Source organism: Abramis brama, assembly GCF_963993115.1.
Source record: "Abramis brama genome assembly, chromosome: 20".
Lineage (NCBI taxonomy): Eukaryota > Metazoa > Chordata > Actinopteri > Cypriniformes > Leuciscidae > Abramis > Abramis brama.
In genome coordinates this window covers 16,328,317-16,472,495 of record NC_139982.1, presented here as the reverse complement: position 1 = coordinate 16,472,495, position 144,179 = coordinate 16,328,317, and the positions used below count along the sequence as shown (strand labels likewise).

Genomic DNA, 144,179 nt, shown 5'->3' with positions numbered 1-144,179 from the left:
GACCCCTTTAATAACTGGCTGTAGCATTGGTAAACCATCTAAAACAGGTGAATAGCCTATTCAGCAATATAGTAAATAGAGTGGTTTTGGTGTGAAATCTGCGGGGAATTCGACAACACTTATAGAAAAGTTTGTAGTTCATATAGCTTGAGCTTGTTTCAAGTTTTTATTGACATATTGCCTCCTTTTTGTCTGTTTCCATTCACATTTTAATGTAGATTTGAATATGTTGTTTGTCTGTTGTGGGTTGTTGTACCTGACCCCCTTCTCTCCCCTCAACTTTCCATCATTTCCACACCCATTTTTTTTTTTTTTTTACCTTAAAAAAAAAATCAAAGATGTGAACCATCAGAGCTAAAATTGCACATCCACCAGTAGATGGCACCAAAAGCCTGGGTGGATTGCATCTGGTCTCCACTTACTGAGAGAAGTATACTTCCATTCTACATTAACAGTTTTTTAGGGTATAGGCTAGAGTTTGTATACTCAGCATCATTTAAAAAATTGTGAATGAATAGAATACTAGATGATCTACTACTTTTGCAAAAATGTGCAGTATAAAGCACAATGCACTGGATACTATATCCCACAATACAATGTGCTTGACAAGTAAGCACTCGTATTGCCAACGGTCATTCTAACTCTGCACCTTGACTCATGGGTGTGTGGGGGTGTGTGGGGGTGTGGGGGGGTGTGGGGGGGGGTGGGGGTAACTAAATGCTGCTCTGTGAACTAAACATACAAGGTCAAGTAGTGACAACAATTTCCTCTTTTTTTTACAGAACCAGCATATCTTTTTAAATGAAAGACCTTGTTATGAAATCACGTTTAAAAATGTTCACTGAAGTTGCATTCAGTGAAAAGACTGTATGAAATCAGGTACTGTGTTTTGTTTCAGTCTTTTCAAAAAGAAGTAAGATGCATTTAACTATGAGACGGGCAGAATTCTGAGCTAGCATTCTGTTTCAAGGACAAGAATTCAGTCAGTATATATACTGTCATATATGACAACAAAACAATTTGCACCACCATTTTGGGGCACTAGTACTTAGACCTAAATGCATGAATGAATTGCCACACATGCAATTATGATTGCATTAGCTTCCCATTTCTTGCTGCAAATCTCAAAAGCTCAGCATTTAGTCCTTATTTCTAACTTTTAATAAAATGGAGCACTTCAATGCATTTAGTGTCCATGAACCAGCTATCATTCAAAGTGTCAAGCATCTAAACAACAAATGCTTACAAACTAGAAACATTTTCTAAAGGAATGTGAGAAGTGCTAATTCCGTGTGCCACTATACCATTGTTTTTGCCCATTTTACCATCCGCAAGGGAAAATCTGTCCAAACGGTCCAAAAAGTAACATCACGATTTGAGGTATCATTAAAGTTTATAGCACATGATTGTGTTTTGTTTAACACTTTTCCTCTCTACTTTCATCTCAAATTGTATATGCTATTCTAGACGACACTGTATGCCTGAATGCACTATTCAGACAATTGCTTGTGTTGTGCGAATCGTTCTCATCAGTGTTCCCACCAGAGACACCCAAGAAATAATGAGGGCCTTTGTTTAGGACAAGCCTCGCAGGATGTTTTGAAGAATCATTATAGAAAGGTAAATTAGAATTTCAAACTTGCTGACACAGTCCCCCGGTCGATTCGTGATTTGAAGAGAGCAACAGGAAAATGAATACAGGAGGCTGAAGCATCCCCTTCAACATAATTATGGCAGGGCGAGCGGTTTCCTGATGTACTTGCGTTTGTCTTCTATTCATTACCGATCTAAATGGGATAATCTGGTCCTCTTCTATTGCTGCAGAGCCGTCGCATTCATGATTCAAGAGCCTGCACTGCAACACTGAATTGAATTAATTTGCTTCCCCAACTGAGGTGGCAAGTGGTTGAAAAGATCTGAGCAGAGAGCGAGCTCGGAAGTGTACATGAATTGATGTGTTTGTCGGAAGTAGGATGGAAGTGACAGGACAAGGGTGAGTGGGACTAAAGGGTGGTGTGTGCACGGTAGCAACTATGAAAGAGGAGGGAAGAGTAATGGAAGAGAGATCATAGAAATAAATGCGAGTGTTTGAGGGCGAGTGACTGAGGAGAGAGAGGGAAGGGGGAGGTTTCCTAAGTGCTTGAGCATCAGTGACTGATAGAGGACAACATTGGAAGAGAGGTGCTGAGCATGCATCCGTCTCTAGTGTTATCTGTGCGTGCTCAGATGGGGTAGGAGATACGCTGCACTGTACGGGGCACAGTGGGAAAAGCCTGGCAACTCTGCGGAAGCTTTTTATAGACATATGGAGCAGCAAAAAAAAGTCAAAACGGCATCAATTCTGGACCAAAGCCACAAAAGCCAAGAGAAGACAAGCTACTGAAATCCTGAGCAATTTCTGGAGTGGGTTAGCGGATGTCCGGGACTCTCTTTATCTCAGAGTATTGGCTCGTCCTCCCAGGTGTCACACCAGATGCGTTCTTTTTCTGTCAGCTCGAGTGGCAATGTGACTTGTTCTTACTTTTCTTAGTGCACTATTTGGATACATATTTTCTTCACATCAAATACTGATGGCTCCTGTATTAAAGGCTTTTTCTTCAATGTAAAATATGCTTCATGGTAACATTTCTGAATACGTGGAATTGCAATGGAGGATGCATATGCATATGAATGGAAGATTCACAGATGACTTTTGGTACGTCACAAACCTCTCAAAATAGAAGCTCAAAAGGGCGTTTTACTTATTTATTTTCTGGCTGTCTTAAGAACAAAGTTTCTTTCATGCCAAAAATGATACCATTTGATTTAAATTTAACATCATACGGAAAAGATCAAAGCTTTGCTGAGAACAGTTTGTTTCAGTGCTGAAACTTTTCCAATTTTCTTGATGCCCTTTTTCTTTTTGAAAGTTTTCCTTTTGAATTTACTGACAGTTACTAGATGTTCCTGGCCTGAATTCGGTGTTTTCTAACATCAGCAGTGCCACAAATAGCTATGCGAAGATGTTTGGACCAGAGAATGGGTCTTTTATCCAGATAGGTTTAAACAACACTGTGGTGGGCTTCAGACATGAAGTCCAGTGTCCTGTCCCCTCCTGGCTGCCGCTGCTGCTGTCATTCCCATGTGAAGGATGTTTCACGGCACAGCGCTAGGACCATTTGAACCGAGCACGAGCCCTGACCGGAGAGCAGAGATCCGCAGGCACGTTAAGATGGTCATGGAACAGCTGGAGGAAGTTCTCGCTGAGCTCAAGGACGTGGCGAAAGAGCTCCGGGAGGTAAAGCACACGCTTTGGGCATGTTTTGATGGTTAAGGCATTGATTTGATAAAAATGTATTTGAACACAGTCTGACGATGAGATCTAGTGACCAAAACCTTTAAATCCATGGGTGTCCAATCCTGCTCCCATGGAGGGCCAATGTCCTCCAGAGTTTAGCTCCAACTTGCCCCAGACACACTTGCTTGGAAGTTTCTAGTAATCCTGAACATAGATATCATATAATAAAGGCTAGATGTCTCGTGCGCGCTGCTGGCCAATGGAGGTCGATGTCTGCACACGGCGGCCATCTTGCCACAGGGTGCTCGCTCACTCGTAACATGGTGCATGTACTTTTAAATAACCATAACTTGCTCAATTTTCTACCGATTTTCAAACGGTTTGGTTTGTTATAAATGTCAGAGATGTAGTTATGACACTGACTGCATACATATGAATAATTATAACAATGGACTTCCATATGAAAGAATTATAGCCACGTTAATAACGTTTGTAAGAAACCAAACCGTTTGTAAATCTGTCAAGATTTCAGCAAGATAAGAGGATTTGTGTGCATGCTGATCACTCACCTTAATTCACAGCTTCCCTGTGGCAAGATGGCCGCCGGTGATGCCGGAAGTGACTCCGCCTTAAGACATCTAGCCTTATATGGATATCTATGATCCTGAAGATCTTGATTAGCTTGTTCAGGTGTGTTTGATTAGGATTGGAGCTAAACTCTGCAGGAGAGTGTCCCTCCAGGAACAGGATTGGACACTCCTTTTTTAACCCCACAAGGGGTGATCTAGCTTGAGCAAGGCACTGATCCCTACATTGTAGTGAAACATTATGCAAGTACGCAAGTGCTTCTAGGTATGAATGATTGATTTTGTGAATTTTTGCATTCTGAAATTTGCTGAAAACAATTCATAATGCAACACAAAGTATGCATTCACATTCTCAAAGTTGCTTTACCATTGTAAAAGTGGTCGACATGTTTGTAAGTAGTTTACACCCTGTTTAATGGCATTGACTAGGGGGAGAGCCACTGTCCTGCAGAGTTTAGCTCCATCCCTAATCAAAATATATCCAAAGTCACCAGATTGTTTAGAAGGTGTGTCTGATTAGGGATGGAAATAAACTCTGTAGGAGAGTGGCCCTCCAGAACCGAAGTTGCCCATCCCTGGCATAGACGTATGAAGGTAACTCTATCGCCCCCTTGTGTACTGGGGTTTGTTACCATTTCAGGAACACAGGAACAATGGGACTGCAATCTTGCAATCGACTGGTTAGCATTCATAATGTTTACTACTTTAATACTTTGGTTTCTGGTCTAAAAGCGACTACTGAATGCATACTTGCTATCTATACACAAACCAATAGACACAAATACAGTGGGTACGTTTCATAATCATACACAAGGTCACAAATACATCCATGCCCCAGTGGTATGTCCATCTAGGGGCTGTTGACTGGACAGCTTGTCACCCAAACAGCAACCAACAGATAGATTAACAAGGAGAAAGGCTTGCAGGATGACACCCCCCACACACACCGTGACACCCCATGCAAGCAAGATGTCATCTGTGATGCCTAATTATCACCCAGCGAATCAGACAATGGGCCGACATGCGCGGGAGCGAATCTGATTTCCTCATCTTCTCACCTGTCAACGTCTCATCTCTTTTGCAGTTATCTCCCTTTGTGCTGGGCGATTGCTTTCAGCATTATGTGAGAGGACATCTCCTTAATTAATCGCTTTCCTCGGGTGGATATCTATCTGCCTCATTACTGTCACTGAGTCTATGAGTGTCCCAGACTGGCATTTGTCTCATCATCTCAGTCACAGCTCCTCTGGATTTGTCTCATTTGTCTCCTTGGCCAAGTTCAGGCACCACCGATAGCTCTGCCGCTCTTGCCTGAGTTAACACCTCCATCTGTCACTCACACCTTGCAGCAGAGCCTTATTGTTACTACTGACATCTTGTTATGGTTATTAGTTTTGCCACACGCTCATCTGTCTTTCAGCTGTCTTTTATTCCATAGATAACAGCCAAACATTTGTCACGAATCTGAATTCTTTGCTGCCAAGTGTAACCAGTACACTGCTCAATTATACGCCTTTGCTTGATCTATCCACACAGAATTATGCAGACGTCTTAAGTTCTTTTCATGTTTGTTAATATTTTTGGCAAATTTGATCATGCTTTAGCTAGCAATAAAAGTGTAGTACTTTCAGCTCCATTTAACATATTTTATCATGTTTAAATCCATTGCATATAATTCCACTGATTTCCCGCCAAAAACCGCACTTACACAAATCCTGTCTGGGCCTTCTCTATTTTCTATTGTAAATATCAAATATGTTTATATACAATAAAATAAAATTTAAAAAGAGATCAGCAATTTTTAACCGGACTGACTTTTATTTTATTGTTATTATTTACAGTACAATGGTGTAAACTACACTAATGGGAAAGCTGATGTCAATGTTGGTTGATGTTTTTGAAAATATTGGTTGTTAAGCCTCAAGCTTCTTATAATCAGCCAGGCTAACCTTTTGAAAAGTATTAGCTAAGTTTTGTTAGTAGCCTTTGTAGTGAAGCTTTTTTCAAAAGAGTAGCTTGACTACTCAAGTAGCTTACACACTACTTTAAAATAAATGTAAACTACTTAAAGGGGTCACTGTCTCTTTAATTACCTATAACTATAACTATAAATTGTTAGCAATATTGTATATCAGAACAAGTAATTAGCATAACAACTTGAAAATGTTGCTTCAGAACGTTCTCTGAATGTTCAAAATGTCCAATTTTTATGTTTAAAAAAAGTTTTTTCTTGGTTAAGTGAATGTTAAGGGACCATTCCATCATTCCATTTTATTATGTTCCATGAATGTTCTGAAACAAGTAGTAACATTTAAAAAATATTTGACAAACGTCCAACTAAAACTTTCCTGGAAAAAAGGTTAAATGAACTATGTAAGGCATAACTGACGACAGGCCGTTGAATTATTAGAAAAATAATGCACACCCGAGCAATGCATGGAATTATTTTTCAATAATTCAATGGGCCGGAGTCAATTATTCCGCTTATACTACAGTGACACCTCAAAGCATTGTTCAGATGATGTATTATAAGACGTTTGTCAGGTTTTGTCCTTAAAACGTTCTTGTGTGTGGGACTAATTTCTTTTCAATCTCATCCCAAGCCTCCGTTGCTAATTTCAAAATGTCATTTTAGAGCTAGTAACGGAGGCTTCAGCCACTGATAGCAGACTAATGAAGATATTAATGCAGTTAGAGAGAGAGCGAGAGCGAGAGCGAGAGAGAGAGAGAGAGAGAGAGAGAGAGAGATTAAGCCATGTGAATTACTTCAGTCTGTGCGTCTCTCAACAGTAGCTAAGTTTCCATCCACTTGTCAATCGAATTATCTGAAGTTCGGTAAAAAAAACTCATGCGAATAAAGCTGGTGAAAGTGTGTTTCCATCCAACGGCTTTAAAGCTAATAAAAACCTGTGCGTAATGACGTCACATGCTGCTTTGAGATCAAATTGGTATATCGAATTGATTTGAGACATTTTAAGGTGTTTCCATTCATTTTCGCACTGAATCGCACAACATTCAAGCAAACATTTGCGAACAAAGTTTTGCTAGACAAAATGGATCGCGCCATCTACCAACAAATGATCAATATTGCACCAGCTGATAGCGACATATCAAGCTATAATAAGAAAACAACGACGCTATCAACACATTGCTATGATGATGCAGATGCACGTAAATGCCCGACGATATTCGGCAAATAACGTTTCCATCAGCGTTTATCGCATAAGCCGTATATCGATCAAGATAAAATCCGAGGAGACCGAACGTATTTCATTTGAGTCGATATTCATGATATTCAGTCGAATTTTACTGTTTTCATAAGGCATTTTCGATATCATTCGATATCACTTAATTTGGATAAAAACGTGTGGATGGAAACATAGCTACTGTTCGGCAGCAGCGTCTCTACTAATAGCGAAACTGTAAGTTTATCTGCTCTTTGAACAGTGCCGTTATAACCTCATACATGTAGGGGAAAATATCATGTAGATTTTAAATTGTTAAACTATTTTACTGATAAAATCATCATGTTGTTGGCTGTAAGGACCTTTGAAATGGCGAGGTGATATGGAACTGTAATGCGGCAAAGACCTGCCTGGAACTACTTTAGCTGTTTCCCTGACAATAATTGCACACCTTAGAACGTTCGTCAACCAATCAGAATCAAGCATTCAACAGCCCAAAGTATTAATAATGTTTTTGTGGAAACATTTAAGGTCAGACAACTTTTAATGACCATTCTATAAACGTTACTGCAAGAACATTTGTTCATAACTTGGAGAGATCCTTGCCAGAACATTTGTCAAAGTTCTGAGAATGTTCCCGTTAGCTGGGATAGTATATACCTGGAATGCAATGTAAGTTGCTTTGGATAAAAACATCTGCCAAATGCATACATATATATGTAGATAGATAGGCCTAAGATAATGTATATGGAGATTATTTTCAGAGCAAATATATGGGAAGTCAGCAATGCTTGATGAAAAATGTATGAGGATAGAATCTGTTTTTAAATCTAATAGTTTCTTTCAGAGTCTCCAGCCAGCCTCCAGGTAAAAAAAAAATCAATCGCTAAAGAAGCCCAGTAGTGGTGATGGGTCTTTCTTACTGCTTTCAAATCAGGCTTCCTCTCGCAGTGCTTGTCAAAAGCTTGTTCTGACTCACACTCTGTTCCAAACACACTCTGTTTAAAAGCCTTCTGGGAGGGTTTGGCAATTATCTGACACCAAGACCCGAGGTTCTGCAGGTAGGATGACTGTGAGACAAAGCGGATAAAATAAATAAATAAATAAAAAACATTTGGGTGGCAACTTTTAGAATGGAATGGAATTTATTGCACCGGCTACATGATTAGATTTAGATAGGGGATTTAAACAATCCTCTAAATAGACTTTTTCTATTTTGTTATTGCTTTTATTGGGACCTTTATTATAAGTTCTGAAACATAACTTTTATAACTTCTTTTTTTTTGTAAAACATCTGTCATAAATTGTTATAGTTCAGAAAAGGAATGAAGAGATCTTTTGAAAAATGTGTTAAACTATGTACATTCATATGAGATGGTGATGCCAGTCATGATCTTGGTTAAAAAAATACTGTTTATTTTACATGGAGAGGGTCGCCTCATGGGAGCCGCCATTTTGAGATCACAAGTATTTGACTAACTTTATCTTTGTAATGTCCCATTATTGGACACTTCAATCACGGAAATAAATTCATCATGGCTAACTGCGAATAATGCCTTGAAAAATTGCATTGGTAACTGAAAACCTCTGCATGATGAGGCCTCCACGCCACTAGATGTCAGTGTCAAGTCCAAGACGACTGATAGTATATCAAACAAAAATACTTTCTTCACTATTGTGTTTATATCCGAATGAAACCAACAAGAAAAAATGAAGAGTGGGGTTTGATTTTCTCCATGGGGAATTGATTTGATCGTTGATTAAGTACAAGTTTAGGCCAAATTAGATTTTTCTGTCAGTATAAGTCAAGGATATACTTAAGTGCAATTTAAGTATATTTTTTGAGACATACATAAAAAGTAGACTGAAATACTTTCTTGTTTTAAGTTTAAAAGAAGTATACAAATAGCACATTTGAATAAATGTCTTTTTTGTCAGGGAAATGTCACACCGCCCTCCACAGTGTAGCAGCACTCTGATCTCCGATCAGTTGTGTGTGGATGGCAAGAATGCATTAAACATGAACTGTCTGACAGCAGCGCGCACATCAGGGCACAACCCCATGAGAGATGATCTAATACCTCCCCCAGACAGGACCTTTCAGTGGTGTCCCAAAAATGTATCTCTCTGATAACCGCACAGCGCTTATCCTACTTGGCAGTGTTCGATATATATACTCGTAAATACAGTACATTATGTTTGTACAGTCCTCACTTGTCTGCATTGCAAAAATCTTGGTATTGTTAACGTATTGTGTGCACTTTCGAGCAGCAGGTGCGTTGTGAATGGATATTTGGACTTTTCAATGCCTGTCATTTGGGCTATTCCTGTTTACATTTGACTGCTCATTACCGAATCACAACAGCCAAAAAGCCTGTGGCTTGCCGCTGAATAGCCGGTCTGCTATTATAAACACTCAATACTGCAACATCCTAGATTGAATACGATGAGAAAGTTTGGCAGCAGCAAAGCACTGACCTCATCAAAATCAGAAGCAGCGAAAAACAGAACAGTCTGTCATTAATAACTCTGATTTTTTAATCCAAACGCAGTGTTTTATCATCAAAATCAAAATCCAACATAACTGCATCATAAATAGCATACTAAGCTGCTTAAAATTGATTAAAGATGTATTAAATCTGAACGCCATCCCGTCATAGATAACCATATATGTATGTTACATAATCTTATTAAAATCTACAGACAGACTTTCTGATCAAAGAGGCTTCCATCTGTGGTATCGCAACTCCTGTGCCTTGTTTTGTCTTTGAATTGTGTGCACCAGCCTTGAGACCCTGCTCAGAAAAGGAGCTGGGTAAAGCAAGAGAAGGAATATTGATAAGCGTATGGTTGAGTTCTTATGTAAGATGCAGTTACTAGCACAGCAGGACAAATTCCCTTCAGCACAAACAGATATTAAATATTCCAATGCCAGTGGGTGAAATGGGGTGAGATGGGGGAATAAAGATAGAAAGGATAGATGCATAGCCTATATATATATATATATATATATATATATATATATATATATATATATATATATATATATATACATATATGTATATAGCCTATATATATATACACACACTGTATATTACTCATTTATGGCTTATGCTCAGCCACATGAACTATGAAACTGCAGACATTCTTCAGGTCTTGGTCTTTTCATCAACACTAAGAAACTGGATGTTTAAAGTTGAATGGAATTCCAGGGCGTTGTGATGTGCTTGCTCAGCCATTCTGAGTGATTTTTAGCGTTGCTGCTGTGGTGTTCGGGGTGGTTGTTTACTGGCACTAGTTAAAAAAGTGCACCCCAAAATCTCTATAACATTCTGGTCAATAGAATTGGCACAAGTTCCACCTTGAATATGGGATTTTTTCACTTTGATGGCAATTTGTAACTATTTTGCGTTTTGGTGACTATTTAGTGGATAAGTCGTATATGAACATTTTGTGCAATCTGTTTATGCCCTACTGACGGTTGACTATTGCAACTTCCACTTCATGCCGACTTTAAAAAATATTGTATTCCAAAGGAGAAAGAAGTTCAAACTGGTTTGAAACGACATAAGCCGGCAGAATATTCGGTAACACTTTATAATAACTGCATGCTATTAATCATTAGTTAAAGGGTTAGTTCACCCAAAAATGAAAATTCTGTCAGTAATTACTCACCCTCATGTTGTTCCAACCCCGTAAGACCTTCGTTCATCTTCGGAACACAAATTAAGATATTTTTGATGAAATCTGAGAGCTGGCTCACTCCTCCATAGGCTTCTAAGACATTATAACTTGCTGGCCCAGAAAATGCATTAAAGACGTCGTTAATATAGTCCAAGTGACTACAGTGGCTCAATCTTAAGTTTATAAAGCGACGAGAATACTTTTTGTGCGCAAAAACAAACAAAAATAATGACTTTATTCCACTTTTCATTTCCTTCTCTCTGGGCCTCGAGTCTTTTCACGTAGTGTTTAAGCGTAGCGCGTCTGTGTCGCACGCCACCACGTAGGCTCACTATTGGGCGACGCTGGTCATGTGTGTGATGCGTGAGACGTACAACACTGACGCGCTACGCTTAAACACTACGTGAAAAAACTCGAGGCCCAGAGAGAAGGAAATGAAGAAGTGGAATAAAGTCGTTATTTTTGGGGGGTTTTGCGCACAAGCTTTATAAACTTAAGATTGAGCCACTGGAGTCACTTGGACTATATTAACGATGTCTTTAATTCATTTTCTGGACCAGCAAGTTATAGTGTCTTAGAAGCCTATGGAGCAGTGATCCAGCTCTCAGATTTAATCAAAAATATCTTAATTTGTGTTCCGAAGATGAGCGAAGGTCTTACGCGGTTGGAACAACATGAGGGTAATTACTGACAAAGTTTTCATTTTTGGGTGAACTAACCCTTTAAGCATTTCTAAACAGTTAATTCAGCATTTATTAAGCATTAATGGACATTAATAAGCAGTTTATAAATACAGCTATAAATGCTTTATTCTTGATTTATAAGCATATCTATAATGTGTTTAATAATTGTATTTTCATACTTTATTAATGATCAATTTATAATTTCTAAATGAAGTATAGCATTATTTACAAACCAGTTAGATTATTTACCATTATTTACAAACTAGGTGTTGTCATTGATTAATAAGATCACTTAGAAAGTGTAAGTAAATGTAGTAGATTCAGGTAGTTATAAAGCATTTAGTAGTGGTCAGTTCACTATTTTTGTGAGCTCATCTACTCAAGTGAGGGAAAAGCATTTATAAAGGAGATTTAAAGACTCAGTTATCTTCTAAACAGAAAAAGGAAACAAACACAACACAGTGATACAGAACATACAAATATTTAACAGCCTTTAAATCTCCTTTATAAATGCTTTACAAGGCATAACTAGTCCTCACTTTAGATAAGCTCACAAAAATAGTTAACTGACCACTACTAAATGCTTTATAACTACCTGAATTAACCCTGAATTACAGTGGAAATACATGTTAATAAAGCATTTATTAACACACAAAGTAACTATTACTATATGTCTGAATAATAATATGTATTTAAACAGTTTTTAATCATTTACTCACATTTTCTAAGTGATCTTATGAACCACTGACAACTCCTAAATAACCGGTTTGTAAATAATGCTATACTTCATTTAGAAATGATAAATTGTTCATTAATAAAGTATGAAAATACAATTATTAAACACATTATAGATATGCTTATAAATCAAGAACAAAGCATTTATAACTGTATTTATAAACTGCTTATTAATGTCTATTAATGCTTTATAAATGACGAATTAACTGTTTACTAATGCTTAACTAATGATTAATAGCGTGCAGTTATTATAAAGTGTTACCGAATATGCTTTTTTGAGTGAACTATCCCTTTAAGAGTGAACAAAAGCTTCAGATATAGTTATGAGAGTTATTTCATAACATTTATTCAATTTTCTCTTTTTCCATTCAGGTTGTGGCACAAATTGACAAGTTAACATCAGATATCGACCTTGACTCAGAGGATGACCTGACACTAGTGAGCTGCAACGAGGACCGTGGTGACCTCTTGCACAATGAGACATTATCCGACAACCTTTTACTGCACAATCCTCTCCGTAACCCAACCATAGCCAAGAAGCAAGAGTTAGACCTCTACCGCAGGAGCTGTGGAGACTTACCCGCCCTCAATGGACCATTAAAGGCCCCAAACAGCACTAAAGCCTCCTGGCTCTTTGGATCTGGAGGAAGGATCCATTCTTACGACAAGACGCTATATCATGCACTGTGCTGCGATGATGATTACAATGAAGATAGAGGTGGAATGAGATCATCAAGGCTGTCGTCCACAGATTCTGTGTTTTCATCTTCACCTCCAAGGTTTTTGACTCCCACATGTAAACGTAAAACTTACTCCAGCCCAGACTCGAAGAAAAGAGCCCTCCGTAGCTGCAGTACGCAAACTGTTTCTGATAAAAGCACACAAACTCCCTTCCCATACATTCCAGCCAAGCAGAGAGCTTCAAGTGACTACAAGAACTAAAACTTCTGCAAGTATCCCCAAAAATGTAAAAGCGTCTGTTTTTATTTTTTTGCTGTTCCGAAACCATATGACTTTCTTTGTTCTGTGAAACACAGGAGGTGAAATTTAATTTCTTGATATAATAAAAAAAAAGAAAGAAAGAGAACTAGGTATGTGAAGCTTGACAAAAAAAAGTCACCATATGACTTGTTCAAAATCTTCTGAATATACTCTACCGGTCAAAAGTTTGAAATAATACGATTTTTTAAAAATGTTTTTGAAAAAAGTACGTTATGCTCTCCAAAGCGGCATTTATTTGATGAAAAATACAGTGAAACTGTAATAATGTGAAATTGTCATGATTCCCTGTGTCTGTTTCATGGAATCCTATTTTGATATTCTGTTGTCTTGCTGTGCCTGTGTTCTCTTCCCGGGATTTATTTGAAATTTAAATATTTAGTACCGTTATAAATGTATTTACTGTCACCTTATAATCAATTTAATGAGTTTTTGCTGAAGAGTCTTCATTTCTTCTTCTTTTTTTAATCTTACTTACCCCGAACCTTTGAATGGAAGTGTGTCATAGTTCCCACAAAAATATTAAACAGCAAAAATGGTTTTCATATTAATAGGATTTCTTGAGGAGCAAATCATATTATTAGAATGATTTCTGAAGGATCATGTGACACTAAAGACTGGAGTATTGATGCTGAAATTCAGCTTTACCATCACAGGAATAAATTACATTTGAAAATATATTAAAATAGAAAACAGTTATTTTAAATCTAATAATATTTCACAATAATACTGTTTTTACTGTATTTTTGTTCAAATAAATGCAGCCTTGGTAAGCAGAAGAGACTTCTTCAGAAACATAAAAAGCTGTTAAAAACTGTAATTGTACCAGTCTTTTGACTGGTAGTGTATTTGTTAGGTTTGAGATCAAAAGTTTAGTTGTTTTTTTTAAAACAAAAAATCTTAGCACTGGCGCTCATTGGTTCATTCATAAGAGAAATAGCCATTTCTGATTATTTTTTTTTTTTTGTCTGATCTTTTTATCCAGTCTGAATGATTCTTTCATGAACTACTTTTATAATATTTCAAAGATACTTTCATGGTGCCTGTTTAAAGCTTTGGTCCACATTTATTGTAATTAATGGAAAAGAGTGACCAGTACGTCAATCAAAATATGTCCTTTGTGTTTAACAGAAGAATTAAAGTCATTGGAATGGCATGAGGGTGAGTAGTTAGTTTGAAATGATTTTGAACTGTGCGATCTGTCGATACTTATGATAATGAATTACTGTCATTGAAAAACCTCTGTTCTCATGGAGTTTGCAGAAAACAATTTAAACACTGTTTTGATTCATTATGAGGCATTATGCCAATATCGAAACAATCATGCATCTCGGCAGAACATTAACACCACTCCAAAGCCCCCTAATGAGTGAGAATTGGTTTCGGTCACACCCACACTGCGCAGTAGCCTAAATATACACAGTTAAATTAAGCGAGTGGTGCACTTCCCCAAAGAATTACTGGAAAATAAATAATGTGCTTTATATTAGGCTGTTTTTTCCTAAAAATAAAATAAAAAAAGAGTACATTATTAATAAAATGATGAATAAAACTTTCTGGCAGATGCTTCATTCCGCATCATCTTCCTCTCAGCAGGATATCAATTAATTAGTAACTGTTTTTCCTGTAATGTATGCACAAATTTACCATAGTAACTATGGCTCTGACAACAAAACTGCTGCATTAGCCATTGTCCCAAAAAAAGAGAAATGACCAAAATGACAGAAAAGCTTTTTACAGTGTTTAAAGAGGATCCATTTATTACTGGTGGTTGCTAAAGTTCATATTTGCATATAAGGCTCATATAGGATCATTACTGCCATAATTAGGGTTAATGATTCGAACAATCCTCTAACTGTATTACATTTTGCTGTGCGGCTCATACTGCACTGTTTGTGCTATAGACATGAATGATATCTTCTGTGGCTTATTGAGGAAAAGTGTGTTATTACTTTTCTACGTGATTAGACTTTTGATTTTTGCCTTGTGGAACATAAAACTGGTAAAAAATATTCATAGACTTGTTAAATTTAAAGACCAGAATATCATATTTTATGACAAGAATGAGCTTGTTGTGCCAGTGGGAAACCACCTGGAAACGTTCTTAGAACGTAACGTTCCGTCAAGGTTCTCTCAAAGTTATGAGCAAACATTCTTCCAGTAACGGCGCTGATATATTTTTAGACATGCCAGTGCAAGTTGCTTGAAGTTAAAACCACTCAAACATGCATTGTAGTCTAATGATAATAATACATTTAATTTGTTACATGCATATAGCGCTTTTCTCTGCACTCAAAGCACTTTACATGGAAGGGGGAATCTCCTCAACAACCACCAATGTGAAGAATCCACCAGGATAATGAGGAGACAGTGATGAAGCCAATCAGTCAATATGGGGATGATTAGGAGGCCATGATGGGAAGAGGGCAATGGGCAAATTTGTCCAGGATGCCGGGGTTACACCCCTACTCTTTTTTTGAAGGACATCCTGGGATTTTTAATGACCACAGAGAGTCAGGACCTTGGTTTATAACCTCTCATCCGAAGGACGGTGCTCTTTGACAGTATAGTGTCCCTGTCACTTTACTGGGGTGTTAGGACCCACACAGACCGCAGGGTGACCCTCACTGTTACCCTCACTAACACCTCTTCCAGCAGCAACCTAGTTTTCCCAGGAGGTCTCCCATCCAGGTACTGACCAGGCTCAACCCTGCTTAGCTTCAGTGGGCAACCAGTTTTGGGCTACAGGGTGAAATGGCTGGAGTCTAGGACTAGGCTTAAGCCTTGTCTGTTAAACCAGGGGTATGTATAATATTTACAGAAGCATCTGACCAGGAGTAACGCAGCAGACTGACTGAATTGCATCAATAAGCTCTTGGTTTAGTTGACAGACTCTAATCCTTCAGACAGTGGTGTAGCGGATGGGCACGCACTGCAGGGGTAACCGCATTAAACTCCTGCCAACCCTCCCAACATCCCCCTGGAGCGCGATTTCTACCGGAACAAGATTTGTACCAAGGGAGGCCACTGCCTTAGTTTTGACATATGTGATAATGCTGACATTTACACTGGCTTACATTTTAAGAGAGAGAACATTATGTGAATAAAAATGACAAACTCTTCAAGAACGTTTCCTAAAAAGGACGTCTTTGTGTGGATCAGTCTGTGTTGTGCATGTCAAATAAAATCACTCGTAATAAATAAATGTAATTTATGATGTTTTTTTGTAACAGTATTTATTCATTATTTATATATTAAAGAAACCTTTATGTTATTCGTGATTAAGTAGTGTCGTATTATAATGGAAACTATTTTTACCGTTATTTATGCGAGGCAAAAGGAAGTTAGAATGAAGGATACTGAAATTCACAGCATTTTAACACCACGGTCCTGTCCTGGCACACTGTCATGAAACAGAAGGATTCACACAGGTAAAGTTATCAACAGGTTTATTTGCAGAAGTATGTGATTGTAATGATGGAAGCAGGTGAGTAACTGATGAATATAATGTTCAGGATGGATATCTGGATGAGTGATGGTCTTATCTGGAGAATGGAGATCGAGACTGAGGACTGAAGACTGAAGACTGAGGACTGAGGACTGAGGACTGAGGACTGAGGACTGAGGACTGAGGACTCTGGTAGGTATCGTGTAGGTAAGGAGTCAGGTAAGTGTTCTTTGAGGGAACAACGAAACCAGACCATGGAGAACTGCAGAGGGAAGAGTTATATAGTGCTGGAAGATGATCACTGAAGATTGGTGACAGGTGACGGTGATCTGTGATTGGGAAGTGCATGCAGGTGAGGGCCAGGGAGGATGATGGGAAATGTAGTGAGGAAGTGGTGACTAGCTGGTGACCGTGACACACTTCATAAGTACTTACGGTCTTGTGGACTTACAATGGTCCATTAAGCCCATGAGATCGTAGGGTGTCCAATTTGTCATTTTAGGTTTCAGAAGGGTGCTCGTGAGCGCCCCCTTTGCGGTCAATATGTGCCCTCGATGCTCACTTTTGCTGAGCCTCCACTGAAGCAAGCTCAATAGCAGACTTCTTCCCGACAGTCAAAGCGGTATTTAAGCGGGACTTATTCTGCCATATTGCACGTTGCACTTTCTCCCATTCATAGTAATATGAATGCACCGTCTTTATATATCTAATGAAAATGTACAACCCACTAGCTACGTTTTGCTTTAAGAACAACTGGTGCAACTGGATCAAGAAGAGGTAGTTACAAACTAGCTAGTAGTCCTTTAGTGTAGCTTACGAATGGCCTCACTAGAAATTGGAACGTAAGCCTACTTTGTCCAATTTTTGTCTCCACGTGAACGGTACGCGTACAACAGCTACTGAAGAAATAAATAAAAGTTTCAAAAGACATGGCGGAGTAAATTTAGATTTTTGGGTGTACTGTCCCTTTAAGCTTCATTTTGTAAGGATAAAATGCCCAGCAGTGTCTGTAATCATAAGTGTAGACAGTGTAGCGGGTCAGACGGAGGAAATTAATTAAGAGACAAGACTCACTGTCTATAGTGTCAAACACATTAGCCGTGGCGTATCTGAACTTTGACATTTCGGGCCCATTCCTTCAAAATACCTCACAAGGCCGTGATCTGAGTTCATCTGTCAGTGTGAATGAGGTAATTTAATTGGAGTCTAAATCATAAAGCTTTACCTTGGGCCCATTTCAACTGGAGACGGCTGTTATGCAATCATCTATAATAAAAAGCCAATCTTAAACTGCCATCAAGGGCCACTGTGCAGTTCTGGAATACCTTTTAATCCTTTATACAAGTAGAGACCAATTAAAACTAAGGAAAACACAAAGTTGAAGATTAGAGTTTAGAGGAATAGTCAAAATGAAAATGTTGTCATCTACCACTATATAAAAAAAAGTAATATTATTTTGATTCATATGGTAACATCGAAATGAACTAGAACTAATATTATTTTATGAATAAATAAATAACAATATATATTAATTATTAATATTACGTAATAAGTCGGAATCAAACTGACTACATTTGTTTACACCAGTGTCATTTTAGTATCACTGATATACTATTATAGTTTTTGTTGATATTTCTTATTAGATTTATTTTTAATTAGTTAAAGTTTTAGTAATTATGTTGTGTTTTTTTGTCATTTTTATTAGTTTTTGTTTTGTTTAAATGTCTATATAGTTTTTATTAAGTTTTGTATGGAGCCTCGCACATGACATGCAAGAAAAAAAAAAGTACTGACTTACAACCAGATTTACTATTAAGGGAATGAAATAGTAAATTGTGCGTACGATTTATTAAATGGAGAGATCGAATTAGTTAATCGTGCGCACGATTTAGATATTTTTTTCCTGTATGTCATGTGCAGGGCTCCATAGTTTTGGTATATTTAGCTTTAGTTATTTTTGTACTTCAACTTAAACTAAATGAAAATGAGAAAGGTTGCTTTGGCAACTTGCTGAAATAAAGTTTAAGTTTAAGATTTTTACATTTATTTATTATTATTATGTCACAGTTATGTTTAGTTTCTCAGTGTTTTAGTTTGGTTCTCCTTGTTTCCTGATTCCCTGTGGTTTAATTCCTTGTTAATTTCCTGATTAATTACACCTCTGTCCCATTTAGTTCCCTTGTTTGCTTCTTTGTATATATTCTCCCTGTTTTGTTCAGTTCATTGTCCGGTATCGTCTATGTTTAAGTGTTTGTTGAGGCAAGCAGGGTGTGGCAGAGAGCCATGGGAACGGAGCAGGGCCGGTGGTGCGAGTTCTAATGAGCGTCACCAGTACACCACACCAGTCTGGAGTCTCACAGAGGAGCTCCGGAAGTATGAAAGGAGGAGTAATGACAGTGCAAGACGACAGAGGACCAGGTCTGGATTTTATGTTGTTGTTTTGTTTTCATTTATGCCGCAGTCGTCCGTGAGGTTCTGCTGCTTTAGTTTCCTTTTTTCTTGCATGTCAACAAAGTTTGGATCAAAGTTTGTTGAATGTTTGCCAGTTCCCGCCTCCTCCTTCCCTTATCAACATACTTTGTTACATTGGTGGCGAAACCCAGGAGGAAGGAGGAACACGCTGTCAAAGAGCCCTCGCCGCTGTGGGAAATCCGTGGTGCCACTGAGCATGGCTGAGCAGAGTCTGCCACCATGGATGCTTGAGGCAGTGGGCTTGAGTGACTTACTGGGGGATGGACCGCCTGGTTTATGGAGGGGCGGCTGTCGTCCGAGAAGGAGCAGAAGAGTCTCCGCCGTTCGGCTGCCGTCCGCCATTGTGGGGAGGAGCAGGGAACAGGGGAGGAGCATGCCGGTTCCCCGAAGCCGGAGGAGCCGTCGCCACCTACCAGATGGTGGAGGAGTCAGAGGGCCGTCCACCGAGGGCTATCAAGCACCACCACCACCACCACCGGACCAAGATCTTTTTTTCTCTCTCTCTCGTCTCTTTTCATCTTTCCATCTCCTTTTCTCTTGCCTCGTCTGTTCTTTCCGTTAGGTGCTGCGGCCTAGTAGGGGCAAGCAGGGCGGGGCCGAGAGCCGTGGGAACGGAGCGATCTCGAGTCTCACGGAGGAGCTCGGGAAGGATAAAAGGAGTAGTGACGACAGTGCAAGACGAGAGAGGACCAGGCCTGGACTTTATGTTGTTGTTTTGTTTTAATTTATGCGGCAGTGAGGGGGCTGCCGCTTTACTTTTGTTTTGTTGTTACGTTTTACTTCTCGCCACTTTCTTCCCTTATGAACAAACTTCGTTACAGTTGTGTTTACTTAATCTCCTACGGTCTCCTGTGTTTTTCCATTGTGGATTTAATAAAGACTGTTTCTGTTGGATACTCCTTTGTTTCATCATGCCCTCTCTATAGCCACAGCCATAACATGGCTGTTAATAAGTAATGAATTTTGTTTAAAAAAAATATATTTTATGATTATAACCCTGGTTTCCTCCATTCAAATGAATTTTTAAGGTTCAAATCAGACAGATGAAGTAGCTGCACTGTTTCACAATGTTGCACACTGCTTACAGAATCTTCCCTTTTAAACCAAAATATATAATAACCAGCCCCCTGTTCATGCTGTTCTCATCACATTTATTTTCACTGGGGATCCTTTCTCCTGATACTGGATTAGTGTAGTTGCTATTAAAATGGTTACACTCAATAGTTTGATTATATTCAGTAGACTGTGGAAGTTGTGACCTGCCTGCACTGTGGCTCATGTGCCTGAAACTGTTTGTGCTGAGAATTACCTGGTGAGAGTCTGTGACAGAACACAGAACTCCACTAGTCAGTCATTTATGAATACATACTGACATGGTGTAAACATCTACACTTATATTGACCTTATCAAAGTCATGGGAAAAATCATAGTGAACTATTTTACAGAATATAAGTTGCAATTCGACGTTAGGCTCAGTAATAGTTAAAGTCGACAAGAAATGGAAATTAATTTTCTAAAAGCATGTTTGGTAACATTCACTACTAGGCTACTAGGCTTAAGATATATAACGAGTTTAGATGGAAAGTTTCTCAACCTGAAGACATTACTGTGGCTAAACCCATTAATAGATAAGGTACTTCCTTGAAAATAAATTCCAGTACAGCGCTACAACAACCATAACGAAATTACCATTCACTATAGATGATGCTTTACGATGAACTCTGTTAAAAAATGGCTGTTAAATATTATCTGTTCAATAAAATACCTTACTTACCAGTTGAGTAATAAAAATGTCTTTTACAACATTTCAAATCCCTCAGTTCTCACTGTCTCGGTAAAGGCCAAGCCAATGTTGATTCTTGTTTTATTACGAGCTCTGTCACGTTCTCTTTTTGCCAGAAGATTCTCCTCTGTTTGGCAATACGGAGAGTTTTGGATCAGACACCCAAGAGATCAAAGGCGGATATCACAGGATTTACACTCATGCGCTGTGTTGCTAATAAACTGGATATAATTTAAGATCTGTTGCTTTTATATGAAAATAAATATGATGAACAAGACACCCAAAGTACTTGTTATTTAATTCCATTCGTCCATATGTTTTTCAATAATCTTTACTTTAATTCAGACATGTTTTTATATATAATTTTTTTTAGAAATATGACAACAATCACATAACCCATAGAGAGATCGCACTCTCAGAGAGTTTGGGAATAGTCAAACATAATTATACACATAAAAACATGATATCAGAGTTTTAAAATCAAACATTTAAAAATAGAACAATACATCACGGTTGTTTAAACTAATGAGCATAAAGCTGTGTCGTCAGCAAGTCGTTTCCTATCGTGCTTTTGATCAGCGCAGTCGGCGAGGAGCAGCTGCTCCTGACAGCAGAATCCGACACGGCCAATCACGTCGTCGCAAGAGTTTTTTGACGAGGGAAGTTTATTTAGGACAGAGACCTTGAACCCTCGATTTTGACTGAGGGAGCGAGTCTACTCAATATGTACACTTCAGGCAGATCCATAGACCACAATGCAACACGAATGTGATGTCACAGCAGGTCCGCTTAATTTAGCCACTCCTACACCATACACGCATCAAAAAAGCCAGAGTAACTTTTCTCAATTTTACGGATGTGACGTGACACACACGCGTGAGTGACGTACACAATTTCCAGTTAAAACCATCCGGCCAGGTCTAAAATATAAACATTTATAATAGGTTTACCATAGTGAATCAGGGTAAGACAAAAATAAGTTTTGTAATAAGGAATGATGATGTATTGACCTATTATATAGATTGTGTAAAAAAATGGGAGGGGTTGCAAGTCGACGCTAAATGCTACTTCATCAGAATCTTTCTCCTTCAAGCACGAAGATTATGTCCTTACATGACTCCAAAGAAGTCGAAGAGAAGACAAAGATAAGAAGCCTTTTGCTCTCCGTGGAAAAGCCCCTGCAGCGGAGTGACGGCAATGACAGCACTGCAGCTGAGAACGGCACTTTTCCCCTGCGGACATCCGGCAAATGTGTTTGAGCAAATTTCACGTCTAAAAAAAACGTATTTCAGAGGCGTTTATTACAAAATGTCGTGCCATGAATGTGGCACAGGCAGGGCTCCCTTGTACTCCTAGGATGAGTGCGTTGCCTTCCCGGGCCGTGCTCATGCCGAAGCCGTGCTCATCAAGAGGGTCTGCTCTCGCTATGCTTGTGGGCAGCTTTATTTTAAGAAAGCAACTCCACCCCTTGTGCTTTGCCATTCGATTCCCCTCAGGAGTTAGTTAACGGCTGAGTCGTGGGGCAGAGCAGATGGGAGTAAGTGAGCTCACACAGGTCCAGACCCCGTGTGCATCCCTCTCCCCACAGCAAGGATTCCCCAGGTGCTCTTCTCCCACAAAGACCAGCACCCACGTCTGCTGCAAGAGGTTTGGTCTATTTCTCGGGAGTTCGAGGAGGAATTTTCTAATGACACTATGTCATTGGCAGCTTCTGATGCAGAGGAGTGGTCGAACTCCATGGAGGACTTTACCCCCTGTTGCATAAGGAGCCAGGTGATGTCATGCCTGGTCTGGACGCCTAACTTATTCGTGTCCTGACCAAGGCTGATGAAGAGCTCGACTTGGAGTGGTTGGCCCCTTGTCAGCCGCCTGGGGGCCCTGCAGAGAACTGTTCTGTTCTTTCCCGAAGATCATGATGAACTGACCAAGGCATGCCACACCCCCCACTCGGCCCCCATCCATTCTTATGCTTTGCCCGTCCTCACCACTATTGACGGCGTCAAGCAAGAAGGCTAAGGGGAGCTTCCCCCCTTGGAGGAGGTCACCGCAGTGCATCTCTGCCCGCCCAAGGTTGTTCACCCCTCTAACCCGTACAGGGCCTTAGCAGCCAGAGCCTACTCTGTGGCTGGTCAAGCAAGATCCGCTTTCCACTTAATGGCTATCCTTCAAGTGTTTCAAGCCAAAGTCCTCCGCACTATGGATGAGTCTGGCACAGACCCACAGACCTTGCCCTGTGCGCTACTAAGACAACGGCCCAGGCGATCGCCTGTGCAATGGCCAGTTTGGTGGTTCTCGAGCACCACTTATGACTAAATTTAACGGAGATCTAGGACATGGACAAAACAGTTTCTCCCACGGGCCTGTTTGGCTCCTCGGTGGACGGCTTCGCCAAACACTCTGTGGCAGCCCAGAAGTGATCGCAAATTATTCGCCACTTTTGAAACTTCAAAACGATCCGATTCCGCTGCTATGAGCTGCCAGAGATCCTTGTCAACAAAGCAGCCTGTCAAGCCTCCGTCAATGTCTGGCAGAGCAGAGCCTGAGGTCAGACAGCACCCCTGTAGTGCCAAAGCTACCCTTTCCCGTAAGCACCAGGGTCCACGCCTAAAAAATTAACCTTGGACCCTGAGTCACAACCGAAGCATTCCTGATGCTTCAGGTGTGAAGAAGGGAAGCCAGAGTCCCGCCATGGCCGGACCACCTCCCAATAAGTCTTGTTCTTGCCCCCTAGCCCCCTGTTCAGTTCCGGGCATTGCGGACGCTCTTATAGCGAATCAAGAAATAGAAAACAAACACCTTCACAAAAGAGCTCTCCCCCTCTTCACCTGCTCTCTGGCAGCACGAGCGTCGGTCCCCCGCCCCCAGTGTTAATGATGATAATAGTGGCATCACTGGCACCACATGATATTAAGCTTGTTTTATCAGGATAATGATACTCCATTAGTTGTGTCCCAGTCACTAATCTCTTCATGCACATGGGGCTAAACTGGGACAAAAGTTTTAATGGGGTTGCATGTAATCAAACCCATTAGCCTCTCCTTCATTCATTGAATTTCCTGATTGACACATAATGTTCATTTATTCCATATATAATGGTCCCTTAATGCTGGTTTCCAGCCCCTTCAGAATGCTTATATTCAATTCTCATCAGAACTCGGCAGACAAGGTCTTGAGCCTAATTAATCAAATTAAAGAATCCATTCCTCAGCCTCTCCATTAATCAAGCTGTACTGTGTGATGTGAATATAAAGTGACCTTACTGGAAGAGACTCCATCAACCGTCAAATCACAAACACGCTGCACGATACACATACTCTCATGTTTCTCTACAGTAAGTACTGTGACTGAGTTGCTATACTTCAAAGCAACCCAAAAAAGAAATTCTGCCATTGCTAACTGACCTGTATGCCTTCTTTTCTTATAAAACACAACAGGTCTGCAATTATAATGAATGACAACTGAAGCTTTCAAGCTTAAAAAAGAATGCGGAAGTTCCTCCTGAGTTCTTCCTTTTTGTCCAACATAATTATTTTTTAAAGAGTTGAAATAGAGTATAGCCACACCAGAGGACATGTAGCCATTAGCCTGTGAGTTTTTAGGAAACATTTTAAAGATTTCTCTTAGTCTCCTGCTACAAAAGGGACGTCTAATTTCCACTTCAAAAAGTCTGAGCGGTCATGGTGGTAGTTTGGAAGCGGACACTGTTACTCTAATCTACACCGCACAGACTTTCAGACTTGTCTTGATCTTTAAACAAGCCCAATGTACCCTTTGTAGCTGAGCCATGTTCCACTGGGTCTGGCTGAACAGGGCGTCTCTTTGCAGGGTGTGAAATGTCTGGACTCTTCCTCTATCCCTGTCATAACTGGTGTGTCCTGATTCCCTCAGGCGCTGTCAGGCGTGCAACACTGAGTGGAAGAGCTCAGCGAAGACTGCCGCTCTCTGAGAAGCGTATCCAGCCAAGAGACCATCTGTCATAGCGAATAACTGCGTGACAGCACAAATACAGTCCTTCCTCACTAAAACCCTGACTAGCACTGAAAACTGATGGATATGAGGGCTTGGAATGAAAAGAACTGATCCAAACAAAACATTTCATGTCATAGTGGAAAAGAACTGAGTGAATATAAAGCAAACAACCATAGATTCAAGATTGCTGTACTCTCTTTGAAAGGCCAATCATTTGGATGGAAAGTTGTTGTATATCATGTCTAGGTGATCCAAATTGCTCATTTATCATTATTAGCAGATTGATTATCTTAATTTACCAAGGGTTAGTTAGTTAGCTAGTTAGCATGGTCTAGTTTGCCCCTAGTGGTATATGCCATAACTACATGCTAAAGATGTAATAATGAGTGAAAATGGCAGAATTTAAATCACATACAGTATTTACCTGGGATTCATGTGTTAACAGGGAAATGCCATTAAGGGGAAATGAAATGCTAACCGCTAACTTTAAATTTGTACCCTGTATATGGTCTTTGGCAAGCTGGTTTGTGCAAAGACAATAGCCTAAATGTTATTTTTTTTAAACTGCTTGTGCACTATAAAGTCAACATGATGTATTCATTCAACTTTCATATCATATCACGTATAAGTGAATCAGAAAATAAACAACAACAGCAAAAAATGGGGAAAAATAATATTATTAAAAATAATATTTGATATTATTAGTATTTACAAGTAAGTGGCTTTAAAAATTATTTCACTGAAAGTATTATTTTTGTATTACTATTTTCAATAAGCCTGGTTGTGGGCAGTGCTATTATATCATTGAGATACTATTATTGTTGTTTTATTACTATTTTAAATGTAATTCTTTTTTATTTTTCATTTTATTTTACTTAACGTTTTAGTAATTTTGTTGTGTGTTTTTGTCATTTTTATTAGTTTTACATGTCTATATAGTTTGTATTTTTCATTTCCGTTTATTTATTTTAATTATTTAAAAAAATATATTTAGTTATTTTACTACATCTAGCTAAACTAAATGTAAATGAGAAATGTTGCCTTGCCAAATAGCTGAAGTAAAATAAGTTTGAGTTTATAATTAATATATATATATATATATATATATATATATATATATATATACACTATATATATATTTACTACTATATAAATATATATATATATTTTTTTCCAAGTTAAATTTTTTATGTTTTTAGTTTAACAAATAAAAATAAAAATAAAAAAAACCCTGGTCGTGGGTTCTCTGAGAGATCATAGACAGTATGTGAGAGATACACTTTGCTGTTTTTTTAACTTGTCCTGCTGTGATTCAGAAGTACACTGCCCCCTCTGTTCATAAGACAGTCCTACAGTCTCTGAACACACCAGGAAAACTACGATTCCCAGAACTACGATCTTTCCTGCATGACGTCATGTTGCACGGATGAAAACAATCGCTGATGATTCTATTTATTTCAATGCAAAAGACAGATTGCGTTTATTTAGTGATAGATATATTATTCGATTCTGTGCCACATAAGAAAGCACTTCAGCTGCGTGCAGCTGTAATACGTGTATTAGATCAATGGCGTCATCAGAGTGGCGTCTGTGTTTAAAGCTGGTGGATCAACCATCTCTTCCCAAGTCGGTGCTCCAGTTTCCAGAGACTGAACCTGGAGATGTTCCTCCCGGCGGGTATCGGGTCTCCACTCTCAAGCAGTTGGTGTCAGCACAGATCCCAGATGCCATACCAGATCCTGAGCTCATAGGTAACATATAATACACGCATAAGACTCATTCATAATATTGGGTGGCACAGTATGGCAGTATAAGACTGTTACATTTCAAATTATTACGTTTAATAAACGAGTAAAAAAAAAATAGAGCCCATAATGTTATAATTTGATGTGGACCTCAAAGTCAAATTAAAACCATTAAAAGTTATTACTATAAGGGTTTCATTTTGAGCTATCAGCCCTTTGCAAGCCCTTTTGCATGTAGGCTATTCCTGTAGACTAAATAGTAGTGCTCATTTTATATTATATTGGATTTTTTATTTATATTAATCCAAAGTGAATCAATTTCAATAACTATTGATTAGATATTGCTTTGCTGATAGTTAATATAATAATTATTAGTAACTATTCTATGCCAATATGCTGACTAATAATGCTCTTTGGAATAATGTGGTTCAGATACAAACTATTCTAAAGTGAATAGTTAATATTCCAACTGTTGTACCAATTCTGCAATTTTGCAGGTAACTGATCTATAGTTCCCTATTTGTTTCCTAGTCACTAGTAGTAGCTATCTTAATAGTCACCAGTATCTATTCCAGTCACCTATTCATGACACACTGTCTATCCCAATTGTTAGAAGTAACATTTCTCATCACTAAATAATAGCTTTTTTTTTTTTTTTGCTTGTCATATGTAATGACTTTTCAGAATGGCTACTTTATAGTTTAATTAAAAATCTTACTAGTAGGATGCAATTTTACGGTTTAACAGTGTGCAAAGAAATCACAATCACACAATCACTTTCTTATTAAGACAAACTATGTGAAATTACACGTTATCTATAACATATATAACATCAAATAAGGGACACATTATCTTAGGTTTGTATTCAAAGTCTATTAGAGAATTATATGTATTTGTCCATAACAGGGTGGAAATTTGTCATTAGCTTAAAAAGTTTCTGTAGTATACAATACAATACAATACAACCAACCAACCAACCTGCCAATGGCCGGTGACTTCAGAAAATTTACTGGCCATAATTATTATTATTTTTTTACTACAAGCAAAAGCACAACTAAATACAATATAACAAAGATACAAAAGAAATAAACAGTGCATTTCAGGGTTTTCAGGTCGGTCTGACAGTATTTTTCAGTAATCAAATGTAAAATAACACTGCATAGTCTTCACTGTATAAATTAAACATCCTTATAAATTAATCCTTATTAAAGTTACAAAAGTTTATTCAACCAAGAGCAGTGAGTGATTTTTTTTCTTTATCCTTTGTTGTTTGATTAACATTAAAAACAGACCGCAGCAGGAATATTAGGCTACTGTCACTTTAAGAGCGAATGCACAATCTAATATACTGATAATGTTACACATGCGTGCACTTTCTCAACTGTTTATGTTCACTTAAGACATAACCAACTATGTTTACTAGGATACTTGCTATTTTTTTACATAATTTTGTGTGAATTCGTCTGCTCAAGTGCAAGTAACGAAATTAGCTCTATTTCGAGTCTTCTTGTCAAGGCTTAAACTTTTCGTGACATTGAAGCGCTGGCCTGTCAACTGTCCATTCACGTTTATGCATTGTTAGAATTCATAAAAATGTTACCGGCCATGAACCCTTGTTGATGAAACTTGACAAGATTGCAAACAGTTTTCCCATTATCTCCAATGACAGAATTAGTGTACTGTGGTAGAAAGCTAAAGGATGACTTGACCCTGGAGTCTTATGGGATTCAGTCTGGATCCACTGTGCACATCCTGAGAAGGTCATGGCCAGAACCTGTGATCCATCCCGGTGAGTCGATGCAGTTATTTGTTCTTCTGTTGAACACAAAAGGAGACGTCAGGCAGAATGTTCACGCTGTTCTTTTTCCATACAAGTGAAGAATATGTAAAGACAGAAACTGTCAATCTCCAAAAAAGACAAAAAGCAACATAAAAGTTCCATAAACTTGGTCCATTATTTATTCTTCTATGTTCTTCTATAGAGCCAGTGGACAAGGCTGCAGCTGCGAGGGAATTTCGAGTCTTGCAAGCAGCTCTTCACACCAGCACTGCATACAGAGATTCGGTAGGTTGAATAGACGGTAGTGAGTGTGTGTTGATGGTTCTGGATGCTTGGGTACTTTTTCACGCAGTTCTTCACCCATTCCAGGTGTTTAAGATGCTAAACAACAAGGAATCCCTCGACCAGATCATCGTGGCAACTCCTGGGCTGAGCAGCGATCCTGTGGCTCTTGGTACGTTCAGAAGCAGAAATGACTTGTGATGTGAGGCGCGTTGAAGACTTACAGTACTTCTGTTTATTGACTACATTTTCAGGGGTTCTTCAAGACAAAGACCTCTTCATACAATTCACTGACCCAAGCATGCTTGACACGTGAGTGAGCCTCATTACAGTAAAAATTAAATCGCTGCTTTTTCTTTACGAACTGCCCCAACTCATCCATAAAAATACTAATAAATGATTATTATTATTAATAGTAGTAGTATTAATATTAATAATAAGAAAAAAGTAAATCAATATTAAATGTAATTAATAATAATGATGATGGTGATAATAATAAAACAACAACACAAATAATAATAAATCAATTATGTTATTATTAACTATTCAGTATAAATATAATAATTATTGTTATTATTATTATGTATTATTATTATTAGTAGTAATATTGATAATAATACAATAATAATAAATAAATACTTTTATATGTTATTATTGTTAATAATAATAATAATAATAATAATAATAAAAAATAATAATAATGGTAATGACAATAACAATAATTATTAATAATAATATTTATTATTTATTTAATCATATTTATTATAATTATATAAATTATGCTTTATTATACTTTTATTATTAATTATATTTATAGTTATAAATATTATAATGAATATTATTTATTATTATAATATTTATAATAATTAATACTAATAATTGTTATTATTATAATATTTTTAACAATAACAATTTAATTAATATTAAAAACAGTTTTTATGAATTAACTAATCAATATTAATACAACAATTGTTATTACTCTTAATAATAATAATAATATTAATATAAATCAACAATGTTATCCATATAATAATAATATAATAATCAATCAATAATGTCATCATTAATCATGTTATTATTATATAAATAATAATAATAATAATTATAAAACAATATTAATATAATAATTATTATTATAAGCAGCAGCAACCGCCATATTAATAATAATAATAAATCAATACTGTTATATGCAATTTATTATATTGTAAATAATAACAACAATAATAAAACAACCACAATACTAAATCAATAATGTTATTATCAATTAACTAATCAATCTTAATATAACAAGTAATAATAACAATAATACATCAATAATGTTATTAATTAATTGATAATATAATAATAATAATTAACTTAAAATATAATATTATTATTATAAAACTGTCATTTAAAAAAATAAATTAATTTAGGTGGAATTTATATTTTTATATAAAACAGATTTCAAGCATTTAAGCATAAGCAGGCAAGTTTGTAAACTTTTTTGACTGGCAGTGATTGTCTTTATAATACCTAATCAAAATGTCTTTATAATATTTAATCTTTCCTTTTTGGCTTATGTCACATTTCAGAAGTAAAAGGGGTTGTTAATGCCATATCGTGTTGACTTCATGTTGAACAAAACTCAAAATGTGACATTTGAATCATATGCTGCACTTTGGGTTAAAGAAAATTATACCACCATCTTAAAGGGTTAGTTCACCCAAAAATGAAAATTCTGTCAGTAATTACTCACCCTCATGTTGTTCCAACCGCGTAAGACCTTCGCTCATCTTCGGAACACAAATTAAGATATTTTTGATGAAATCTGAGAGCTGGATCACTCCTCCATAGGCTGCTAGGTGACCGAAACTTGCTGGCCCATAAAAGTTATTAAAGAGATCGTTAATATAGTCCAAGTGACTACAGTGGCTCAATCTTAAGTATATCAAGCGACGAAAATACTTTTTGTGCGCAAAAACAAACAAAAATAATTTTTCCACTATTCATTTCCTTCTCTCTGGGCCTCTAGTTGGTTCACGTAGTGTTTTTGCGCTGCGCGTCTGTGTTACACGTCACCACGTAGGCTCACTATTGGCCGACGCTGGTCATGTGTGTGATGCGTGATGACGTGCAACACAGACGCGCTGCGCTAAAACACTACGAGGCCCAGAGAGAAGGAAATGAAGAAGTGGAATAAAGTCGTTATTTTTGTTTGTTTTTGCTCGTCGCTTGATATACTTAAAGGTGCCGTAGAATGGATTATTTTATTATTTTATAATGTTTCCTGGGGTGCCCTTATAATGTTAGTATGTTTTTTAGATCAAAATTTGTTATAATTTAGAAATAAAAGGCATATTTCCTAGCCTGATTTCATACCCTGATTTGAACACTCTGTTTGAAGGGGCGTGTCTGCTGCAAGACTGCAGTGTTGTTGCCCACTGCTGTGATTGGCTGACATGCTTGCATATGAAATATCTGGCATTACATGTAGAGCTATCTGGAAAACTTTTACTATTACAGCTTTTATACGTTTTTACTATTACAGCTATCGGGATTAACGAATCATGATTAGTTTTTTAAGTATTTAGATCTATTCCAGCATTGAGCAGATGACAGCCTGTTGATCGCGTGAATGAAGATCTTATCACTGCAACGCGATTTACTGATGCATAAACAGTGTTGAACGACTTTGAGAGAAAGATTATCTGTCTGAACTTGAACAATTATACATCAGATATTCACATAACCCACTGGTTCTCCAGAGGCTCGGATGAAGGAGCTAAAAAAATACTTTTGTGTTCATTTGTATATCCAAACACTGAGCAACTGCCATGCTTCGTTCGCTCGTTTGCAAGCCACGATGTCTCTCGAGGAAAAAACAATTTCGCGCTGGATCTAGATAACACAGTGTAAATTATCGTTAATAAAATCACTACTTACCGCTTGCGGGAATATAATGTTAGTTGAAATTGCCCCCTTCGTCCGTTTGAGACGCTGAGAGAAGCCTGGCTGCTTGATATTGTTCCAGGTTAGAAAAACAGTCCGTGGTGAAATGGGCAGAGCAAACTAACAACTTCGAATTAAACTGTAGCGGTATCCGATTATAGATAGATTATAGATAGATCTGCCATTTTCCCTATGATCCTCCTCCTGCTTGTTTCTTCACCTGCAGAACTTCTGATGATTCGGCTGCGCAGTTCCGCCTGGCACTGAGCATGGGCTGGCATATGCAAATTTTTAGAGGCGTACATATTAATGATCCCGACTGTTGCATCACAGTCGGTGTTATGTGGAGATTCGCCTGTTTTTCAGGGGTGTTTTTCAAAAACGAGATTTAAATAAGAAAGAGAAAACTATGGTGTTTGAGACTCACTGTATGTCATGTACATGTACTGAACTCTTGTTATTTAACTATGCCAAGATAAATTCAATTTCACATTCTAGGGCACCTTTAAGATTAAGCCACTGTAGTCACTTGGACTATATTAACGATCTCTTTAATAACTTTTCTGGGCCAGCAAGTTTCGGTCACCTAGCAGCCTATGGAGGAGTGATCAGCTCTCAGATTTCATCAAAAATATCTTAATTTATGTTCCGAAGATGAACGAAGGTCTTACGTGGTTGGAACAACATGAGGGTGAGTAATTACTGACAGAATTTTCATTTTTGGGTGAACTAACCCTTTAACTATCCCACCAGTTTGGCCAATTCCCACCCGGCACTGGTAAATGCCATCATCCTGGTGTTGCACTCGGTGGCTGGCAGCGTGCCGCCCCAGCAGAGCGCCAGCTCCTCCAGAAATGTGTCTTCTAGCTCTTACAGTGACATGCCAGGTGGGTTTCCATTTAAACACAATTTAAGTGAAAAATTGCCCACCATTAACATAATGTGACAGGTCATTTTGGCGATCCAAAGCAGATTTAATGCTTGGACCTTTTTTTTAATCTACAGGAGGTTTCCTCTTTGAAGGCATGTCTGATGATGAGGAAGATTTCCAGTCGGTTTGTTATGATTTACTGTTCTTCATTAAGAGTATGTGCATTTGCGATATTGGATCCTAAGCCTGCTTTATCATCTGTAGGTGAATCGTGGTGGGCTGTCCACTCTTGCGAGTGGTTTTGCCGGCATGAGGCCAGCTACTCTCGGTTACAATGGAGCTGTCGGCCCCAGACCAATCACTCAAAGTGAGCTGGCCACAGCTTTAGCCCTCGCCAGCACCCCCGAGAGCAGTGCTGTTACACCAACTACTGGAAACCAGGTACAGTGCACTTCAATAGACTTATACCATTATAGGGTTTATAAGTATATATACATAAGTATATAAGTATACATTTGAGGTTAGTAAGATTTTGTTATGTTTTTGAAAGAAGTCTCTTCTGCTCACCAAGGCTGCTTTTGTTTGATCGAAAATACAGTATTAACAGAAATATTGTAAATATTATTACAATTTAAAATGGAGTTTTCCATTTGAATGTGTTTTAAAATGTAATTTATTCCTGTGATGACAAAGCTGAATTTTCAGCATCATTACTCCAGTCTTCAGTGTCACATGATCCTTCACAAATCATTCTAATATGATGATTTGCTGCTCAATAAACATTTACTATTATTATCATTGTTAAAAACAAATTTTATTTTATTTATTTATTTTATTTTAAACATGTTTCCATATGTTTGAGATTTGCACACATTAATAAAAGAACAAACATATCTTTGTCTGTGACAGGGTCCCTCTTCAGGAGTGTCTCCTATTCCTGCAGGCACTCCTATAACAAACGACCTGTTTAACCAGGCACTGCAGCAGGCCCTGCAGGTCTCCAGCATGTCCAGCTTACATGTGAGTAACCACCAGAGATCCAGTGCCAATGTAGACCAGCATCATTATTACAGAACTTCAAACATCTAAAATAGAGATGTTCAAACAGTGTTGGGGGAAGTTACTTTTAAAAGTAATGCATTACAATATGGTGTTACTCCCTAAAAAAGTAACTAACTGCGTTTTATGGAAAGTAATGCGCTATGTTACTGTTGCGTTATTTTTTCTTACCTGGTCTGGGCCTGCTTGTTTTACAAAAGTTCTATTTTTGGCAAATGTTAAGGCCCTTTCACACCAAAAGTGAACTGAATAAGCCTCAGGCTGAAGGAAAAGCAAATTCACACCTGAACAGTAGAGGGCGCTGCTCAAACAAACCTTTCAGCTGTGCTGCCGTTCTGAAACGCAGAAGAATAGGATGCATGAGAAGAAAGTTCAACACTCTGGCTGCATTCGAAAACCGCATACTCACTGATTAGGTACTTAATTTCAATAAGATCTTAACGAGCGCTAAAAGAATAGTTCCCTTTCATGAAGAAATGGGATCTTCGCAGAGAGACCAATCTGTGCGGTCATTAAAAATGCGGACTCTCTGTGGTCATTAAACAAATGTCTCACAAATGTCTCATTCCCAAAGAAGTAAACCAAAAGGTAATAAAGTTCCTTAGAGTTTAGAGATAACTTGCACACAGAGGAGGGTGAGTCTTCCAGGCAAATGGCATACTGCTCCCAAAAGGTGTAAACTCTGAATGCAAATTCCCATTGTTAGCAAATGGTTTCATGTGAAAGAAGTGTCTATATAAAGAAATGCAACGAGGCTCAGGGCGATTCTGTGACTCATATCAGCCCATAATGTTGAAGGATCTCAAAGACTTCAGCATTATGTATTTTTCAAAATGTCGGGTTTAACCTACATCTTTTACTCTTTATCTCTGAGCATTTGATGTTATTGTACTGATTATCTTTGAACTGATTATGAAATTGGCATGATACATTTACCTGACATAATAAATTGTTACATTTGATTTTATTCTGAATTACTCTGAAATTATTTTCTCAAGTAGATTAAGTGAAGTCTTATATTTCTGCAAATCTGCGTCCAGGGTTAAGAACATACTAGATCCCAGTTTAGATGGAGCGTGAGGCACATCTAGTGGGATTCTAGATTCCTGACCAACTGCTTGATTTTAACCAAGTTGTTATGCAGTTGCAAATAGGGGGCTAGATAAAAAATACTATTAAGGTAATAGCAAGCATTGAAGCGGCATTATCTTAATGTACTAACCCTAACCTCTGGTTATTGTTTGGGCTTTAACTAAGTTGTTATATGGGCGACTGTAGGGGGCTACATGGGTACTTTTTAACAATAGCAAACGTGTATGCGGCATTGTTGAAATGCTTTAGCCATAACCTCTGGTTATCTATCAGACAGGTGAGTTTGTGATCATGAGATCCGCATAAAAGAACGGCCGGCGCAAGACTCTCTGAACGACATAGATTCTTAATGAATGAGTAAAATATAAAGTAAAGAGTTAAATAGAATAATCAAATGTATTGCTAAACTATTATATAATTAACCAATAACCAATTGGGTAATCTAACCTAAATTCGAGGTTGTGATAAAATGGAGTCAGATAAAAGCTTAAATGGAATTAAATTACTTTGCCACGCGGAAAGACAGTAATGCGCAGAGGCCTTCACCCGTTTTATCAGAAACCGCCATTGGGCCGATGTAGACGGGCTTACAGATGCGGGTATGTCTGTGGTTCCGTTGGTCCAGCTGGTACGGTCTCTCTGAGCCTGGCTAGCGCTCCGCAGACCATCCTCCTGGTTCAGTTGCACCATTAGACTCGGCTATGCGATTCAGTTCGCCCGGCACCTTCCCAAGTTCAGGGGCATCCGGTTCACCACAGTGTTTGCCACCGGTGCTCCTGTCTTATGGGCAGAGTTCGAAGTCCTACTGGCGAAGGACGCGATCGAGCCGGTCCCTCCAGCCGATATGAAGGCAGGGTTCTACAGCCCCTACTTCATTGTACCCAAGAAAGGTGGTGGGTTATGGCCAAACTTGGACCTGCAAGTTTTGAATAGGGCCCTCCACAAGATCCCATTCAAAATGCTCACGCAGAAATGCATTTTCGAATGCATCTGTCCCCAAGATTGGTGTGCAGCGATCGACCTGAAGGACGCATACTTTAACGTCTCGATTCTTCCTTGACACAGGCCCTTTCTGCGCTTTGCTTTCACGGGTCGGGCATATCAGTACAAAGTCCTACCCTTTGGGCTGGCCCTCGCATCTTTATGAAAGTCGCGGAGGCAGCCATTGTTCCACTCAGAGAACGCGGGGTTCGCATCCTCAACTATCTTGATGACTGGCTCATTCTGGCCCACTCGCGAGAGCAGTTGTGCGAACACAGGGACATGGTGCTCCGTCACCTCAGCCTGTTGGGGCTTCGGGTCAACTGGGACAAGAGCAAACTCTCCCCTGCGCAGAGGATCTCTTATCTCGGTATGGAGCTGAGGAGCACGTCCAGTCGGTGTTGAACTGCTTGAATTCGTTCTGTCGGCTAGCCAGTGTCTTTCCCTTGGCAGAGCCCGCTCTGTCGTCTCTGCCGGTACGCTTCCCCCCTAGGATTAGGCTGGAGCCACCCCAGAGACTTCCATATGTTGCACTCCCCTGCTTGGCTAGTCCATATGTGTATTTTCCACATGTTACCTCCTTCCGGGCAGGTCGTGGCTCTGTAGCGTTCTCCTTCCCTTAGGAAGGGCATGATTTCCCAGTGTTATCCAATGTTCTCACTGTCTTGCAGAACATCAGTGGCCAGGACTCTGCCCCTGGCCTGACACTGCCCCTGGCCTGACACTGCCCCTGCCCCTGGACTCTGCCCTGCATAAGCTTCTGCCCCTAATAAAGGGAGAGAAGTGATGCCGTCGAACGTTGGAGTGACCGACATGAACATCTCAGTTACATATGGTAACCCACGTTCCCTGAAAGAGGGAACGGAGACGTTCGTCCCGTCGCCATGTTGTTGTAACATCGCTGCAGATGGCCGGGTCCCTGGCTCAGCTCCTTAGCAAAAACCAAAGATGCGTTGCACCTTCTGCTCATTATATACCCGCGCTGCGTGATAGAAGCAGCTGGCGCAATTATCGCATGCCAATGTGCATTGGCTCGTTTAGTTTCTCTCTAAGTAGATTGGTCTCTCTGCGAAGATCCCATTTCTGTCAGATCCCTCCGACGAACGTCTTCGTTCCCTCTCTCAGGGACCTACAACGTTATCACAAGCGCAACAACTTAAAGTCCCCCTGTAGTCAATCATTTTATCCTTTAAAACTCACATTGATCACCAAAATGATATATTTAAAAAAATTTTCCTTGAAAAAAATTTCTTCATGGCTTAAAATAGCTTGAATGTAACTCTACACCCTTGACTCATTTAGTGTATGCGGTTCTATGAATATGCAAATTAGCCCTGCCTCCACTCACTCACACCAGCTCAGAGATCCACTCGCTGATGATCACACGTTGACCTGATTGGTTACAAGGTAGTTTGTGACGTCAGAAACACTAGTGATTTTAAACCGCGTTTTTGAGACAGTCTTTGGTTCACTGCAGTTTTAAGGAGAAAATACTTTTTGTCTCATAATTTATTAAGCTTTTTTTTTTTTGCAATGAGTTCAAGAAGACGCAGGAATCTTTCCTCCTTTTCCTTTGTCTCCCTCTCTCTCCTTTTCTCTCTCTCACTTGCTTCCTGGTGCCATCTGTCTTCTCTTCCTCTCGCTTCACGTTCTCGTCTCTCCTCCTCTCTCGTTCTCTTTGTTTCTCCTTCTCCTCCATTTCTCTCCTTCTCTTCCCGCTTCCCTCTCCTCCACCCCTCTGATCACATCCTCAATGTCTTTTGGTATTTTTCTAGATGCTCTCGCTGGCTGTGGGCTCACTGAGGATGAAGAGACCACAGCAACATCCGGGCCAGATGAGGCAATAAGGGCAGGTGGAGTGATGGAGGGCCTTATCCATGGCACTATACCATTTCCAGGATTCTGCTGTGGCTCTTCATCCTCAGTGCTCACTCCAGTCTGCCTGCCTTTCCTGTAAAATGTTAAATAGACATTTAGTAAGCGTCTTTAAGATGTATATGGTTTATGTAAATCCACTTTGGAGATGTACGTGTCCTTACTGGAGCTCCCCTGTTAGCTATACACAATAAAATGTGTTTTTACAGCAAAATCACAACTATACTATCTAGCATCTTTACACCTTCAACAATTCAACGGTTTACTCTACAGTAGTTCAACAAATGCTATTTTAACACAAGGCACCGTGTTTACTCACATTTGAAAACACCCGCTTCGCTGATCTCTGCGATGTTCGATTATGATGTATTCTCTCCCATGGCCTCCTGGGAAGGCTGTTTTAGAAAAGCATCCATCGATGAGTGTTTCAGAATCTGGGCCATCCGGGGATTTCTTGCCTACTGTTTTATGAATACTGAGGTTTCGGACATACTACTCTTTTCACATACTGTTTTCTCGTACTATATAGTAGGTAAATAGGCTTATTCGGACACAACATTAGTCCCCGAATCTCGGTAATTCTCGCCTACTGTTTTATGAATACTGAGAATTTGGACATACTATTCGTTCGCCTACTGCTTTTTGCTTACTATATAGTAGGGAAGTACAGACATGCCAAGTCTCCCGGAAGTTCCGGGAGTCTCCCGCATATTGATGGCGGCTCCCTGATGCCTGCAAATTAGTTAAAATCTCCCGGAATCTAGAGTGAGCGAGCAAGAGCGCGCATGCGACTGTGCTCCAAACCATGTAGCGTGCGCACGGAAGAGAGGGAGAGGGAGCGAGAGACCTTACGTGTGTGTGCTAGTGTGCGTGTGTGCCTCATGAAGCGCATGTAAGATAGAGAGCATCCTAATTGGCCTGTTTTGGTAAATCAACCAATCAATTGTCAGTGTGGGTGGGCTTTTATTTCTTCTCCCAAACCGAATTAATCAGTTCAGTGTAACTAGAAACAGGAGCGCCATTGCAGAGGGAGAGTGCCCCAACTACTTCAGGATACCTCCCTGAAATGACTTTTGGCAGGTTGGGGTGGTTTAGCATTTTTATTCATTGCAGGTTTGTGTAATATTCTTAGTTTGCATTTTTCTGTTTTTTATCAAATTTGAGGAAGCCTGAATCTGTTTTTGTGCAAGTGAGATGAGTAAATGCCTGCTCACATTTAGTCTAAAACTACAATAACATCAAGTTCACACACAACGCCTCTGCATTGAAATCGTTGATTTCTCACAACATGGGGACAGAAGGGATGTCAGTCAATACATGAGAATACAAAGTAACTTGTGTTACTTATTTAAAAAAGTAACTCCGATATTTTGTTGTACATTTAAAATGAATGCATTACTTTACTTGTTACTTGAAAAAAGTAATCTGATTATTACTATTGTTACCCCCCAAACTGCTTCCAAGCACAGCTTGTTTTGCACATATCTTCTATGCATTAAGGTCTGAAAACAATATGATTGAATCTTTTTGAAAGATTTAGATAATGTTCACACTTGCCAGGTTTGGTTTGATTAAAATGATCTCTGGTGCAATTGCTCTGTTAGTGCGATTAATTTGAATAAGTGTGAACGCTGCCATCTGCAACAATGTTTTGACTCCTTTACACATTTTATAAGCTCTTCACAAGTTCACAGCTGGTCAAAATACCATCATATGTACGCACATACAACAAGAGCATTTATGGCAGCATTCAGCATTGTTTTGGATGTTTGGCAAGTAAAAAAAAAAAAAAAAAAACATCATAAAAGCCATTTTTTTGTTTTGTATCTTTAGGTTCGGTCTTAAAAATCACAGTGTGAATGCTGAGCGAACCAGGACTGAATCCTGTATCATTTTCTGTTTTGGTCCGGATCAAAAAAACCAAGTGAACCAAACAACAAGTGTGAACACAAAGTGATGTTGCTGATTCTGGAGTGACTCTCTTTCATACTGTGTGTAGAATCAGTGGCAGTCGCAGCTCCAGCAGCTGCGGGACATGGGCATCCGTGATGAGGAGCTCATCCTGAGAGCCCTACAGGCCACGGGCGGAGACATCCAAGCGGCGCTGGAGCTCATATTCGCTGGAGGTGCACCATGAGTCAGTTCACTGAAGAAACATTATTATGATGTCACAACCAAGGCTCTCTGCATTCCAAGGCAGATTTACCACTGCATATTCAATATTTTAACTACCTATTTGATAGTGTGATTTATGTTTAACTTATATTTAAGTTGTATTTGTCAATATGTACATTGAATGCGGTGCTATGAGCTGTTTTTAAGAGTAGTTACCGGATTTGTGGAAGCTGGTTTCCGCCACGAAAAAATTAAAATAAGAATCGATAATTTGAATAGAACATTTATAAAAATAGAAAATAGATTTAATTCAGGCCTTTTTTCTCTTGTAGTTGTGAATTTTTATCTCACAATTCTGACTTTTCTCTTCGCAATTGTGGGTTTATATCTCACAATTCTGAGAAAAAAACTCAAAATTGCGAGATATAAACTTGCAATTGCGAGAAAAACGTCAGAATTATATCTATTTTCTGAGGGGGAAAAAAGTCTCAAGAAAAAAGTTGAGGGCCTACGCTACAGTTGATCACATTTGTACATTCCTGCTGTGTTAACTGTTTATATGTGTTTGTTCTATTATCCTGGCAAATATTGATAACTAAAAGCTACCATTTGCCTGTTCAGACAATCCTTGTTATGTTTTGTTTTGTCATTTATTAAAATGTTCCATGAATACCATAAAATTGGTTTCATTGTAGTTGTCTGTAAGGATGAAAGTCGGTATCTATTTTCTAAATGCATCTTAATGATCTTATTGTGAATGATTCATCCTTGTTTCATTTTTTTTTTTTTTTTGGAAATTGTAATTTTTAATTAATTTATGGAAGCCCATTTCTCCCACATAAGAAAAATCATAAAAAAAATCATGCTTCTGTAAATCATAATAATGACATGAGAAGATGAAATTTATGAGATGAAAAGTCATTTTTTTTAAATCTCATTATTTTGACATGAGTCTCATAATTATGACTAGTGTCATTACACTACTATATTTAATGTTGAATATAATGTATAATAATGCAATGTGGGAATATTTGTGAGTCCTGATAATGCCAATGTTAGTATGTCAATTTCGACTTTATTTCATAATTTTGACATTTGTCATAATTGTAATTGTAATAATAATTAATTTCGGCATAATTGTATGCCATTATTTAGACTTTTAATGTCATAATTAAGATTTTCTTAAGTATGTTTTTTTTTTAACTTCCATAAAAATGTCATATCTTCCGAGAATGACAGACTTTGTGACGGTAATGTGACAATTTTTTGATAACATTTTAACTGTTTACTGACTGATTGACAAAGATCAGTGGAAAGTAGCACACAAATCAACAATTATCAATAAAAAATAAGTGTACATTTTTAAAGTACAAATTATGAATATTGTAGTAAAGCATACTTTCTATATTTGAAAGAAAAGCAGTGATAGTTGCATTGAACTGTTTCAGTGAACAGAATATCAATCCATCTTTCATGATTACACCTGTTATTTTATTCCTAGTAAAATGTTTTTCTAACCAATTATACCACAAATTGCAGAAAAAACTAAGAAAAATCTCAATAAATCACAAAAATCACCATAATAGTAAAATTTATATAAATATTACATCTACAGTACAGAACGTAGCCAATATTCAGTTAACAAATGTGTTGTCAATTATTTGAGTTTAATTTATTTGTTTTAGGTGGTAGGCCTGACAGTCAATAATAAACAATTTCCCCATGACAAAACTAAAACAACTTATAAATGAATTTCCCTTTTTTTTCTATACAGACCTGATTTATTGTAGCCTACATCTTAGGTCAGTGTTCTAAAGTTAGTCTTTTATGATAGATATCCTGTCACTTTGGTCAAACTATCCAGCCTATATAAGGCATTTATCATCAGTCTCAATAACCGTTTACGTTTTTATGGGCTTAATGTTTATCGAAGAACTTAAGAACAAACCATATATGGAGTTGTCTGTGTGGACTGGTGTCCTATAGGACAATAACCAGGTAAAACGTCTTATAAAAGCCTTTGTCATTTGTGTTCAGACATATTTAGCGATTCCAGTTTCAACTTTAAAGGTATAAAATGGCCAAGACAGATTCGAGTCCTTTACTTTCTGTTCATCCTTCAACTTGCTTGGTTGATGAAAAATTTGAGGTGGAAGTTCAGCACTTGCCTGCCGATTCCAAAATCACTCTTCACGCGCTGATTCACTCAGACGATGGAGACGATTGGGAAGCGTTCGGCCATTACACCAGTGACTCTTCAGGGACCGTTAAGGGTACAGTAGGCTACTTCATTTTAAACTCACATACCAATACACGTTTGTGTCTTTTGGCGCATTTTTTAATCATAATGGGTTCACTGAATTATTATTACACAGTTTCCAGAGATAAAAGTCTTGGTGGGACATTTGAGGGAGTTGAAGCCATGGCTCTGCTGTGGAGTATGAGACCTGTTCCTGAAAGTAAACCAGGTCGCCTGTAAGTAAATCAAGAGAAAGATAAAGAGATAAACAACCGCACCACCTTTTTATTGCATGAGTGAACTCATTATTTAAAGGGACAGTTCACCATGAAATGAAAATTCTGTCATTGTTTAGTCCCCAAATGTCGTTCCAAAAACTGTATGCTATTATTTATTTATTTTCTGAGGAAAAACAAAATGAGAATTGTGTCATAAAGATTACATTTATTGAATTTTCTCTGGAGAAATCCATTCATTAAAATAGGAATCCACGTGTTTTGGAATTTCATGTGCGGCAAATGATTTCCCCTCGCAGATTTTTCAACAGGTTCACCATGTTAACCAACTGAAAGATGTTTGGTTTGAAAGTGACTTCTGTGTGAGACGTGTGTAACGGACGTAGGCCAGTAAGAGCTTTGCAGGTAGACCTTACTCACCTGGCATCAAGAGGTACGCTAGTGACTGAGGTCTTAAAGGGATAGTTCGGCCAAAAATGATATTTAACCCATGATTTACTCACCACTCACCCTCAAGCCATTCGAGATGTATATGTCAATCTTTTTTCAGACAAACACATTTTCAGTTATTTTAGAAAATGTCTTAGATCTTACAGTGGTTATAATGTGAAGTTATGGGGTCCACCTCCTTCAAGTCCCAAAATGTGCATGCATCCTTCACAAAAGTAATCCATCCGGCTCCAGGGGGATACCCTCAGAAGGCCTTCGTTTATCCCCCTGGAGCTGGATGGATTACTTTTGTGAAGGATGCATGCACATTTTGGGACTTGAAGGAGGTGGACCCCATAGCTTCACATTATCCAATATGGCCGTCACGTGACAAAAGAACGAACGACCCAAAGATTAAAGGTGTGTCCCAATTTGCATACTTATGCACTATTCTATGTTTGTTTTTAGTATAAATAGTGCAAGTAGTGTTCACACTTAAAATTCCACCTAGAATAAGTACACTTTGATGCATTTAACTCTTTCCCCCCCACCGTTTTTGAAAAAAAGTTGCCAGCCACTGCCAGCATTTTTGATAATTTTCATGCTGTTTAACGTTGATGATTGCGTTATTTTACATATGCATCTTCTTACGTATGATATCGCTTGTTTCTGCTTCTTCTGTGCCTGTGTATTGATCAGGAGATTCAGTACTCTTTTAGAAGATATGTCACCCTACCATATAACAGTGAAAACATGGACAGCCGAAAATGTTCGTAAATTTCCGTCAATGGCGGGGAAAAATCAAAGTGTTGAATGTTGGACACTTCATGCACTCGACTGTCGCAGCTTTAATTATGTAGCTGAGGGGGAGGGGCTATCAGACTCCGACAGTGAATGAAAAAATAACAATTTATACACTACACGGATGAGTAGGCCTACATAGTGCACAAGTACATAGTGTAAAAGTGCATAGTGTATAGTGCGTCATTTGGGACGCAACTTAGGTGAACTAATCATTTCTGTTTCATGTACAGACTGCATAGCCTTAGCCTATGGGCCTGTGACGTGACAAAAGGATGAACAAATCGAACCCGAAGACTCGAGAAGTGAATTAATAATTGAACAAATCACTTTCTGAGACAACTCGCTGTTCATGAGTAATATTAAAGATTCGTTGAAAATGAACGAATCGTTCATCGACCCATCACTATCGCTACACTGTAGAGGATCACATCAGCGAAAAAAAAGAAAGAAGTGTATTGTCAAGTGTCAATAGTGAAGCGGTGTATGAAACGCACCTCAAACACAAGCCAAGCAGCTTTCTGGTAATGAATCAACGCTGTGAATTTTTGCGACCAAATTAAACCCGTTGCGAAATCTGCGCTCGGAAATCTTACGCCATCACGCAAAATTCCAAGTCACATGAATATCTATGGAAATGACTGGATTTCGCCCGTGTAAATGTGCCGTAAAAGCTCATTTAGCGTATCCTGATTTGAATTGACAGATTTAAGAAGAACAATGTCCAGACACCAGTTAAAGTGGTGTTTTCTGTGCATGAAGGACACCTTGCTAAGGGCTTCAAGCATCGCACACCCCTCACATCAGCTACTGCTGAACGCTGGTATTTGGCTCCTGATGTCCAGAGGGTTGAAGTCGCAAAGCGCGGGATAAAGGGGACACTCTTCATTCCCCCAGGTATGGCCTTTGGTCTTTGACCATATATTGGTCTATCATTCATTAGTATATATTATATGCTAATTGAATTGTGAAATCATTTTTATTTATCTTTAATTATAATACTATCAATATAAAATAATAATAAAATAAAAATGATAATATAAAACAAAAATAAGCTACATATAATAATGCACAAAATTGTTAATGTAATATTTAATATATTTATTTATTTTATCAAATTTAAATTCAAATGTTTTGGATAGTAAACATTTTTTAATAAGAAATTAATACTTATTTAGCAATGAAGCATTAAATTGATCAAACGTGACAGTAAAGAACTTTCTATTCATCAAAGAATCCTGACATTTTTTTTATCACTGTTTCCACAAAAAATATAAACAGCTGTTTTCAACATAATAATAAGGATTATTACAACATTACAATAAGAAGAAATAAGATAATAATCAGTGTCAATGTTTCTTGAGCAGCAAATCAGCATATTAGAATGATTTCTGAAAGATCATGTGACACTGAAGACTGTAATGATGCTGAAAATTTAGCTTTGCATTACAAGAATAAATTACATTTTAAAATATATTCAAATTTAAAAGTTATTTTAAATTGTAATAATATTTCACAATATTAGTATTTTTGATCAAATAAATTAAATCTTGGTGAGCAAAAGAGACACAATAATGTATAATTATCATAATTTCTTAGTTATTTTTTAATAGTTGTTTTATCTTCCGTATTAAATCTTATTCATTTTAACGAACCGACAGCATACGGTCAGGATATAAGTGATGTTTAAATACACCTCAGTGCTATGAAGGATTCAATCCAAATCATTCAGAAACAGCACATGAAATATGTATTTTTCTAGTGCCACAAGAGATGCACTTATTTTAAAACCGACCTACCCTGTAACCTTGTACATCATTGTACATTCTGTCTACATTTATAGAGGCTTAAGGGACTTCATTTATATGCATGTGGGTTTGTAATGCAGGTTCTGGACCCTTTCCTGCTGTGCTGGACCTTTTGGGCGGGCAGGGGGGTCGTGTTGAGTATCATTCAGCGCTCCTGGCTTCCCATGGCTATGTCTCACTGGCCCTGGAATACATCGGGCTCCTGAATGCTGCAGGAAAGCTACAGCACATGGACAACACCTACTTTGAGGTACATGTGCGCTACAAAACATAAAATATAACAAAAAATATATATATTTATGGTGCTTTTTGTGTATACGCAAGTGGTGCATTAAATTGTTCAAAAGTGACTGTTTGTACTTTGTACTTATCAATGGATTAAAATGAATTTTACATCTAATTTGTTCATTAATTTTGCATTTCATACAATTGTATTCATGCATTACGGAGGGTAATAAGGTTTATACTGTAATATACACCTTGAAAGTATTTCATTTTCAGACTGCCTTTACATTGCTAAAAAAACACCCTAAAGTTTGTCCTGACAAAGTAGCTGTGATGGGGATGTCATTTGGGGTCCCTGTAACTCTGGGTTTGACGGCATACTCAGAAATTATGGAGGTGAATACATCTTAAGTTCTCATTTACATCAATGCATTCGAGATTTGATGCAATGTGTTTAATTTGCTTTCTGTTCTTTAATGACAAACTCTCAGCCCAAGTGTGTGGTTTGTGTGAGTGGGAGTCACATAATGCCACTCAAAGGATCTTTGGCGGATGTCTACGCAGCACTGCAACAGTGAGAAACAATTTTCCCATTACTGGCACGATTAGGATGCATTACGTTATACCAACTGTATGCTAATGATTAACTGTTAACAATTGTCATTCTGTCAATGCCAAGGAACGTAGAAAAAATCCGCTATGATGAAAAGATGAGAATAATTTGGCGGGATCTGTTGTTGCCAATACCAGTTGACCCTTCCAAGAAAGTTGAGGTATGAAAATGATTAAATTGCTGGAAAAATGGTATAGAAAATGCAGTTTTTTTACTATAAAGCAGTATGTGCTTACAGTTTTTGCGGTGGGTTTTGTTTTCACCAGATGGGCAAAATCAAATGTCCTGTTTTATTGATCGCTGGTGAGGATGATCAAAACTGGCCAGCATCAGAATCTGCAGCGGATGTGAGTCGATAAGTTTCATACATTAAAATGTTTGTCTTTAGCACTTTCATTTAATCTCAGGTCAGTCATGATGCTCAGATCTAATGGCCTCCTCCGCAGATGAAGAGGATGATGGAGAAGGCTGGGAACGCTCATCTCCTAACTGTTCTCTCGTACCCTGGAACGGGTCATCTTATTGAACCGCCCTACAGCCCCCACGCCCGATTCAGTGACTTCAAGTTACTGGAGGCAAAAACTAAAGGTTAAAGTCTAAAACATCAATAAAACAGCTAGTTGTTTCACTGAGTTTGAGCTATCTAGCCCTTGTGTTATGGTCAATTCTGGGTAAGATCATTATTTTCAGTCTTGAAAGTACTTTGCAGACAGACAGACAGACAGACAGACAGATAGATAGATGGATGGATAGACGGACAGACTGACAGACAGACAGACAGACAGACAGATAGATATATAGATAGATAGATAGATAAACAGATAGATAGATAAACAGATATAGATAGATAGATAGATAGATAGATAGATAGATAGATAGATAGACAGACAGATAGACAGACAGACAGATAGACAGACAGATAGATAGATAGACAGACAGACAGATAGATAAACATAGATAGATAGATAGATAGATAGATAGATAGATAGATAGATAGATAGATAGATAGATAGATAGATAGATGTGTGTGTTGTATTTGAGGATGTTGAAGTGACTGTGTGTGTATTGCAGTGATGATTCTTTGGGGAGGAGAGACGGCGCCTCACAGTCGAGCTCAGGAGGAGTCCTGGCAGAAAACACTCGCTTTCCTAGAGGAGCATCTCTGACAGCAGCAGAGAAGTTACACCATGCTAATCATCATGTGTGTGTATATACACACACACATATCCATTATGGAGATATTTCAATAATTACTTGAAATTAAAATAACAAATTATAAGTTTTATTTTAAATTACATGTTTTGTTTTTTTTACACTTACTGTATGCTGTATGGAAAATAAGCTGCTAATCATAAAATTAAAGCACAATTTATTAAACAAAATAATTTATCTTTACATTTAGACAACTTATGAAGTATTAAAAAAAGTTTAAAAAATTCTCATTTTGACATTTTCAGTTAATCAAAGATCCATTACAACAGCTGTAACAAGTTATATGTGATGGTGCAATTAAAAATGACAACACCTAGCATACTCTTCAGTTTCTGTTATTTGTTAGTTGAGCTTAATCATGGAGTGGCGATTGAGCATTGCAGTAATTAAAGACACTGGCCTCTGAATTTCACTCATGCAGGGATGCCAAGGCTCCTTTCCAGCCTCTAAACCAGTCAGAAAGTGTGCCGTCTCGGCGGGCTTCTTCACTAAAACATCAGGGAAATCAATGAAATGTTTATGTGTTTTTATTTATTTCATTTTTGTCTAACTTCAATTGATAAGTTCTGTGATTTCTTCTTTTGATACCAAAAAAACTGTCACAAACTCTCGCTGCGACGAGGATCAAAGCATGATGTGTGAAGCTGCTGCCAGCTCCAGACAGGCCTGCCAGAACATCTTACACGAGCAAATCTGGATCCTCAGCATTAGCTATTTCACTTCGTGGAGCTATTGATGTTGATGCCAAACAGTGATGATAACATTTGTCTCATTTGTTAACGTCCAGAATGAGACTGATATCAGGAGTGACAATTCTCATAATCACAGCTGTGCTTTTGTAGTGTGTTCTACTTCTTCTTCTTCTTAAAAAACAACAACAACAACAACAACACAATGATTTTTTTCTTCATAAATATCAGGTTGGGGCCTCATTGCCTGGTTTTTATTGCACCAGTCTGTCACGTATTTTCAGTGTTAGATGTAACGCATTACAAAGTACATAAGTTACGTCATCAGATTAGAAAAAGCAACAATTACTTTTAAATTTACAGCAAAATTTCTGAGTTAGTGAGTTACTTTTTCAAATAAGTAACTTTGTTTTCCCATGTATTGACTGACAGCCCTTCTGTCCCCATGAGAGGAATCGTGAGTAAGTGCAGAGGCGTTGTGTGTGAACTTGATGTTATTGCAGTTTTAGACTAAATGTGAGCAGGATTTACTCATCTCACTTGCACAAAAACATTCAGTATTCCTCAAAACTATTAAAACAGCGAAAATGCAAACTCAGAACATTATATAAACCTGCAATAATGAAAACTTAACACAAATATACTTTATGTATTTAATCTCACTTTATTAACCGATATCTTTGCTGCTGCTGACCTTTTATGATCCAATTAAACTATGCTAATAAGAAAAAAATTACAGTATTAAATAACACATTTGAGTTTCATTTTTTAGTTTTTATTACTGAAGTAAGAGTGTTGAACCAGAGCCCGTCTACAGAGAGCCTGCCCACTCCCTATTAAGCCCTGTTGTACCGAATTTTGGTTGTAGTTCCACCAGAGTTCCACTGGGGGCGATCGCCCATGAGTGTAAAATGAATGGGAGTCTATGGGGCTAGATGGCTAAATTTGTCTCTTTCACCCGATTGCCGTTGAGAAATCTCAGATTTGATTGTAGGTTTTGCAAGTTCAACATGGGTTATAGGTCGAAAGTTGAATGAACGAGTACTTATGTCCTTTCGATTTCTTACAGGTTGAGGAGTTGTTGCCCATAACACGCTAGCATTCTGCTAATGAACGCTGATTGGTCAGTGAAGGACAGATTACGACCAGAGATACCGCTTGATGGCATCGTGGCATCCGAAGCGGGACCAGAAACAAACAAAACAAAAACTCTTCTAGCACGTGTATTTACCTGTGTCAGCTGTGTTGTCGATGCCTCGAGAGAAAAGAAAGTGCAGAGCGCGAAAGCACCAAAGTGACTGAAGGATTGCCGTAAAGCTGTATCTCTGGTCGTACGATGTGTATGACATCATTGACATTTTAAAAGACTTTTTAAAGCAAATAAGTGACTCTAAAAACTCGAACACCCAGCAGTGTGTAATTTCTTTGCATCTCCTTTCGAACATTCAAATTACTAGACAAAAAATTATATCCTGAGAAAAGTGGATTTTGATGGCTATAGCGCCATAAACCTCCATTCATTCTGAGCGCCCTCATATGGAATCAGAGTGGAACTGCAACCAGTTCAGAAGCCGAAAGTTTACTGAGAGTGAAACTTCTCGCCTTATTAGACATTCTCTGGTTGAACTTTCTTCTCCTTCATATTCTTCTGCTTTTAAGAACGGCAGAACAGAAAGGTTTGTTTGAGTGGCGCCCTCTACTGTACAGACGTGAATTTGCATTTCCTTCAGCCTGAGGCTTATTCATATCACTGGTGTGAAAGGGCCTTGACATTTGTCATACTTTTTTGTTATTAAAAACCAAACAAGCAAGCACAGATCAGGAGAGAAAAAGTAACACAAAAGTAATGTGACACAATGCTTTCCATACAAAGTAACTAAGTAACGCAATTAGTTATTTGTTAGGGAGTAATCTTTAGTATCTTTCCCCAACACTGCATATTTTAAATATTATACATTTAAATTATATTTGTTTGTATATTACCATTTTACATTTTTTTGCATTATACATTTTATAACGATTTTATTGTTTCAATTGAATTCAGTAGCTTCTGTACTAAAGATTTTAAGATTTATATAAAAATGGGATTTAAAAAGTAAAAATACCAGAGAAATTCACTGGAGTAAAAATGTGACAACTAGCCCTAGTCTCATAACAGTAAAAAATTATTAAATAAATAAATAAATAAATACAATTTGATTTTTTTAAAAGTATTTTTATTATATCAAAAATAGCATATTTAATTTAATGCATTTTAATAACATGAAAAATATTATCTAAATATTATTTTAATCATATAAAGCAGACTGAGGAAAGCTGAGAACAATACACTGTAAAAAAAAATCTTTACATTAACTTAAAATAATTTAAGCAATTTCAACTTTTTAAATTAAGTTATACGTGATTCAACTTGATTTTTTAAAGTCAGTTTAATATAATTTAAGTTGTATTGACTTGCAACTATTTAAGTTTTTAAAATCGAAAGTTTTTAAGCTGAAATAGGTGGAAATTGTTTACAGTGTAAATCTACATGTTTACAACACTAAGCATATTATTGTTTTTTCCTCCAACTTGATTAATGTTTACAGTCAAATGCATTTATCAGATATTTTTCGTTCTTGTCTTTTAGCAGTGAATTTTTCTTTAACACAAGATTAGTTACATCCCGCAGTCTTCATACTCGGATCTGTTTTGATTTGCTAAGGAAGTGTGAGCTGGTAATCCAAAGTGCTTTTGCATTAAAAAAGATGAGAGAATCATGTCTCATAAAATATCTAAAACCTTTTAACTTATTCCAGACGGCATCTTCAAATAATTGACTAACTGCAAGATGGCAAACAAACAACAAAGCGGCGATTAAGACTAATAAACTCACTGCAAGTCGGATATGTAATCTGATTAATGTTGTGATGATTTGCATTTAAGAAAATTTGCGCTGTAGCCCTGGTCAACATTACCTTATTGCATTGAATATATATCTATACATATAATAAATTGAATAGGACAAATCAGTGCCTTTATTTAATACCTTAACTGCCATTCCAAACATGGCAGAGTTGCTGAAGATTTGCTGCAAAGATTTTTGATTGATACATTTGCATTTTGTCTGGGTCTGTAAACGTCTACAGATGCCAAAAACACCCTCAAGGTGATAAGCGAGGAGAGAGAGAGAGAGAGAGAGAAAGAGAGAGAGAGAGAGAGAGAGAGAGAGAGAGAGAGAGAGAGAGAGAGAGAGAGAGAGAGAGATGAGAGAGATGAGAGAGAGATGTATTGGCCTGGTTGGTATGTGGTTGCTAACCACAGCTGTTGACTTTGAGATCATAAAAATCCTTTAAAAAGTTTAAAAATGCATCTCTGTGATTTGTAGCCAAGATACGCTGTTTATCAGTATCGGTACACAGCCACTGGCGTAAATTTTATTTGGGTAATAATTTGTAGCAATAAAGAAGATGATGTTCGAGAGATTCTTGTCTTAAATGTGCCTTAAAACTGCTTTTACCCCTATAAAGAAATGTTACTTTTTGATTGATATGTTATGATAGTTATGTACACAGATGAAGACACACTCATAGCTGTGGAAAATAGGTATTTCTAATGGCATCTGTAACCAAAAATGTTTGCAGCAATCCATGCAAAATAAGTTAGAAGTTCATATCTGCTTTAAAAAAACAAAACAAAAATCAACAACAAAAAAAACCCTTTTTTGAATAACTACTTTTTGTATTAAGTAAACTGTTCAAGTGCCTTTCAGGGGAATTTGTTGCGTTTGCAAATAATATGACTTCAGAGAAATGGCAAAAGTTTGAAAAGGACACCTAATAGTGGTTTTCTCTTGCCCTGGGCTGACCTTTAACCTTTAAGAAAATTCTTGTCTTCCTTTACAGACACTTTTAAAAGCACAATAAAAAACTGAAAGGGCTTATTTGTTGAAATTTATATGTAAATTTAAATAGACATGAAAGTGTCATACTGTATGTCTTATTAAAAATTGTAATTAAAAATTTAATTATAAATATATTTACTGTTAAGTGGGCTTGCTGAAAAAGACACAGCAGGTGAATAGGATTTAAAAAATATATATATTAAAATAGATATCACCATATTGTTAAATATAATTAAATATACACTAAATACTATGCATACATTTCCAGAATAGAAATCTGAACATTGGATAAAGCCAGGTTCACAATTCTATTGTTGATATTTTAGAGTTAATGGTTTTTACAGGCTATCTGTTTTTATCACCCATAAATAAATAAAAATACTGTCATCAGCCAGAAAAAAATAAACATTTTCACCATATAATTAGGAATGAAATGTTGTAAAGGTCAGTTGTAAAGGTCAGTAGAATGTTATACACACCCTTCTGTAAAAAAAAAAAAGAAAAGAAAAAAAAGAACAAAAAAGAAATCCATTTTGTACATTTTCACTAGTCTAAAAGATTTTTTTTTTTTTTTTTTTTTTTTATGTACCATTGCCTAAAATATATATATGGATTTGCCTGTAGTGTCTTGCTTTCATTTCTTTAAAAAAACAAATCTTTCTCCAAATTTTTGCACAACAACTTATCAAAATGGTCACCGTTCACACGGATCTGTGGAAACGACTAAAAATGCTATATTATGCTGCCAGGCCAGTAGGTGGCGATGTCACTTTGTAAAGAAACACTACGCGTCTATAGACTGAGCACGTTATACGCATGCGCATGACGTCATCATTTTCACAAATTCGGTACGGTATGAAAAAAAAAGTTGAAAAAAGTTTGTGTTTTCAGGCCCCCAAACGCCGCCGTCATGTAAATGAACAGCCAAAAAAACGCATAAAAGTTTTCCGTATTTAGTTGAAAATGGTGTTGTGTAAACGGACCCTAAAACACAATCAAACTGAACATAAACCAATCACTTTTGGCCACTACTGTTTATACATATTGTATATATTAAGCTAAATGAAAACTTTACATCTATATAACACTATTTTTGTATTATTTGTTGCTTAGGACACCAAGTTAGACAGCCACTAAAAATAGGTGCATGAAACTACCAAGCATTTTATCTAAAGCATCTGCTTTGTTCCCAGTGAATGATTTTTACAATGATGTCCTGAATTATTAATCAAGTTCTCACTAGCCTGTATCATTCAGTATAATACGTTCCCAAACATTCATTGCATTCTTTCTTCCGAAGAACTGCATTGTTAGTAGACACACCTTCTAAAGCAGTAGTAGACTATAAAGCAAGTAAACTCATGTTGCTTCAGATTCAGCTTCTTGTCAAACACATTTCTATAGTCTGATGTGAAGAGAGTGTGTCCTGCAATGAATCTACCCATCATTCCATCTCATACAGAATGCTGTATTCTGTACATGACAAGCATAAATCAACTTTCAATGCAACATAATCCCTTTTTTCTCACACAGCCTTGGGGCTTTTCTTCCTTCTTTCTCTCTCTCTCTCTCTCTCTCTCTCTCACACACACACACACGGGAGCTCAGGTGTGTCTTTACAAGCTTCAACTCTCAAGAGTTATTACTGCACAATCCATGACTGGCAGCTACAGGAACGCACGTACCCACAAGCCCGAGACCACAACACACTGAGATTATCAGCAGAAGACCCCGTCGAATCAACTTTAAACTATCCGTCCTGGTCAGTGTAAGTGAGATTGTGGAATCGTTGAGTCATTTTTTTGTGTAACAAGCTGTGCTGCAGTTTTAAGAATAATACAGTGAGGTGTAAAGTTAAAGTCAGCACTTTGAATTGTTCTCTATAGAATACTGGACTATGATGGATCTTTGGTAGAAGTTCAGTCAAGTCTTCAAAACATATCTGTCTTCAAATCTGCTAAGGTATGTGTAAATATTCTGTTATCGCTGATGTAATGATTTCTTTGGAATACTTTTTATGTAACCGCTGTGGGATGCACTGTTATTTTAGTATCATTCAAATACTATTATAGTTTTTATTCAAATTTTAAGTTAAAAAAAAAGTATTTTTATTAATTTTTATTTCAGTTTTAGCTGTATTAGTACATCAAGTTAAACTAAATTAAAGTGAGTTTTTTAAATATTTTATTTTATTTAACGTTCATTTCAGTTAAAGCAACGAAAATACTTTTTTATGGTTTTAGTTTCAGTTAACTATAATAACCCTGGATGCTCTATACACCAGTATTTTGTTCCATATTAAAAATGTGTTTTGAGTATTTTTTTTAAATTAGTTTGTAATTAAAATAATCAGATAAATTCATTATAGTATAATTCAGTATATTTTGAGAAGATAAGAATTGTTAACATGCAACCTTTTAGTAACTTATTTTATTTTTAATCATTAAAGGAGCTGTATGTAAGAAATGTATTTCAATTAATCATAAAATGGCCCTGATATGTCACTAGACATTAAGAAATCATGTTCATTTCAAATACTTATATCACTGACAACAGTAGTCCGGCCAGGATATTGTCATTTAAAAAGTGATAGTTGCAGCCCTCAACTGATGTTGATGTTGTCATGTTGTGTTTTGGCCTGATGCCCCACCCTCCACCTATCTACCAATCACAAAGTCAGTAGTGTTTCAGGCAGCATCCGGGTTGCCAGCTCTGCTCTAGTTTAAAGCTCCTTGTAGCAGCCTACGTTCCTGCTGGATCCTGCAGCCTATCTGGCAACCTCGAGTCAGGGGGGAGGGGGAGGGGATACACCGCTCTACAGTAATTTGAAAGTGATTGCAGTACCAGTTTTGGCCACAATCTTACATACGGCTCCTTTAACATCATTAGAATTGTTAATGGGGAATTTTTTATGTTAGCAACTTTTATTTTATAATTTATTTTATTGCATTTTAAAACAGTAATTTAGTTATATTTTTATACTATAATTTAGTTGTATTTTAAAATGTAGTTTTATGTTTAGTAAGTTTTTAAAAAATATATAATTTAGTTGTTTTGATTACTGTAGTGGCCAAAAGTGATGTCCGGCCTAAGAAAACTGACATTTTCACCCTTTATTTAAAATATCAACTTTATTCAAATATTATACAAAATATTTGAATAAAGTTGATATTTTAAATAATATAGATTTTTGTAAAGCATATTGTAGTTGTGCTTTGAATCAATTGTTTTATTTGTGATAAGGCAGTAAAACATGCCAAATTGTGTGGACATCATTTTTGGACAGGCTGTCAAAGAAATTATGAACATGCAAAAACAAGAGAGAACCAACAAAATATTAATAACTGATTATGTTGTAGTAAATGTATGCTTTTTCCTGTCAGCTTTTTGTTTTTCTATGCATTTTTTTTTTGCATAGTAAAATAAAATCTGTAGCTGTAGTGTGCCTTTTTTTGCTGAATAGTTTTAGTCAGATTAATACCTTAACCAAGTTGTGTTTTGTTCTTCCATCATATTTAAAAAATATAAAATATTTTCCTCATATTTTATTTATTTATTTAGTAGGGACATTAAAAACAATTATCCCCTCCGGACATCACTTTTTGTCACTACTGTATGTCTGAAAAAAAAAAAAAAAAGTGAAAAATGAGGGATAAACTGTCCCGTCCAGACAAAATAAGTAATATTATATTAAATTTGAGCACAATTTGATTGACTTTAATGTAGTACCTAGTCTGATGGCAGTACGTAGTTGCATGGCAATTACATAAATGTCCAATTTTTCCTGTAGTTGCAGGATCTTCTGTGCTGCATTGGCTAAAAGCAAACTAAGGCTTGAATGATTCTCTTGTTGTTGCATGTTTTAAATTGCTGTTTCGTCACACACAAGACTTGAACAGAAGCCCTCCTGTAAGTTTGGGCTGTAGTCGAAGAAATACATTGTGGCTTTCTTGAATGACGTTTGACTTTGTGGTGAATGATCTACTCTGTTCAAAAAGACTTTGTGTGTCATAGATGTACTGATAGGCTCAACAGAAAAATGATCAAATTACAGGCTCATCTCACACTACTGTAGTCAATGGATGTCTTTTAGAGCAGTGGTTCTTAAATGGTTTTGCTTCAGGAATTAGATTTTATATTAAACATTAAGAGTACTCCCAACAGGGTCCCAAAATTGAAAGTGCTGAGAGCCTGTAAGTCATAGGTGTCCAGCTGATTGCTTATACTTGAAATTTACTCGTTTTGACACCTTGCTTTAAACCGGTAGCAAACCTTGAGGCAAGGGCTTTGTTTATTAAGACATATTTCTCACATTGATTTTGTATCACATTCCTCCTCCTCCATTCATTCATCCATCTTTTCTCTCCCCTCGTGCACCCATCTGTCCTATAGGTCCAGCAATGCAGATCCGATTGGAGACATCAGCGTTCCTGCTTCTCTGTAAGTCTGCTCATGTCTTTGACATTGCTGGAAGCTGACAGTGAAATTACCCTATATGAGGCCAATCATATAGAAAACGTGTGATCACTTGCCAACTTTGGATTGAAAATCTGCTTCATACTGTACTTCACATGTAAACTTTTTGTCTTTCAAGTTTCGTTTTTATTTTTGAAACTTAGCTGCAGTCTAGTTTCGAGAGAGAAATGAGGGATTATGTTCTTATATAATTATTTATAATTAGTATATATATTATAATTATGTGCTGTAGAGTTTACGTATTTTTGTAGGCCAAATTCTCTAATTCCACAAATTTTGTACAATTACCCAACGGAAAAAGCCAACTTGAAAAATCCTATTGGGATTTTGTTGAAGGAACCAGGGTGATGCTAACTTCCGCAAACAAAAATACTTTATTACCGCAGCGCTCTACTCAATATTAATGTCTTGTTTATTGAATAGTTCACTATAATCTAAACAAGAGCACTCTTTCTCATGTGATATTGCTTAAATATAATCGCTATCAACTTAAGACGATGGGTGCTTTCTAAACACAAGAACTTTGAAAACGTATCTTTTGCATCAAATCAGTGGTTCAAAGTCACGTGATTTCAGCAAATGAGGCTTCGTTACTTCTTGAAACGTTTCAGAATTCCAACAGTTCACGCTAGATGACAATTGGGTTATGAAAAATGTCATTATATGTTTGGTCTGTATTCTCATTGGATTTATAGCTTCATGGCCATCAGGTGTTTTGGTCCCTTTTACTGGGGAAAAGTATATATTTTAAATGTGTATATCTGCTAAGCTTATTTGTTTATAGTGTACACTAGCATAGAGAGGTCATCAAAGTGAACATACATGGACTAAAATAGTTAATTTAATGAGAGGGGCATTCTGATTGAGCATTTGATTGGACACAGATTTGTGGTACAGGACATCAATATGCAGCTAACTTCATTACTTGAGGTTTAGTTAATGTGAAACCTGAAATAACTGAGCATTTGTGATTTATAGTGATAGCAGCTCCAGTCCGCCTCCAGGACGAATGTGTGGGGAATTCGTGTTATCCTAACCTCGGTGACCTCATGGTGGGCCGTGCCGCCCAACTCACTGCTTCTTCAACCTGTGGCCTCTACAGGCCGCAAAACTATTGTATCCTGGGATACCTGGAGGTCAGTTGTAAAAATCGCAACACTTCAAAGGGTCTGAATGTCAGTGAGGGGCAAGTGTTTTAAAATATTTTATGTCTTCGGAGTATTAAACCAGAAATGAAAATAGAGTTGCTCCCAGAACACTGCTTGTTGGGTTTTGCAGGGAAAGACTTCACTGGGATTTGTTACTTCACTTTGAAACTTGGAAAAATACTTTGAAAATTGTCTTTAAAACCTGACGAAAATACATTACCCTCTGGAATCTGAGTACAGTGAAGCAGTATTTGCATAACATCTTCCCAATCCAAACTACCCAGAATACAGTTCCATCCCAAAATAGTCCCTTTTCAGCACCCACACTAAGATAAAAGAGACGGCATGCTTTCCCTTTTTTCAGTGTGGATTGACAGCACTGTGGCCAACCCTTTGGCTAATACATACTACAGACAAGTTCTGATGTGCCTTCCTGAGCTGTCATATAGGTCATTACCTCTTCTCTGCCACAAGACTAATTTATGCCTGTTTCCATATTCCCCTTTCTTCCCGTCCCATACCTTCAGCCCTGTCTATACAGGTGATAGAGCTGGTATGTGGGTGTGTCATTTAGCACTCATTTTGTATATTTACAGTGCTTTTCTTGGCCTGAAGAGACCACCGCAATGGTGCTTCCAATAACAGGCAATATAAATAAAAGGAAGCTGCAAAAATACTGAATGCATTTCGGTTGGTTTCTCAGGTGTTAAAATTAGATTATTAATGTGATGGACAGCTCTTGTTCATACATGCCCGCAACTCAGACGTACCCCTTGCATATCCCCCCTCATTGTCCCTACAATATTCTGCCTTACTTCAGAAAATGCTTCTGAATTTTTGCCAGGAGACACTAATTATATAGAATAATACATTACTGTGTAGGAGCTTCTGCGACTTACTCCCAGCTGTATGAAGTTTTTTAAAGGAATAATTCACTTGGAAAATCCTATCTTTATTTGTTCATTTTCTCATGTTGTTCCAAACCCATAGAAGTTTCTTTTTTCAATGGAACACAAAAGGTGATTTTTTTTTTCTTCTGAAGAAGAACATCCTGGTGGGTCTTTCCCATATAATGAAATTGAATGAGGACTGTGTCTGTCAAGCTCCAAAGAAACCCCATAAAAGTAGTTTATAAGACTCTAAGCACTATATTCCAATTCTTCTGAAACTTTTCACTGGTTTTGTGTGAAGAATAGTATGAAATGTAAGTCATTAATCACTGAAAATCTTGCCATCCGCCCTTACTGTCCTTGGCGAGTTCATGAGGGAAGTAGTCATGTCCAATCTTAATCAGATCTTTTCAATAAATCAGTTGATCCTGTTTACTAATTGATCTGGGGTGTGCCAAATATAGAATATCTGTCATTTACCTTGTCATTCATAACATAGTCCAACTGTTTCCAGAAACCATAGCTCCAACAAACATTCGCAAACATCATCGCAAAGATGTGTGATTGACCTGTGACCTGTGGTTAGAAGCATAGTTTCTTGTTAGTATGGCATGTGGACTTTTCCACAGATCATTCCTTTAAGCAAAATAATCAGTATCTTTCATTCCATACAATTTCACCACTTGATAGATGTCATTAATAACAGTTATATTTTTTAACCAATGGGATGTGCAACAAAGTTACTATGGTTTTGGGAAATAGTCATGACTAGCAACTTAATTTCTCTAACAATGTATCGTTTTATGGTAGTTGAACAGCGAGTTACATTGTTGTATGAGAAACGCACAGCTGAATTATTAATTTATGAATCTGATTCAATTCTCAAGTTCAGCTTATTGACCAGGCATAACAGCCCAATGGAAAACTGGTGAACAACCACTTAAATTTCGTTGTTCAGCACACTAAAATTGTTACATATTGCCATTTAATAGATTCTATTGCCCTTTATCTAAACAATTTAGAATGATCGCAAGTGCTTCACCTGTGACTCCAGGAGCCCCTACAATCTCCACCGCAATCCCAACAGCCACCGCATAGAGAACATCATCACCACCTTCCAACCCGAACGCAAGATGAGGTGGTGGCAGTCTGAGAATGGTGCGTAACTTCTTTGCATTAACTCAATGGACTCTTTGTCATTAAATCCTTGTTGGTATCCTGAATTTAGACTTAATTTTAAAATCCTAGGTGTGCATGAAGTCAGCATTCAGTTGGATCTGGAAGCAATGTTTCAGTTTAGTCATTTGATATTGACATTCAAGGTACATTCAGCGCTTCCCATATGACAAATCTTATTCAAATAATTTAATTAATTGATATTTGGCATGTGATAGAGCAAACTATTTGATAACACGCTCTCAAACAGAGTTTCCGACCTGCTGCCATGTTGGTCGAGAGGTCAAAAGACTTCGGGAGAACCTGGAAGGTTTTCCGTTACTTCGCAGAGGACTGTGCCAACTCATTCCCCGGCGTCTCTGAGGAGCCAGCAGACAGTCTTGATGACCTCATCTGTGACAGTCGTTACTCTGGGGCAGAGCCATCCACCGATGGAGAGGTATAGTATCAGAGCAATACTGAAATAATCCAACCTCTTCAATGACTTACATTTAACATACATACATTTCAGGTTAATTCTTACTGTGCTTTCCATCCAGGTGGTGTTAAAAGCCTTGGATCCAAGTTTTGACATCCATGATCCATATGACTCTACTATACAAGGTTCATGTCTCACTGAAGGTGTTGTTTGTTTTAGAAATAACACAGTAATTTAGATGTCAAGCCAGGATGATGCCTAAAGGCATGTCCAACAAGTGAAAGGCCTTGATATCTAGATGATGAGCTCATAGTGTGCCAAACACATTTAAAAAAAATTCACTGTAAAGAAAATTTACACTGTTTAAACATGTCATATCATAGACTGTTTCATTGGTTCTCACCTGGGCTTTTTATAATGGCCGATAATCGATAAATGGCCGATATTAAAATTCCATATTATTTTGTCTAAATTAAAAATAACACGCTAAAACTAAAATTAAATGCTACAAAATAATTTAGATGTCAAAACTTTATAGTGTACAGTTTAAAAGAAAATGCATATTCATTTTGAGGTTTGCTAAAGATTAAAGAGAAGTAATAAAATATGTATTTTTTTAAACTAACTTTAAGTGAGGAAATCTAAACGTAAAAATAGAGGAAATGAGCTGCACAATTAAATATCCAATACCGATAAGTAAAAAAGGTGTAATATTGGCCAATAACAGATACAGTGCCGTTATATCATTAATATCAGTTACTTCTTATGGTCCTCAGAGCTGATCACCCTGACGAACCTGCGAGTAAACTTTACCCGTTTGATCACCCTGGGCGACACGTTGCTCACGCGACGGAGAAGGAACCCACAGGACAAGTATTATTACGCCCTCTATGAGATGGTCGTTCGGGGGACCTGCTTCTGCAATGGCCATGCCAGTCAGTGCGTTCCCGTGGACGGCACACGTGGAGACACCTTCAGTGAGCCTGGCATGGTGAGCATACTCCTACAAGAAAGAAAAATCACATATGAGATCTCCTTAATGTCTGAACTGTTTCTCCTAGACTGGTTTAAATGGAGATTAATGGAGGTATTACTTTTCTTGAGACCCCATATAGTCTCTCATGTATCTTCTTGACACTTTCAGAAGAGATCTTAATGTCTCATACTGTGCTCAGATTGCACAGTCATGAAAAGTATATATGAACTCAAACATTTCTCATCCAAATTCTTTCAAATTTTGACAACCATGAACATACATGTTATGTACTCTCATTGTATAGGTCAACAATTTGTCTCATTTATATATATATTGGTGAGATGGACCCCCCCCCCCCCCCCACATGACAACCGTAACCACACCACACACACAGATACATATAAAATACAATCACAATGCACTACTGCGTAACAGCAACGAGACAGTTGATCTTCAACCACAGCACACGCACACCTTGCACTGTGCATTATAACAGCTATATATAGGCACATCAACACAGCATCACCATCTACAGCCCAAACCATCTACAGCCCAAACAGCAATACCAATCAGATACAACCATAACAAAAATGCTCACCCATTACTTGTAACACTCACCCATTACTTGTAAATGAAATCCATCCTCCGATCCTTTCTGACGAAACGTTCAATGACCTCCTCATGCAGTTGTGCGTCCTGCTTAAGATGAATGAGCAGCTCCTCTATGGCAATAGATGCAAGTGCAGAGAGTCGTGTTTGTCGTTTGAATATGTTTTGATGCGCTTGAGAGCTGAGAAAGATCACTCAACTGATGCAGTGGACACTGGTATGGTCACGATCAAGCATGTGAGGGCATAAAGCTGTGACATGCTGACTGAAAGCCCCGTGCTCCTCAGAAATGTCAGTAGGTCACTTGGACTCTTTCCCTGAAAGTTTGTCATGCTGTACATCACTTTGAGCTCAGCTCTGAGTCTGCCCAGGTCAAACTGTGTGCCGTAGCTCTCATACAGGCTCCTGAGCTCTGCTTCGGGAAATGTCTGCTTGAACTTTGCAAACAGCTGTGCATCCAGCAATGCAACAAACAGTAGTCACTTGTGATCCTCAAATCGATTGCTGATTTGTGTGATGATGCTGTCGATGAGTGCTGTTTGTAGCTGTCTGTAGTGCGCGCACACATCTGTTCGGCCTCTGCCTGGGCTCGGCTGTCCCGCGGCCTCTGCCGTCCTCTCATAGATGGCATCAAATTTTCCACGCTCATCTTCAAGAATCTGGCAAAAATCTGCAATTCTGGACAGACTGAATTGCAGATCTAAGCTCTTATTTTGCAGTATTAGTCAAAAAGGTCGATGAAAGAAAAAAACAGAAGTCAAAGCTTTTCAATTGTGACAAGTGTCCTGATGCACAATGTACCGTTTCACGGTCAAAATCCTCTGCGTGATCGAGGGTGTGCTGGAAAAGCTTAACCAGCTCAGCTCTTTTGTCATGGCCCATGCCCACCAACCTGGAGTTAAAGTTCCATCTCACCTGAGAGACCCGCGGCAGCCAACTCTCGCAAAACTCATCCAGCAGTTTTGTGCGCTTGGGAGAACGTGTAAAAAATGCAGACAATCCTCCCAGATTCGCAAAAAAAAAAAATCTTGCAATCCTTAATTATTGATGCTCCATGAGACATCACAAGATTTAATGTGTGTGCATAACAGTGCACAAAAAGACAAAGGCAAGGTGGTGTCGCAGGTCAGAATCATATTCTGATTGCAGAGACAGTAACTCCAAGTAATTACCTCGATTCAGCGACTCATTCCCCTTGTCATGTCCCCTGAAAGACCATTCTTCCTGTCCCAATAAGATGACACAATCAATGAGGTGCTTCAGTTTGTCCCGGTTTTTCTTCACTCTCTCATTGTGCAGACTTGTCTCTTGTCTCTGCTGGTCATCCAGCTGCAAATCCACCCTGGACCAAAAGTCTTCAAATGTACCACCGCTGTGAGGTGACGATTGAATGCCTGATGTTTGATAGCTGCCTTGGTGAAGCTATTAAGGCTGTTAAAACCCGTGCTGTTCCATGTTCCCTCACTGGTATTAAAAAGCAAACACGGCCAGCAAAATAGCTTGTTCCGCTCAGTGCTAGCTGTTAGCCAGTCATAACGGTCGTAGTTACCCTCAGTGAAGTGCCGCACAAAACCTTTTCTGGCCTTGGTCAGCCCATCCAGCTTAGGTGTAGATCTTCCTTTTGAAATTATCTCTTTCTTCTCTCCAAACGAACGCCTTGAAAAAGGCACACGAAGGAGATCGAAAACAGGACTGATAAGAGGTGTGAAGGCAGTGGCCATAGCTCAGTTCACTGACATCGCTCTCAACCCGCCAAAATTTCAAACAGTTGATGACATCACCTTGGGTTAGCGCCGACACATCGCTGGCCCCCTGGGGCGTTCTGTCACTGCGCATCAAAATTTGATTGGCTAATGATACACGTCAGTCAAAGTTATGATCTAATGGAAAATGGCAGCTTCAATGGAAGGCTAGCTGTACTACTAGTGCTGGTCCACGGAGCTGTGATGCGTTTTGATGACATATGGAAAATACAGCTCAGCCTCACAAAAAATAATAACCATATTCTTTCTGGAAATATATAGATATATTACTGTGTATATATATAATCTATTAATATATATATTTTGACAGGGCCGGCAGAGAAGGCCCTGATAGCCCACCTCTGATATATATATATATATATATATATGCCCCCTGGTGTATTATTCTGTTATTTCGTAATGTTTTAAGTATAGTCACATTCTTTACTCTTTAGACTGTTTCTGAACAAATATGTATTTAGATTTTATTTTTTAGGGCAGTTAACAATAATTACTACCTGTCATACTTCAGTGTAGGTTTGCTCTACTTTTATACAAGCCTTTTTTATATTAAATTAGTAGCTTAGGTTAAAGAAATTATCCATGCTTTATAATAATTGTGTCTGTTTTTTATGATCCTTTGATGTTCACCTCTTTTTGCTCAAGGTGCACGGTAGATGTGTTTGCCAACACAACACCGTAGGGTACAACTGTGAGCTCTGTCAAGACTTCTACCATGACGCCCCCTGGAGGCCAGGGGGAAAAACAGACTCAGATGTTTGCAGAAGTAAGCATACTCAGCCAGACTATTGATAAAGATTAGATAATAATACATAAAATATAGGCACACACATTAAAACACACTGGGAGTAACAATAAAAAGCCATATGTAACTCCTCTTTTAATGTTTCAGGATGTAACTGTCATGGCCATTCAGAGAAGTGTCACTTTGACCTAGCACGCTATCTGGCCACTGGAGGGGTTAGTGGTGGTGTGTGTGATGACTGCAGGAATAACCGTGTAGGATCTCAGTGTGAGCTGTGTGGTCCGTATTACTACCAGGACCCTCAACGTTCTGTGGACGACCCCAACGCCTGTATACGTGAGTGAAAAAATCCTCTAGACTTACAAATAATTTATTCCACTGTATGTTTTACATTGTTGACCTCTAAAATAATACTTCAGGAAGAGAGGCTACTTAGAGGTTTCCAAAATGTCTCTATTTTGTTCTATTCTATGCCCAGCTTGTGAATGTGATCCTGATGGCTCAGTGGACCGTGGTGTGTGTGATCCAGTGACTGGCCAGTGTGTGTGTAAACAGAACGTTGAAGGAGAGCGCTGTGACCGCTGCAAGTTTGGGTTCTATGGGTTCAACCGGGACGACCCTAGCGGCTGTCAGTGTAAGTGTTCATTCACCCACAAAATGGAACTTTACAGAGACATTTCATACTCAATAGCGTGTAAAACTGAGTTTGAATAGCTAAAAGTCGGACTTACGGTTAAGCGGGACATCCATCTAATCTGGTGTCAACCATACCTGCTGCAAAATCAAGTATAAACCAACATGAATTCCATGTTGGTCCAGGCTTGTTAGAGCTGGTCTAGCTGAGTTCTCTGGCCAGTGAACAAACATTGTGTGATTATGATTCAGATCGGGATAGCATAGTCATGCTGTTCTCAAGCAAAACTGGTGTAGCCAGTAACCAGAACCTCATACTGGTCCCAGCATGCAAAACTTACCTTATGCTGGTGACCAGCAATGATGGATTTTTCAGCAGGGATGTGAGGTCACAAGGTCAGGAGTTTTGAATATCTGAAAGTCTTTGTATTCACCTACTTGCAAAATGTATGCATTCACCTAAGCTATTATCACGTCTTTCTTCATTCATGTATACATATCCAGTGTGCAGGTGTAATTTCATGGGAACGATACGCACGGACAACCCTTGTGATCAGACCACAGGAAGGTGTATTTGTGAGCACTTTGCTTACGGCCCACAGTGTGACCAGTGTCTGGTGAGCTGAACCTCTCCATCAGACCACAGCGTCTAAACTTAATAATTTACACTTGAAAATGTTAATGTTCTACTATGATTTCCAATTTCCTAGCCAGGTTACTGGGGTCTGGGAAACACAGTCTATGGCTGCTTACCTTGTGACTGTGACACTGGAGGGGCCCTAAGATCTGAGTAAGATTCTCAGCAAACCACTTACCTCTGCAGCAAACCACATACCTCTGATTAATTGTTTACAAGACAGTATATGCATATACTGTTTACACAGATGTTCCTCTGTGGATGGCCAGTGTGAATGCAGGCCTAACATGGTGGGCCACAAATGTAGTGATCCAGCCCCTGGATATTTCCTGGCTCCTCTTGATTTCTATATCTATGAGGCGGAGAATGCAGTGCCTCTGGTGAGAGATTGTGATTGGCTGGATGTGATTTCTGTGCTAATTTATATTCTATATTTGCGGTCACACTAGACTTTGAGCATGCAAAGTTTTTATGGACACTGCAATGGTCACAATATGACATTTTTAAACACATAATTCAACATATACTACATCTAAAGTATAAAGTGAAGTACAATCTACTTCACTTTATTGCAATGCCGCAATCCAACAAATTTAAAGGTTGCATTCTTTTAATTCAGCTAATATGTTATGCGATGTCTTTTGGTCACACGTCTTCATATGATATGAATTCACAGGGAAGAGTTCACCACACTTGGAATTTGAAACAACCAAATTCACATGAGCTTACATTTCCTGTCTCCTGCATTTGGATACATATTTGGAAGTCAAAGGAATGAAAAGTGTGGTGTGACCGCAACTTCATTCATTCATAAGAATTAAGAGACCCCATGAATGTGTCATGGTCAAAAAATCTCTTAAAATAAAGATAATTTTACCTTTGTATGGCAAGTTTAGTTAAGGCTGGAAAATGTCAAGTGGTGCAACTTACTAAAACATAAATTTATTTAGGAATTTATAATTCCATGTTATTTTTATAAAAAAATTTACCTTAAAAAATATATTTAAAAACTTTTTATTTTATTTTAAAATAGGTGTGCACTTGTATTTGGTATAAGGAAAATATGTTATTACTTTTTTACTTCTTGTTACACCACATTAGAATTTTACAGTCATTAAAAATTGTAATTTTAAATTTTATATTTAAAATTTTTAAGGTGATTTAACAGGAAAAATGTAAATACTTCAGCTTTCATTTTCTGCTTCCACAGTCGGCAAATTCTCCATTTATTCAGGCCCCAACAACAGTCTACCTCCCAGAACAGATAACTGAACGACCAGCCAAGCTCCCTCTATGTCCCTTTGGTCCGAAACCCTCCCCAATACCTAATAAAGAACCTGAACCCCAAACGGTGAAGCCACCTTCGACCCCATACAACCCCCATGTGACCTTGCCCGTCTGTGAACACTACTTCAGAGAGAGGGGTTATGACTTCAAGATTAGTAATGGAAGGGTTGTGGTGTACAAACCTGAGAAACGGAAAAGACGAAGACGAAGACAAGGACAGGTGAAGCTTGAAATGACAGATAAACAAACTGTCCAAGTTATAATGCTACAGAATTTAATCTGATTGTCTTTCTTGGTTGTTCCCATGCAGAGGACAATCCCCTTTGAACCAGGCTCATCTCTTCAGATCATCCTGCGAGAACGTGTCTCAGACCAGTCTGTCACTTGGACTGGACTGGGTTTTGTGCGAGTTCAGGATGGGGAAGGACTCAGATTTACTGTCAGCAATATACCAGCAGCTCTTGATTACTATGTAGTTATCCGCTATGAACCAGAGGTCAGCCAGTCCTTTCAATCAATATTTGAATATCAACGTTTGTGTGAAATGTTTTGGCCTATTTCACATTTATGTATTCTAAACTTTATCTTTGCAGTCCACCAATGATTGGACAGCTATTGTGAATGTTGTCCCACTTGGATCAGGGGATGGACGTTGTCAGAATGACCCATCCGACAAAGTGTTTACTCTTTCAGGCTCTGGAAGGTGAGAAGATTTTTGTTGGGTTTATTTTTGAATGTATATAACAGATATATTATTAGGTTTCTATCGACTGATAGTTTACTAAGGTTATATTTCACCCTAAAATTAGTTTACTTACACATAGTTTACTTACCCTCACAACGTCCCAAACATATTAAATTCTTTCTTCTGTAGAATGGAAAAAAATACATTTTTTAATGTTAGTCAATGGAGTTGAATATTTTTTGGACTCCAACTTTCATACTATCCTTTATGTACTATGTTTGTACTATTCTTAACCATAAATACCAAATAATATTTTTAATATGTACAGGACAGCCACTCTGGATCTACCAGTGTGCCTCAATGATGATAATACATACTATGTGGACGTCACTTTTAGAAAGCAGCACAAAGCAGGCCCTCAGACCAGCTCATACATCCTGATTGACTCTGTAAGATTTCAACCAATCCAAATCATTCAAAATTATAAAATAGAAAACTACAAAACAAATTGCTTTTGTTTCATATATTTACCATACTTATTTACCCCTATTAACTTTCACCATAGTTGGGCCTCATTCCCAAAGTGGACTCCCTCCCAAACTTCTGTTCGCAGTCACATCTATCTCAGTTTCAGCAATACCGCTGTATTGAGTTGGGAGCACAGGCAGGAGAGCAAACCCTATCTGAAGTATGTGAGAAGCATATTGGAAGCATGTCTGCCTTTATTCACAATGGTGCAGTGGGTGAGTATCATCTAAAAGTACACCACTGATATACACAAGATTCAAATTCCATGTTACTATATGTATACTATGTGTATCTGTATAAATCAACAGCTTGCAACTGTCATCAAGTTGGAGCGTTTAGCTCATCATGCAGTAAATTCGGTGGACAGTGTCAATGCAAACCTAATGTTATTGGCCGTTGCTGTGATTCCTGTGCTCCTGTGACGTACGGGCTTGGACCCAATGGCTGCTCACGTAAGCCATATTCTCTCATGCCATCTCAGGCATATTGTGACAATCTATATTTCAAAGTTGACATGAAATAATTTGACTTAAATTCCTACTGTCCTGATATCATGAGTTCTCTTAACAATTCTCTTAAAATATCAGATATTTTGATCTTTTATGACATGGTATAGACCTTATGCGCCAGAGAAACGAGGGCGCCACCATCTTTAGAATATTGTCTTTTAATTTCCGTTTTGCAGTCGCTCTGTATATTTCTATGGCGCTGCTGTCCAGGAGTAATTAGCTTTTGAAGTGGATTTACTTAATGTAAAGTTAACAAAAGTTATCATGAGGACTGTAATGTTTAAAGCAGATGACTTAACAAAAGTCAGTCGACCGGGAAGATTTTAAAACGAGCTGTTCATTAATAAACACGCAAAATCACTGTGAAAATACAGACCGGAAGTCAAAAGACAACGAGCACAGCGCTGAAAAGGGGCGGGGCTACATAAGGTCTATAATTCAGGTTTAGTTTTAGATCATTTAAATTTAAACTTATTTTGAAAATAAACATTTCAAACCCATATGAAATGTGAAAACAAAACATTTTTAAGAACATGGCACTTGTGCAAAAAAATGTTTCATTGACCTTTCTAGCATGTGACTGTGATCCATCTGGCTCTACCGCTGAACTGTGTGACCAGACAACTGGTCAGTGCCCATGTCGAGATGGAGTAACTGGCCATCGATGTGATAAATGTTACCCTGGTTACTATGGGTTTCCCCTGTGCAGACAATGCCAATGCAACAGGTTGGCTGACATCTGTGACCCCATCACTGGAGACTGTTTGTACTGCAGGGAACACTCCACGGGACCAAACTGTGAAAGGCAAGAGAGTTTTTGAGATCAAATTGTTTCAATCAAAATAAATAATATTCACTGGAATTTAGATGCTAATGGTCTTTTTCTGTCCCAGCTGTAAAGATGGTTATGTTGGTGACCCTGTCTCTGGGCAGCCATGTGAGCCATGCTTATGTCCAGATGTGGATGGAAGTGGACGTTTCTTTGCCATTTCCTGCAACAAGGATCCGTACTCTGGAGCCTCAAACTGTGAATGTCTGCCTGGACATACAGGTCCTTGTTCACGTTCATTCATAGCATTTCCGAGACCATCAAAGAGTCTTCCAGTAACCTGTTTGATGTAACGCACAGTTAGGGAACTAAAGATACAACACTGTTTAAAAAAAATCACTTATTTTATAAATCTTACCCTTTCTCTTGCAGGCCAACACTGTGACTCCTGCGCTCCTGGTTATTACGGTGACCTGAGGTTGCCAGGTGGCCGATGCGAGGAGTGCTGTTGCAACAATAACATTGATTCTCGAGATGGTGATGCATGTGATGCTGTGACTGGCGAGTGTTTGCGCTGCATACACAACACAGAAGGGCCGCGATGTCAGAGCTGCAAAATGGGATACTATGGCAATGCACTTGCTCAAGACTGCAAAGGTACAGGTTTTGAAATGTTTTAAACTCAAATGACAGTAATCGAAAATCAATGTGGCCCTTTCAGTTTTTCAAATAAATTGTCAAAGGGTACCTCAAAGGGTACATTCACTAAAAATGCTTAATGTGTCTCAAACCAAGGAGAACCAAATTTCTCATGTTTGCCTTTCTACCAGCAAAACAACGACACTGCAAAAGGGAAAGACAATGTCATTAAACTTTTTGTCCCATTCATAACTGATGAAGAGAAAACTGTTAACGTGGCCCAGAATATAAACATACACATTTTAATGTTTATGTCTTGATGAAATGAAAGTAACAACAGATATTTTCTTCCGTAGTGTGATGTAAGGGATAATTCAAATTAAAAAGTAAGATGGAATTTAATAGGCGTGTATTTGGTTATAGATTGGATTTTGAATTGTGGGCACTGCAACCAAAAATGAATGCGAGCTTGTAGTTGATTGTAGAGATGTGAGTTTTGAGTGGACTAAATGATCGGCATATGTCACCCAAAAGAAATCTGTTGTTTTGACCATAAGATCAAGTTATGACATGCTGATTAACCATTACAAGGTCAAAAAATAATGGATGAATCGTTCACATTAAAATTTATAACATGCATTTACAAAATAGATAGGGTGAAAATGTGTTTCTTTCTATGGGGGACAAAATGCTTAAAGTCCCCCTGTGGTGAAAATCCAGCTTTTAATATTGTTTGTATGTCTATGTGGTGTTTTAATATGCTTTAAGACAAACCATGTGCAAATTCACCATTGTCAACACCATTGCTGAGTATTTCCTCCTTAAAACTGCAGTGTGAACCAAAGACAGTCAAAAACGCGGTAAACGTTTGTAATCGCTGGTGTTTCTGACGTCACAAACGTTGACCTGTAACCAATCAGGTCAACGTGTGATCGTCAACAAATTGATCTCTCAGCTGGTGTGTGTGATTGGAGACGGGGCTAATTTGCACATACTAAATAAAGCAAGGGTGTAGAGCAGTGGTCTTCACTATTTTTTTCATGAGAGCCACACTGATTGGACAAAGTCAGTAGGAGAGCCATTTTTACTGCAAAGTATAAAAAGTTACATCTAGTCATAAATACCATGTCTGCTTATCAATCTGTCACCCCTGAACAGTCAATATGCAATGCAATAAATACAAAAGGGTGAAAAAAAAAACCCTTTATGATTTACCAGTCAAATTTGTAACTGAGACAAGATGATTTCCCTTAATGATTTCCAGAATATATTCATCCCAGAATGACCTTAAGTTATTTTTTTCTACATTAGCCCATCATGTATCTCACCATCCAAGAGCACATGCAGCGTTAAGAGCTGGAAAGACCGCCATAACTGGCAACTCCGCAGAGACTGGATATGTTTACATAAACAACTTTTGTTTCAATCGGACTGAATTCATTCTGATTGATGAATCTGAATGTATTGTAGATTACATGAAAGCTAAACATGGTGATGTGATACATGATCGGGTGATGTGCACGTTTATAAGTCAAAAGATTAAAATCGGAATAGATTTTTTGACATGCGCACACTGCACAAATATACAAAGTTTCTCGCTGTTGTCGCTTAATAACCATTCTCCTACATTGGTTCTTTATTTGTTTTAAACTGCAGACTTAATATTTATCCAATTCTGGTCATAATTTGGAGACTATGAACATATGAACCGTTGTGCCGTGCTGTTTGTATTTATCATGCAGTAAAAATGCCCAAAACCAGTCGTCTGTGGATGAGAATCTGAAACAAGGACTGGTGAGCCGTTGTCCTGCTTCACTTCACAAATGTTGAGTGAAAGGAGAATTATAGAATGACAGGACACTCATTTATATGACACTTTATTCATCAGGAGAACAGCTCGTTCAGCGCGTCATACGTCGTCCTTTCAGTTTCGGTTTTCAATCGATCAAGTGTTTACATGTTCTCTCGATAAATCACCCTTTTCAATCCGATCGATATTATTTGTAATAGAGCTGACACTCTGAGTTTGTAATGGGTTATGTTATAGCCCTACTTGTTTTTAATGTTTTTATGAAATATCTGTAGTGACTGCATGATCATATCACCGTATTTTTTACCGCCATGCGAGCCACAAATTAAAGCTTAGCGAGCTGCGCAATGAGTAACACTGGTGTAGAGTTACATTCAAGCTATTTTAAAACAATTTTTGTTCAAAGAAAAAACATTTAAATATGTAATTTTGGTGATCAAAGATGAGTTTTAAGGGTCAAAAGTATTGACTACAGGGGGACTTCAACAAATTACAAATTTTGGCATCAGATATTTATTCTTGAGTCTTTTATATTTTAACATGGCACAAAAACGCCTTCATAAACAACATTGGTCTTGTTTTTATTGTATACTAGAGTGTTCTTGTGACCGGAGAGGCACAGATGACAAAAAGTGTCCAGCTGGAAGCCCCTGTTTTTGTGACCAGAAAACCGGCGAGTGCCCATGTCGCAAAGGTGTCAAAGGAGCCCTCTGTAATGAGTGTGCGGATGGATACTGGAACCTGGATGGGGAGTCTGGGTGCGAGCCTTGCAACTGTGACCCAGAACATGCTCTCAACTACGTCTGTGAAAAGGTCAATACTGTATCTTGTGTTAATATAATAATTCATACAATAAATTCACTTTTCACAATAAGTGTCTTATCACAAAGGGCTTCAACTCCTTCACTTAATGTCCTCCCAGATCACAGGCCAGTGTTTCTGCCAGCCAGAGTATGGAGGCAGAAAATGTGATGAGTGTGGGCCGAATCACTTTGGAAACCCAGATATACAGTGCATAAGTAAGCTATTATATGCAGTTTTGTTTTCTTCCAAGTCACTGTCTGCTGACTAAAACAAAATCTAATCCTTCCTTTAGCTTGTGACTGTAACATGGAGGGCACCATTTTTCCAGCTTGCGACACTTACACGGGTGAGTGTTTGTGTAAGCCAGGGGTGACAGGCCTTTTCTGTGATGAATGTGCCCCGGGTCACAACACCAACTTTCCTGCCTGTGAACCCTGCCATGCCTGCTTCCACCCCTGGGAGAAAATCGTCTCAGATATTAGACTAGATGCTGAGAGGATAGAAACTATGATGCCTTGCCCTGAAGACTATCGGCCTCCATCCGATCTACAACACTTACAGAATTTGTTGGAGAAGTTGCAGAGTCTTCTTAACATGACTACTCAGGATGAGCTTGAAAAACTAGAGAAGCTCTTGGCACGCATTAGGTATTGCAATGTCTTTACACAATTTAATTAACATACTACAATATTTCTAGGTCAATGACATGATGCTCATTTTATTTTAAAACTATTAATTTATTAAAATATACTGTATACAGTAATCTTTCTACAATGAAAGCCTATATCTTGCATGGTATTCTACTAACTCCTTAGGAATGAAATGGAGACCATTGACCCAAACATAATCATTATTGATCCAACCGTACTTCTCAACACTGACATCGACAACATCCGCCTTGAGTTCAATAGGCTGTTGAAGAATCTCAGAGAGAAGGCAAAAGAGGTTCCAGTGACAGATGTAAAAGCTAATGGTTTGTGTGTGAAAAGTGTTAAATCTCAATGAATACCACCATTAAAGTTGTTATGGCTGAATCATACTGTCATTTGTGAACAATATCATTACAACACTTCAGTTTGGCTTTTAAAGGCGCTACTATGTAACTATTGTGTGTCATTTCTTCAGATATTTTGAATAAGATCAAAAAGCTCTATGACGAATTCACTGACAGCGTGAAGAAAGTGGAAGCGGCTAAAAAGACCCAAGAAGCCTCCAGGAAGACAAGAGAGAATGCCACATTGGAACTTGCAAAGTGTCGCACAGGAGAAATGGATAAGCTGGAAAGGAAAGTGAAAGCTCTGAGCGTTGCCAATCTCAACGAGGAGGTGAATGAAGAGTAAAACTGTGGTTTTGTAAAAAAAAGAAAAAGAAAAAAAAAAGAAAAATCACAGTGACAAATCTTTCTGCCGTAGGTCTGTGGGGCTCCAGGTGATGTAGAATGTGAGAAAGCAAAATGTGGTGGAGCTTTGTGTGGGATGTGCGGGGGGCCGGCCTGTACGGGGAGTTTACCCATCAGCCTCAATGCCTCCAAACTGGCAGAGGTGACCGAGAAGAACATCACTGCTCTGCGCAGTAAACTCAAAGAAGATGATGCGAAGGCATGTCAAAAACTTACCAGGACATTCCTCGTACTCTTATTTATAATTTTTGAATACATATACTTTACTGTTTTGTAATTCAAATTTTCTATATTAGGGTATCCAGGGGAACTTAAGTTGTTTTTCAGAAGCTACAATATCTTTCTTATCATTTTATCTTTAACTTGTAGACCTCATTCTGTTTTCTTTTCTATTTACAGCTCATGAACACCTCAAAAATGACTAATTACATCAAAGATCAAGCAGAGGAGCTGATGAATAAAATTAATCAGACTAAGAACAAATATGAGAAGGAAAAGACTGACACCAAGAACCTCATAGAGAAGCTCAAGAACTACCTAAGAGGTACTGCATCTAACAAATCACTTGCTTGCTTCTGTTAAAAGCTAGCCTGGTCTTTGATCATATCCAGTCAAGAAAAGTAATTGGGTAGTTATTTTATCATATACTCCTTTATCACCTCAGGTCACTCTCAGACAAATCAGAAGTAGTATCTTCATTTTGTGGAGAGCAGAAGCAAAAGCAGAGCTCCAAGCTTCTCTTTTTCATTATACAAAAGTAGACAGTGACAAGTGTCAATGACAAAAGTATCATTGATATTCCTTGATCATGTGAATTGAGGAATTTAACTTACCCTCAGCTATAGCACTCAAATCTTATTAACACTTGTGCTAACCTAGTGTTTTACAAAACATATTTTCCATATACAATACAATTAATATTTTAATATGAATGAACGGTTGTTAATGCATCTGTTTAGACCAACACAAACATTTGCATGCCGTCAATGCAATGTTTTTTTTAACATCCAATAATCTTCGGGGGGAGGGAGTGATGCGGTCACCACCTCCCGAAGAGCAATCCCATCCCAAAGCTAGACACAGCCAGACATGGCGTTCCTGGACTACCATCTTGGACATCGCACGACCCACCGACTGCACGGTCACCTTCGTTGCATGAAGTGCGAGGTCCGTCGCGGCAAGAAGTTCCTGAAGAACTTGGGGATCATGACCACCCTCGTGCAGGTCCTTCAGTGCCATGGCCTGATGGACCTGCAACAACACCATAGCGTGTATGGCAGAGGCAGCTTCCCCACAGGCTTTATAAGCCTCGCTGATTAAGTCCGACGAGTACTTACAGGCCCGGGAAGGGAGACACGGCTCTCCTCGCCAAGTGGAGTTAGGGCACAATTGCATGGCAACGGCCCGCTCCACTGGCAGGATGCGCATGTATCCCTTAGCCGTCCCATCATCAAGGGTGGTGAGGGAGGAGGAGCCACCGGGACGGTTTCTGGCAGTGAAAGGTGCCGTCCACAACCCAGTGAGCTCCTCATGCACCTCCGGGAAGAAAGGCACCCCGAGATACCAATCGTCCAGCCTCGAGGGCTCGGGACACGGTGGAGGGTTCAACACGAGCCCGATACTGTTGGCAGCCCGGGAAAGCATGGCCATCATCTCCGGGTCCAACTCGGGCACCGCTGTCACGTCTGACCCACCCTCCGATGCAGCGATCGACATCAGTTCATCATGGGGAGCGCCAAAGGAAACGACTGGTACACACCTCGTGGATGGTCCAGCATCCAGGTAACGGATAATCCAGATAACGACTGCATCCAGAAACACACTTAAAAAGACGCGCTATACCCCTGTAAGCTCTTTTAAGGACTGCTCTCTTTGGTGCTGAAGCACCAAGGGGAACGGTCGCAGCGAACATGGACAGGAATGTGTACCTGTCGTGCGCTGTCTCTCTCGCTGGTGATCTTACCAGCCGTAAGAACAGCCTTTCAGCTCTCTCACGGCTCACCTTACCAGCTGTAAAAACAGCTTTTTTGTTTTGCTCAATTTTGCTCACACTGGAGAGGTCCCATTGAGAGCTTGCTCGTTCTCGTAACACTCTTCTTTCAGCAGAGTACACAGCATCGAAGTGCTCGGCTCCTGTAATCGCACCTGCTGCTCGTTATATAACCGCGCTGCGTGGCAGAGCAGCTGTTGCAAATGATTGCACGCCAAAGTGCATTGGCTCGTTTAGTTTCACTCTAAGTAGATTGGCCTCTCTAGCGAGATTCCTATTCGTCGGTCACGACGTACGTCGATAGTGACAGACTGATAGGGAACAGAAAGTTGTGCACTGCTGCCTTTGTGTACCACTGTAATTCTGCTTTTCCATTAGAGCCACTTACTGTTAGAGAGTAAATTTGCATTCTTATTTAGCCCATCTGCAAATTTTTTTTCACATTAGTCTGAACAGACAAAACACGTGAAAATCGATCCAAATTTCTGTGCTAAAAACAGCTTCATTCTGTCAAATGTCTCCAGATCATATAAATTTGGTGTGGCATGAGGAATTTTCAGGGTTCGTACACTTTTTCCAAGGTCAAATTCAAGCACTTTTCAAGCACTTTCCAGGTCCATTTTAAAGCTTTTTCCAGCACCTTACACTACCGTAAATTACATACCAATACATAGTTAAAATTCTTATTTAGTGTTTTTATCACATCAAAAGAGATAAACAGCCAAATGTTTCATAATAGCAGAGGGCTGCACAATATAGAAGAAAAATGAGATATGCGATAACTATACGATAATGCTTAAAGTGCGTCAAAATAACTTAAATTATCTTTAAAATATCTTTAAAATGATATAACCTACACATACGTTTCACATTCTTTTTGTGATAAGAAAATATCCCTACAACTTCTGACAGTGAACATCAGTGTTTTACTGTAGCATAAGAAGTGTTATTTTAACATCACTGGGGTTTAGAGGTTCAGGTTATCCTACATTAGGTTTATTTAACAACAGAAACTGAATAATCAAATGTAAAAATAAACACTGCTTAGTTTTCACTGCATGATTTAAATATACTGATTCTTATTAAGGCTACAAAAGTTAGCCTATTCAGCCAAAAGCAGTGAGTGATTTTCTTTGTCTTTTGTTCATGACCCCAGTTATTGCAAGCCATTGCGATATGCAATTATGCATATTGTAATGTATGCATTTGCAATATTTCGATATATTGTGCAGCCCTAATATTTAAGCCAATCACAAGTTTTATTCTTCAAAATGTATCACTAAGTATATAGCCTAAAGCATATGAATAATATACTTTTCATTATATTAATGTCCAAATATTGCTTACCAGATAATGTGATTTATAGGCTGTAAAACTGAATTAATTTCAAATATGAAGACTTAGAATTTGAACAGAAATATTTGACAGGCCTTCCCGTTTTGGGACACATTCTTGATATAGACAAGGTTTGAACAATATCTGAGTGCACAGCCTGATAAATGTATTTCATTGCCAAGATGTCTTGGGCCAAGACATAACGTTAGCTAATACATTTACTGGAATAGAGCAGTGTAAATATTGCATAGGGCCATCCTAAACCTTACAGTAACAGTATACTACTTATGACACTGACTGATTTCAGTTCAGCAATCAACGACTGTTGTTATGCACTGGGCTAACGTTTGCAGGTTAATTTGCACGTTACAGTTCTGTAATTTTGGCAATGTTCACTGCATATTCCACAAATGAACATAACGGACATGCAATACTTACATTACATTATCACACCAAGTACTCTCAGTCACTAATGGCCCTTTCAGATAGGACGCGGACCGTGCTGCGCTATGAAATGAAACCGATATATTTCAATGGCTTGCACCGCGCGACTCGGACCAAAGCAGAGCTCAGCGAGCTCGCGCGCACGCCGCGGTCAAAGTTTAAAGGTCCCGTATTATGCCCCTTTTCACAAGATGTAAAATAAGTCTCTGATGTCCCCAGAGTGTGTATGTGAAGTTTCAGCTCAAAATACCCAACAGATCATTTTTTACAGCATGTTTAAATTGTCATTTTTTGGGGCTCAGAAAAACGCGCTGTTTTAGTGTGTGCCCTTTAAATGCAAATAAGCTGCTGCTGGACGACCCAGGGGGCGGAGCTTCATGAGCTCGCGCTCAGTCTCTCAGGACAATTTCATCTCACGGAATGATGATAATATCAGAAACAGTGTTCATTTCGAGTCGGACAATAATGCCTACAGAGTCAGAGTGCTGTATAGAGATGGAACAGGTATAGTTTAGTAGTTTAATTACGGTTATTATAACGTATTTGTCATCTGCTTGTATGTATCCATTATTTATTAATAGCCTACAAGTCTGCTGTCTGAATGATGATCAAACATATACTGATGAGTTTAATAAAGTTTATTGTACATCACACAAAAGATGAAGCGTCAGTTTTACTTCAGAAAATCACCGTAAGAGCTGAGTAAACACAGTAAGTTATAAGAAGTGCGCAAGTACATAAACGAATTTCGGTAGAGTTGAGGGAGCATTCCTGTGGGCGGAGGTTAGTCAAAAAACTGTTCTACTGACGTCATTAAAGAAGGAAGTAGAGGGATGTAGTCCAAACGGGCCGTTCGATGTAGGCGACTTCTGTTAAATAAAATATCTCGCTTGGCATTGAACTTTGAGCTTTATAATTTTACAGATATTATTTATACTCTAACAACAACATTACACACTAACTAAAGTTTGAAACATGGGATCACGAAGAACCGGACCTTTAAAATAGTTCAACTGTTGCCGGTGCGTGGCCAATAAAAACGGTGCATCCAAACAACCGCGGAAATCAAAATCAAAACTCCGCCTACTTTTGCTCTGGCCAGCGTAACGCAAATCAATCTGTATCTGATTCTGAAGGGCTACATTTTTTTCTCCATTTAATAAAGAACTATTTCGTCAGAAAGATATTTCTTGTGAAAGAAATACAGTTACAAATGCAAGCATTTTCAAGCATTTTATCCAAAATTCAAGCACTTTTCAAACCTTGAAAACACAACATCAAAATTCAAGCACTTTCAAGGATTTCAAGCACCCGTACGAACCCTGAATTTTAAGATGAAACGACTACTTAAGTTTACATTTACAATAAAATGAAAATGTACATTGTAAAATGTAAATTTAGTTGAGTGTTGTACCTCAACAGATGAGATGGTGAGGCCAGAAGACATTGAGAAACTGGCCAATGCTGTGTTGTCCATTCAGCTACCCAAGTCCCCTGATGAGATCAAGGACATGATTGAGAACATCAAGAAGATCTTGGCAAACATCACAGACTTCAACGATGATCTAGAGCACTTAGAAAAACAAGCCAAAATTGCAGAAAACCTGAAGGAGAGGGCCAACGAAATCTTGTGAGGCTGTAGTAATGAATTCTGTCTCACATCTGTAGTTTAAACTATTTAAGTGTGCTTTATAAAGCTAAACCTGTGGTCACCAGCATCACTAATCATATTTGGTTGTTGTATAACCAGGAACAGAACCAAGGCAATTGATGTAAGGGAGATAGAGAAAGTACTGAATGATACAAAAGAGCTCAATGACAAGATAGTCAATGATCTGGATGAGGCTGAAGAAAACAATGACGCTATCAGTGGCAAAGTTAATGAGGTAATGATTTATTTTGCTATACAATGCATGCATGTTTAAGGAATCTTTCAATGAGTGATTCTGTCATTCACTCACCTTCATGTCATTTAGACCTTTATGGTGCAATTTCTCCACACATCATGACGTCAGACATGTGGTCCACACCATTTTATTTTCTGTGATCTATCCCTTTAAAATGAATACGAAATAGTTTAGTTTATTTTGCTCTCAGTGTTATCACCTATTTTATCACCAATATACTGCTTAATAACAATATTTTCTCATCAATGTTAAATAGACTGAACCTAAACTGAAAAACATTGAGGACAATTTGAATTCGACTCAAGCCAAAAAGTTACTGGATGAAATCCAGGCCTTGAAGAATAAGACGGAGATGAACAGAGCTCAGGGGAAGGAGGCCAAAGATGCTGCCAATGCAGCTCTCGCCAGTGCCAAAGATGTCAACAAAGTAAGTCTTACAAGTACATATATTTTATGTAAATATGCAGTATGTCGGATGTACAAACATAGTTACTGTTTAAAAGTATAATCGTAGTAACTGGAAAGATGTTGCAGCTGCCTTTATTTAGCTAACCTAAACCAGTTCTGTTAAGAGTTGATTGCTTTTCTACATTTACAGGATCTTGAGGAACTGAAAGAGCAGTTTGAAAAATTAAAACTGAATAGCACAAACCAGAACGTTAATGAAGAGGCTAATGAACGTCTAAAGAACATCACAATGGAGGCAGAGACGCTGGCTAAATATGTGGAAGATAAAATGAAGAAAATTGAAGGTACAATATCATCAAAACAGAGCAGTATACATCTGGATTTAATGGTATGACGGATTTCGATATGTGAAATGTTTCTTTATCCTTGGTGTTTCAGACTTGGAGAAAAGGATTCTGGATGCAACTGAAAAAAAAGAGGAAAGGATGAAAGATTTGGAGGCACTCCAGATGGAGGCAGATTATTTGAAGAACTTTATTGTTAACAAAGTGGAACAATATGGTCTGTGCTCCACTTAAGCCTGCAAGGGTTTCCCATCCTCAAAATTAGAATAAGCATTTTTAGTGTTTGCCATGGGAAAATGCTGAAGCCAACGCAGGACAAAACTGCCTCGGACTAGGATTATGGGATAAATGCAGCTATTTTATCGTGATCATTTAAGACAGGGTTCCTCAAATCACATACCTGCAATTTTCTTGTAACTCTGAAGAGCTTGACTAGCTTGTTCAGGTGTGTTTGATCAGGTTTGGAACTAAACTCTGCAGGGCAGTGGCCCTCCAGGACCGGATTTGAGGCAACGCTGATTTAAGATTTGCTGAATCTAGTGCTACAAACTGGTTCTCATCAAGCACCAGGAATGCTTTATGGTTCTGTCCATTTTTTTTAATCTGATGTTTTTCTTTAAGTATTTTCTTTATAGGATATTTTTTAGCAAATTCTGGTACAGTCCTGTGTTTGACAATGTCATATAGGGAATGTACAACCCTGATTGTCCACTAGAGGACGCAAGAGTAAAATTAAAAATGCCAACTACATTACACAAACCATGCAGCATTGTTTCCTGCACTGCTTGAATCTACAGTGGCACAGCAAAACAAATCATAATCTACTCAAGTTATGAGTTTGTTGAATTGAATGAGATTGCATTGACCTGGATTACCTTGCTCCTTTTACTTCATCCTGCATTACGAACTTAGGTGTTTTCTGGGATCAGAACCTCAAATTTGAAAACCAAATAAATGCGGTGATTAGTTCCTGTTTCTTCCAGCTACGTCTTCTCTCTAAGATTAAATCCTCTCTGTCTGAGAAAACCTTAGAGATTGCTATCCATGCGCTCATTACATCTCATTTGGATTACAACTCTCTGTACTATGGCATGACCGAATACTCTATTGCTCGTCTCCAATTAGTACAAAATGCCGCACCAAAGTTCCTCAAAAGAAAACGTAAATTTGATCACGTTTCTCCAATTTTTAAATCGCTGCATTGGCTACCTGTGCATTTTAGAATTGAGTTTAAAATTCTTCTCTTTGTTTTTAAATCCTTAAATAATCTAGCACCGAGCTATTTGTCTGAGCTACTCTGTCCACACAGTCCCACACAAAATCTGAGGTCTGGTGATAAGAGACTTGTATCTGTCCCCAGATCACAATTAAAGAATAGAGGAGATAGAGCCTTTGCTATTGCCGGCCCTAGGCTGTGGAACAGCCTTCCGGTTTACATCAGATCGGAGCAGTCTTTAATTGTTTTTAAATCTTCTCTTAAAACCTACTTTTTTTCTTTAGCTTTTAATTCATTGTGAGCTTCTATCATGAATGTGTGGTTTTGCCCTGGTCTTTGGTCAGCCATGTTTGCTGTTTTTAAATGTGCTATATAAATAAAAACACACTTGAAACTTGAATTGAATGAGATAAATAATGACAAAAATAATGACGACAAAACCTATTTTTCAAATTTTCCTCACTGAGTAACAATGATTCTTATGAGCCAGGTTTTAAAATGCATCATTCAAAAAGACTCATGAATTTAATGTTTGATTTAGACTGACGAATCAGAGATGCATATTGAATTACTGATTGATTCAGATTAGCTTAGTCTGAGCTATTTAAGCATATTCCTATAAGCTTCCTCCAACAGTAAGCATTTCAAATGCTTTTAAGTATTTCCATTGTTTTTGGTTCATGGTTAAGTAATTAAAACCTCTATAGATTAAAAATCTACTTCAGCATTACTTCTAGAGTTCATATCTACAGCTGCTCCATGCGCAATAAGATAAGTCAGTCAAGTTTAGACGCCTGCTGCTTGTGGAATGTGTTTGTTTGTCTCTCGCAGGAGGTGGAGGTGGAGGGTCTGTGCTTTTGTCCTGCGGTGTTAATAGCCTCTCTGTTTACTGTTGAATTGCAAAACCAAAGGTAAAGGCCCACTGATGTTATTTCATTGATCTGTCTGAGTGGATCTTCCCCCATTTTTAGCTACTTAAGTGTTGTTGAGACATTTTATCTGAGATCATTTCATCTTCACTTGTTTTAAAACAATAAAAAATTCTACTTCTAAAATAAAACTTTTAGGAGTAACCTGTAGTCAGGTTAATTCAGATATATTAAATAGTGTTTTTTTTTACTTCAATAAAACTAGTTAATTTAGGTGTTACAACCTTAAGTAATTTTTTTAGTTACGTGACTGAAGGTTTTTTTCTGGTGTAGGTCAGAAAGTCTGTTGAATGGGTAAACTGTGTCTTTCTGGTTTCCGAAGGATCTACAGATACTAGTTGTGTCACCTCACCTAATCTCTTCCTGAAGTTTACAAAGAGAAAACAACGAAAAACGCTATGTGAATTGGTTACAGGATGTAGGGTAAAATGACCTTAAGGAATCAATTGTGCTTTGGAGAACATGCCCTCCATCTACATAACTGACCACTTTTTATTGCCTTAGGAATACACTGATAATCAAAAGCTCTGGGTTACTTCTTAATGTCTAAAATTACAGAGTATTGTTTTTCTCTGCTTTGTCATTTGGATTATTTCACTAATTTAGCTCATCCGAGACAACAATTAGTTTGACATGAACCTCCTGCTCTTTGACTCACCTTTAAACTGTCTAATTACTAAGGAATCCTCCCTTATTTAAGGCCATTTCACTGATCACTCCCATTTCACATGGCAGTTCATTTCAGCATATCATCATTGAAAGTAAGAATAGCTGTTAACATAATTGTTGTTAAGACTTTGTAATTGTTATTGTGAGATTGTGAGAACATTTTATAGGCTATTTTATTTGAATCTTTTAATAATGCAACCACTGATAAGTGTTTTTATCTTTATCTTAACACTAACAAAAAGTACCATTGTGCTACCATGATTTTCTGGGACATGTAGGCTACTATATTAATACCTTGGAGTACCATGCTAATACCGTGGTGCATGAATATAGCACATGATATAATGATCATGGTTAAAACATGGTAAGCCACAGTAGGTACAAGGTAATTATCTTACATTTTGTTGGTACATAAAATATTGAAATACAAATGGAAAAATATTTGCCTATACGGCACAAAATATGACTAAATTACTCTCTTTTTTTCAGTCACAAACCCGAACAATTCCGCCCGAGGGTAACGTTAAATCTTTGCCGAGTCCATACCGTTTCAAATCTCACAAAAGGCACGTTTTCCTCAGTGTATGCAAATGCTTACAATCAGTGTTTGTCATTTGACGTGTACATACATCAGTCTACTTAGACTTACACTTATAGACAGTACTCTTTTAATTCGTTTTATCTCTTTTTGTCCGACCGTTGCTTACCTCAAGACCACCTTCATGAATGGGGGAGGGCGCGAGTTGACGCATGCGCAGACGATTAGCGGCGGAGGAGAAAAAGTTTCTCGCAGTTCCAGCTGCAGTATAGCAGACATAAGCTCAGTCTGCATTGATCATCAGACTCAGCTCAAAACCAGGATTACTGCTCACACAGACTGAAGAAAGAATCTAGAAACATGTTGTTACAGCTCGCAGCCCTTCTAAGTAAGTTTCATTTTAATTTGATTGAGGCAAAGTCACATTAGGGTTTTCCCAATTTTAACTGCTACAAAGCATGGGTTCTCAAACTTTAAGCAGTGATATTTTTGCAATTTATTTACTTCAAGTAATTTTACAAAATATATGTATGTACACCTTTGCACGTTCACCATTGATTTATGTTTTGTTTTTATTACACTTAAATTAACTTTTTTTTCATTTAGGCTACTTTTTAATTAATATACTTGTATAATTAAATTAAAATTTATTTTCAACTAACTGCTATACAACCAGTTGAAACTTATTTAGATAGCATATTATGTGGATATGTGTCTGTTTATGTATGTATGAGTGTATGTTTGAATGTGTGTTACAAAAGGGGGTTTTCGCAGAAGAATCATTTTGTGGTTCCTCAAATAACCTTTAAGTGAACCATTCTTAGAAGAACCATGTTTTTTCTTAGTGTGAACAACATTTTAATAATCTGAAGAATAATTTCCAATATAAAGAATCTTTTTTGCAATGGCAAGATTCCATGGATGTTAAAGGATATTCATGGAACCATAAATGCCATAAAGATCCTTTATTTTTTTCGTGTATGTATGTTAAATTATGATATGTTGGTCTATCACCACTCACTCTTTTGAGCTTTTCTAAAACTTAAAGGACCTTGAAAATACAAGCAAACAAAGTCCATATGATATTACGTTTCATTAGTACAAATGCATATAAAAGTTTTTCTTCCACAAAGTTCTAGGGGCATGGACTCTTGCGGATGTGCCTGAGCTGGGAGATGTTTGCACAGAGGGGAGCTGTTATCCTGCCACAGGAGATCTTCTCATTGGAAGAGCTGACCAACTCTCGGCCACCTCAACATGCGGACTCCATAAACCTGAGCCCTTTTGTATCGTCAGTCATTTGCAGGTAACCTATGTGCTGCATCTCAAAACCCTTTTGAATAAATGCAGATGTTTTGCTATTAAAAGTCTCAGAAACACTGACTTTGAATGATGAGCGAACATCATTCCAAAGTGGTGGAAATTATAAGGACTTAATTTTTCAGGTTGCAAAGATGAGCATTAATTTAATGTTAACGTCATGATGTCAATTGAAATATGTTCATTCGAAATGAAAACTGCACCCCTGTGGGCTCTATATTTGGCCTGATATTTATATTTCAATACCACAATTGAGGATTTATGTGTTTTGTTTCTCCCAACACCCCTCAGGGCTTTTATCTGGAACATCTTCAGAAAGAGCTTTATTGCAGTCCTGGTTTGTGGGTGTTTTTGGAACATGAAGTTGTGTTTGTCTGTAGAGATTTGTTTCAGGACCTGTGACCTTTGAATGTCTAGACGACTTCCTTCTAGACAAAACGCCTTAAAATGTTTTACGTAGGTCCATTGAAAATGTTATGAGGGTCTTCTGAATCTTCAAAACTGCTACCTGCAGGTTTATAGAGGTTCATTGATGCTATGTTTGAGTTATAATCACTCATGTTACGACATAACAGAGAAAATTGCTTCTAAGTCTTGTCTCAAGACCAAAAATTTGCTTTAAAACATTGTATCAGTTCTTTTGATCACCAGTCTTCAGTTTACCTTCATCTCTTCACGTTTAATCATTTAGAGCTAGGTGGTGTCATCAAAGACAAACCTTTGCAGTGCAATATTTTCAGTTGGAGCTCATGGCATGCATACAGTCATTAAAATGGTGGTGGTGATGTCATCCTTCCCTCGTGAGGTCAAATGGCGGTTATGAGGTGGAAGTAGACAGGAACTCATTTTAATGTGCTGGCCACAATTACAACTCCATATATGTCCCAACTTCAAGCTAATTCCCGTAAAGAGAACTAAATTGCTTTAATAGGTTTTTAATGAAGATAAAAATGTCCCAAAGCAACTCTTAACATCTGGAGAGCACATGAAACCAATGCTCTCTGTAGGTCATCAGACTTTGAAAAAGCTGCGTAATGTAAATCAGACCAAGTGGGTTGACTTGCTTTGGTATCTCGGAGACCTTTACAGTCAGTCATTCATTTCATTTGGAGAACTTCTTGTGTCACAAGAATGCAATTGACATTATCTGGTTTTCCCACCCCCTCTATCACAGGAAGAGAAGAAGTGCTTTGTGTGCGATTCCAGGGAGACCTACGATGAGAGTATGCACCAAGTAACCAGCCACGGAATTGAAAATGTTGTGACTACGTTTGCTCTGAACCGCCTCAAGACTTGGTGGCAGTCGGAAAATGGTGAGTTGAGCTGTGACTCCAAACAAGACAATTGCTCATCTTTTTTCCTTTTCAATACCAATGTTCAGTACCATTTGAAGTGTTTGCTCAGTCAAGAGGGGCTTTCGCACCGGATAGTTCTAGGAACTTAGTTCTAGGAACTAACCACCAGGGTGGTTCCCCGAGAACTAATGGTTCCCATAGGAAACTTTTCCTGTTGCATTCGCACCGCCAGTAGGAACTCTGAAATGGCGTAAGCCGCTCTCGTTCTTGTGACCTTTATTTTGAGAACGCCAGAGTCTGAGCAAACAAACAGTGCTTGCATTCTCCGTGTTCATTAGGTTACGATCTGACCAACAGTCCTGTCTGATACGTTATTAGATATAACTATTATACATAAAAGTAGACAGTATATGAAAAGTTATAAGCGTATGCCATGTGGTTGATATCCAGTGTTGCTAGCTGAGCAGAAATACATGATCATGTTTCGCTGGGTCCCTTCAAAGTTGCGTTGGATTTTCTCCTCAGCGTAAAGGTTAAGAGGCCCATCTATCACTGTTTTCCATGTTCGTAGAGTTAGTTTCTGGAGTAAATATATAGGCTATAATCTGTGTGTTTACATGGCTTTTTTTTTTAAATGGCGGGTGCTGGTGTTTCACATGCTTTCGGCCAATCCGCGAACACTAACGTCACGGATAGTTCTTATAGTGCTGGTTTAGACCCTACTCTGAAGTAGGAGCTAAATTAGTTCCTCCAAAAGAGTTCCTACACCTAAAATTGTTCCTAGTTCCTGCGGTGCGAAGACGCCGACGTCCAGGTACTTCCGCCAATAGTTCTAGGAACTATGAAAAGGTTCCTCCGGTGCGAAAGCCCCTAAAGTATGAACGACTACACTATCCGTATAGTTCTCATGGGAACATAGGAAGGCAGTGAAACACTTATTATAGGGAACTCTCTCTCATTAGTGTGTCCGTTAGTTCCCCTATAATCAGACCAATGGAAGCAGCACTAACAACTTCAAAGCAGTTGTGTAATTGCTGACCAGTTAAGGTGATGACCCGTTTTTAAAGTGTGGAATGACAACTCTTTTTTTCCCTTGGGAAAGAGTTTTCTTCCTGCTGATAGTGTTGAAAGAACATTTCACTCATAAATGTTATACTGGTTTGAAACGGCATGAGATAAATCTCACAATTTTTTTTTTAAATTATCAAATTTATTCTTATAATGTACTAATATATAATTATATTATAGATAGTCAACTAAATCAAAGTCATCTGACTGAACCAATATGCAGAAAAAACAAATATCTTAGAGAAGACAGACACTCAACAGACCAGTAATTCAATAAGTCTCTTAAAGGTGCAGTGTATGATTTTTAGCGACATTTAGTGGTGAGGTTGCGAATCGTAACCAACAGAAGTTACGGTGGCCGACAGGAAAAGATGTCGTCGTCTGAGACAGCAGAGCAATGTTAAGCAATGAGGTTTCTTTACAAAGATGAAGTAAGAAATTAGGTTTACTTAAAAGGATAGTTCACCCAAAAATGAAAATTAGCCCATGATTTACTCACCCTGAAGCCATCCTAGGTGTATATGACATTCTTCTTTCAGACGAATACAATCTGAGTTATATTAAAAAATGTCCTGGCTCGTCCAAGCTTGATAATGGGAGTGAATGGCTGTTTGTCTTTGGAAGTCCATTAGCACATCTATTCATGATTAAAGTGCTCAACACGGCTCTGCAGGGGTTAATAAAGGTCTTCTGAAGTGAAGTGAAGCGATGCGTTTGTGCAAGAAAAATTTATCGACTGTTTTACTCAGTTAAAGGCCAAAACGCATAAAGGGCCCTATCTTGCACCCAGCGCAATTGACTTTGTACACCGACGCATGTATCATTCCTATTTTGCACCCGCGCAAAGCGCGCTTTTCCCTCCACAAAAGCACGTCGCTAAACTAGGGAATGAACTTGCGCTCCCTGGGCGGTTCAGCGCAAAAAAGGAGGCGTGTCCCGGCGCAAACGTTCCTTCATGCTATTTTGCAGGTTTAGAAAACAATTGCGCCACTAACCAGGAAAAAATAGTTTAAAGTCAGTGGCGGGTTGCGCATGTTATTCATATGCTATTTTAAGGGCGCATGCTTGGCCATAATCAATGTAGCGTGTGCACAACGCGCATACACTTTGATTCTCTCATCTACACAGAAGCAGCAGTTTTCATTTTTGCAAATCATATATTATTACGATAGATAGATAGATAGATAGATAGATAGATAGACAATTTATTATAAAAGCATACATCTAGCTTACACATTTACCCAAATTATCATACGCCTTTTTAACCGAAGTTAATTTGGGTGGGTTTCTCCATCCCCAACGTCCCTGACGAGAGCGTTGCTCTCCTTGGCTGTGAACCGCTCCTGGCGCGCGTCTGGCAAATCCGCCGTTATAATAGGAATCCGCTTTAGAACAAAGCGCGCCTGCTCTTAAAGGGAATGTGAGATGTCGCTCTGATTGGTTTATTTCACGATACGCCCAAACCACACCTATGAATAATGAAGCTACTTCAGACCAACCCATTTTAGATTTGCGCCTGGCGCAAGAGTCATTTATCCCGCCGGGAAAATAGCAACAGCGCCAAGACCCGCCCACAAAGTTACTTGCACTTTGCGCTTTGACACTTGCGTTTCAGATCGTTAAAATAGGGCCCAAAAAGTTTTCCATTATTAGTTGAAAATAAAGTTGTGTAAACAGCCCCTAAGACAAGTATACTTTACCTGGGAATGCTCCCATTATTCTACGCCCAATGAAGCCACTCAGATGAGTTACGAAACATCTTTAGCCAAAAGGAGAAGGTTCCGCTGTTTCAAGCTGTTAGAATGTACAGTTTCTACAAGCCATATGTTCCTCAATTACATGAACAGACAAAGGAAATGGAAATCCAGAGATTTACTGGTTATTGTAGTGGAGGAGTGTGAAATGTAGCAGGACAGGAAACAAGGGACCATGAATGCAACCAGAGAAGCCTGTGAATGCATGGTTTAGGAGAGAGTATGTAGGAGGACAGAGAAATACTTACCCATGAGAGATACAGCTGCCAACTGGACCAAAGGCCTGGGAATACCAGGGGGGAAACTCCTATTTAATTAAAGATATGACTCTGTTTATTCTTATTTTTGATGTGTATAGACCCTCAAAGCACTTTACCAATAAAAAAGCAGTGTAAGTATAGAGCAGCAGAGTTCTGAAGTACTATTAGAGCAATTGTGCATTGCTTTCTAATGTACAAGCTGCAGATGTTCCTGGTGAAATTGTGTAATTTGTACTGAAACTAAGTATAACTCCTATTTTTTTTATTTAGTAACTCCAAAACAGAGCTTCAAATTAGTGAACCAACTTTAGGAAGCTGATGAGGAGAGCTAATAAGCATGACCTCAGTCTTGAAACAGAAACATTTGGGTCATCCATATTTTGTATCTCAAAAAATGCAGTGTGAGAGAAAAGAAACATTTTGACCAGGTTTAGATTGGATATACTGTAAATCTGAGTATTGTCTGCGTAAAATTGATAATTAAGCCTGAGTGAACTTAAGAGCAATCCAAAAGGAAATATGCTGTAATAAATGCTAAAAAGTAAGGGGCCTATAATTGAACCCTGAGGGACACCAGCAGGGACAGAGCAAATCTCAGACCTGAAACCACTTTAAAAACTGGAAAGAATGGAAATGTTCTTAATGGAACCATAGAGGCCAGTAAAGAAGTTTTTAGAGTGATATCTGGTAGTTAATAAATGGAAGTGCATTAATAATTGTGGAGAAATACAACCCTTTGACTGGACTCTTTCTTGATGTCTTTTTCCTCTTTCTCAGGCCTGGAGAACGTCACAATCCAGTTGAACCTTGAGGCAGAGTTCCACTTCACCCACCTCATCATGACCTTTAAAGTAAGTGCTTAGGGAACGCAGGCAGTTGGTGATGTGCGTTTAGGGGGAAGGTGTCGCCACAATCCCGGGCTGAGGTGAGATTTGAGGTCGTTAAGAGAGAATGTGGGAAGGTAAGGGGGGTTGATGTGGATTTTGCTGGCAGGAGGGGAAGTGTTGCTCAGTGTGTGGGAGCCGTGGGAGGTCTGGGATAAACCCAGCTGTGCAGCCGACTGAGACCGATGGAATGCTTCAGCTAAAGATTACATTTCGGCATGATCTCACTTCAGCAATACAGTTAAAAGATATCAGAGAGCACAGATTAAACAACTGGCTTCAAGAGAACAATAGTGCTCATGTGATGTTCATTGCAAAGATTGTTGTGAAATGGCTCTGAACAAGACACAAGTCACAGTTTTTTGATATAATATAAAATAATATCATATCATATATCATATCATATAATAATATCCAATTCCATGTTTCTAACAGTACAATGTCTTGCCTTTTAACATTATATCTTAAAAAATCAAACCAAAAACAACAAATAAACAGCAAATTATTACAAATTATGAAACTAGTGATAATATCAGGGTTATTATTGTTAACTAAAACCATAAAATACATTTTGTTACTTAAAATAAGTTTTAAATATAATAAAATTAAATATACAAAAGCATACTTGTTTTAGTTCAGCTTATTTTGGTTTAGTTTTAATTGAAGTAGCAAAATAACTAAAACAAATAAACTAATAAAAAATAACAAACACACGACAAAATGACTAAAACTTGAACAAAAAATTAAAATTAGATTATAATCTAATTCAAAACATTAACAAAAACTAAAATAATATATCAGTCATTATAAAAAAAACACTGGGTAATATATCACTACCATATTGGTCAATATTATTTTTATGGGTAATTTAATAGCACTTCAATTTAATCCTTATCCAATTTAAAAATAATTATCCATTTTTAAATGATACATTGTAATGAGATGCCTAAATTTACTTGTACAATTTAAAATGGCTTATTTTAACTTTACTGTAATTTTTAATGTCATCCATTTATTAGTTATTGGGCATAACATGAATTTAATTATCAGCTTATTGTATAGGTCAGAGTTTTTATATCAATGATTCCTTAAAAAAACTATTATAATAAATGGAAACTTCAAAGGTGCACTTTAATACACTGTAATGTTCATGCTAATCAAATACAAAGTACTTACAAAATGGGTAACAATTTTAAGGTGACGTAGTTACATGTTGCATGGACTTACTATAATAATACCTAATAAATTATGCATAATTACAATCAACTAACCCTAACCGTAACCGTAAGTACATGTCGTTAATTAATATTACTCAGTACTAATTTGTGTAAATACCCTGTAACATCTTCACCTTAAAATAAAGTGTAACCAAAAAATAAGTATAGATATTATGTAAGGGTCAATCCTGATGATACGGGATATCATCAATATTGGAAGTATTGATCCCAAGCTTGCAATGTCCTATTGTGCTCTCTCTCTCTATAGACATTTCGACCGGCTGCCATGGTGATTGAGCGTTCTTCGGACTTTGGCAAGACTTGGCAAGTGTACCGTTACTTTGCTTATGACTGCGAATCCTCCTTCCCCTTCGTCTCTCAAGGACCCATGGCCAAAGTGGATGATGTTATCTGCGATTCTCGCTACTCTGACATTGAACCCTCAACTGAGGGTGAGGTGAGCGTCTGGAAATTTACTGCACTTCTGGTGAATACTTCCTTAAATACTGGATTTTTCATTGACTCTTGTTCCTTTTGGTTCTGAAGGTCATCTTTAGGGTTTTGGATCCAGTCTTCAGGATTGATGATCCCTACAGCCCCAGAATCCAAAGTAAGGACACAAACGAAACACAAGCAGTGACCTTTTCTTAAAAAAACATACATCTTTGTCGTTAAGACCAACCAAATGGTTGTATTTCTAACTTCTTGCTTTCTATAATTTACATTTCCCTTCTATAGACATGTTAAAGATCACTAATCTGAGAGTGAAGTTCACTAGGCTGCACACTCTCGGGGACAACCTTCTGGACTCACGTATAGAGATCAAGGAGAAGTACTACTACTCAATCTACGACATGGTGGTCAGAGGAAACTGTTTTTGCTATGGACACGCATCTGAATGCGCCCCCGTCGATGGAGCTGAAGAGGCCATGGAGGGCATGGTACGTAGTTTTATCAAGCCATGCAAAAGTCATTTGTTATTGTAATTTAAAGCACCCCTATTATGCTATTTTAAAGGCTCCTAGTTTTGTTTTAAAGGTCTCCTACAATAGGTTTACATGCACCCAAGGTCAAAAACACTTTAATTTTCTCACAATATACATTGTAGCATCAACTCTTTTCTCAGAGTGTCTGAAACAGTTCAATAAAGGATTCTGTCTCTCTAAACCCCTCCTTTCTGAGAGCCTACTCTGCTTTAATTGGTCAGATGGCCCATTCTGTTGTGATTGGTCTACTCTGCTTTGATTGGTCAGGTGGCCCATTCTGTTGTGATTGGTCTACTCTGCTTTGATTGGTCAGATGGCCCATTCTGTTGTGATTGGTCTACTCTGCTTTGATTGGTCAGATGGCCCAGGCTGTTGTGATTTGATTTACTCTGCTCTGATTGGTCAGATGGCCCAGTCTGTTGTGATTGGTCTACTCTGCTCTGATTGGTCAGATGGCCCAGTCTGTTGTGATTTGATTTACTCTGCTCTGATTGGTCAGATGGCCCAGTCTGTTGTGATTGGTCTACTCTGCTCTGATTGGTCAGATGGCCCAGTCTGTTGTGATTGGTCTACTCTGCTTTGATTGGTCAGATGGCCCAGTCTGTTGTGATTGGTCTACTCTGCTTTAATTGGTCAGATGGCCCATTCTGTTGTGATTGGTCTACTCTGCTCTGATTGGTCAGATGGCCCAGTCTGTTGTGATTGATTTACTCTGCTCTGATTGGTCAGATGCCTCTTACAGAGCGTTTCAGGAAAGAAACACCCATTATCATATCTGAATTTCAGCTCTGGATCTTCCTCAGCGTTTGATACACAGTGATACGAACAGTAACAATGGCGTTGGTTTTGTCATATAAATTTGGGCTCGAGTCCTCATCTTTTGGAAGTGCATGGAAACAGCATCTTCTCGACATGACAACATGAACCAAACTCTTCAAGTCTCAGCTACAACTACAACAGTGTTTGAGGGTCAAAGTACATGTTGTTCGCGGGCAGCCAATGAAGACAATAGACTGACATTATACAAATTTGTTTCAACCCTACACAGGTTCGAGCTGGAAGTAAAACTGGAATTACTGAAGACTCGTTTCAGGCAGTTCAGAAATGGTTCTTTCTTTTGTGGGACAATAACTCCATTTATCTGCACTGTGATCTTTGAAACTTTGCAAAACTTTTACATTCACAAACGGCTATATTACACACTACATGAAAGGTAATATCCTAAAAAGCATAATAGGGGCGCGTTAAGTAAGTTATTATTATTATTTATAGTTCACTATTATTAGTTTTAGATAAAATTATATTCATATATTGTAATATTTATATTACTTATTGTTATATTTAATTTATACTAATTGAGTTTTTGACTATTTTCAGTGTATTACTCCCAGCTCCATTTAACACTTTTTATCACATCACAAATGGCAAGAAATTATGAAAATTGAATGCGGTATAATATGATAATGAATAGGAAATAAATACAGCAAATTTAAAAGGAACTAGTTTTTGATTTATGCCAAATGTAAATGCAGCAGACATTTTTGTGGCTTTTTTAACCTCTGGTTTGAATAAAACATCTCACACACATTTGTCACGGAAAGAAATCTTTTGAACTTCCATCACAGTCTGCTGCTAATTCAGTCTGGATCTGTTTCACATTAGCATGAAAGTATGTGGACCGCCTCATGGTTTCATTATTGAATAGTTTACAGTGCAAATAATCATGTGGCAGAGAAAATGCACGCAGAGGGTCTTGTCGAGTGTCTTGTTTACAAACCTTTTTTGGATTTGTTTCATTTATGTTTGTAGTATGTGTTTTTGGGGTATTATATCAATGATTTTTAGAGACAAAAACTAAATACACCAAAGGAACAAGGTTCCTGTTTAGTCTACTGTCTCCTCTGTTTGCAATCTGTCTGAAATGCGTCTTAGTCTGTTGCAGCCCTTACAAAAGTAATGAACTGAAAATACATCAAGATCTCAATCTCAGGACATTTTTTTTTGCACTGAAGTGAGGTAGTGAGGTTTTCTCCAGGTACGAAGCAGTTCTATGAAAACTCACATAGACTGTGTCTAGATCTGCGTATGTTCCAGAGCTGGAGTTTGTTTAATATAGACCAGATGCATCCAGTATAAACATCTCCTGTTGCCATCTGGTTTAGGGACGGATTTGTATGTTCTGAGCAACTGCATCTTTTATCTAAGTTTTTATTGTAAGGAGAAGCTTTTCACAAAACATTTCAGGGTCTGAGTTAGAAGTTGTCTCTCTCCAAATCTTCTCTTCTGTTTATATTTTTTTTGGTGCTTTTAAACATCCTATTCCAAATAGAATCAGTTTGATTAGAATTATTTTGAGTGTTTTGTTATTGGTTATCATTATTATGTCTGCTTTTGCCGTAGGTCCATGGCCATTGTATGTGTAATCATAACACCATGGGTCTGAACTGTGAGCGCTGTCAGGACTTTTACCATGACCTGCCTTGGAGGCCCGCCGAGGGACGTAACACCAACGCCTGTAAAAGTATGATGTTATGCTACATTATATCATGGGCCAATGAAATCGTGCAAATTTTTTGTCAAGATCTATTAATTTATCTAAAAATAACTTTCTATGACACAACAAGGTTAGTTCAGGTTATACAATATAATGTGGTTTAAACCCAAAAACTTAATATTAATGAGTTATCAATGAAATATATATATATATAGTTACTGCATTATAGTTTCTAAACATCGTTATCATAATTATTTGTTATATCATTGTTTTTACATGACAGTTTCTAAACAACGTTGATGTTCTTTTTGTTGTACCATTGTTACTGCATTATAATTTCTTAGTACTGTAAAAAATCTTAAGATCTTAACAGCTTAACATGTTTTGTGAGATAATTATAACTCCTTAAAACCACAGTCGAAAATTACTTCAAAATTTAGTTTTGCAACAAACATTGTTGTAGTTCTTTATTGCACAAATTTTATTACATTATAGTTTTTAAATCAAATCAAATCAAATCAAGTATATTTGTATAGCGCTTTTCACAATACAGATTGTATCAAAGCAGCTTCACAGTATTAAAATAAAATAATACAACAAAGTTTGTTTCTAGTGGAATTTATTGATTGATAGAATAAAATTAAATATCCCCAAAATATCCCCAACTGAGCAAGCCAAAGGCAACAGTGGCAAGGAACCGAAAAACTCCATCGAGTGACCTAATGGTGTCCTAAAACTCCATCAGGTGACCTAATGGAGAAAAAAAAAACCTTGGGAGAACCCAGGCTCAGTCGGGGGCCAGTTCTCCTCTGGCATTTATGAACTAGAGGCCGGATTGTAGTTTGAAACTGTGAGATTAACAATATTATATGAATGCCTGGCTGAAAAGATGCGTCTTTAATCTAGTTTTAAACTGGGAGAGTGAGTCCGAGCAACGAACAGTATCAGGAAGGCTATTCCAGAGTTTTGGAGCCAAATGTGAAAATGCTCTCCCTCCTTTGGTTGATCTGGATATGATCTGGATTAAACAACACTGTAGTTCTTTGTTGCACAAATTTTACTGCATTATAGCTTTTAAACAACAATGTTGTAGTTCTCTGTTGCACAAATTTTACTGCATTATAGTTTTTATTCAACGTTGTTGTAGTTCTCTGTTGCACAAATTTTACTGCATTATAGTTTTTATTCAACGTTGTTGTAGTTCTTTGTTGCACAAATTTTACTGCATTATAGCTTTTAAACAACAATGTTGTAGTTCTCTGTTGCACAAATTTTACTGCATTATAGTTTTTATTCAACGTTGTTGTAGTTCTCTGTTGCACAAATTTTACTGCATTATAGTTTTTATTCAACGTTGTTGTAGTTCTTTGTTGCACAAATTTTACTGCATTATAGCTTTTAAACAACAATGTTGTAGTTCTCTGTTGCACAAATTTTACTGCATTATAGTTTTTAAACAACATTGTTGTAGTTCTTTGTTGCACAAATTTTACTGCATTATAGTTTTTATTCAACGTTGTTGTAGTTCTCTGTTGCACAAATTTTACTGCATTATAGCTTTTAAACAACAATGCTGTAGTTCTCTGTTGCACAAATTTTACTGCATTATAGTTCCCTTTCAAGGGAACGAGCGTTGCGTCGAGATTGACGCTATGGGGAACGCTTTGCGTGATGACGTCTTGAAGCACATGTAAAATCAGTCCAATGGTGTGGCGGAACGTCAGAGGCGGGTGACGTCACATACCAGGAAGCTATAAAAGCCGGCCCGAAACAGAAAACGAAAGCTTTCTGAGTCTTCAGTCGCGCTCTGTGTTGAAATCTGTCCTTGTTATTTGGTGTTGTCTGTCTATATTATATATATATTCAGTATGGCGAGCAAGCAGCAGTTTAGAGTGTGTGTTCATCCCTGCCCGCGTTATTTAACGGGAGGTGACACACACACTCTTTGTGTTGTTTGTTTGGGAGAGGAGCATGCCCAGTCAGCACTCGAGGGTGGTGACTGTGTGCATTGCGACGCGCTTCCATTGCGTACGCTCCGATCCCGCCTGGCTCGATTTAGTCAGGATTACGTTCCCCAGGGCTCGGGTCCCGCCGCTGCTGAGGCTCGGCGTCGATCTCAGACCTGGGGTTCGCAAATGGATCTGTCAGTGGATGTTGAGACGGGCTCTGCCTTATCTCAGCCTCCTTCTGACAGATCCAGTGCCTCTCATCAGGGTGTGGAAGCACGCGTTGCGGTTTCTTCCCCCCCGATGGAGGCACCAACACTGCAATTGTCCAGCTCTGAGGAGTTGGACGTTGTTAGTGTTGCCGCTGAGTCTGAGGATTCGCCACCTCAGTCTCATGCGTTTGAAGAATTGCTCGACGTGGTTACAAGAGCCGTTGAGCGATTATCTATTGAGTGGCCAGAAGATAGGCAGGACGTTCGTTCGAAAAGTAAGCTCGACGAACGCTTCCTGCCATCTCGTACACAGCCTCAGCGCAGAAGCCTTCCGTTTTTCCCCGATCTCCACACCGAGGTGTCGAGATCGTGGGGGAAACCCATGTCTTACAGAGTATACACACCACAAACATCACACTACTCTTCCATTTATAAATATAAAGATTATGGTTATGGGGAGATGCCGAAGGTGGAGGAGACGCTTGCGAGCTATCTTTCTCCAGCAACGGCATCTTCCCTGAAGGCTTCTACACTTCCCTCTAAGCCAGTTAAGTTTACTTCTGCCCTGGTTCATAAATCGTATGCAGCCGCTGGTCAAGCTGCAGCGTGTCTGCATACGATGTCCCTTATGCAGGCATACCAAGGAGGCCACCAAGGAGACCGCTAAATCAATCGGGCGGTCTATGGCAGCCCTGGTGGCCACTGAGAGGCATCTGTGGCTCAATCTAAGCAACATAAAAGATAAAGAGAAACATGTTCTCTTAGATGCTCCGGTCTCCACTGTTGGGTTATTTGGTGATGCTGTAAACAGTGCTGTAGCTAAGTCACAAGAAGCTGCAAAACAGACAGCTGCACTTCAGAAAATTCTCCCCCGCCGTTCTTTCGTTGAGGCTGCTGAGCGGGAGCAGCCTCACTCCTCTAAAAAGAGCGCTGAATATCGTGCCACTCAAAAACAGAGTGTGTCCTCTCGTGCTCCCCCACAAAAATCACGGGGACACGGAGGGCGCTCTCAAACCCAGCAGTCTTCGAGGGGTAAAACGGATCTGCGGACCGTTATTACCACCAAGAAGGCTGCTGGGAAAAAGTCCTGATGTCCGTGGGCTCAGGACGAATGAGGGTAGTCCCCCCCGAAGCAGAGCGGTTAACACCTCTTTTTACGGTGCCCGTCTCTCTTCGGTACCCTCAGGGGACCGTTCTGCTAACCCTGCCGCCTCCGGTGTTACAGGGCGCAGCGGTCTCCGGCGAGCACATATCTCAAGGACCACCCGAAAACGTAGTGGCCTCGGGATGCCCGCCCCCTCTGAGGAGGGTGTTAGAGCAGTCTGTTCAGTCGTTCCCTGCCGGTGCGCCGTTACAGGGCGACGAACCGACTACTCAACAACAACAAAATCCAGAAACCAGTCTCGAGAGGCTGGTACCTCTAGTAGAATCTTTGACAGCGTGGAAGCTACTGTCGAATGTTTCTCGTTGGGTCCTGCAGACCGTAGAAAAAGGGTATCAGATACAATTCAAGAAACGCCCACCTCGGTTTATGGGGGTCCTGCCCACACTGGTGGGCCCCGAGCAGGTTCTGGTTATGGAACAGGAAGTAAACACTCTGTTAGAGAAAGGGGCCATAGAATATGTACCTCCCTCCAGCAGGGAAACCGGGTTTTACAGCCGGTACTTCATAGTTCCAAAGAAGGACGGGGGATTGCGTCCCATTTTAGATCTTCGAGTTCTGAACGAGTCAGTCATGCAGCTCAAGTTCAAAATGTTAACATTGAGACAGATCGTGCCACAGATCAGGTCCGAGGACTGGTTTGTCACGATAGATCTCAAGGACGCATATTTCCACATTTCCATCCGTCCATGTCACTGGAAGTTCCTGAGGTTTGCTTTCGGGGGCAAAGCATACCAATATCGAGTTCTTCCATTCGGCCTAGCTTTATCACCCCGCACTTTCACGAAATGCGTGGATGCAGCTCTGGCGCCTCTGCGCCTCCAGGGCATTCGCATAATGAACTACATCGACGATTGGTTGATTTTAGCTCAGTCGCATCAGTTGGCGGTTCGACATCGAGATGTCGTTCTCGCCCATATGAAGGAGTTGGGGTTACGGTTGAACGCCAAGAAGTGCTTTCTCCACTCCAGAGGACCACTTTTTTAGGCGTGGTTTGGGATTCAGTGTCGATGCAGGCGCGCCTGTCACCGCCACGTATAGAGTCCATCCTTGCAGCTGTGAAAAATGTAAAGCTAGGCCAGCTACTCACTGTCAAACAGTTCCAGAGACTGTTGGGTCTCATGGCAGCAGCTTCCAACGTGATACCTTTTGGACTACTGCACATGAGGCCCCTGCAGTGGTGGCTCAGGACCAGGGGGTTTTCCCCGAGGGGCAACCCATTTCGCACAATCAAGGTCACGCGGCGATGCTTACGTGCCCTGGTTATGTGGAAGAAACCTTGGTTCCTGTCCCAGGGCCCAGTGTTGGGAGCTCCTTGTCGTCGCAAACTGTTAACGACGGATGCTTCCCTCACGGGTTGGGGAGCGATCCTGGAGGGTCGCTCATCTCAAGGTCTGTGGGAAGACCATCATCGTTCCTGGCATATCAATCGCCTAGAGATGTTAGCTGTCTTCCGGGCTCTGAGGAGCTTTATCACAGATCTCAGGGGACACCATGTGCTAGTACATACGGACAACACGTCGGTAGTCGCCTATATCAACCACCAAGGGGGTTTGCGCTCGCGCCCGTTATCCAACTTGGCACGCCATATCCTCTTGTGGTCCCAGGGGAAGTTACTGTCACTCAGGGCAGCTTACATCCCCGGGGTCCAGAATATAGGAGCAGACACTCTGTCGAGACAGGGGCCGAGGCCCGGGGAATGGAGGCTCCACCCCGAGGTGGTGGAGCTGATATGGAGGGAGTTTGGCCAAGCTCAAGTGGATCTGTTTGCGTCTCGAGAGACGTCTCACTGTCCACTTTGGTTCTCCCTCACGCATCCAGCTCCTCTGGGACTGGATGCTATGGTGCAGACGTGGCCGAGGCTACGTCTGTACGCTTTTCCCCCAGTTGCTCTGCTCCCGGGAGTTCTGGAGAGAGTTCGCAGGGACCGGGTTTGCCTGCTTCTTATAGCCCCGCGCTGGCCGGGCAGAGTATGGTTTCCCGATCTTGTGTCGCTCCTCGACGGGCCTCCTCTGGAGCTACCCGTCAGGAGGGACCTTCTGTCCCAGGCGGAGGGCTCGATATTTCACCCTCGGCCAGAACTGTGGAACCTGTGGGCTTGGCCTCTGAGGGGGCCCAGCTCATAGAGTCAGGTCTCTCAACTGAGGTTGTTGAGACCATTCTACAGTCCAGAGCTCCCTCCACGAGGAAACTTTATGCCCTGAAGTGGAGAGTCTTCACTTCTTGGTGTAGTGACCGTCGGTTGGACCCAGTTAACTGCCCAATTGGTACAGTGCTGGAGTTCCTGCAGGACCGGTTCACGGCAGGGTTGACCCCGTCCACTTTAAAGGTTTATGTGGCGGCCATAGGTGCTTACCACATTCCTTTGGGTGGAATGTCTGTGGGGAAAGACCCTTTGGTATCTCGTTTCCTTCGTGGCACTTGGAGGCTGAGGCCTGCAGTTCGCTCTAGGGTACCACCATGGGACTTGTCCATTGCATTACAAGGCTTGTCCCTGGCCCCCTTTGAGCCCATTGAGGAGGTTCCTGAGAAGTTTTTAACTCTGAAAACTCTTTTCCTTCTTGCTATTTCTTCTCTCAAGAGAATAGGGGATCTGCAAGCATTGTCGGTTGCTCCGTCATGCTTAGAGTTTGCTCCGGGTATGGTTAAAGCTTTTCTTCATCCGAGACCGGGTTATATCCCCAAGGTCCCCACTAATGTGGTCAGACCTATTGTTCTGCAGGCCTTCTGTCCTCCTCCTTTTCAAAATGCTGACCAGGAGGCTAATAATTTGCTTTGCCCTGTTCGGGCGTTAGACGCTTATGTCCACAGAGCTGCCCTGTGGCGTAAAAGTGATCAATTATTTGTGTGCTTTGGGTCTCCTAACAAGGGAGGTCCAGTGTCTAAGCAAAGGATGAGCAAGTGGGTGGTCGAGGCTATCTCACTTGCTTATGAGGCGGCTGGGCAGCCTTCTCCTATGGCTGTCCGGTCCCATTCTACAAGGAGTATGGCGGCCTCTAAGGCCCTTATATCAGGAGTATCGTTACAGGACGTCTGTGATGCGGCAGGCTGGTCCTCACCGCACACTTTCGTCAGGTTCTACTCTTTGGATCTAGACTCTGCTCCAGGGTCTCATGTTTTGTCTTCCTAGTGCTGCTCACCAGATTTCACACAGGACAGACATTCGTAGCTATGGAGGCGTTGGTATAGACGTTCCCCATAGCGTCAATCTCGACGCAACGCGAGTTCCCTTGAAAGGGAACGCCTCGGTTACGACTGTAACCTCGGTTCCCTGAAGAGGGAACGAGCGTTGCGTCGCCTTGCCATATCTTCTTCATGCCTGTCAGCTCGACTTCAGACTCTTACGAAGCTTTCGTTTTCTGTTTCGGGCCGGCTTTTATAGCTTCCTGGTATGTGACGTCACCCGCCTCTGACATTCCGCCACACCATTGGACTGATTTTACATGTGCTTCAAGACGTCATCACGCAAAGCGTTCCCCATAGCGTCAATCTCGACGCAACGCTCGTTCCCTCTTCAGGGAACCGAGGTTACAGTCGTAACCGAGGCGTTTTTAAACAACATTGTTGTAGTTCTTTGTTGCACAAATTTTACTGCATTATAGTTTTTATTCAACGTTGTTGTAGTTCTCTGTTGCACAAATTTTACTGCATTATAGCTTTTAAACAACAGAGAACTACAACAACGTTGTTTAAAAGCTATAATGCAGTAAAATTTGTGCAACAAAGAACTACAACAATGTTGTTTAAAAACTATAATGCAGTAAAATTTGTGCAACAAAGAACTACAACAACATTGAATAAAAACTATAATGCAGTAAAATTTGTGCAACAGAGAACTACAACAACGTTGTTTAAAAGCTATAATGCAGTAAAATATTTGCAACAAAGAACCGCAACATTGTTGTACAAATTTTACTGCATTATAGCTTTTAAACAACAATGTTGCAGTTCTTTGTTGCAAATATTTTACTGCATTATAGTTTTTAAACAACGTTGTAGTTCTTTTTGGATTATAGCTTTTAAACAGCATTGTAGTTCTTTGTTGTACAAATTTTACTGCATTATAGTTTTTAAACAACGTTGTAGTTTGTTGCACAAGTGTTACTCTGCTATCTACCATTATCTGCATTATCTCACTAACATTTTCTTGCTTCTTTTACAGAGTGTAACTGCAATCATCACTCTGATTCCTGTCATTTCGACATGGCCGTGTTTCAGGCCTCGGGTAACGTGAGTGGTGGTGTGTGCGACGGCTGCGAGCACAACACCATGGGTCACAAGTGCGAGCAGTGCAAGCCATTCTTCTACCAACATCCGGAGAAAGACATCCGCGATCCCAACATCTGCGAGTGTACGTGTCCCCTCTCATTTCCTCTCCTGTCATGTCCTCTGAGCTCCCCCCCATTCATATAGCTACTTCCCCTCTACCTGTCTGGTCTAGTTTGTGATGTGATTCTGGTCCAGCTGTTTCTTTGTTTATCTCTGCTTGTGGAGATTTGGGGAGTAGAGACACCTGGGCTTTGAAGTAGTCCATCACCACAGAGCTCCGCCCTTTTTCAAAGCACACGGGTCTGAGGTTTCACATTCCTCTTTTGTTGTGGTGACTGAGGTTTTTAGTTTGAATCCTTTGACCACAAAGCAGAAATGCGGTGTCAAAATACATTTTTAACATTTCAAGTTGCATAAATTATCATTGTTTAATGCATTATGACCAAACATGAATTAACGAACATACACCACCTGTCAAAAGTTTGGAATACTTTTTAAAAGAAGTCTCTTTTGCTCATCAAAGCTGCATTTATTTGATCAAAAATACCAGTATCAGTAATATTGTGAAATTTTAATAATACTGTTTGAAATTACTGTTTGTGAAATAACTGTTTTCTATTTGAATATATTGTAAAACTCAATATATTCAGTGTGACATGAAAGGAATAATTCTAATATACTGATTTGCTGCTCAAATATTATCAATTATTATTGGTGCTCTATATTATAAATGGTTTTTATTATTATCCATGTTAAATTTGTTATGGAAACTGTAATACATTTTTTTCAGGATTCTTTGATGAGTTGAAAGTAAGAAAAAAACAGCATTTATTTGAAACAGATCTTTTGTAACATTATACATGTCTTTACTGACTTAAAAAGTTCGGTAACACTTTACAATAAGGTTCATTAGTTAACTACATTAGTTAACATTAACTAATAATGAACTGCACTTATACAGCATTTGTTCATCTTTGTTAATGTTAATTTCAACATTTACTAATACTTTATTAAAATCTTGTTAACATTAGGTAATGCACTGTGAACTAACATGAACAAACAATGAACAGCTTTATTTTCATTAACTAACATTAACAAAGATTAACAAAAACAGTAGTAAATGTATTGCTCATTGTTAGTTCATGTTAGTTAATACATTTACTAATGTTTAATAAAGGAACCTTATTGTAAAGTGTTACCAAAAGTTCATTGTTTGTTAATGCATTAATGTTAACAAACTACATTTTATTAAGTGTTACCAATAGATTGTTGTGCTGATGGGGAACTTTGTAATAGACAGTTTTACCAAAATTACTTGTACGAAAAACTGTACTATTATATATAATGAGATGCAGATAATTTATGTGCCTGCATTGATATACCATAAGATCTAGCATGGCTTTGTTTGTTAGTTTTCCCAGCTGTCTACAGTTCCTCCCATTGTCTTTAAGTATGCTGTCTGAATTTCTTTTCCAGCCTGTAACTGTGATCCGGTCGGCTCTCTGAACGGCGGAGTTTGTGATCCGCTGACAGACGTGTCCTTCGGGCTGATTTCGGGTCAGTGCCGCTGTAAGCCTAATGTGGAAGGAGAGCGCTGTGACCAGTGCAAACAGGGCCATTACGGACTCAGCGACGACCCTCTGGGATGCCAGCGTAAGTCAATGCCTCACACAATAAAGCGACTAATCAGTCTAAATCCAAATCATTTGTCAATGTGAAAATAAGGTCTTCACGACTGTAAAGAAAGCTATTCTTGTGTTGTTGTTACCCAGAATGCACGTGCAATGCTTTGGGGACAGTTCCAGGTGGAAGCCCATGCGATACGGACTCAGGAAACTGCTATTGTAAACGTCTGGTTACCGGAAGGAATTGTGACCAGTGTCTGGTGGGTGTTCTGCTTATTTATGAGTCAATTCATATGTCTATAAAACTGTAAATAATTTTATTTTAAAAATGTAATATTTTACTTTTATGGTAAGTAATGTGACACTTGTAATAAAGCAATAAGCACCAAGAAGCCCTGACTTACAGTGAACAGATAATTATTGTTAGGTATGATGCGGAGCAGCTTCACAGGGCTTATTGCTTTAAAGTATAAAAATATTTACTTCAATATTTAGACGCAGTGGTGCAGTAATACTGATGTAATGAGGTCACAGGTGTATGTTTGTAGAGTAATTTACTACGGCTTTGAATATGGCTTAAACAATCTGAATCAAGGACCGGAACTACCCGTATACAAAAGTTTGTGCCAGTGCTTGGATTTGATTGGCTGGTCATTCATTATAATAGCACTTTTGCTCATGTAATATTGCTTAAAGGTGCAGTAAGCTATTTCAGAAAAACGCTGTTGAAAGTGGATCAGACCAAGCACCAAAACTTACTTGTAGCCAACCAGCAGTAAGGGGCGTGTCCACTTATGTGGAGGGAGGGGCCTGTGCTGCATAAGTGTATTCATGAATTTGGGGGCGGAGCTATCATGATAGGGGTGTTTATATTTGTTATTATATTTATACTTTGAATTTGTTTTGGTGATTTCAAATATCAACAGTGATTCTCAGAAAATGCTTACTGCACCTTTAATTTTTTTTTGATTAAATTATTAAATTTGAATTAAATATATAAAAAAAAAAATTCTTTTTTTTTTTTTTTTTTACAGATTTCCATCATTTTGTTCTGCAAAAATGTGATCTCTTGCCTAGTTTAAGAACTGCTGTTTACATTTTGCTTCTTGTGAGGTCTGTCTGTTGAAATGGTCTTTTAACAAGGCTCTCTCTCTCTCTCTCTCTCTCTCTCACATAGCCTCAGCACTGGGGTCTCAGTAACGATATGGATGGCTGCAGACCATGTGACTGTGATCATGGTGGTGCAGTCAACAACCAGTGAGTAAAACTACTCCTTCTGTATGAAGTTCTACTTTCTGCCTGAAAAAAAAAATATTGTCTTATTCTTCACATATACACATACACAATACACATACTCATATTCTTCAGAAAAACTTACTTTCTACTCCTACTGCACTGTCCTTCTAACAAGTTGTATCAGCCTGTTGAGAAACTACTGGCAGGAGGCCTGAAAAAGCAATGAAAAGGAATGTTTCTTAGTCCCAGATTAAGCCTTGAACTGGCAATATCGTCCAATAAGAAAACTCTATTTACATAAATTACATAGGCAGGCTTTAACCGCAGTCCAACAATCAGTTGGGTGCCGTTCCTCACAGGTTTTGTATCTTGACTATTTTTCTCAAGACCATTCAGACGAACCATCTAAACCTCTTAACCTCTCATTTCCCAGTTGTTCTCCAGAAACAGGCCAGTGTCAGTGTCGCGAGCACATGTTTGGCAGGCGCTGCGACCAGGTGGAATCTGGTTTTTACTTCATCGCTCTGGACCACTACACTTATGAAGCAGAGGACGCCAAATTTGGACCAGTAGGTGTCTTCATTATTCCCATTTATCAAAGTCCTCATTTGACCCAGTGGTTGACCCAATTATCTCTCCGTCTCTCTGCAGGGTGTGACCGTTGTCCCGAGAACACACCCTCAGGACAGATCCCCTACTTGGACTGGCATTGGTTTTGTGAATGTTCCTGAAGGTGCCTATCTTGAATTCAGCATTGACAACATTCCCCACTCTATGGAGTATGACATCATCATCCGATATGAACCTCAGGTGACTTCCTCTACTAATCTTCAAGAGTCAAATGTCAATACGAGTATTATACAGTGTAATTAATATGACGCAGTTGTAGTTCTGACTGAAGTCAGCTGGGACATGTTTCATCAGTCCTCTCTCGAGTTCAAGGGTAAGCAGGCATCTTCAGCAGACATACATCATTACATCATCTTTTTGCTCTTTCATGGTCTGTAGCTGCCAGAGCAGTGGGAAGAAGTGTTGATGACTGTCATCAGGCCTCACGTCATTACCGCCGACAGCCGCTGTGCCAACACAATGCCCGATGATGACAACCAGATGGTGTCTCTGCATCCTGGATCCAGGTATGTGCTACGCTTGAAATCACGTACTGCTTGAGTAGGTTCACTTGAGTTGAGTTTACTTTGCGACCGTTAAAAAAGTACATTCTATATAGTATGAATTTGGAGAGTATGAATGAAATTCATCCGCCATGTTGTTACTGTCATGTGACCCGTGGCCTCATGGGATAGTAAAGTGTCCATGGAATGTGCACTTCAGAATCTCGACAGAAGTAGTAGGTCATCCAGGTACTTTTCGCCAGCTATTATTTGGACATACTGCTCTGTTGGTGTCGTTTTTTCACATACTATATAAAAGGGAAGTATTCGATTTCTGATGCATCGTGAGAAAAGAAAGAAAAACCACCTGATGCACATTCGCTTTCATCACCACAACAATAATGACAGACCAGCTCTGTGCTGCGTAACTAGTGTGCTTCCTACATAGGAAGTATTTCATGTCATAATACTGTAGATTTGCTCCTGATGCAAAGGCTTCAGGGTTATTATGGTTAACTTCAACTAAAATGATTAAAAACACTTTTGGTAATTGAAATAAAGCCAAAATAAAATAAACATATTAGATGAAAAACTTAGAAATGTTGCTTTGACAGCTAACTGAAATAAGTTTAAGATGAAGCACTAAAATTACTAACTGAAAATAAACAGAAACTAAACCTGAATTAAAACTGAAAAAAAAAAAAAAATTCAGCCTAAATAGTAATATTAACAACAACAACAACAAAAAAATACAAATTGACAACTGAAAATATAAAATAAAAGCTTATTAAAAATACACATTAAAAACTATACTAGTATAGACCTTATGTAGCCACGCCCCTTTTCAGCGCTGTGCTCGTTGTCTTTTGACTTCCGATCTGTATTTTCACAGCGATCTTGCTTATTTATGAATGAACGGCTCGTTTTAAAATCTTCCCGATCGACTGACATTTGTTTAGTCATCTGCTTTAAACATTACAATCCTCATGATAACTTTCATTAACTTTACATTAAGTAAATCCACTTCAAAAGCTAATTACTCCTGGATAGCAGCGCCATAGAAATATACAGAGCGACCGCAAAAACGGAAGTTCAAAGACAATATTCTAAAGATGGCGGCGCCCTCGTTTCTCTGGCGCATAAGGTCTATATAAACAATAATAAAATAACACTGAAAGGATGTTGCTAATGGTAATGAGCAACATTATGCTTATTTTGACCAAATTTTAAGGCAGCATCTCATGTTGTCACGGGTGGTTGCAGGAAGGCAGACGAAGACTTACAGCTCCAACACTAAGTTGTAATGATAACAGGCAGAGCAACATGCACTATAAACGTAAACGTGAAGAACTTAAGTAGTGACTTAAACAAGATTATTAATCAAACACAGCTGAACTCAACTAACTAATAATGACAGTGACCATAGCAACTACGAAGTGCGGGAATACAAACAAAGGAAAACAGGAACTGAGAAAAAACTAACTAAAAGTCCATGAACTGAGCTAAACTGAACATAAATGTGATGCAAGTATCCTTTACATAGAATGCAATCCCAGAATGCATTGCCACAAATCCGTAGAAATGTTGATTATAGATATATTTATTTAATACAAAACCTAATAATAAATAGAACAAAAAATAGTTGCATCTAATTAAAACTCAAGATTTATGTGCTATAATTTTTTATGCTTATTTAAGTATCACGCTGTTAGCTTAGCAACATGCTAATGTAAAACTCCCTTAAAATCAATTGTGAGCTGAGTCTGTTTGTGTAACACAGAGTTCCTTGCCTATGTAGAACATTCCAGATCAGTCATTACAGCCTGATCTCACGGCAATTCATACGAATTCTACGAGGTGGCTAATTCGTACGAATTCATACGACCTCACTCGTACGAATTAGTACGATTTTTGCTAAATCGTACATATTTTACGAATTGCCCAATTCGTATGAATTCATACGAATGACCTACCCCTGACCCCGCCCCTAAACCTACCCATCACATGGGTTTAGACAAATCGTACGAATTCGTACGAATTAGCCACCTTTTTAACACTCGTACGAATTCGTACGAATTGGTCGTGAGATAGCGTTGGTCATTATGAGGTGTCACTTCAGTTAGGGTGCTGCTTGAAGGCAAAAAAAGTTTTATTGTCTGTTGTCAAGTGTAGTGTATGTAGTGCAGCTCACACAGAAGTCACTTTCAAACCATGCAGCACATTTGTTTGCAAATCTGCATGGGGGAATCTCCTATTGAAATTACTTGCTTTTGACCATGATAATATGCCGAACAATGTTAACTGTGTATAGAAGGCAGCTCACTAGGTTTTGGAAGCCAATGTCTTTGAGTGTTGAGAAATTGAATTCTCTTGGTTTTACCCATCAGGTATGTGGTGCTGCCCAGGCCTGTGTGTTTTGAAGAGGGCTTGAACTACACCGTGCGCTTGAGTCTGTCTCTATACTCGGCTCTCAGCGATATGCAGTCGCCGTACACGCTCATCGACTCGGTAAGCTTTACCCTCAAAACAGAAAGGCTCAATTGCATCGGAATCCTCAAATGCTGATTGTTCGATTTTGATCCTTGCCCTCAGATCGTCCTCATGCCACACTGCAAAAACTTGGATATTTTCTCTGGCTCTGGATCAGAGGCTGGGGACTTGGTGACCAACAGCGCCTGGGAAACCTTCCAGCGTTACCGCTGTTTGGAGAACAGCCAAGCTGTGGTGAAAACCCCCATGACCGACATCTGCAGAAATTACATCTTCAGTGTGTCGGCTCTTCTGCACCAGGGAGTTAAAGGTACACAATCTACACAAATTCAAATTATTAGTTATTGTTTGATAAAAAAAATCTAGTTCTACACTATAAAAAAGTTGCTGCCTTACATTAAGTACAATCAACTTAAATTTTCAAGTAATTTCAACTTAAATTACATAAAATTGACTTGAAATGAGTTGAATCTTGTATAACTTTAAAAAAAAGTTTAAAACAAATTGCTTAACTTATTTTGTAATTGTAAAAACAAATGTTGTCATACTGTAACTTATTATCATAATTTTTTACACTGTATAATCAAATGTGGCATTTCGACTTCTGTTTCGATCTGTTGTTTAAAGTGCACACACGTACAAATGCTCACTCTGTCATCATCGCATGAGATTGGCTCCATTCTCTAACCACATAAGCATCCCCTTTTCCCTTTATGATAGATGTGCCAGTCTTCATTCTGTCATCATTCATTCAGCTTTCATTTTCCTCCGTCAGCGGAGGTGCTTTCCTGCGTCGTGTCAGAGCTTGTAACGAGGCCTCAGGCGTAATTATACTGCCTTGCATGCTTCCTGTCTGAGACTTTACAGTTTCATCGACTGTCAGGGCAAGAAGAAAAGCAAAAGACATGGCTAGAGGCATAAATCAGAACAAAAGCTTTGCTGACTATAAATATCGGTGTGAAAACGTTCACCTCCACATGACAAAATCAAACATATCAAAACACAGTACTACTAGAAAGATGTGTTCGTCATACTTTAAGATGCTTTGAAACTGTAACTTGTCATGCTTCATGCGATACTTAATGTAAAAACTACAGTCAAACTCCTTTCTAGGAAAAGTAAGCTACAGTTCAAGGCTACACTTTAATAAATAGATACATTGAAGCTATTTAAAGAGACAATCTTTTTAAATATATAACCGATCTGATGGTAAATCTGATGATATCATTTAATCAGAGCAGTATATTACACAGAATGGCAAATTAATGGACTACATTAAACTTGAATAGACAAATTTACACCAATTGTAACAAATAAAACTGTTTTAATATTGTATCCGATTTATTTATTTAGCAGGAAAAATGGTGTTACAGTTGGTGAGATCAATTAATTCAGATTTTTTTATTTTTTAATAAAAAAAAAAAATGAAAACTAATTTATTTTAAACCTAGATGTTTAATTGTGTTCTACCTGCCAAAAATGATTTAAAAAAAATTCAGAAATGTTGGTTTGAGCAATTTCCATTTCAGAGCAAATACATAAATCTAGAGATATATCGCATATCATCAAAAGATCATAAAACATTGAGATTTTTTTTATATCGTCTGACATTCTAGAAGGCGTTTGTGCCTCAATTTGCTGGACTGTAAAGCTCCACTTGGCATAAAAGCCATCGACATTACATCTTTTGGCACTACAAGTGCAGCTTGTTACTAGAAAAAGCTACATTATTTTTTAAGAGAAACTACTGTCACGCTAATATGAAAAAGTGGTTACATTTGTGGTGTTGCTACTTTTCTCCTTAGTGTCACATTATTACTGCTTTAGCAATCCTCTAGTACTGAAGCTTGGTTTAAAGAACCTTTGGCCTGCACCAGTAACTTTGGATTTTTCAGGTCTTTCATGGTGTCATGACATGCCAAGTCACTAAATAAGCATTTTTACGCAGGCTATTTTAACTCAGAGCCGCTGAGGTGTCGAGTTTAACTTGGGTCGCCATGATTTTGCCAAGTAAGACATGTCCCTGGATCAACATATTTTGTTAATCCTGGAACGACATTCCTGTCCGAAAATGTAGTCCTACGCCTACGCCTAAACCTACCCCTACCCATAACTTATCCCTAAAATCAGAGGGAAATGATAGGTGAATAACACTGATGTAGAAGATTTGATTGGTTGATTGGAATGTTGTTCCTGGATCCAAGGATGTTGATGCCTGAACATGTTCTACTTTGTAAACCCATGTTCACCTTTAACTTTGGTGAATTATCTCAGTGTGATTTATGAGGTGTGCACATCCACCAGAGAGAATGGATAACAAAACTAATATCCAATTAAGAAAAAATGCTTAAATATCAGAAGAAAATGATTGGTCGATCTCAAAAATGCAGAGAAAATATGGATAACTCAGTGAAAAAGAAAATTAATTAGAAAGAAAATGCTCAAACTGATAAATTCAATTCTGTTAATATTGCTAATACTGAATATGTTTCTCTTCTCTCAGCCTGCCAGTGTGACCCGCAGGGCTCTCTCAGCACTGTTTGTGACCCCAACGGTGGGCAGTGCCAGTGTCGCCCCAACGTGGTTGGCAGGAACTGCGACAAGTGCGCCCCGTCTACCTTCCTTTTTGGGCCGCAAGGCTGCAGGCGTAAGTACAACTTGCCAGTGGACTCTTTTCACATTTATGGGGTTTGTCATAGTTGGGTAAACTACTACAGTGGTGAATGGAAAGTGCAACAAATATATTTTTTGCGTTCCTATTTTCCTGTTTTTCTCATTCGTCTCATTCGCTCTGGCTTAAATATTGCTTGTATTAAGCATCATTTTAGTAATTCCCACAGGTTTCGCGCTCACAGCATGAGCACATGCACAACTAATCCATATAAGTGGCGCTCTCATAAAGCTGTCTCTCAAACAGCTCGCGAGTACCAAATTTACTTCTTTTTTGTGGCTTATTGCGCTTAAACGGTCAAATACATACAAAATTATGTCAAAATGCCAGTCTTGCAGAGTATTCAGGTAAATGCAGTCAGTTTTGGAATGTAAATAACTGAGAGCAAACTCATGCTGTGTAACAGTATATTGGATCAGTGCATAAACTCTTAAAGTGACAGCAGCCCAATAAACCTGCTGCAAAAATCACTCGCTGCTCTTGACTGAATAACTTTTGTAACTTTAATTGTAAGCATTAACCTGTATTAAATTTTTACAACGAAAACTATCCAGTGTTATTTTACATTTGATTACTTTTATTTCTGTAGTATTTCATACCTGAATACTGTTACCTGAAAAACTTAAAGCCATGTTTATTTCATTTGTCTCTTTATTCTAGTGTATTTATTTGTGCTATCGTTTGCAATTTGTTTATTTGTTCTTATTTTATTACTGACTGTTTACTTGTCTTTTTTTTTTAGTAAATATATTTCAATGATTCACATTGTGCTGTGTGTAAGCTATAACAACAAAATTACCCAAATTATCAAATAATTATGATCTGTATGGCGGTTTTCCCCATGGTATCAAAAAAAAGGTATCAAATATCAATATTTTTCAAGGTCGTATAGGGGTGTAACAATATATCGTGTCACAATATATCGCAATACAAAAATGCAACAATATGTATCGTGGATGGTAACAATAAGTATCGTGTATAGTTCACCCAAAATAAAAATTACCCTGTGAGAAAATATTTAAGTTTTCAGAGTCAGTACTACATTAAACTACAATATATTATGTTGAATATAATGTATAATAATGGGGGAATATTAGTGGGTCCTGATAATGCTACCAGTAAAAAGTGGCCTACATTATTTTAAATATATCTAGCAGCCAGTGACAGAGTACAAGCATAGTCGTCTAAAATAATTCTGTATTTTCAGGTTCAGAATCATGAATATATTTATTCTGGTGTCACCATTGTCCGAGCCTATTCATTTACACCCACAATGTTATATCAAATTTAGCATTTAATCAACAGTACATTTTTTCTTAACCTTTTATTATATGTCTTGGAGTATCGCAATAATATCGTATCGTGAGTTCAGTATCGTGATATGTATCGAATCGTGAAATTAGGGTATCGTTACACCCCTAGTATCGTATCAAAATCCAGTATCGTGAGAACACTAGTCTATAATATAGATTGCACCATGTATCCACCTTATTCCTAGACCCCATGATGCTTTGCGTGAATTATGGGTGTAACTTCCGTTAAGCTGTAAACAATCAGTGAAACGCTCGCTCTATGAACGCAATACGTTAAAAAAAGTGTCACAATGAGATGACATTAATCTATTCACCCTTCAACCATTGAACATTAAAAGGGAATTTAAAAGTGTAAAAGCATCAACAAGGTACTTTCAACAGATCAAATAACCCCAAAAGTGCGAGTCTTTGGTTAATCACTGTAGTAATATCTGTATTATGTAACTTATGTAGCCTTAAAATCAAAAATGTTCATTAACTTCAGCATTACGTGATACTATTTCAAAGTGATTTCCATCATTTTGACTGATAATAAATTGCACCTGTGAAAACTAACCTGGAAAGAGACGTGAGGATTTGAGGAGAACAACGAGAGATTCTTCGTGCATTCCAGTGAATTATTAATGGAATATATTGTAGATTAAATTGTGCAGTATATGTTGTCCATTTTCATACTTTTACAACGGATTGCAAAGGGGAAAAAGAAAATAATCACGAGGAAAAGAAAGCGGCGACTGAAAAGATTTCTTGCCATAGATATTCATGTTATAACATGTCACGTTAAAATACCAAGTATAACGTTATTCTCATGATGTCTGAAAATAAATCATGAAGGAAAATTGACAGCTCATCCAGTCAAACTGACAGATCAGCTTTATTTGTAGGGCAACCTTATGATTTGAAATGATTCATTTCAGCCTTTTTGAATGGAAGTTCCCCAAACTGGAAGTGCCACCCATAATTTAAAATGCAGTAAGGTCGTCAGGAATAAGGTGGATAGACGATTCCTAAAATGTATTTCACAAGTGTAATTCTGTTCTCTTGTTATTTAGCATGTGATTGCAGTCCTGAAGGGTCTGTCCACTCTTTCTGCCACGAGGCCACGGGTCAGTGTGAATGTATTCCCGGAGCGTATGGGCGGCAGTGTGAGCGCTGTCTGCCGGGACACTGGGGATTCCCTAACTGTCGCCCCTGCACTTGCAACGGCCACGCTGAGCAGTGTGACCCGCACACCGGACAGTGTCTGTCCTGCAGGGACCACACCACTGGCCACAACTGCGAGAGGTTAGTTACTGTTTTCTTTGTTCAACAATATAGGTTGAAATAAAGGCTTTTACTCATCAAATCACTTCCGCAGGTGTTTGAACGGCTACTACGGTGACCCTGTCCTGGGCTCTGGAGACCACTGCCGCCCCTGCATGTGTCCCGACGGTCCCGGCAGCGGCCGACAGTTCTCCGGCGCTTGTTATAAGAGTCTCGATTCCAACCAGGTGTTCTGTGTCTGTAACCAGGGACATAAAGGTAAACACCACACATCTTATAACAGCATCTGTCATCATGACACACGCTAGAACTTGTCGTATAAGTTTAGAATCTTTTCCAGATTTTTTATGTTTTTGAAAGAAGTCTCTTCTGCTCACTCAGGCTGCATTTATTTATTCAAGAATACAGTTAAACAGTAACATTGTGAAATATTATTACCATTTAAAATAACTGATGATAATATGAAATGTTTCTTGAGCAACAAATCATCATATTAGAATGATTTCTGAAGGATCATGTGACACTGAAGACCGGAGAAACGATACTGAAAATTCAGCTTTGATCACAGGAATAAATTACATTTTAAAATATATGCAAATAGAAAACAGTTATTTTAAATTGTAATAATATTTTACAATAATATTCTTTTTACTGTATTTCTGGTCAAATAAATGTAGACTTGATTAGCATGAGATTTCCTTTGATTAAAAAAAAGAAAAAGATTCCAACCTTTTGTAACGTAGTGTATGTGGAAGAATATGTTTTTTGGGTTTTTTTTTTTTTTGTCTTGAAATGTGTATTTTCTTTTTGCATCTTGCAAGATGTAATTTTTTTGTAGTGAAAGCTGTAATTTAACACATCTCATGTCGCCCATAGGTGCCAGGTGTGAAGAATGCGCCCCTGGTTATTACGGAAACCCTCACGAGGTGGGCGGAGAATGCCGCTCCTGTCAGTGCAATAATAACATTGACATGCAGGACCCGGGGTCCTGTGACGCCCGCACGGGCGCCTGTCTCAAATGCCTGTACCACACGGAGGGCGAGGACTGCAACCGTTGCAAGCTTGGTTATTACGGCAATGCACTGACCCAGAGTTGCAGAAGTAAGTTTTTGAAGAAGTCCGTTTCAGTACTGAACATTTCCAAAAATATGATCCAAACATTTTATTACATATTTTTGGCATTTAAAATTGAGTTATGCAGTGATATAGATATTTTGGGTGATACCAATTATTATTGTATGGAAGAGGATTAGGGCCAAGCAATAATAAAAAAATAAAACCATCTTGAGATTAAAGTCACTATAATGCGAGATTAAACTCGTTAAATTTCGAGAAAAAAAGTCGAAATACAAAAATGTAATGAGTTTATTCTCACGATCATTTCGACTTTTTTTCTCGAAATTTAACAAGTTTTTTCTTGAAACACAACGACTTTATTCTCGATATTTAATGAGTTTATTCTCAAGATTGTATTTCGACTTATTTTCTCGAAATTTAACGAGTTTTTTCTCGAAACACGACTTTATTCTCGATATTTAATGAGTTTATTCTCAAGATTGTATTTCGACTTTTTTTCTCAAAATTTAACACGTTTTTTCTCGAAACACAACGACTTTATTCTCAATATTTAATGAGTTTATTCTCAAGATTGTATTTCGACTTTTTTTCTCGAAATTTAACGAGTTTAATCTCGCATTATAATGACTTTAATCTCGAGATGGTTTTATTTTTTTATTATTGCTTGGTCCTAATCCTCTTCCGTATTATTGCCAATACAATGCCTGATTAATACATATTTTTATTTAAAACATGATAATGTACAATTGAAAAGTTTCGTTTTTGAAATCTAGTTTAACTCTTTCCTCGCCAGCCTTTTTTTTTTTTTTAAGTTGCCAGTCAGTGTCAGCATTTTCACAAAAGTTTTATGCCCCCCAGAATATTTAGTTGTATGAATATCTGAACATACAGCTTTTTTCAGCTTGTTTTATGCTGAAAGCTTTATGTCTAATAAAAACAACAACATTTTAAACAAAAAGCTGAGAAAATCGTGTTTTTGTCAAAGACTTTGTCCGGAACGGATTCAAAACAATGATCAAAACACAGATGGAGTAGATCGATTCGAGTCCATCAACACCTACAAAGCTTCACAGTCGTTAACCCTTCCTGGGTCGACATTTTATTCTGTAACGTTAGGCAGTTTTGATTTATATGCTGTTTAATGTTTGATGATCGTGTTATTTTACATGTGCGTAATCAATCTTCTATCAGAGATGGTCTAATTATTGGGAGATACGTGGCTCTACCATTGGAGAAAGCATAACGGCCAACTTGGATCATGTGTGCCTGGATAACCAATCACATTACAGCCTTGACGTCATTGAAGTTGTGCGACAGTCAATCACTGTTTGCGGATACCAATCATATCTGTCGTGCAAATGTCTGTGACTTCTCTTATAAAACAACATTTTATTCCGGTGTAAACTCTATAAGTAGATCAATCCAAAACTAATGTTCAAGAGCAAACATATTGAAGATTAGTCGATAGGCCTCTCCTCCATTGACGTCTCCTTCCCTTAGCCTGTGTTACGCTTTTTTCTGCTAAGGTTGCAGGCTTGCCTTCAAGTGTCTTTGGATCTATCGCTTGTTTCTGCTTCTTCTTCGTCTGTTTTGATCCGCAGATTCTGTACTCTTTCAGAAGATGTTTAATAGCGCCCCCTACCGTATGCCGGAAAATTACATCAGTGACGGGGAAAGAGTTAAAGGCTTTTTTACTAGTATATAAAAAAACAATTAAAAGGCCGTTTAAAAAACGTACATATTGTGCATCTTGTGTAAGTATGGATTTGATTCTTGGCCCCTGAGTTTTCAAAAGTTTGTCCTCTTCTTTCTCAGAGTGTGTTTGTAATAATATGGGCACTGCTAAGGAGACGTGCCCTTCTCAGGGGGACTGCAACTGTGACTTAAACAGCGGACAGTGCCAATGTCTTCCCAACGTGGTGGGCCAGCAGTGCGATCAGTGCGCTCCGGACACTTGGAACATGGCCAGCGGGAAAGGCTGCGAGGCCTGCGACTGCGACCTCAACCATTCCTTCGGCTCCTCCTGCAATGAGGTTAGACCGCATTCACAGCCATCGCATGTTTGGGATAGTAACAAAGTACACATTTTCAGATGGATTCATTTGTGTTGTTTTTATCCTCTGTGCTTTAGATAATGGGCCAGTGCTCTTGTAAACCTGGGTTTGGTGGCAGATCCTGCCGAGAGTGTAGAGAACTGTTCTGGGGGAACCCTGAGGTCAGATGCCACGGTGAGTTCAGAAAATAATGAAAAATATTAGTGCATTAAATTACCCAGTGAATTATGGTAATCTTTTATAACATCTGCAGTGCATTTAACTTTAATAATGGGACGTATTTCTCCAGGAAATAATATATTATGGGGCGTTATTTTGTTAATTTTATTTTGAAAATATTTAAACAGTTAGGCTATTATATTAATGATTTATATTATTATTTAACTCATATTATATTATGTACTATTTCAAAAGTTTAGGGTCTAAGATTTTTTTACCACTTTTATTCAATTAATCAAAAGTGACAGTAAGAACATTTATAATGCTCCTCTGTGTATTATTGGTTTTAATATTATTTATATCATTATTTGTTTTAATTTGTAGTATATTATTTCCACTATCATCTCAAAAGTTTGGGTTCATAAGACTTTTGAAAGAATCTCATACTTTTATTCAACATGGATGCATTAAATTGATCAAAAGTGACAAATACATTTATAGTGTTTCTAAATATTTCTATTTAAAATAAATGCTGCTATTTAAAACTTTCTGTTCATCAACGAATCCTGAATTTTTTTATCACGGCTTCTACAAAAATATTAAGTGTACTAAATATAAAAAATAACACAAGTATTTTCAATATTGCTGATGATAATAATAAATGTTTCTTGAGCATTAAATAAGCATATTAGAATGATTATTTATGTGACACTGAAGCCTGGAGTAATGATGCTGAAAATTCAGCTTTATTAAAAAAAATATTAAAATAGAAAACAGTTATTTTAAAATGTAATAATATTTTATAATATTTCTGTTTTACTGAATTTGTGATCAAATAAATGCAGCCTCGGTGAACATAAGAGACTTCTTTCAAAAACGATAAGAAATCTTAGCCCAATTCGACCTCAAAGTTTTGAATGATTAAATATACTGTATATATTATTTAAGTTTATATTGTAATGATTATATTTTTTTCCCCACCCATGTAGTCTCGGTTATGACAGTAGTCTGTACTTTTTATCCTTAGAATGATTATATAAATTTAGTTTAAAAGAAATAAACCTTAAATTTTAATTATCACTGCTGAACATTAAACAAACCCAAAGAACACAACTAAACACATTTTGCTGACAGTGGAAACACGCCAATGGTGAGTTCTGCCAAAACTCTAAACCATAAAAACTATAGGCAACCCAGTTTTGTAGGAATGTGTAGCAGAATGGAAAAGCCCTCGTCCCACTCTTTGATTCGCCCCAGATGTGCGTGACCATGACAAGCTCGTGGGGGGATCTGTCGAAGCCTCGCAATATCCTCTCTACTCCCACAATGCACCTTTGTATTCGTGGGCTTTCCCCTTATGGGTGTCTGACGCAGTACCCCTTCACAGAAAAGAGTTTTTGTCCTCTCTCTGACTGTGTTTGTGGCTGTGCAGAACATATCTTTGAAAATCTATTTGAACTTTTCTGGTGCTTTAATGGAAAGTGCTTTTGACAGGGTAAGATTCTGACTGAGCGTCTACTATCTACTGATCTCCTTCAAGATGGTTGTGAAGCTTTTCATTAGAACTTCTAATCTCCGCTCATTTAACAGCTCATAATCAAGGATGATGTATGTAAAATATGACACCATCAGCATTTCCAATAAGTTGTCGAAAGAGATTTTCAGTGAATAACAATTTGGTCTGTTTCACAGAAATCCACACAAGTCATATAAACAGTTTTATGCTACGTTTTTGGAATGACACAAAGGAAATGAAATGCAGATTTATTTATTTTTTGCTAAAACTATTGCTTTATTTACCCGTTTTGGCCATTTGGCCTTCAGTAGAGCAGGTTTTGGACTCTCTTTAAGCAGAAAAGGCGGTTTTCTAACCAAGATATTTTCCACCCCCACACTCCTCCGTTTGTTTAAAGAGTCCGGATGGAGCAGGAAGCCCCCTGTGTTCCTCTAAGATCCAGTTACCCCTCTATAACCCTTCTGTTGACTCGCCCTCAACATGCTCTTCTCTTTCCCAACACAGGACTGAGTGTCTGTTCAGTTTGAGCTGTGCTTTATGTGGTTTCCTCTTAAATACTAGTTTGCTAATCTTGTGAAATCCCAAGCTTTGAGCTTTGTCCAACCACATGTGATTTGTTTAGAGATTTTGTAGGTTGTAGTTTATCTTGTACATTTTGTGTCTGGTTTGCTCTTCAATCAAGAATTCTGGTCGGTTATGGCACTTCAGTTTTTAAGTTCAGACTAGTGGATAAGCTTTTTAGTAGAGCTTTTAAAGGTGATATGTACAGTGCAATGCATAAGTGAATACACCCATGCTAAAGTTGACTAAAAAGAGGAATAAAAAATCATATTTTGGAAATTGAACTTAATGCCTTAATTTAAAAAATTAGGAAAAATCCAACCTTTAAGGACACCAATTTTCTTTGTGAATGAATAATGTATCGTAAATAAATAAATGTTCTTCCTTAAAATACATGGTGCATAAGTGAGTACACCCCTATGTTAAATTCCCATAGAGGCAGGCAGATTTTTATTTTTAAGTATTTTTTTATATTTTTTTTTAGGATACTATGCATCCTGATAAAGTTCCCTTGGCCTTTGGAATTAAAATAGCCCCCCATCATCACATAGCCTTCACCATACCTAGAGATTGGCATGGGGTACTTTCCATAAGATCATCTCTCAATGCAAATCAAACTAGCTTTTAGGCTAACTGAAATACAACCATGCCAATCTCTAGGTATGGTGAATGCTATGTGATGATGGGGGGCTATTTTAATTCCAAAGGCCAAGGGAACTTTATCAGGATGCATAGTATCCTAAAAAAAAATAAAAAAAAATACTTAAAAATAAAAATCTGCCTGCCTCTATGGGAATTTAACATAGGGGTGTACTCACTTATGCACCATGTATTTTAAGGAAGAACATTTATTTATTTACGATACATTATTCATTCACAAAGAAAATTGGTGTCCTTAAAGGTTGGATTTTTCCTAATTTTTTAAATTAAGGCATTAAGTTCAATTTCCAAAAGATGATTTTTTATTCCTCTTTTTAGTCAACTTTAGCATGGGTGTATTCACTTATGCATTGCACTGTATATATGTATGTGTATATATGTATGTGTATATATATATATATATATATATATATATATATTATGGAAACAAAAACTCGCGATTCATGATGGTTTTGAATTGCTTGAAATATGATTTGAATCACTTCAAAAAAGGAAAATACAGTTAAGTGCGACATGTGCAGCTTAAGTTTGTTATATAAGCTACATAAAATTATAATTGTGTGCTTGGGACATGGCTTTTATTGGTAAGACTTTTGTTTTTGTAATCAGGCTCTTAAAAGTTATATAAAATTTGGATTTAGATTTATCGGCCAATATATCAGTTATCGGTTTTCAAATATAAAGAATTATCGGTTATCATATCGGCCAAATTTTTCCTATCGGTGCATCCCTTGGTAAAACAATTTGGGGAAAATTTTCCTTGAATGCAACTTAAACTCTAAAAGCCCTTGTGAAAGGAATGATACATATACAATTATTCATTTTGCAGACACTTTTAATCAAAGCGAATTACAAAGGAGGAATACAGCAAGCGATTAATTGTGAAGAGGCAAAAAAACTAGAAGTGCTAAAAATACAAAGTTTCAGACTTTTCTTAGAGTATCATAAGCTAGAATAGGAAGGGATTAAAGGAAAGTGAAAGCATATATTATTATTTTTTTTGCTGGATAGCTTTCCTCCCATTTTTACAATAACCTTATCTGCATGGCGATGAAAAACAGATGGAAAGGGATACATACCTTCCTGCATCGGACAGCCATGTAAAACTATATCTGTGAATAAAAACCTACTGGCAGTTAGATTAGAATTGCAGGTCTTTAGTTGGTTTGAGATTTAATTCATTGACAGAAAAAGGATATTGCTCATGCAGCGGGAGCTGGCTTCGTGGCTGGTTACCGTTTACACTAATCTGGCAAATACATCACTAACCCAGACGTCGGTACGCTTTTAAAGGCATAATTTCCGAGAGCTTGTTAACACCGTCATGAATGTTTAACAGCAGTACTTTGGACTTTGTTAATAGGGTGGTCTAGGCTGGGAGACTGTGGTTCCTCTTCTCGACTGGCGTGTGAGATGTTAAAGATTTACATCCCCATGCCTTAGCCATGTATGTCTGTGTAAAGTAAACGATTGCTGAGTACACAAACGCATTGCATTCAATCTTCAAGAAGCGTGTTTATTTTAGGCCTACTTTAAAAAGGTTCATTTCATTCTCAAGCCAGGTTTTAAACAATAAAATGCAGATGTGTTCCTAGACAGTAAAAGCATGTCGTAGTGTTTTTGTCTGTAGTAAGGTGTAAATTGCTACAAAATCACCATCACAAAAACTCCTATGCCAGTCGCCATCTCCAGGGGTCACATAAACGGTATTGTCCCAACAAGAAACACCCCTGGTGCCGCCTGAGGCCCCCTGGATAATAGCAGGGATTAACCTCCGAGATAATTCCCTATCTCTAGTACCTTGTATGCATTAGTGCCCTTAGGTGAAGGAGTCTTTTCCCGTGGAATGTGTGTGTAATCACTACACACTGGAATGCGTTTTAAGTAAATTAACCATCCCAGACAGGGTCCCCATTCACGTATTGTATGTGTCACATGTATTGTCCTGAATTCCTGGTTACTTATCTACCCAGAAAGACACGGGCTCTGTTCCAACTCCTAATGAGCTACCAACTTATCTAGGTAGCATCATTTTCTTGCCCACTAATGCCAGATTGGCACTACAAAGGTGTACAACTCCACCAATTTAAAGGCAAAGTATGGTAACAGAATTGACGCAAAATTTATGGGCACATTTTTATAAGATTGAAAGTTATTTTTAAACAAATTAATGTGTTAGGAACGTTTTAGAATTAGGAAAATGTCTATTTAGGGTTTTTATATATACAATAATTGAAATATTACCAAAAGTACACAAAAAAATGACTAATTCAGACAACAAGAAATAATGATTTTCAGCTATATAAGACACTTTTTACAGAAAATATTATATTTTTATGGCCTGTAACATCTTGTGATCCATGACAATGAGTAACAATTTATTAAAATAATAAAAAATATAACCATTTGAAAAAAGCTGAAAAAAATAATAACTTGGTAAAGCAAATGTTATTAACTAGGTTTTGGAAGAGCGCTAAATGGTTATGTTGATAACTGAATAAAAAAAAAAATAGAAACGGGTTTCAGATTCTTGTGAATCTAAAAAGAGATTTTTTTGGGTGAAATAGGTCTTGATGAAGGTTAACAAGGTTGTTAAACCTAGAATGTTCTGTGGATGAGTGTGTTTGTTTAAGGGCCTCACGTTAGGTCATTCCTGATGTGGTGTTTGCCAAGTGTCTCGTCTGTCATTGTGGGCAGTTACTGCCTTTTGTTCACCAAACACTCTGAAACAACGCTAGCAGTGCAGCACTAAAGTGGGCAAACAGTCTTTTCCTTCATGCTTCCACTCACACCTCGATCACTCACTCTTTAAACACCAGCCTAATAAGGTCACTGGAACTCAAAGTTTGCAGCTGTTGACAGAAAATGCCAGTAAATGAGCTGCTGTCTTACAAATCTTGCATAGGTTTAACATTTCAGTTCTTTCTGCCTTACAGATTTTTATTTTTCTGATGTCGATCTCAATCTACATAAATCTGGCCAAGCTTTTACTAATTTATTATTTAACCAATGCAAAGCACACCACATCATTGTTGAATTCTTAATTTCTTAACCAATGTTGTATATATATATGTGTATATATATGTATGTGTGTGTACCAAAAATGTTTTTAATAGTTTTAAGTAATGATAATAACTGTACTTAAACCTCTGTGTTCCTGTATATTTTCTCAGCATGTGACTGTGACCCGAGAGGCATCGCGGAGCAGCAGTGCAACAAGGCCACAGGTCACTGCGTGTGTGTGGAGGGTGTTTCCGGTCCCCGATGTGACACATGCGCTCGAGGCTTCACGGGCGACTTCCCACAGTGCGAGCGTTGCCACCAGTGCTTTGCCGAATGGGACGTAATTGTAGGCGACCTCACCAATCAGACCCACAGACTGGTCCAGAAGGTCAATACCATCAAAGCCACTGGCATTACTGGACCCTACCAGGCCACCATCAATAACGTTGAAAGCAGCGCCAACTCCATCCGCAACATCCTCGCCCAGAATCCAGCCACTCAGCCTCTAACGGAGCTCCAGGGACTTCTCGAACAAGCTACGTAAGTTACATCCTTACTTAGGGATGTGGAAGCAAGTGCAGATCCTTCTTATTAGTTCACATTGAGAGATCATTGACTCTTCTCATAAGAATAATCCTCTTTCTCTAAAGTGCCTTGATGGCTGAAATGAACACCAACCTTAATCTGACCGAGGAGACCTTGTCCGAGATCTCATCTGACAACAACAGCACGGACACCAAACTGAACTCCCTCAAAGAAGAAGCTCAGAAACTAGAACAGATGGTGAAAGACCTGCAGAAACAGGTGGAGTTTGTGAAGAATTCAGACATTCGAGGTGAGTAACATAACTTAATTAAGGGGCCATATTTTAACGATCTATGCGCATGGTCTAAAGCGCACAGCGCAAGTGCACTTACGGCGTGTCCAAATCCATTTTTGCTAATTTAACGACAGGCAAAATGGTCAGCGCTCCCGGCGCATGGTCTAAAAGGGTTGTCCTTATTCTCATAATGAGTAATGGGTGTGTTTTGGGATGTAACGTGCAAAAAACTAATCAGAGTTTCATCTCACATTCCCTTTAAAAGCCAGTTGCTCTTGCGCCATGGTGGATTCGCTATTTACATGGCAGAATTTGCAAGCGGAAAGACTGAACGCTTCTCTAGTGAGGGAATGGATCGGCTCGTAGGCGAAGTTAAAGCGTGCAAGCAGAACATCTACGGGACAAGCCCACCATATCTTTATGTACACAATATTAATCTTTTACCTTGTAATCCTTTTATTTTTAATATTTGTCATGTTTGTGTGCTGCTGCGCATCCCTGTGTGTGTAATAAGCAGATTGTACGTGCGTTGTGGACCCGCCTATAGGAGCATATTATTAATGCGCTCTTTAAATAACAAAAAAATAAAAAATACTGCGACATTGACTTTAGACCAGGTTTGAGTTGGTCAATGGTGCAGTCTATTTCAGTGTCCTCAAAATAGCCGTCTTTTTCGGTCTACAGGGGCCAGAGCCAGCGTGAATCGATATTATGAGCAGTCCCAGAACGCGGAGGTCCGTGCCAATGCCTCCACCAGTGACCCATACAACCTGGTCAATCAGTCTGCCGTCCTGCGGACAGAAACGGAGGACTTGATGAACCAGACCAAAGAAGAGTTCAGTCAAAGGCAGGATGAGTTTTCGACGAAACTGGACAACCTGGCAGGACAACTAGAGACTCTGGACCTGTCAGAGCTTAGCGAGAAGGTAAAGCAGTCAACAGATTTATGATCATGGTCTACGTCAAGAGCTTATCACTGAAGAATTAGCAAAAGTTTAGTTTTCAGAAACAAATCAAGTGCAAGAAAAACTATTTTGACATCACTTTAAAATTGCCTAGATATCCTTAGACTTTTGTTCCTGATCACACAAAATCTTAAGCTTTGTATTATACTTCCCAAGGTGTACAATTACATAAAAAAAGTGATTGAATTTTCTGTTTTTTTTAGCTTGGGCCAATAAACAAACACCCACATTTGTAACCACCCAGAACACTCTAGCATCATAGCATCATGCCAGTGAGTTTTGCTCATTTAAAACCTAGTTTTACCGTTGTGATCTCTCCTCGGATACAGACATGTGGTAGTCCAGCTGGCTCTGAGAACTGTGCCGACTCTCCCTGTGGAGGCCTGAGCTGTGTGGACGGGGAAGGGAACAGGAAGTGTGGAGGAGAGGGATGTGATGGCCTCGCCACGCTGGCCCACAATGCCTGGCAGAAAGCCAAGGACTTTGACCTGGAGATTATCAGCGCCATGGAGGAAGTGGACAAGCTGTCCAAAATGGTGAGGTTTCTCAGCAGACACTGTATCTGCTATTGATATGATAAAGGATTTTGCAATTATTTTCTAGAGATGTTCTGCATTTTCATTCTCTATTTGGATCTTTTCACTTGTCAACTGCTGAATGCCATTTTGAAGACATTAAAGACATTGAAAAATAAAAAAATTTGTACGATTTGCAAGGATTTCTTCTTTAAGGATCCTTTCTTTAAAGACAGGCTAAAAGGAAAACCTGACCATGAAAATGAACACAGTGCTGGGCTTTTCTCTGAAACATGCAGCGCATCAGACCATATAATTATATGATTTATTAACATTTTGATGATCACACTAAGCGATAAAATTTCACAATCTCACCACCACGCGTTGTCAAAATGAATAAAAAAAAGTTTCTGGCAACTGGCGAGTAACACTTTGGCACTTCCCTGGCTAACATGCTAGTAGTGTCCTGCAGATGGTGGGATAAATATGCAAAAATCACATCCATGTAAAGAGTCCTTAATATGTTTGTTCAGGTGTCAGAGGCAAAGGTGAAAGCAGACGAAGCAAAGTTAAATGCTCAGGAGGTGCTGGTGAAGACCAATGAGACCAAAAAGCGCGTGGACGGCAGCAACGAGGAGCTACGCCAACTCATCAAACAGATCCGAGACTTCCTCACTCGTAAGACACACTCAGCAAGTTTCCTTGAGCTAAGTTGCTCGGATGGTGAAAAGTGGCTTGAATTTCAACTCCTACTGTGTCTGTTTCTTCAGAAGATGGAGCGGACCTGGAAAGCATCGAGGCTGTGGCCAATGAAGTTCTGCAGATGCAGATGCCCACCACACCAGCCCAGCTGCAGAACCTGACAGCGGAGATCAGGGAGCGCGTGGGCAGCTTGACAGATGTGGAGGACATCCTTAACCAGAGCGCCAATGACATCATGAGAGCAGAAAGCTTGCTGGAACAAGCCCGCAAGGCCAGGTCTGAGATATACTCAATCCCTGAGAACAGATTGATACAGTTTGAACAGGCACCGGTCACAAATCAGCTACACAAAAACCTTTTATTCTTCTACTACTTTTCTATGAGGTTTGCCATTTTTGCAACCTGATTATCAAAATTTGCCATTTTGCATGCTAGGTTATTTTTTGCAATAGTCAATTTAAATAGTTCTTATAACAAAAAACCTGGGATTTGTGCCTCTAGTGCTAAAGTAATGGGACACTAAAGCAGAGGTTCTCAACTTTTTTGACTTGAAGGAACCTCATTGTCCAACATAATATTCAAGGCTCTCTCTCCCCTTTCCCAATTTTTTTCATTAGAAAACTGTGAGTATTGGCATATTAAATTACCATTTTAAATTACTTTTGTGATTTCGATATATACAACTACTATAAGTATATCCAACCTAACTCGGATACAGTCAGTACATTCATGCTAAGCAGTGTGTACTATATAGCAAATCTCAACTGGTTGATTGTTATATCAGCAAAAAATTTAAGTTTATATAGAACAACCTACTTTGCCTGCGTACATACAGTATATTCATGTAAAAGATTCTGCTATATAGAATCTCGATAGCTTGGTTATTTATACCGTTGCAAAATTTTAACTAGATTGTCGCCCAGCTCTGTATATAAAGTTGAATATATTATATTGAACTTCATCCGCATACATACAGCACACTCACGTAAAGCAGTATATCCTACTATATTGCAAATCTCAACTACATGAATGATTGTATCTTTGCAAAGCGTAAACTATATTATCACTAATCTCTAATCTGCTAAATGCGACTTTAAAGCGTGTTGATATTAAGATATTATAATCATTAACAACATGATTGTTAGTAAAGCTGCTTTGAAACACTCTGTGTTGTGAAAAGAGCTATATAAATCAATTTGACTCAACTTGATTCCAGAAGTTTCTGTATGTTCTTCAATAAAACCAATAATCATTGAATGGGGAAAAATAAATACTGTTTGTTTTTTAGTATTTAGATATATTAATAACAATTTGTTCATTTCAATACATTTAAGTTATCATGCGCCTCCTTTGAGTGTTTGTTGAGGCCCCCTAGTGGGCCCCTGATCTAGAACTGTGGAATGTGGCAGTATTGCCACCTACTGGCCAGTTCATTGAACAACACGTTTGTTTGTTCTCTATTTTTCACAGGAAGGAGGCGTCAGATGTCAAAGACACAGCTGAGATGGTGAAGGAGGCCTTGCAGCAGGCTGAACGCGCTCAGAGTTCAGTAACCGAGGCCTTGAAACAGGCCACTGCTGACATCAAGGGAACACAAGACCTGCTGGTCTCGGTAAGTCTACACTGGTTTTTATCACCACTCAACAACTGAGTTCTAGACTTGTTTTGGACATGAACAATTTGCTGCTTTTGAATGAATCTAAATGACTCTTTTGTACAAAAGGTGGAGTCAGAGACATCCGACTCAGAGCTAAAACTGAGTAACGCCACCCGAAGGCTCCTGAAGCTGGAAAGCGATGTAGCTCTGCTGAAAGAAAAGGCTCTCAACACCTCCACAAGCGCCAACAGCACAGAGAAAGAGGCTGATAGCATTAACGCACTGGCCGAGCAGCTCAAAAAGGTGATTGTAATATCTGGACATGTTACGTCATTTTTGGTATTAACTGTTTTGCGTTTGTAACCTCTTATGTTGTGGTTGACCGTTTATGCAGGATCTGGATTCAGAGCTGAAAGACAAGTACAGTAATGTTGAAGAGCTGATCACACAGAAGGCTGAAGGAGTGACAGAGGCCAAGAAAAGAGCAGAGAAACTCCAACAGGAAGCCAAAAATCTGTTGCTACAGGCCAGCGAGAAACTTCAGCTTCTGAAAAGTAAGTCGACAGTGCATTTCTAATTGCTAATTGCGAAGCAATTATTACACATATCTGCATGAAATAAGCGCAACTGCAACACCAGCTTTTACACACATCACTGGGTAACAGAGCTGCGACTATAAACCTCAATGTTTAAAAAGTTTTAACCCAGAAATCACTTTAAAGTAGTGATGCACTGAAAAATAAAAATTCTGGGCCGAAACCCAAAATTCAGGATGCACTTGGGCGAAAACCGAAAGTTTATTTGATAATCAAATAATTAGTCATTCATTTAATAATCAACACTCAAATTAAAAAAAAGTTGTATAAACATTTAAATCACACATTAGCCAGTTTTTATATCAACTTTTAATAATAGAATGAAGACATTACTAACAGTAAAAATATAATGAATATGTAATTCAGTGCATTGAAACACTAATTGAGCGGATACAAAAGAATGCCAAAACGACATTTATTGTTTGAATTTCGTGATAAAATCCACATAATTTAAAAGTTGAGACTCTTCAATTGTGTGAACAAAACAGACGTGAACACGATCAAAACGCGACATGCTAATTAAACGTCACTGTTTCGGTCAAAATAATTTCGTCCAGAATCTAAAATCTTTGGTAGGCAAAATTTCGGTGCATCACTAGTTTAAAAAGAACTATCATACAACTGTTTTCAGTTTCGATTTTAGTGTTCTCAATTAGGAAGAGCTAAACGTCTGTTGTTTTGCAGATCTTGAGAAGAGCTACGATGAAAATCAGAAGCTGCTGGAGGACAAGGCCAATGAGCTGGTGGATCTGGAGAAGGCTGTGAAAGAACTGCTCCAGGAGATCAGTCACAAAGTTACCGTCTACAGCACCTGTCTGTTTTAACGCTACTACTGGCTGCATTAGGAAAATAAATTATATTAACTTTTTTGTGAGTTTTACAACTGTTACAGCTACAACTTTACCCACACATTTATCTTTTGTCACTGTATGGAAGGGTGTTGCACACTTTTGCGACCACAAGAGAATGTAATTAGGATTTTAAAATGTATAAAAGATCAAAGAGTGAATGTAAGATATGCCCAACATAACTATGAGACTGCAATTACAATGAAATCGATAAAGAAAAATAATGTAAATATGCCTCAAATTTTCTACTTTTCTGTCACAGATATCTGGATCAATTTATAAATGCCATGAAAAAGAAATCAGAATAAACTCAAGTTTATTAATACTACAGTGTGAAATTGTGTCGTTGTTTTCACTCCCTCAACACATCCTTGAGTTTATAAAATACAATCTGAGCATTCTAATTAAACTTTATAAGATATAAATAACAGTCGAGACTTATGTATTGTGGAAGAATCACTACTTAATCCATTTTTTTTTTACTTGGTTTATGCTACTTGTTTTATTTCTGTAATAGTGGTATGGCGGACCGTAGAGCGGAGGTGGACCTGTACTGTGGCGATGTGGAGAATCATCAATGTCATTAAAATAACCAGATCATAAGAGTCATTTGTCCGTGAATCAGACCTCACTGGAAGCTCTATATTTTTTTTTAATCAGTATAAAGAGCCAGCTCAGAGTCATTTGCTTGTTCGCTATATTGAGCTTAAGTCATTGCGCTGAACTGATTTATTTAATTCAAAGATTTATTAAACGAGTATTAATTTTTTATTATTTTTATTTTTTAACAATGCATTCAAATAACCAATAACTGAGACTACAGGCGACCGCGAGACAATTTAAAGACACGTTTTCAAGCCATTATTTCATGGTACGCAGTCTTTTATATCGCTACATTCAATTTATAGTCTCATTCACAACACTAGTTAAATTGTGCCTTAATACCCCCAGTGAGCAAGCCAAAGGTGACGGTGGCAAGGAAAATTCCCCTACAAAATTTAATGTAGGGAGAAACCAAGACTCAGCAGGGGGGACCCATCCTCCTCTGGCCGACACATTTAAAAAATACTGCATATTTGATTTATACTATTTATGGCTTGATGATAATTAACAAAATATCAACCCAATTCTAAATTTAAACGTACAAACAACTACATTGCAACTCTTACATGTTCTGTACAACTCCTACCTGTACATTTCAACTCTTACCTGTTCTCTACAACTCTTACCTGTACATTACAACACTTAACTGTACTCTACAACTCTTACATGTTCTCTACAACTCTTACTTGTACTCTACAACTCTTACATGTTCTCTACAACTCTTACTTGTACTCTACAACACTTACCTGTTCTCTACAACACTTACCTGTTCTCTACAACTCTTACATGTTCTCTACAACTCTTACCTGTACATTACAACTCTTACTTGTACTCTACAACTCTTACATGTTCTCTACAACTCTTACATGTTCTCTACAACACTTACCTGTTCTCTACAACACTTACCTGTTCTCTACAACACTTACATGTTCTCTACAACTCTTACATGTTCTCTACAACTCTTACATGTTCTCTACAACACTTAACTGTACTCTACAACTCTTACTTGTACTCTACAACTCTTACCTGTACATTACAACACTTACATGTACTCTACAACTCTTACATGTTCTCTACAACTCTTACTTGTACTCTACAACACTTACCTGTTCTCTACAACTCTTACATGATCTACAACTCTTACCTGTACATTACAACTCTTACATGTACTCTACAACACTTACCTGTTCTCTACAACTCTTACATGATCTCTACAACTCTTACCTGTACATTACAACTCTTACATGTACTCTACAACTCTTACATGTTCTCTACAACTCTTACATGTTCTCTACAACACTTACCTGTTCTCTACAACTCTTACATGTTCTCTACAACACTTACCTGTACATTACAACACTTACATGTTCTCTACAACACTTACATGTTCTCTACAACTCTTACATGTTCTCTACAACTCTTACATGTTCTCTACAACACTTACCTGTACATTACAACACTTAATTGTACTCTACAACTCTTACCTGTACATTACAACACATGTTCTCTACAACTCTTACTTGTACTCTACAACTCTTACCTGTACATTACAACACTTACATGTACTCTACAACTCTTACATGTTCTCTACAACTCTTACTTGTACTCTACAACACTTACCTGTTCTCTACAACTCTTACATGTTCTCTACAACTTACCTGTACATTACAACTCTTACATGTACTCTACAACTCTTACATGTTCTCTACAACTCTTACTTGTACTCTACAACACTTACCTGTTCTCTACAACTCTTACCTGTACATTACAACTCTTACATGTACTCTACAACACTTACCTGTTCTCTACAACTCTTACATGTTCTCTACAACTCTTACCTGTACATTACAACTCTTACATGTACTCTACAACTCTTACATGTTCTCTACAACTCTTACATGTTCTCTACAACACTTACCTGTTCTCTACAACTCTTACATGTTCTCTACAACACTTACCTGTACATTACAACACTTACATGTTCTCTACAACACTTACATGTTCTCTACAACTCTTACATGTTCTCTACAACTCTTACATGTTCTCTACAACACTTACCTGTACATTACAACACTTAACTGTACTCTACAACTCTTACCTGTACATTACAACACATGTTCTCTACAACTCTTACTTGTACTCTACAACTCTTACCTGTACATTACAACACTTACATGTACTCTACAACTCTTACATGTTCTCTACAACTCTTACTTGTACTCTACAACACTTACCTGTTCTCTACAACTCTTACATGTTCTCTACAACTTACCTGTACATTACAACTCTTACATGTACTCTACAACTCTTACTTGTACTCTACAACTCTTACCTGTACATTACAACTCTTACTTGTACTCTACAACTCTTACCTGTTCTCTACAACTCTTACCTGTACATTACAACTCTTACATGTTCTCTACAACTCTTACATGTTCTCTACAACTCTTACATGTTCTCTACAACACTTACCTGTACATTACAACACTTAACTGTACTCTACAACTCTTACCTGTACATTACAACACATGTTCTCTACAACTCTTACATGTTCTCTACAACTCTTACATGTTCTCTACAACTCTTACATGTTCTCTACAACACTTACCTGTACATTACAACACTTAACTGTACTCTACAACTCTTACCTGTACATTACAACACATGTTCTCTACAACTCTTACTTGTACTCTACAACTCTTACCTGTACATTACAACACTTACATGTACTCTACAACTCTTACATGTTCTCTACAACTCTTACTTGTACTCTACAACACTTACCTGTTCTCTACAACTCTTACATGTACTCTACAACTCTTACTTGTACTCTACAACTCTTACCTGTACATTACAACTCTTACTTGTACTCTACAACTCTTACCTGTTCTCTACAACTCTTACCTGTACATTACAACTCTTACATGTACTCTACAACTCTTACCTGTTCTCTACAACACTTACCTGTACATTACAACTCTTACTTGTACTCTACAACTCTTACCTGTTCTCTACAACACTTACCTGTTCTCTACAACTCTTACCTGTACATTACAACTCTTACATGTACTCTACAACTCTTACCTGTTCTCTACAACACTTACATGTTCTCTACAACACTTACCTGTACATTACAACACTTACATGTTCTCTACAACTCTCACCTGTACTCTACGACTCTTACCTGTACTCTACGACTCTTACCTGTGCTCTACGACTCTAACAACTCGACGCACAGCGGACTTTTCCCTCGACAGACGCGCGCCGGTAAATTAGGGAATGAACTTGCGCTCACGGGGGCGGTTCAGCGAAAAGAGGAGGCGTGTTCCGGCGCAAACGTTCTATTTTGCAGTTCCAGAAAACAATTCCGCCACTGACCAGGAAAAACCTAGTCTAAAGTCAGTGGTTGCGCATGTTATTCAGATGCTATTTTAAGGGCGCATTCTTGGCCATAATGTGGCGTGTGCACAACGCATATATACACTTTGCTTCTCTCATCTACACACAGAACCAGCAGTTGCCATTTTTGCAATCCATACATAATTACAAGGAAAAATATTCCACACGAGGGAAATCATTGTGGTGTCCATGAAGATGTGAAAAAATAGGCATAAATCTAGCTTACACATTTACCAAAATTATTATACGCCTGTTTAACCGAAGCTAATTTGGGTGGGTTTCTCCCATCCCCATACAATGTCACTTTTCTGTCTTTTACGGCCCTGACAAGAATGTCGGTCTCCTCGGCTGTGAACCGCTCCTGGCACGCGCCTGGCAAATCCGCCGTTATAATAGCAATCCGCCATGGAACAAGCACGCCTGCTCTTAAAGGGAATGTGAGATGATGCTCTGATTGGTTTATTTCACATTACGCCCAAACCACACCTATGAGTAATGTAGCTACTTCAGACCAACCCATTTTAGATTTGCGAGATCCGCCCACAAAGTTACTTGCGTTTCGAGTTTGATACTTGCGTTTCAGATCGTTAAAATAGGGCCCTGAATGTACCTGTACTGTGGTCATGGCATTGAGATGGTCCTTTGGTCTGCTGTGGCACAAATGGAGGCCTTGGCTGTGAGCGCTGCTTAGGGCACTGTGGTCCTTAATGATTTCAGCAGCCATACAACTACAACCATAGTTTACTATGTTGATTTTAGATAGTGGAGGTAAAATCATCTGGATTTGTTGGGCATAAAATAATATTTAACTTACAATGCAAAAATGCATTATATAAAATAATGAATAATGACTATATGAATATATTAATGACTTTAGCAACACATATTTATAAGTAAGAGATAAAATACTAAATAAAATTATAAAAATGTTTTTGAAAATTGCTTTTATTAACACTAAGGAACCAAAAACTGTATTTGTTTGGTTACTGTGTACTGTTAGTGGCAAGACGCACAGCACCACCTTGTGTCTGTACAATCATACTGCAAACTTCAACCAATATGTATTTCAATTGGTCCAGCCATGTAAAATTACAAGCAACAAACCTTTTGAATTGAGAAGTGATCTGAAAATGTTTCTCACTAACAGTGGATATTTGAAGCATAAATAGCAGTAAAAACAGGTAAAAATCTAAATCAACATAATCCGAATATTACGGTTACTAAAGCCACTCGACTCAATTCACTCACTAGTGAGAATTGTAGGCCTACAAAAACAAACACATAAATATCCAAAACTGATATAAATATCCTTCTAATCACCCACACACTTTATAGTCCTATTTAAAAAAAAAAAAAAAAAAAAAAAACAGGTGCAAAGATAACCTGTTATTTAGAGTAAAAACTTACTTTAGACATGGTGTGTGAAAACCACAAAAAATTCAAGAGAAATGAATCTTTTTTTTGTTGTTGCTGGTGAAGCTGGAAGTTATTGATCTGTTATCCCACATGTGCTATTAGTATACAACTTTTAAACAAAAAAGAAAGTATACTTCTCCAGTTATGGATGATAAAAATGTCTTTGTTAAAGGGATAGTTCTCCCAAAACTGAAAATTCTGTCATCATTTATTCACCCTAATGTCGTTCCAAACCCATAAGACTTTCGCTCATCTTCGGAACACAAATGAAGATCTTTTTAATGAAATCTGAGAGATTTCTGTCCCTCCATTGACAGCTACACAACTACCACTTTGACACTTCAAAAAGTTCATGAAGAGATCATAAAACTAATCCATATGAAGAATCGCATGCTCAGGGTAAGATTTGTGAAAGTGTAGCCTACATAAGATTGCAAGCGTAAATTAAATTTGCATGCGCAAGAGAAGATTTGTAAAGGTGTAAATCGCCTTTAACGTGTTAGAAAAAAATATTTGCAGCATTTTACTGTTATTCGTAAGAGTAATGCATGTATTGTGAAACTGCAGCTTCGTGCTAACGCAAAATAAATAGGATCTGTATTCTTCTGACTTTCATTTTTTTTTTTTTTTTTTTTTCACAAATACGACCAAAGGCACTGCAAGCCTGTGAACAGCTATTTGCAACCGAAAACATCAGTCGGGAACTGCACAACAGATTATTTGTGTGAAATCAAACTTTGTGTAAAAAATAAGCTGTTGCAAATGCCTAAATTACTTCTTGTGTGCATCTTGTGTGCACTTACAATACAATACAATACTTCCCTGAAATAAGGTGACGGCGTCCCATTAAGAAGCTACTGTCACTACTCAATCACACATGAGCACACAGGTCTTTAGCATCTATACACTCTCACCATCCTTCTCAGGTGTACGCTGGTCCGACACAGGATCATTAATACTAACTCAGAGTATTATTAGTTATTAGTATTATTATTAGTATCTATAGTCTTCCAACACTATCACTGTCTCTGCGGTGGTCTTTTGAGCGTAGAATCTTTAGCACTTCTATTACTACCTCAATCACACTTAGATGTTCTGCTGTTGTTTTTTGAGAGTAGAATCTGTTTCTCAGCTGCGCAGCAAATACCTGATACGACTCCCAAGTTGCTCTTTGTAGAAATTAAGTTTTATTCACGGCCGGGAGATCACTAGCCACAACAACCAAGTGAGTCTCCTGAATAGAAAGATACATGTACATTTAAATCATACAGTTGAGTAAAAATCAATGTCACTCAAGTCTTCTTCACTGTGATTTGTTCTGGTCATTGGTTTGTAATGATCTAAGCTAGTCATATGACTGTTAGGCAACGAGTACAGCCAAACTTGAGTCGCTTCAACGTTTAAACTAAAAGATTAAGTACTGGTCTAGATCACATTATTTCAGAATCAGATATCTAATAATATAAGGTTAGTATTAGATGTGCTGGACTATTCAAATCTAATTCATTCATTTGGTCTCATACTTTTTCTTGACTTTCACAAAGCTTTTGATTCCATAGAACACTAATTTCTTTTACGCACTCTAGAGTTATTTGGATTTGGTAAATCATTTATTGATACTGTAACCATGTTTATAATTTAGATATTAACAGCTCAGTGATCGTTAACTTTGATACGTCCAAAAGGTTTGACATCCATCGTGGAGTCAGACAGGGCTGTCCAATCTCCCCGTTTTTAATTCTTTTAGCCACAGAATTATGTTGTCTAAGGATTAACCAAAATGAAAGTTTGATAGGAATTTCTATATTTGATAGGGAGTTTAAAATTGCACAGCTAGCCGACGACACCACACTATTCTTGGAGGATAAAAAAACAGTTGCCTAATGCTCTGGAATTGGTGGAACAATTTTCATGTGCCTCGGGTCTAAAACTCAATATTTCGAAATGTGAAATTATCTCAATTCATGATATAGATGAGACATCATTGGAAGGTATCCCAGTTAAAAACAGTGTAAAATATCTAGGTACTCATATCACTAAAAATCCAGTTACCAGACAACATTTGAACTTTTCTGATAAAATGATAAGAACTAAAAACATCTTTAACATCTGGCTTCAGAGAGATCTTTCATTATACGGTAGAGTTCTTTTACCTAAGGTGGAAGGGCTCTCTCGCTTTGTATACCCTGCTCTCTCTTTGTTTATCAATGATAAAGCTATAAAGGAAATTAACTAAATATTTTTGGACTTCATTTGGAAAAATAGGCCTCACAAATTAAAAAGAGAAGTACTCTCTAATTCCAGAGGTGAAGGTGGCCTTGACTTTTTGGACTTTGCTGATACTATAAGCACCTTTAAAGTAAACTGGCTGAAAAGATGCCTTGTGAATCCAGTGTCGTTATGGTTTTTCATTCCTAATAATATCTTCAACAATTTTTCAAATGAAGAGAAAGATTACTCCAAGGGGTAAATTCTATTGGGGATCCCTTGTAACAAACTTAAATTGGAGAAAGGCCTGGCTTTTGCCTAGTAAATTTTGTGTATCCAACAAAGTTAAGGAAATTCATTATAAAACCCTTCATAAAATCTATCCTGTTAACTTATCCATCTCTAAATATTCTGATATTGATGAAACTTGCTCTTTTTGTGATTTTGTTGAAGAAACAGCCGCCCATTTATTTTGTGATTGTAATGTAACCAATAGATTTTGGGCTGAATTAAGTTCTTTTGTTTTTAGCCCTACAAATGTGACCCACACCTTCATTCTCAAAGAGGTTCTCTTACGAGAGTACTCTCGTGTTGCGTAAGTTTAGCTTACGCTACGGGAAAACTCCTTTTCTTGAGAATACTGAAGCAAAAAATGATCCTTAATTTTTAGAATGTAAAACGCATTTGCTGCACCAGGCAGACATAGGCGAGACAGCTCGCACGCCTATTGGCTGCTCTGCGGCAACTGCTGCAACCTATCAGTGCGTCTTGGCATGACTCCAGCGCCAATGGGAAGCCTTCCCGCGCTGTCGTCATGGCCCGCCAAAAGGGGTGTGGATTCAGCCTATAACAACCCTTCGCCCAGGTTGCACAAGTGATTTCACCTCCTTTCAGCGAAAGACTTCGCTGAACCTACGAGAGAGAAGCAACGCCGTCGAACAGCATCTCAGCGGGACGAGTTCGAGTCAAGGACGCTGGCTGAATATTCGCCGCCTTTCGCTCGCCGTACCTGCTGCGCTATCTGGCGCTCATATCCTTTTCACTGCTCCGTGTGTGTTCGCCGCTGCGACTCACACGTTCTCTCACTCAAAAGAGCAAAGGCATTTTTCAATGCCCATCATGTCCTGCGGCTCGTGCCGAGCCGTTCTCAGCGACGGGGACTGCCACGAGTTGTGCGCTTCCTGCCTGGGAAAAGAACACGTGGACCACGCGTTCGCCAACGACGGCTGCCGTGAGTGTGAAGCTTTGCCTCTCTCGACCCTGCGGGCTCGACAGGCTTTGTTCGCCATCAAGTCCGCTGTATCCACGCCTTCTGCTGGGTCGCGCCGTAAAAAGCCTCTGTGAAAGAGCACTCGCCGGCGGTGTCCCCGCGAGCCTCTTTCTCTGAGTCCCCCGTCTCATTCCTCGATGGCCAACGCCCCGCCGAAGAGATGGAGCGGGATGTTGCGGAGGATGACAGCTGCTCGATTCTGCCGTCCGGGAGCGAGGACTGGTCTGGATCCGTCCCTGACCCCGCCCCGTCGACTCAGCGTGAGGGCTTCCGTCGACGCTGAGCTTCTCCGCCTCCTCACGAAGGCCATGGAGGACCTCGGCCCTGACTGGTCTACGCCCAAGGAGCCCGCGCCTAACAGGTTGGATGGCTGTTTTCTGCCTGGACGCCACTCTGCACCTGTCTCGAGGCCCGCTCCTTTCCTCCCCAAGCTGCACGATGAGCTCTCCAGGTCGTGGCAGCCAGCCGCCGCAGACCACCTCCTGCCCGGGGACCCAGGCACAAGCTCGCACCGAGCTTTGAGCCCCCCAAGTCTTCCTAGCCCCCCTAGGAAGAAGGCGCTGATGGTTAAGTCCTGCCGCAGCCGGACCGCCATCAAAATCAGCACAAACCGCTCTCTCAGTTCCCTCAACAGAGGTGACTCGAAGAGTGTATTTAGCAGCCAACGAGTCAGTTCCTTAACTCGCTCGCCTGCACACAAACGCAGTTTTCACGGCGACCCACATATATCTCAAAAAGAGCATTATGTCTGGTCATATTCCGGCTCAGGCCGAAGGTGTTTTAAATGTAGGACAGGTGCCCACTTCCCAGTGCCCACCCCTGCACAAAAACACTACCCTTTCTGTGTGTCAATAAAACAATAAAGCTGGCTCATTGCCGCTCGACCGCTAAGTGTAGGAAAAGTGCCCACTTGCCAGTGTTCACCCCTACACACAAGCACTACCCATACAGTGTCTCACACCACCACAGGGTCCATATCAGTCAAACCGTCTTGTGCCGTTCATATTTTAAGTGTAGGAAATGTGCCCGCTATACAGCGCCCACCCCTGCCTGTGTATATGACTGTATCTGCGCTACGCACACACATAACGCCTCAGCATATAAACCCAGCTCGCGCTGGCAGTGTCTCGAGTGTAGATCACGTGTCTGGCTCTCAGCACACACACTTTGTGGAAAGCTCACCGTGCCTCGCGCCGCGAGCCCACAGAGCTGTGCCTGTAATAAAGCATCTCCCCGTTCATACGGCCGGGGTGCCGGTTACAGAACCACTGCACGAAGTACTGTCTGCCCCACTCGAAATGAGCATGATGAACAAAGTACGTCATCATGGCCGGGTCTCCGGGTCCCCGTACCTGAGCGACCGGAACCCAGATCTCATTCTACCCATGTCCATTCACGTGAAAGCGTGGGAAAGCATCCCAGGGGCTTCAAAATAGGTGGTAAAGATAGTGAAACAGGGATACTCGCTACAATTCGCTCGCAGACCACCGCGCTTCACAGCCTGGGTCGAAACTTTGGTGAATCGGGAAGTGGCACACCTACTTCGCACCGAAATAGCGATTTTGCTGAAAAAAGGGGCTGTGGAAACCGTCCCCTTGGCAGAAAGCGAGTCAGGGTTTTACAGCCATTACTTCTTAGTACCAAAGAAGGATGGTGGGCTCCGCCCTATACTAGATCTCAGACGCCTGAACAAAGCGCTGATGACGCGTTCGTTCAGAATGATCACAACCAGACAAATCCTCGCTCGAATTCGACCGGGGGACTGGTTTATATCAGTGGATCTGAAAGACGCCTATTTTCAGATCCAAATAGCAGCCCGTCACAGGCCGTTCTTGAGATTCGCCTTCGAGGGCCAGACTTATCAGTACACCGTCCTTCCCTTTGGCCTGCCTCATTTTTTATGCATTATGATGATTTATTCAAAGATAGGCTATACTTAACCTTATTATTATGCTTTTCTTTTTTTGTGTGTATGTATAATTACATAATTTGATGAATGCAAATCCAGGATATTTATGTTTTCCATTGTGTATCATTGTTTGTTCATTGTAAGAGATACAACCTTGCTTCACTTCCCTGAGCTTGTAGTTATGTAAGTTCAGCAAACAAATAAAAATTCTCACTACGAAAATGCGCATGCGCGGGCAAAACTGCTGTGGGGCAAAACTTTGGGGTAAAACTGTGGCTCAACGGCTCTGCAGTCAGACGACGCTTCAGTTTAGTGCGAGATAAGAAGTAAGTATACTAAACATTTCATATTTGACAGCTGTTTTATGTCATAAATGTTAGACTGACAGAAATAATTAGGCAAACTATTAAACTTTGTCTAATTTCGTATTTGTTTAAAAATAGGCCTATATACGTGATTCATGTAATGTAGCCTAATAATTAGTTTACTGTCATTGTGAGTAGGGGTGTGCACTAATATTTGAATTTTCGAATATTCGATCTGTAAATATTATTCGAAAAATCAAATTCTATTCGAATTTTACTACGTTGCTTTGCTGGCCGTAAATGCAGTGAATCCATGATAAATCCCAAGCACTAACTCGCAGTTAAATGCACTGGATGACGCTGTGGAGCGTGTTAACAAGTTGTTTGTATGTCTGCCTTGCGAAGTTACTTGAAAATTATCTTACTAAATGATCTTACAAAATGGAATTACATTTGATCAAATTAATTAATTAATCTGAGTTATAATATCATCACCACAATAGCAAAATGATTTTGACACATATAGGCCTACTTTAGTTGAGGGAGACAGGTTTAAGAACAGAAAAAGCAAAGTGCTGTTAGAAACTTAGAACGCTAATTGTGTCTCTGAAACGTCTGTCAGCGCAACGCGTTTTCTCACTCGAGCATAAATTGCTGGCGGCGCCCCTGCATGTGGATATTTTTCTTTTTCTCAACATAAACGTGAAACAATATAAACACGATAGGCCTAATGCTGCTGACTCGAGTGTGTAGGCCTACGTTCTGTACGATATCTGGCGCAGCCTGATTTATTAGGCGTTTTTTTCCCCCGCTCGCGCTGCTTGAGTAAAAAAAACCTTTAACATATTGTAAGCTTGTTGTGTATATTGCCTAATCGTAAGCTTGTTCAGAAATGGTTACACAAACTTTAAAAAAAACCTTAAACTTAAAAATAACGTCTTTTCGTTCAATGTCATTTAAATGAATATTCGAATATTCGATTTTTATGAGCCCGAATATTCCAATGCAATATTTTTGAAAAATGCCCATCCCTAATTGTGAGGGGAGGGGACAAAAAACTTTAACGAAGCTGTTTTCATCATATCAGGCACAAGGTTAATATGAATGTGTAGCCTACATATTGAGAATTAATATATAATTTGTAGCTTTAGGAAGGGAAGAGACAGGGCAAGATAAGGATACCGAGAGAAAAAGAAAGAGTGATGGAGATGAGGAGAGAGCAGGTATTGACAAATAATCTACTGCCCGCTGAAATGGTTTTAAAGCCATTTCTTATCCTTTTTTGGCCTTCAAACGTCTTGAAATGTACATATGAAAATGTTAACCCTCTAACAACCTCAAATTTAGGACCTCAGTGATTATAAAGCCCTACCTACTGCCCTGTATTAGACATAAGATTAATTGTGAGTTAATTTAATAAACTAAGTTACCTACCTTTCCTGGTAGCCTTCAGTAAATTAACGTGTCTGAGACCCTATGTTTAGCCTACTGTAACGGTCACCAGCTGGAGTGCCCTTGAGAGCCACCAGAGGGCACTCCACATCAGACACTCACGTTCACTCTCAGACTACAATTCCCATACTCACTGACCGGACTCATTATCTCTGAACACTCATCACATTCACCTGTACCTCATTATCACTGATTGCATTCACCTGTGTCCCATCACCCTGTTAGTCTCAGTCTATTTATACCTTGTTCATTCATTCACTCACCGCGAAGTCTTGTTAAGTGTTACACTGCATTTCTGAGCGTTTCCCTGGTTTTCTTGTTTCTTGGTTTTTTGATATCTTGCCCTGTTCCCTGGATTACTCTCTTGCCTCTGGTCCCTGGATTACTCTCTTGCCTCTGGTCCCTGCCTGTTTTGTTTGTTTTGTTGGTTTCTTTGTTTTGACTACCTGCCTGTGTATGACCCTAGCCTGTACTTTGGATTACGCCTCTGGATTGCCCCAGCCAATAAAGCTGCATTTGGATCTCCTACTTTGTGTCTCTGAGCAGTTCGTAACAGAAGACTTCGCCACACAAAGATCCAGCAGCCATGCCAACCATGGACACAGGTGCACAAATCCTGCGTCTCCGTCAGGGGAATCGTTCGATTGAGAGGTATGTCGAAGAGTTTATTGAACTGGCACATCTTACCTCAATGACCACAGAGTGCCTAATGATATTTTTTCGTGGAGGACTATCTGAACCGTTCAGTTCATTCATGCCCTGGCATGATCCTCATGGGACTTTAGAGCAGTATATCAACCTGGCCCTTTTGTTGAGTGGCTCATCGTTTACTGTGGGCGGGGTAGAGGAAGAGCTCCGTGAAGCCACAGTATCTCCTGAGCCAAAGCTTCACGTCACGTCTGCCGAGCCAGAGCTTCACGTCACGTCTGCCGAGCCAGAGCTTCACGTCACGTCTGCCGAGCCAGAGCTTCACGTCACGTCTGCCGAGCCAGAGCTTCACGTCACGTCTGCCGAGCCCGCACTTCACGCCAGATCTGCCGAAGCCAAGGCAGTATGCGTCATGCCCGCCGCCCCTGAGACAGCAAGCGACATGCCCGCCAAGCTAGAGTCTTCATCGCTGGTCCCGTCCAGCACAGAGCCCTCTTCAGCGCTGGTCCCGTCCAGCACAGAGCCCTCTTCACCGCTGGTTCCGTCCAGCACAGAGCCCTCTTCACCGCTGGTCCCATCCAGCTCAGATCCCTCTTCATCGCTGGTTCCGTCCAGCACAGAGCCCTCTTCGCCGCTGGTCCTGCCCAGCTCAGAGCCCTCTTCATCGCTGGTTCCGTCCAGCTCAGAGCCCTCTTCGCCGCTGGTCCTGCCCAGCTCAGAGCCCTCTTCGCCGCTGGTCCTGCCCAGCTCAGAGCCCTCTTCGCCGCTGGTTCCGTTCAGTTCAGAGCCCTCTTCATCGCTGGTCCTGTCCAGCTCAAAGTCCTCTTCGCCGCTGGTCCTATCCAGCTCAAAGCCCTCGCTGACGCTGGTCCCGTCAAGCTCAGAGCGCGCTGATCCTGATCCAGAGACTGAGCTTCACGTCACTTCTGCCGATCCAGAGACTGAGCTTCACGTCACTTCTGCCGATCCAGAGACTGAGCTTCACGTCACGTCAGCCGATCCAGAGACTGAGCTTCACCTCACGTCAGCCGATCCAGAGACTGAGCTTCACGTCACGTTCGCCCGTCAAGAGTCTCGTCCCGCCGAGACTGAATCTGATCCGGATACTGAGCCTGAATCTGTTCCTCTTCCTCTTTCTGCGCCTGTGTCTTCGGACAAGATGGCCGACTCTACGCCTGTGTCTTCGGACAAGATGGCCGAATCCTCGCCTGTGTCTTCGGACAAGATGGCCGACTCCACGCCTGTGTCTTCGGACAAGATGGCCGACTCCACGCCTGTGTCTTCGGACAAGATGGCCGACTCCACGCCTGTGTCTTCGGACAAGATGGCCGACTCCACGCCTGTGTCTTCGGACAAGATGGCCGACTCCACGCCTGTGTCTTCGGACAAGATGGCCGACTCCACGCCTGTGTCTTCGGACAAGATGGCCGAAACCACGCCTGTGTCTTCGGACAAGATGGCCACCGCCGAGCCAGTGTCTCGGGACAAGATGGTCTCCACCGAGCCAGTGTCTTCGGAAAAGATGGCCGCCTGCACAGCCTGCTCCGCCCCGGCCGCCTGCACAGCCTGCTCCGCCCCGGCCGCCTGCACAGCCTGCTCCGCCCCGGCCGCCTGCACAGCCTGCTCCGCCCCGGCCGCCTGCACAGCCTGCTCCGCCCCGGCCGCCTGCACAGCCTGATCCGCCCCGGCCGCCTGCACAGCCTGCTCCGCCCTGGCCTTCCGCCCTGCCGGAGTCTTCAGGTCCTCTTCCGCTGCACGGGCCTGGCCCTCCATCCCGCCCCCGGGTCCGCCTCCGCTCCATCACCCTCCTGGACAAGTTAGGAGCGTCTGGAATCCGCTCCTTAAAGGGGGGGCTATGTAACGGTCACCAGCTGGAGTGCCCTTGAGAGCCACCAGAGGGCACTCCACATCAGACACTCACGTTCACTCTCAGACTACAATTCCCATACTCAC

The 144,179-nt window shown here is 38.9% G+C and overlaps 5 protein-coding genes across 6 annotated transcripts; all 5 read left to right on the top strand.

The window, feature by feature from the left end:
- Positions 1-2,152: 2,152 nt before the first annotated feature.
- On the top strand, positions 2,153-14,847 carry LOC311070310 (inhibitory synaptic factor 1). The gene is made up of 2 exons (XM_084094087.1): positions 2,153-3,277; positions 12,524-14,847. Exons 1-2 carry the CDS (start codon positions 3,131-3,133, stop codon positions 13,091-13,093), a joined length of 717 nt encoding a protein of 238 aa, XP_083950213.1. The 5' UTR covers positions 2,153-3,130; the 3' UTR covers positions 13,094-14,847.
- Positions 14,848-26,202: 11,355 nt separating this feature from the next.
- Positions 26,203-40,929, top strand: ubl7a (ubiquitin-like 7a (bone marrow stromal cell-derived)). Of its 2 annotated transcripts, none has more exons than XM_084095691.1 (10): positions 26,203-26,573; positions 28,237-28,356; positions 28,550-28,632; positions 28,717-28,801; positions 28,884-28,941; positions 32,311-32,444; positions 32,563-32,612; positions 32,693-32,869; positions 33,338-33,448; positions 39,269-40,929. In XM_084095691.1, exons 1-10 carry the CDS (start codon positions 26,390-26,392, stop codon positions 39,278-39,280), a joined length of 1,014 nt encoding a protein of 337 aa, XP_083951817.1. In that variant the 5' UTR covers positions 26,203-26,389; the 3' UTR covers positions 39,281-40,929. The 2 variants fall into 2 exon arrangements, with proteins under 2 accessions (XP_083951817.1, XP_083951816.1); XM_084095690.1 differs by having other exon boundaries at positions 26,218-26,573; positions 39,435-40,234.
- Positions 40,930-41,627: 698 nt separating this feature from the next.
- acot19 (acyl-CoA thioesterase 19) lies at positions 41,628-47,110 on the top strand (the record flags this gene model as incomplete). The annotated part of the gene is made up of 10 exons (XM_084094080.1): positions 41,628-41,823; positions 41,926-42,025; positions 43,962-44,152; positions 45,144-45,313; positions 45,565-45,684; positions 45,780-45,862; positions 45,968-46,061; positions 46,168-46,248; positions 46,348-46,489; positions 46,973-47,110. The coding sequence occupies 10 exons, from the start codon at positions 41,628-41,630 to the stop codon at positions 47,065-47,067; spliced, it is 1,272 nt and encodes a 423-aa protein (XP_083950206.1). The 3' UTR covers positions 47,068-47,110.
- An 8,975-nt stretch (positions 47,111-56,085) lies between these two features.
- Positions 56,086-81,628, top strand: lamb4 (laminin, beta 4; the record flags this gene model as incomplete). Its single annotated transcript, XM_084094111.1, is given in 35 exon segments — positions 56,086-56,125; positions 57,140-57,297; positions 59,222-59,357; positions 59,448-59,521; positions 59,626-59,817; positions 59,821-59,846; positions 59,848-59,978; positions 60,570-60,784; positions 63,787-63,907; positions 64,034-64,222; positions 64,365-64,520; positions 65,024-65,136; positions 65,230-65,309; positions 65,404-65,536; positions 66,367-66,663; positions 66,754-66,939; positions 67,037-67,146; positions 67,457-67,577; positions 67,694-67,871; positions 67,965-68,108; positions 68,739-68,970; positions 69,059-69,216; positions 69,367-69,591; positions 71,979-72,196; positions 72,306-72,402; positions 72,480-72,834; positions 73,003-73,160; positions 73,313-73,512; positions 73,600-73,785; positions 73,986-74,130; positions 78,778-78,985; positions 79,106-79,241; positions 79,519-79,689; positions 79,861-80,014; positions 80,109-81,628. Coding segments are annotated over 35 exon segments (5,583 nt in total). The 3' UTR covers positions 80,249-81,628.
- A 1,974-nt stretch (positions 81,629-83,602) lies between these two features.
- Positions 83,603-129,341, top strand: lamb1a (laminin, beta 1a). The gene is made up of 33 exons (XM_084094480.1): positions 83,603-83,754; positions 84,500-84,672; positions 85,861-85,999; positions 89,841-89,914; positions 91,433-91,621; positions 91,711-91,774; positions 91,903-92,105; positions 94,551-94,671; positions 102,127-102,315; positions 103,710-103,886; positions 104,006-104,118; positions 105,036-105,115; positions 105,528-105,663; positions 105,746-105,904; positions 106,103-106,230; positions 108,594-108,714; positions 108,799-109,006; positions 111,200-111,343; positions 113,733-113,964; positions 114,038-114,201; positions 114,820-115,044; positions 116,836-117,053; positions 117,152-117,248; positions 123,144-123,513; positions 123,624-123,808; positions 124,478-124,719; positions 125,088-125,294; positions 125,807-125,951; positions 126,044-126,251; positions 127,446-127,587; positions 127,699-127,875; positions 127,967-128,126; positions 128,853-129,341. The coding sequence occupies exons 1-33, from the start codon at positions 83,727-83,729 to the stop codon at positions 128,990-128,992; spliced, it is 5,358 nt and encodes a 1,785-aa protein (XP_083950606.1). The 5' UTR covers positions 83,603-83,726; the 3' UTR covers positions 128,993-129,341.
- Positions 129,342-144,179: the final 14,838 nt, after the last annotated feature.

Bases quoted from the DNA above. Each gene is read 5' to 3' on its own strand.
- LOC311070310 (XM_084094087.1), top strand. From the start codon at position 3,131: ATGTTTCACGGCACAGCGCTAGGACCATTTGAACCGAGCACGAGCCCT. The intron at 3,278-12,523 runs GTAAAGCACACG...TTTTCCATTCAG, and splicing joins TGGCGAAAGAGCTCCGGGAG to GTTGTGGCACAAATTGACAA.
- ubl7a (XM_084095690.1), top strand. From the start codon at position 26,390: ATGGCGTCATCAGAGTGGCGTCTGTGTTTAAAGCTGGTGGATCAACCA. The intron at 26,574-28,236 runs GTAACATATAAT...CTCCAATGACAG, and splicing joins ACCAGATCCTGAGCTCATAG to AATTAGTGTACTGTGGTAGA. The intron at 28,802-28,883 runs GTACGTTCAGAA...CTACATTTTCAG, and splicing joins CAGCGATCCTGTGGCTCTTG to GGGTTCTTCAAGACAAAGAC.
- lamb1a (XM_084094480.1), top strand. From the start codon at position 83,727: ATGTTGTTACAGCTCGCAGCCCTTCTAA. The intron at 105,905-106,102 runs GTGACTTCCTCT...CATGGTCTGTAG, and splicing joins TCATCCGATATGAACCTCAG to CTGCCAGAGCAGTGGGAAGA. The intron at 123,514-123,623 runs GTAAGTTACATC...CTTTCTCTAAAG, and splicing joins GGACTTCTCGAACAAGCTAC to TGCCTTGATGGCTGAAATGA.